Below are 144,179 nucleotides of genomic sequence, written 5' to 3' on the forward strand. Positions count from 1 at the left end.
TCTTTAAGAAGGTGACTTTTTTACTTTCTCCCAATTCAGGTCTGGATGGAACACTTTTGACTATATCACAGGATAGTGATGTTGCAGGGATGGCTGTATGGGGTCAATTTCTTCCCCCACCTGATGCTGCACAGCATTTTGCCTTTTACATTCAGTTGTCAATAAATCTGTCTGATGGAAAGACTCTGTCCTATTGGCAAGAGCAGGGTAGTGATCTGTCCTTGCACACTAGGTAACTTCTGATTTTGGCTCCATCAATAGATATGCTTCCTTTCTATTACCCAACCTATAATGACATTTTTTTTTTAGAACAAAATAATATGGAAGGGTGAAGCCTGAATAAAAGAGAGTAAGAAACCGAGAAAAAAAGATGCAAGCATGACAACAGTAGTAGAGGATTGCATTTTCTTTCGTTTTTCTCCTCTCCTTCCATCTAGGGTAATTTTTCCCTTTAGATTTTCCTCTGAATTCACAGCATAATAAAAGATATTGATTCTAAGTCCCATGAGCTCTTTCCTATTTTAATTCTTTACAAAGAGGTACTTGATAAAAAGTTGATATAAAAAGCAGTTTATTAAAAAAAAATGCAGGTTATGACTGGAAGGAAGACTGAATAGTTGGACCTGAAACTGTGTTTTGTTTGTTTGAATAACAACAAAATCCCAAAATCACGAGGCCAGATATTCCCGAAGACAGATGGATAGCTACAGCATTTGCTGGGTCCTGTCCTGCATAACAGTTCTTACTAAGCCAGCAGATACTGGGCTTACCAGAAACCTTGGTGGGTGGGTGCAGATTAAAACATGGAGCTTGTGCTCTAAGACCACCTCTATCTCACTTAGGGAAAACTGGAGGGATACATGCAAGATTATTTCTGTGTAGAAGAGTATTTTCATATTTGGATTAAAGCAGAATGATTCGATCATTTACTTAAATTTACTTTGATTTAAGGTTGACAAAAGTGATGAGGTCCTGAGTAGGCTGTGTTAATGCTTAAGAAAGTAATCAAGCAGAGTGCCTGGGTGGCTCAGTGGGTTAAGCTGCTCTGCCTTTGGCTCAGGTCATGATCTCAGGGTCCTGGGATCCAGCCCCACACTGGGCTCTCTGCTCGGTGAGGAGCCTGCTTCCCCCTCTCTCTGCCTGCCTCTCTGCCTACTTGTGACCTCTCTCTCAAATAAATAAATAAAGTCTTTAAAAAAAGAGAAAGTGATCAAGCAAAACCATAAATGTACAAACTAAAAAGGCAAGTGAAAGTAGTATTGTGGCATGGAAAACAGCTTTCATAAAGGTGAAAGCCTAGATATGCTATATCAGCACTGTATAACAGAAGTATTTCTTTTTTTTTTTTTTTTTTTTTTTTTTGCAGGTTGGGACTTTCAGTGTCCATTCTTTTTTTTTTTTTTTTTTCCAGCATAACAGTATTCATTATTTTTGCACCACACCCTGTGCTCCATGCAATCCGTGCCCTCTATAATACCCACCACCTGGTACCCCAACCTCCCACCCCCCGTCCCTTCAAAACCCTCAGATTGTTTTTCAGAGTCCATAGTCTCTCATGGTTCACCTCCCCTTCCAATTTCCCCCAACTCCCTTCTCCACTCTAAGTCCCCATGTCCTCCATGCTATTTGTTATGCTCCACAAATAAGTGAAACCATATGATAATTGACTCTCTCTGCTTGACTTATTTCACTCAGCATACAGAAGTATTTCTTAGGCACAAATGTATTTTAAAATTTCTTGCAGCTTCATTAAAAAATAAATGCACAATTAATTTTAAATAACCTAACATAATAAAAATACATTTCAGCATGTTATCAAAGCAAAAAATTGAGATATTTTCTGTTCTTTTTACACTAAGTCTTTGAAACTCAGTGTGTATTTTACACTATGGTACATCTCTGTTCAGACTAAGTCACATTTTAAGTGCTCGATACAACATGTGTCTGGTGGCAGTAAGCTTCGACATCATCGTGGCCACTTACTCTCTCCTTGGCTAAGCCATTTTCTCTTATATGGCTTATTTTTTTCATATCCATAAGAAAGAGGACTAGTCTATAGACTCTTTTTCAAAGTTTTTAACCCAGTCTCTTCCAGTTAGTTAGCATGTGACTAGTATAACCTTTGGATTGTGAGAAATGATGCTTGTCCTTTCAGAGCTAACATGGTGAGTACCTGGTATGTTTGTCTATACTCTGTTTCCTCATATGTAAGCATTAAACTATGCCTGGGCTACAAAAGGGAGACAACCTGCATCCCTGAGCTCTGCTTAAAAGAGAGCCATCTAACTTACATTAGACGCTGATATGAGTAAGAAATGAGCCATATTTGTGATAAGCCATTGAGAGTTGGGAGTTTGTTACAGTTGCTAGTGGTATAATCCTGATGGATACAGTGGCCCGTGGCTGGTGACCTTGTTCCTTTCTAAGGGAGACATTGTGCTTGGATGGCAACCTGAGAATGACCACAGATGCCAGGGCTATTACCTTATTTCCACCACAGTGAGGTTTTTTTTGTTGTTTGTTTTGTTTATTTTGTTTTTAATATAATGTTCAATGATTTATTAGTTGACCATATCTCCCAGTGCTCATCATATCACTTGCCTTCTTTAATCCCCATCGCCCAGTTACCCCATCCCTCCATCCACTTCCTTTTCCACAAAACTCAGTTTGTTTCCTGGAGTCAACAGTCTCATATGGTTTGTCTCCCTTTATGATTTTTTCCCATTCAGTTTTCCTTCTCTACCCCTTTTGTCCTCTGCACTATTCCTTATGTTCCACATATGAGTAAAACCATATGACAATTTTGTTTCTCTGATTGATTTATTTCACTTAGCATAATCCCCTCCAGTTCCATCCATATTGACGTGAATGGTAAATATTCATCCTTTCTGATGGCTGAGTAATAGTCCATTGTATATATGAACCACATCTTCTTTATCCATTCATCCATTAAAGGACATCTCAGGTCTTTCCACAGGTTGGCTATTGTGGACATTGCTGCTATGAACATTGGGGTGCATGTGTTCCTTCTTTTCACTATGTCTTTATCTTTGGGGTAAATACTTAGTAGTGCAATTGCTGGGTCACAGGGTAGCTCTATGTTTAATGTCCTGAGGAACTTCCACACTATTCCTAAGAGTGGCTGTGCCAACTTGCATTCCTACCAACAGGGTAAGAAGGTTCCCCTTTATTCACATTCTCACCAACATTTATTGTTCGCTGTCTTGTTAATTTTAGCTATTCTGACTGGTATAAAGTGGTCTCTCATTGTGGTTTTGATTTGTATTTCCCTGATGGCAAGTGATGTGGAGCATTTTTTCATATGTCTGTTGGCCATTTGTATGTCTTCTTTGGAGAAGTGTCTGTTCATGTCTTCTGCCCATTTCCTGACTGGATTATTTGTTTATTTGTGTTGAGTTTGAGAAGTTCTTAATAGATCTTGGATATCAGCCCTTTATCTGTAATGTCATTTGCAAATATCTTTTCCCATTGAATATTTTGAATGGATCCTGACCAATACCTAGAGCTGGGGTTTTCTATATTGATGATCACACATCCTAGTCTTTCTTTTTTTTTTTAATTTTTTATAAACATATATTTTTATCCCCAGGGGTACAGGTCTGTGAATCACCAGGTTTACACACTTCACAGCACTCACCAAAGCACATACCCTCCCCAATGTCCATAATCCCACCCCCTTCTTAATGAACAGGAGAGCTGTGTTCAGAGGCAGACAATCCCTGAGACAGAATCCATGTTCGGAAGAGACTCATATCAATGAAGAAAATTGTTTTTTTCATTGGACCATATCAAGGGAAGATTCCACATATTTTAAAGAAAGCATAAATTACAACTTACATTTTTATTGTTCAAAGTGTATTCCTATCTATCATCTGAAGTGACTTTCACCATTATCTGTGAGATAAATAGGACAGGTATTATCAATTTTAACAGATGGAGGCATTGAAGCTTGAAGAAGCTAAGTGCCTTTTTCAAGATCGTACTGAGGCTGGTATAGATGAAATCAGAATTCTCTCTGAAGTGCTACTGTGACCCTTATCTTTAAGCAGTGTGCTCATTATGCTAATTTGGGATTTTTCAGCAGTATATATAAAATTATGTTCCAACAATACCATTTAAGCTTCAAATACAAATTATTGGTATGTTAAACTATATTCTGTATCTACTAATGAAAGCTTACACCTTATTTACCCAGTAAATTAGTTTTCCACTGAACTTTCATATTTATTGTCTCATTTAATTCCTATAAAAACTCTGCAAGGAAGTTTCATCAAACTTTTAAAAATATCTCCTAAGTCTCTGGTATGTTCCAGGAATTTTTCAATCCCAAGTGCCTGCAGTTTTGCTGGGTCTGACCTGTCTTGTACCATTTGCCAGTTTCTGGCAGATTAATTCTGTTTTAGATGGTACCAGCTTTCTTTGGGGAGGTAACTCAAAGCCCATTTAGTTCAAGCCCCACACATCTTCCCTCAAAGGATTGAAAGCTGCCTTTCCTCATGAGGATGCAGAAGGAGCTGTGCATTCAGTTGGGAAAGAACGGGGATATGCTTAGGGAACACTCTCATTAAGAGCCTTTCATGTTGTGGGCAGTGGGTAGGAACTACCTATGTGATTATAAGCTCCCCCAGCTGCCCATGTGGGGATGACTGCACACATACTCCCCAAGTACGTTGCATCCAAGCTTCCTTCAGATTGTACCTGTCCCCAGAGACAGATGTAGTACCTCTCCAAGACTGTTCCTTCATCTTAAAATTAGCCTAACTTACATCATATTCCAAAATGACTGAATAAACAAGGTTCAGTCACTCATGAAATACTTACTAAATATATGCCATGCTATGCTAACATACATAGGTATGCAAATAAGCTAGTATTTATGGGATTTTTGGTGGGAACTTTCTAGAAACATTTGTAGTGACACTCCCATCACAGGAAATACTCCAATATCAGGAATATGATATTTGAATTATTCATTCATTCAATGATTTTTTTAAATGTGTGCTGACCACGTGGCAAATATTTAGCTGACCACTGCGCACAGAGTTAGGAGCAAATGTAGAGGTGCTTTCCAAAGTATGAGTCATATTTTGGGAGTAGCAAGTCTTTTTTCATCTTATGAATCATATAATATAGGAAGTTATCTTGTTGCAGGGTAGTTCTGCATATAAGGGTGGGAATTAGTGGCTCATGAAACTGTTTTGCCTTCACATTGTTTCTAAGAATGCAATATATGTTTGCTGATTGACTGACCAAAGCCTCATAATAAGTTATATGAAGCCACACTAGTGCCATATTTTTTGTTTCATTTCTAGACAGTATTAGATAAGTAAAGATGGGGAGAATAAGTTTAGAACATTCAAGACAATAAGGCAAGGCTGTAAATAAGATAATACCTGAAGTGAGTAGAGTCTCATCCAACTTTGTCTCCTTTCCTGTATCATCTGGGTAATTTTCTTATCCCTCTTAATGACCCAGATTTCTGAGATGATGAGGTTGAAGGTGGGTATGCTCTTCAAACTCTTGTTGGTTATGTTCTGCAGGGAAGGGGGCAGTCACTTGCCAGCAGCAATTTTTCATCATTTCCTCCCGGCGTGCAGTTCCGAGGCCTGTAGAAAGCTGTGCGTGACCCAGGCCTTTCTGTAAGTCAGCTAATGATCGCCCAATTCACTGGAGAAAATTGATTGTGTCAAAGCTCATGAAGAGCTGCGGGCTGATCAATGTCTCAGTGAAGTCAAGTTTCACACAGAACTGCCCGAAGCTGGAATTAAATGTCAGGTACAATTTAGCACTGCCGCCCTACTAGTGTCTTTGGAGAGGGAACCTCGCAGCTCATTCTGCACGTCAGATTAACTCCCCCATGGCAGGCTCCCCTGGCTTAGTGATCAGGGTCTGGCAACCTGCCACACCACAGGTTTCTCTGTAAGATCTGCAAAAGTGGGAACTTGGTGCTCAGGCTGCTCTGTAGCCGTGCATCCTGTCAAGGCGGGAAGGGAAATGTCTTGGGGAAGAAAGGAGAGAGGTGTTGGGTGTCAGGCCTTATTTACATAAGGCCATGGCATTAAGTGGGGAACCATAAATGGGAACTTTCTGGCAAGAATTCTGTCGCAAGGAAGGCTAAAAGGGGAAGCTGGAGGAGGCCTGCTTTGTGCCATGGTGTGACCAGGCTTCAGGACCTTTGTGAGTGAGTTCTGCTTAGCTTCTTGCACTAATGCCCTGATCATGTTCTTTACATGCCTTCAAATCGAGGGAAAAAGCTGGTTTCATGTACAAAAGCCATGTCTTCCCTGTGCCTTTGCTTTCTTTTTGCTTTTTCCTCCCGCCTCCATGTATCAAATCCTACCATTCTTCAATGTCTAGATCAAATGCCCAATTCTTCCATTGATTCCTCCAGCATTAAGGATTTTATCTTTTGAAATCCTATAGAACATAACTCTATCATCTTTTATGGCATTTTAAATGTCTATTTTGCACTGTAGTTATTTTTATTTTTTCTCTTCTCTATTAGGTCACAGATGATTTGAGGGTCTGATTTATTTCCTGTTCCCACATTTTCACACAGTATTTTCATTACTTCTAAAGTATATATCATACTCTTTTATAATAGTTTTATGATATTGAATTTCTAAATATTTCTTTTATAATTCTCTAGTAGGGGCTATTGGTCAGTTTAGGCTGTTATAACATAGTACCATAGATGGGATGGCTCATAATCAATAGGACTTCATTTCTCACTGCACTGGAGGCTGGAAATCCGAGGTCATGGTGCCAGTATGGTCAGCTTTTGGCTGGAGTCTTCTTCAGGACTGCAGATGGCTGACTTCTTGTATCTTCACATGGTGGAAAGAGTGAGCTAGCTCTCTGGCTTCTTGTAAGGGCGCTAATCTCATTCATGAGGACTCTACCCTTCAACCTAATCACCCCCTGAAGTTTCCACCTCCGAACACCATAACATTGGGATTAGGGTTTCAACATGCAAGTTTAAGGGGAACACATTTGGTATTTCTGTAGAGCCAAAGTCCCGAGTTGACCAATTGAGAACACCTGTCCTGTAGTTCTGATTAAGCTTCTTCTCCATATTTATGGCCAATATCTTGTTTGTAAATGAGAGACTTCATTCTTTTTGATTACTTGTGGATGAAGTTAGACTGCCCATCACCACATGACTTATTTTAGAATCAATATTGTATTTCTAATAAATTCAGAGTACATCTTTCAACTTCTTCTAGGGTCATGTTCAGCTTCTTTGTCAGCATATTTAATGCTGATACACTGTTAGATGCAACCAGAGGTCTCAAATATGAAAAGAGTAACATATTTTTAAAGAATTTATTTATTTATTTGACAGAAAGAGATCAAAAGTAAGCAGAGAGGCAGGCAGAGAGAGGGGGTGGGGAAGCAGGCTCCCTGCTGAGAAGAAAGCCCAGATGTGGGGCTTGATCCAAGACCCTGAGATCATGATCTGAGCCAAAGACAGAGGCTTAACCCACTGAGCCATCCAGGTGCCCCCTAAGAGTAGCATTTTAAAGGAAATCCTCAAGCCCGGCCACCAAGAAGTCCAGAATATCTCCTCATTCAACAAACTGAAATAGAGTCTTAATATGTGAAAAACTCTTACTAAACAACTTTGAAGGTCTTTTTAGCAACTGCTTGTGTTTTCCAACATGTTTGTTATGACTGCTATAGTTAAAAAATGGATAATGTGGGCATACATAGTCTGAATTATTTTAAGATGTGTGGCTGGTAAAAGAAGAGACTAACAATATTATTTACTGCTTTGGGGCTAATTGAAGAACACAGAGACCAGTGAATGAGCCACGTTCACTGATGATGAGATAGAGTAAAAGAATGACAGAATCTATGTTTCCTCTTCATCATGTGGGGCCTTCTATGGCTGCATTAGGATTTCAGAGGACTGTTTTCCTCAGAGTGAACTCAAAACATTTCTACCTGTTACTGAAACAAACTCTAAAGAAAAAAAAAAAAAAAAGTAAAGATAGCCCGCTGTTCCTGAGTAATTACTACATTCATATTAGAATTTTCAATACCTGAAAGCCTATCTAAAATATTGCTGCCTAATCTGTCTATCTCTGGTTGACTGCATTTACCTTGTTTGTTTGTTTGTTTGTTTGTTTTTATCTTCAAACATCTTTATAATAGTTCCGTTTCTGCTGGAAGTTGTTTCAGTTGTGCAGCAAGGTGTGTTGTTGTTGTTTTCTCTCAAGCATAAAGATATCATCAAAATAAAGGTTTTGGGAACTCCATAGCAGAGTTTACCACAGTAGCATCACTAAAAATATCTAATTTCCCTTATAAATATAAATATCTGATTTCCCTTTTCACTGTATATTTTCCATGTTAAAAGAAAACAGAAAATCTAGATTCCCATCCAAATGTTGTATGATGTGAGAAGTCAGGTCCTACTCCACCATCTTGCTTAAAAAAAAGAAGAGAAAAGAAAAAAAAGGTCTTCTTCATTTTTATCCTTAGTACTTCATATAACCCCTTCCTCAAAAGTGGTGTTCAGTCTGTGTTCAATTGATGCTTGAATGATGATGAGTGATTATAAATTCTCAAAGTTCTCTTCCTCATATGTGGAATCCATAGGACTGAACTGAGTCTAGATTGGCCCAAACATGTAGAAGTTGAAGGCAGAGGAAAGGCATCTCCTCACACCCTACACAAGCACCTCACTTGTCAGTATCTTTCAAAGTAGGAAAGAAGTCACCATTGGAGGGATGAGCAGTTAGAGTAGCACAGATTATGTTTATACTCAGTCTTTCTTAGAAGTTCACCTACCAACAGTGTAAACAATTCAGGACAAGCTGATTATGCTCCCATTAATCAGTATCAACTATAAACTATTTGCATTTGAATTAGAGTACTGTTATATTAAATCTTTGAACAGCGAAAGAAAAGGAAGAAAGGAGGGAGAATAAAGTGAAAAACAAGAAGATGAAAGAAAAGGAAAAGAGGATGATGGGACTAGTAGACAGAATACTTAAATTGAAATTTTGGCTTTATGGCTGACAAATTCTGTAACCTCTTTTAGACTAGTTTTCTTTTCTAAGAACTGGCAATGATAACCACCTGGTTGATGTGTCATAAAGACTAAACTAGTTAATGTTTATAAAATCTCTAGCACAGTGCCTGGCACTGGATATGTAGGTTCAGAAATGATAACTACAGAATAAGTGATTTTTTGGATATAGTTATGTATCTGTGCACATTGGCCATTCATTTTTCCAATTTTGAGGCGAACATAATTTTTTAGAAAACTCTTATGATCTTAGGAAAAGAGAAAGTCTAACTTGTATGGAGGAGCCCAGTGAAGGTTTTTCATTACATCCCAAAACAATGAACATTTATTTTGCACTTACTATTTCCAGGGATAGGTCTAAGTATCTACATGTGTTATCTTATTTAATCCTTTACTCTAACACCAAGAGGTAGGTCCTCTTAATGAATCCAATCTTCTAGCTAAAAAAAACAGTTACTTGTCTGGAGTCAGCAAGTAGGTTTGGAAAGGGAGGCAATGATCTCTAAGCCCAAAGCTGGATGTCTTATAAAAGAAACTCCATGTATATTTTCTAGGCTTAAAATTAATACTCTTTACATTTACACATCGTTTAATAGTTTACAAAGTGATTTCATACAATTCTCACTTGGTCCTTCTAGCAACCATTTTAGAGAGTTAGCCAATCTTTTGGATCGATCAATCATTCAGGAAGTTAAGACCTAGAGAAACTGAGACTTGTTCAATTAGCATAGCAGGGAAGCGACAGACCTGAACTCAAACTCTGAACATCGAACTCAGCTCTGGGGCTCTTTTTATTATCACACAGCTGTTTATGGGTTTTGGAACAAGCACCTAACTTTGAACTGATTTTGAAGTCTGAAGCACAGTCTTCAATTAATGTTAAGGGAATGGAAGATTCTTCTGTGGGAAGCAGGGCTTTTCTTCGTAATGTTAGTGAATTCGGTACTGTACTGATCAAATGAAAAATCTCAGTTTAGTAAAATTGGAAGTACGAATTTAATGTCATGAGGTTGGCTTTGCACATTTGTATGTGTGTATGACTTACAAAAAGAGGTTTACAAATACCTTGGAAAACAACAGGTTTTGGGGGGCTTCTGGCTGAGAAGTCAGTAGGACCCAAGGTAGTTATTCAGAGTGGATCATACTCTTCCAGGAAAGTCCTTATGTAGTGTTTTTTTTGTTTTTTGTTTTTTTAAGATTATTTATTTATTTATTTGACAGACATCACAAGTAGGCAGAGAGGCAGTCAGAGAGAGAGGGAGGAAGCAGGCTTCCCTCTGAGCAGAGAGCCCAGTGCGGGGCTGGATCCCAGGACCCTGAGATCACTACCTGAGCCAAAGGCAGAGGCTTTAACCTACTGAGCCACCCATGTGCCCCGTCCTTATGTGGTTTTTAAAGAGATTTCATTTATTTATTTGTCAGAGAGAAAGAGGGAGAGCGAGAGCACATGCAAGGGGAGCAGTGGGCAGAAAGAGAAGCAGGCTCCCGGCTGAGCAGAGAGCCCAATGACAGGATGAACCCCAGGAACCTGGGATCATGACCTAAGTTGAAGGCAGATGCTTAACTGACTGAGTCACCCAGATGTCCCAGGAGTGTCCTTATGTATTTATCCAGAAATCCATCCCATTGTTGGACAGACACAGTATATTTCTAATTGAAATCTATCTGAGATGTGAAAGAAAGATTTCATTTCTCCAGTCAGTGTTTCTCTAATATCTTCCATGCCTTTTCCGAGCCCAGCTAGCACCTTGAGAATTGTCATTCTGAACTCTAGATCTGACATATTACTAATGTCCATATTGATTAGGTCCCTAAACTTCAGTACTGCCTCTTGTTCTTTTTTTTTTTTTTTGAAGTGAGTTTTTCCACCTTGTCGTTTTATCCGGATTATGGACATTGGGGAGGGTATGTGCTTTGGTGAGTGCTGTGAAGTGTGTAAACCTGGTGATTCACAGACCTGTACCCCTGGGGATAAAAATATATGTTTATAAAAAATAAAAAATTAATTAAAAAAAAAAAAAGAATATATGAAGGAGAGAATACAATACTAAAAGGGTGACAAAGACTCCAGAAAAATGTAGGTTAACCAAATCTGAAGAGACCCCAAATTGTGGGTGGAAGAAAGGGAGTAAAAAGAAGTTCAAAAAAATAAAAAGAAATATAGATATTAGACTGGTGAATAGAACAGAGCCACCCACTTAGTTTTGGGAGTATTTTGGTCTCTTAGAAGAAACTATCTCCCAAAATTTTAGAGAAAGAAAACATACACACACACACACACACACACACACACACACAAATAAGGGTAAACACGATAAAGGGGTGGAATATGACTGTAAAGATGAAATTTTTAAAAAATTCTAAAAAAGGAGTTGATAAGTTGATTGGAAAAAGAAAGTGGAGAGAATTTGCTCAGGCTGGAGACTAGAACAAAGCCCTGTGCTAGATTTAGGTATAATTTGATCTATTAGAAGAATTTTATTCCAAAATTTTTTAGAAGAAAAAACCCTATGCGTACAAAAAATAAAGTTAGATACAATGAAGGATAAAATATGACTATAATAATGAAGGTTCAAAAAGATTTTTTAAAAGAAAGATTTCAAAGAGTAGAATAAAGCAGAAGAGAGGTTTTGCCCTTGAGTAGTTTACAAAATGGGGGGAAAAATGGAAAAGACAAGAGTACAAAATCCCCTTGGATTCTCTAGGATAGTTCTTTTGCTCATTTTCTACCATGATCATATATCCTGGGTTCTGATCATTGGCCATTGAAGTACTAAACTTCTGTTCCTTGCTTGCTGTTTCAGGTTTGGGATTATGGTAGACAGGTGTGAGAGATTTTAGCTCTGGGAAGGAGCTCTCTGCACTGGATCCTAATCACCATGAACAATTGCCATGAACACTTTCTCTTTTTTTTCTGCTGGCACCTGTGGGAGAGCCTGCTTCCTGAAGCCCACTTATGCTGGCCCACATGCTGGCAAAGAACCTACATGAATTCTTTGTAAAAAAAAAAAAATGCAGTTGTTACTTCTTTAGTTTAAGATTTTTATTGTTTAAAAGTTTTCATTGTGACTAAATTATGATATGAAATTATGCTATATGTACCTTTTAGAGAGTAACACTAAAGTAAACATCTCGCAATCACCTCTCAATTTAAAAACTAGACCATTATCAGTGACTGAAAAGCCTTTTCTATGCCCCTTCTTGGTCACACTCCAGAAATAGTCACAATCTTGAATTTTGTGTTAATATTGTCTTGCTTTTACATGATTTTATCACCTAAATATTAATTCCTATGGGACAGATTCTTAAGTTTTGGCTGTTTTGAAGTTTTATACAAACTGTATCATATTGTGTGTATTCCTTGTTACTGCTCCTTTCTCTGAAACTAGCTTTTGAGATTTATTCATGTTAATGCTGTGGATGATTTATTTCAGCTATTATATTGAGTTCTGTCTTATGAACATACCATAATTTATTTATCCATTATATTGTTTATGAATTTTTTCCCTTTTTGATACTATAAACAATGTTTTGGACATTTTACACATATCTTCATAAAGACATGGATGAAAATTTCTCTCTAGGGTGTATACATAGGTAGGACTTGAATTTCTAGTCAAAGTACAAGCGTATTTAGATTCACTAGGTAAGATCAAACTTTTTCAAAGTGATTATACCAACTTATACTCCCTCTACTAATAAGTAAGAAAAACTTAGCCTTGCTGCTTCTTGGTGCTTTTGACTTTTCAAATTTTTGTTAATCTATAAACAAAATTGGTGTAAAATTCGATATCATTGTGGTGTTTCAATTTGCATCTTTTTTCTGATGGTTAATTAGGTTGAATTGAATTAATAAATTTTTTAAAAGATATTTAAAAAATTTATTTATTTGACTGACACAGAGAGAGAGAGAAAGATCACAAGTAGACAGAGAGGCAGGCAGAGGGAGAGGGAGAAGCAGGCTCCCTGCAGAGCAGAGAGCCCGATGTGCAGCTCAATTCCAGGACACTGAGATCATAACCTGAGCTGAAGGCAGACACTTAATTGATGGAGCCATCCAGGCACCCCTCTTTTCATACACTTAAGGACAATTTTGTGTTTTCTAGGCTGTGAAATTCTGGTCCATGTTCTTTCGCCAATTTTTTAATGGGTTGATCATCTCTTACTTTTAGTTCTTCAAATATTCTGGTTACTAATATTTCATCCACTTTATGTGCTGCAAATATTATTTTCCAGCAAAAGGATACTAGTTTTCAGCTGAATCTATCTCCCAACACTAAACAATTCATTATCCTGTTCCTACCTCCATATGCGTGACCAAAACTTGTTTTTTCTGATCTGCCACCTGATGTACATTGCCGTGCTATTCAGTAGGGACCTTCTAATTCCCTTTCTTGTTGCACTGGTTCTGGCATTTCAGAGATGGTGTGAGCTACCAACAGAACCTGGATCCTAGATAGGTTTGTATGTGGAGTCTACCATTATTTACTTGTTCTTGGACATCAGGCAAGTTCTTATTTTGTACCTAATGTGCCAATAAATCTACTTTAAAGAGATGTGTGTCCTAGTGCTATATTTTATAGTTGGTGAAACTGATAGGTGCTCAAACAATATTTGCTGTTTAAATTTGCCTCAAATTCATTGGCATAGGCAGTTGTAATACCTACCAGTAAATGAAAGAGAGTTCTTAACTGCTTAGTTTATTTGGCTGATGAAAATAGTACTCTATGACATTTTTGTAATTGAGAATTTTCAGGCCTACTGGAATAAAATTCATGAATGGGGTACCATGAGGAATCCCAAATGAATAGGGCGTAGTCTTCTCCATTAAGATACGACTACTTTAAACAGGATATTTGGATAAATAGAAGGTTAATTTTTAGATATTTAAGCCTTTTATGATCCTCTGCATAAAAGGATTCAGAAAATTGCTTTGAAGCAGAAGTTCTGGGTTGAAGAAGTCACTAAAATTGCTCCTTTTTATTACAAAACTTTATTGCTGATATGTGCCCGTTCCTTTTTTTTTTTTTTTTTCCTATGTTATTTTCTGTGTAGCAAATGTTGTCCTCCCTGCATCGAAGACAGAGCTCTGGGAGAGGGTGGCTTTGGGAGTCCTCCTGCACGTCTCGTTTTCCTTATCGCCACATATCTGGACTCCGACCAATCCTCTCTGTTCTCCTTTCAGCCTTCCTCGGTTAGCTCACTCCACTCTATGCCTGCTGCCCCTGCTTTAGTCCTACCTTTCTCATCTCACGGTAGTTGGAACAGAATCCTAACAGGTCTCCCTTCCTCCATCATCACGCCCCCTCCCATTCACCCTTTCTCTTGTTGTCAGAGAACATTCTAAAATTGGAATTTCATTACATGACCTCCTTGTGTATGGCTCCCTTGGCCCCTAGAAAAAGGCCTTTTGTTCTTAGTATGGCACGTGAGACCGGCCCTCCCCTGTTGCTTCCTCACGCTCCATGCCAAATCCATCTACTGATGGTCTCTGGGGCTTCCGCACGGTTTCATGCCCTGTTCTTTGGTTTATGCTGTCCTCACCACCTTGTGTGCTATTTACCACCTTGCTTGCCTAGTAGATGCCTGCTTATTCAGCACTTAGCCCAAGTGCCAACTCTTCGTTGAAACTGCTCCTGGATCCTCTAGATCACACTGGCAATTCCTAATTGGTCCATTTCCCTGTGTAAGAATTTTTTCCCTTTCGTTCTTTCTTTCTTTCTCTCTTTCTTTTTTTTTCAGATTTTATGTATTTATTTGAGAGAGAGAGAGAATGAGTGGTAGGGAGGAGCAGAAGAGTTGAGAGAGAGAGAGAAGCAGACTCTCTGCTGAGCAGGAAGCCAGGTGCAGGGCTTGATCCCAGGACCCAGATGTCATGACCTGAGCCAAACGCCGATGCTCACCTGACAGAGCCATCCAGGTACCCCACCAATGTAAATGGTTGTAAGATTCATTCAAATCAATCTTATTTGAGTATACTTTACCTTCCCCTCACATAGACTGTGAGCTTCTCAAGGTCAGAAGCCTTACTTTCCCAGTAATTTGTGTGTCCTTGCCCTTCGTATAGTACCCAGAACATGGGAAATGCCCAACATAAAGATGTTGGTGGAGCGGTTGGATGGGATGAATTAGGTTTAAAGGGGAGAGTGGTTTTTGAGCTGATCTTTAAGGATACATAGTATTTCAGTGGCCAGAGGGATTTCAAATGGAGTGTGGAAATCCCCACCAGCAGTGCAATACAGAGTTATATAATAAATCTATAAAGAGAAATAAAAACTCTGGGCTCAGGTTAGGCACTAGAGGACTGTAAATGACAGTTTGTAAGCTTGCACTTTATCTGGGAAGGAAAAGCCTTTGCAAAAGATTTTTGAGGAGAAAACATATGATCCACATTTTACACTCTAAAAAGAGTTATCTGAAGTTTTATATAAATTGCCTTTGAGAGGTAAGCGATAGGAGGCAGGGAGATAAGTAATGGTGCTGTTGCAAGAGCCCAAGCAAGAGGTAATGAGGTCCAAACTTCGTGCCTTTGTATCTGATACAGGACTTAGCAGAGCTCCTTGCTCATAGCAAGTGCCAATAAAATGTTTTGACCAAATAAAAGAATGAAAAATGAATCACATCAGTGTGACAGAGTTGATGTTTAGATGTGAGGCAGTCCAATAATGGCCTGTTGTTCTTGTTCACATTGCTAAAGAGAGAGACTGGCTGAGGGACCAATCAGGGTTTCCTGCGGCACAGATAGATTAGAAAAGCCTGCCTTCCTTGTGGTTAAGTCTGTCCAACTCCATGAAAATAGGTCAACAACTCCTGTTTCCAACCGGTTAGGTCCACCACAAAGATGTACCAGGCCAAGCTGGAGGAGGGCACCAACTTTATTTCATGACTAGTCAAGTCAGAACCAAAAATAGCCAACATTTATTGAGCACTTAATGTGACAAGAATCGTTTTGTGAAATTTGATGTTTTGTCTCTTTTATTTTATTTTAAATATTTTATTTATTTATTTGACAGAGAGAGATCATAAGTAGGCAGAGAGGCAGGAGAGAGAGAGGAGGAAGTAAATTCCGTGCTGAGCAGAGAGCCCGATGCGGGGCTCAATCCCAGGACCCTGGGATCATGACCTGAGCTGAAGGTAGAGGCTTTAACCCACTGAGCCACCCAGATGTCCCTGTTTTGTCTCTTTTAATCTTCACTACAATACTCTGAGGATTATGCAATTATTTCCTTCATTTAACAAATGAAGAAACCAAGACACATAAAGGTCATTTTTCCCAAGGTTGCAGAGTTGAAATTTGTATTAGGTAGTAACTTCAGTCCCACTCTTAACCTTAATGCTAAAAGAGAGATGGTGAAAATATGCTTGGAACCTTCACAGCCTGATACTAAGCAGCTTTGGAAATACTAACCATTTCCCTTTTGTTCTTAGTCTCCAGCCCGGCAAGTCACCCTATCGTTCCTTTCTTTTCTTTTCTTTTCTTTTCTTTTCTTTTCTTTTCTTTTCTTTTCTTTTCTTTTCCTTTTCTTCCTTTCTTTCTTCCTTTCTTTCTTTCTTTCTTTCTTTCTTTCTTTCTTTCTTTCTTTTCTTTCTTTCTTTCTTCCTTCCTTTCTTTCTTTTTTTTTTTGACTGTTAGCACCCAAATCATTTGTTTGTTTGTTTGTTCTTTAATTTTTTAAATTTATTTTCAGCATAAGAGTAGTCATTGTTTTTGCACTACACCCAGTGCTCCATGCAATCTGTGCCCTCTCTAATACCCACCACCTGTTTCCCCAACCTCCCACCCCCCCCTTCAAACCCCTCAGATTGTTTTTCAGAGTCCATAGTCTCTCATGGTTCACCTCCCCTTCCAATTTCTCTAAACTCCTTTCTCCTCTCTAACTCCCCTTGTCCTCCATGCTATTTGTTATGCTCCACAAATAAGTGAACCATATGATAATTGACTCTCTCTGCTTGACTTATTTCACTCAGCATCATTTCTTCCAGTCCCGTCCATGTTGCTACAAAAGTTGGGTATTCATCCTTTTTGATGGAGGCATAATACTCCAGTGTATATGGACCACATCTTCCTTATCCATTCGTCCCTTGAGGGGCATCTTGGTTCTTTCCATAGTTTGGGGACCGTGGCCATTGCTGCTATAAACATTGGGGTACAGATGGCCCTTCTTTTCACTACATCTGCATTTTTGGGGTAAATACCCAGTAGTGCAATTGCAGGGTCATAGGGAAGCTCTATTTTTAATTTCTGGAGGAATCTCCACACTGTTCTCCAAAGAGGCTGCACCAACTTGCATTCCCACCAACAGTATAAGAGGGTTGCCCTTTCTCCACATCCCCTCCAACACATGTTGTTTCCTGTTTTGCTAATTTTGGCCATTATAACTGGTGTAAGGTCATATCTCAGTGTGGTTTTAATTTGAATCTCCCTGAGGACTAGTGATGATGAACATTTTTTCATGTGTCTGATAGCCATTTGTATGTCTACATTGGAGAAGTGTCTGTTCATATCTTCTGCCCATTTTTTGATATGATTGTCTGTTTTGTGTGTGTTGAGTTTGAGGAGTTCTTTATAGATCCTGGATATCAACCTTTTCTCTGTACTGTCATTTGCAAATATCTTCTCCCATTCTGTGGGTTGCCTCTTTGTTTTGTCAACTGTTTCCTTTGCTGCACAGAAGCTTTTGATTTTGATGAAGTCCCAAAAGTTCATTTTCACTTTTGTTTCCACTGCCTTTGGAGACATATCTTGAAAGAAATTGCTGTGGCTGATATCGAAGAGATTACTGCCTATGTTCTCCTCTAGGATTCTGATGGATTCCTGTCTCACCTTGAGGTCTTTTATTCATTTTGATTTTATCTTTGTGTATGGTGTAAGGAAATGGTCGAGTTTCATTCTTCTACATATAGCTGTCCAGTTTTCCCAGCACCATTTATTGAAGAGACTGGTTTTTTCCCACTGTCTATTTTTTCCCATTTTGTCAAAGATTATGTGACCATAGAGTTGAGGGTCCATATCTGGGCTCTCTACTCTCTTCCACTGGTCTATGTGTCTGTTTATATGCCAGTACCATGCTGTCTTGGTGACCACAGCTTTGTAGTAAAGCTTGAAATCAGGTAGCGTGATGCCCCCAGTTTTATTTTTGTTTTTCAACATTTCCTTAGTGATTCGGGGTCTCTTCTGGTTCCATACAAATTTTTGGATTATTTGCTCCAGCTCTTTGAAAAATACTGGTGGAATTTTGATCGGAATGGCATTAAAAGTATAGATTGCTCTAGGCAGTATCGACATTTTAACAATGTTTATTCTTCCAATCCAAGAGCATGGAATGGTCTTCCATCTTTTTGTGTCTTCTTCAATTTCTTTCATGAGTATTCTGTAGTTCCTCGAGTACAGATCCTTTACCTCTTTGGTTAGGTTTATTCCCAGGTATCTTACGGTTCTTTGTGCTATAGTAAATGGAATCGATTCTCTAATTTCCCTTTCTGTATTTTCATTGTTAGTGTATAAGAAAACCACTGATTTCTGTACATTGACTTTGTATCCTACCACGTTACTTAATTGCTGTATGAGTTCTAGTAGTTTGGGGGTGGTCTTTTGGGTTTTCCATATAAAGAATCATGTCATCTGTGAAGAGAGAGAGATTGACTTCTTCATTGCCAATTTGGATACCTTTTATTTCTCTTTGTTGTCTAATTGCTGTTGATAGGACTTCTAATACTATGTTGAACAAGAGTGGTGAGAGTGGGCATCCTTGTCATGTTCCTGATCTCAACAGGAAGGCTGCAAGCTCTTTCCCATTGAGGATGATATTTGCTGTGGGTCTTTCATAGATAGATTTGATGAAGTTCAGGAATGTTCCCTCTATCCCTATACTTTGAAGCGTTTTAATCAGGAACGGATGCTGGATTTTGTCAAATGCTTTTTCTGCATCAATTGAGAGGACCATGTGGTTCTTCTCTCTTCTCTTATTAATTTGTTCTATCACATTGATTGATTTGTGAATGTTGAACCATCCTTGTAGCCCAGAGATGAATCCCACCTGGTCATGGTAGATAATCTTTTTAATGTGCTGTTGGATCCTGTTTGCTGGGATCTTGTTGAGAATCTTAGCATCCATATTCATCAGTGATATTGGTCTGAAATTCTCCTTTTTGGTGTGTTCTTTGCCTGTTTTGGGGATCAGGGTAATGCTGGCTTCATAGAAAGAGTCTGGAAGTTTTCCTTCTGCTTCAATTTTTTGAAACAGCTTGAGGAGAATAGGTGTTTTTCTTCTTTGAAAGTTTGGTAGAATTCCCCAGGGATTCCATCAGGTCCTGGGCTCTTGTTTTTGGGGAGGTTTTTGATCACTGCTTCAATCTAGTTACTAGATATCAGTCTATTCAGGTTGTCAATTTCTTCCTGGTTCAATTTTGGGAGTTTATAGTTTTCCAGGAATGCATCCATTTTATCTAGCTTGCTTAGCTTATTGGCATATAACTGTTGATAATAACTTCTGATTATTGTTTCTACTTCCTTGGTGTTAGTTGTGATCTCTCCCTTTTCATTCATAATTGTATTAATTTGGGCTTTCTCTTTTTTCTTTTGCATTAGTGTGGCCAATGGTTTATCGATCTTATTGATTCTTTCAAAAAACCAGCTGCTAGTCTCATTGATACATTTACTGTATCTCTGGTTTCTACCTCATTGTTCTCAGCTTCAATCTTGATTATTTCCCTTCTTATGTGTGGAGTTGGTTTGATTTGTTGTTGATTCTCCAGTTCTTTAAGGTGTAGAGACAGCTGGTGTATTCTGGATTTTTCAATTTTTTTGAGGGAGGCTTGGATGGTTATGTATTTCCCCCTTAGGACCGCCTTTGCTGTATCCCATAGGTTTTGGACCAAAGTGTCTTCATTCTCATTGGTTTCCATGAATTGTTTCAGTTCTTCTTTGATCTCCTGGTTGATCCAAGCATTCTTAAGCAAGGTGGTCTTTAGCTTCCAGGTGTTTGAGTTCCTTCCAAACTTTTCCTTGTGATTGAGCTCCAGTTTCAAAGCATTGTGATCTGAGAGTATGCAGGGAATAATCTCAGTCTTTTGATATCGACTGAGTCCTGATTGTCACCCAGTATATGGTCTATTCTTGAGAAGGTTCCATTTGCACTTGAGAAGAATGAGTATTCTGTTGTTTTATGGTGTAATGTTCTGTATATATCTATGAGGTCCATCTGGTCCAATGTGTCATTCAATGCTCTTGTTTCTTTATTGATTTTCTGCTTCAATGATCTGTCTATTTCTGAGAGAGGTGTGTTAAGATCTCCTACTATTAATGTATTCATATCAATATGACTCTTTATCTTCATTAACAGTTTTTTTTATGTAATTGGCTGCTCCCATATTGGGGGCATATATAATTGTTAGATCATCTTGGTGGATAGTCCCTTTAAGAATGATGTAGTGTCCTTCTGTATCTCTGACTACAGTCTTTAGTTTAAAATCTAATTTGTCTGATATGAGAATCGCTACCCCAGCCTTCTTTTGAGGCCCATTGGCATGAAAGATGCTTCTCCATCCCTTCACTTTCAGTCTGGGTGTATCCTTAGGTTCAAAATGGTCTCTTGTAGACAACATGGATGGGTCCTGTCATTTTATCCAATCTGCAACCCTGTGCCATTTTATGGGCTCATTGAGGCCATTCACATTGAGAGTGATTATTGACAGATTTTTATTGACATTGTGTTACCTTTGAAGTCTTTATTTCTGTCAATTGTCTCTATATGTCTATTCAGTGCTTTTCTTAGGATTTTTCCTCTTTTATAGAACCCCCCTTAATATTTCCTGCAGTGTCGGCTTGGTGGTTGCATAGTCTTTTAAGCCTTGCCGGTCTTGGAATCTCTTTATCTCTCCATCCATTTTGAATGTCAGTCTTGCTGGATAAAGTATTCTTGGCTGCATGTTCTTCTCATTTAGTGCCCTGAATATATCTTGCCAGCCCTTTCTGGCTTGCCAGGTCTCTGTGGACAGGTCTGACGTTATTCTGATGGGCTTTCCTCTGTAAGTAAGGAGCCTCTTTGTCCTAGCAGCTTTCAAGAGATTATATCTACAATTATGATTCCTCAATTTGACCATCAGGTGCCTTGATTTTTTTTGGAATCTATAATCTTGGGTGGACACCGTTTGGTCTCTAGTACATGAATGCTGGTTCCATTTGTCAGATTTGGAAAATTTTCATGAAGAACTTGTTCCACTATATCTTCTAGACTTCTTTCTTTCTCCTCCCCTTTAGGGATTCCAATAATTCTGTCATTGGAACGTTTCATGGCATCGTTTATTTCCCTGATTCTGTTTTCATGGCTTCTAAGATGTTTGTTCCAGGCTTCCTCCTGATCCTTTCTCTCTATCTGTTTGTCCTCCAGATCACGAATTCTATCTTCTATCTCAGTTACCCTAGCTTTGAGATAATTTAGATTAGATTGGAACTCATTGAAAGCATTGTGAACCTCATCCCTGGTAGCTTTCAGCTCTGCCCTAACATTGTGAACATCATCTCTGGTCGCTTTCAGTTCAGCCCTAATCAATTCCATTTCTTCATCCATGGCTTTCTCCAACCTAGATATTGCCTAGATAATTGTTAGCCTGAATTCTCTTTCCGACATATTGTCTATGTTGATAGCCGTTAGCTCTGTTGCAGTAGGCCCATCCTCTGTATTTTTCTTCTGCTGGGCATTCCTCCTCCTAGTCATTTTGGTGAGAGATGACTGAACGGATGTAGCTGGATGTATTGACCATGGTGCAGTCAAGGTGCACGCTGGAACGCTTCTGAGCCATCAGGATTCCCCACTCAAACGAGAGAAAAAAGAAAAGAAAAAGAAAAAAGAGAGAGAGAGAGAGAGACAGGAAAGAAAGGGAAGATAAAAGAGAAGGTTCAGCCCAAATGGGCCCCAAGGTTAAGATTTATGAAGTATACAAACAAAAACAGACAAACAAAAAGACTGATAAAAGTATATGACAAGAGAAAAAAATATATATATAAGCAAATAAAGGAAGAATCTCGTTAAAAAGAACCCCAAGTGTAAGATTTATATACTATCAGGACAAACACAAAAACACAGAAACACTGTTGGAAGAAAAAGATGGGAGAGTGGTTATAAATTTTCAGTGTGGGTGAGGAAAGTTGTTTTGATTCTTCCTGGATATATCTTGAAATCTTTGTTAAAGGAATCAACTTTCCCAAGATAAAGGGGGATTAAAAATTGGTTTACCTATAGGGGTAGTATTGGTTGGGGAAAAGGGATTACTTTGAAGTTTAACTCTATATGAATATTAGAAAATAAAAATTAAAAAAGAATAAGCTAGACTAAACTAAACTAAAATAAAAAAAGAAATTTAAAAAATAGAAATGCGAAAGAAAAACATCAGTGTATGTATCAAAAAGTTCAGGTTAGAAGGTTATTATGGAATTTGATGTACTGGACATCTCACTGTGATGGTAAATAGATTTAAAAAATTATCTATATAAAAAAATGAACCAGAATAGTGGGAACGAATTAAAAATAAAAGTTGCCCTATGAAGTAGTGGTGGTTGTTCTCTTCTAGTCTTTTTTTTTTTTTTCTTTCTTTCCTGGTTGGTTTTCTGGGGGAGGGGCCTGCCACGTGGGTTTTCAGTCAATTATGTTCCCTGAGTTTAGTCCTCCCACCCCTCTCAAGGGGGTGTGTTCTGAGGAAACAAGTTTTTTCAGGCTTTTGTTCTCTGGAGGTTTTTATGTTTGTTCACTTTTTTTTTCTTTCTCTCGCCTTGACTGCTTTTGATGGTTTTTGTAGGTTTAGAGGAAAGCAAACTGCTCCCTGACCTCCCTCTCAGAGAGAAGCCTCAGTTCGCTCTCCTGTGGGTGCTACAGAGCCCATATAAATTCCCCCTTGGCTGCTGGCAGAGCAGGCTCTGAGTCGTGGTCCCTGGGGACACAGGATCTTCTACTTGTACCCCAAACCATGGCAGCAGTGGCTGTCTGGGCAGCTCCAGACCACTAGAGAGGTTCCAAGCAGCAATCACACACTGAGATTTTCCTGCTGGCCCGGGCTGGGAGTGCCTGGTCTTTCTGGGTCTAAGAGCGCCAGGCTTGCGCGCATCTCTCTCAGGGAAGACTATGGGTCGGGCGTGCATCTCAGGCTCTGAAAGAATGGCACGGGTCTAAGAGCGCCGGGTGGGCCTTCGCGCCCCTCTTTCAGGGGAGGGTGAGGGGCATGTGTGTCTCAGGCTCTGTAGCATTGCTCAGTGTTCTGCCATCTGGCAAGGCTTCCAGTCCCTCATGGGAGCCAGACCCCATGCAATCTTGGGAGCGCTGGCAGCTCAGGGACCAAGACCTGGTTTCTCTGCCACGCTCTCTCTGGCTCAGCACCAGGAGAGGCTGTCCTGGGTCTGGGGACTTAAGCCCCTGTCCCTAGTCACTCTATTTCCCACAATTTCCCCCGCGATCCTTTGCTCTTTTTGAGTGCTTTCAACCAGTTTCCAAGTTAATGCTGGTCTCCAGATGCAGGGCACTCTCGTATTATCGGTACTACTTTCCAGTTGGTCGCCTCTGGTGGCTCCTTCCCCCTTTTATTTATCTTCTGATATCAGTCCCACGTTCCCACTCTGCTTTGCCTGCCCACTGGCGCCTTCTGCCCCTGTAGAGATCCAGACATGTATAATTCTGATCTCAGGCTGATTTCATGGGTGATCGGAGCTCTTTGGTAGGTAATTAGCTCACTTTAGGGTACATGTTGAAAAGGTGCCTCCTCCTACTTCCCTGCCATCTTGTCTCCCACCCTGTCATTTCTTGTTCTTTTCCAGCTCTGGTCTCTCATGAATTTTGTTTTGAAGGATTGTGAGTTCTTTGCTGTTTCCTTCTGGTTATTTCATGCTTGAGTTCTCCAAGAAGCCTCTTCAGACTAGCCCTTAATGTGTTTGGATCACCATTTCTGGTGATCCATTTTGGTCACCATCCTGGTCCTTAACGTGTTCTTTCCATGAGGTTCATAGGAATCAGGGTGGTAAGAGCACTAAAGTAACTTGATTTTAGTGCCTGGCAGAGCTGTGTTTAGATCCCATTTTCCATTTATTAACTGTGTGACAATGAGCAATTTATAAACATCAGTTTCATAAATTGTAAAGTGGAAATAATACTTACCTTGTAGTTTTTTGTGAGTTTAAATGAGATGATACGTGTTAGTGCCCAGTACAGAATGGGAGCTCCCTGACCATGGCTCATATGCTCACTTCGTTGGTTAAAAAAATGTTTCTTATGGGCCTACTATGTGAGGATAATACTAGGCATGAGATAGGGAAAATATTGGTCACAGGAGGCCTATGTCTTTCACAGATTGGGGTACCTCCTTCCTAGATACTACTTAAAGCTGCAAAGAACTTTCTTTCTTGAACCTCTTTTCTGATTTCACGAAGGGAAAAAAAGACCAGGCACATTGTTGAAGAGAGGTTTCTGTTTGTTTTAATCAAATGAAACACCAAATACAAAAAATAGTCCCTTTTCCCATTCTTATGTCTTAATTCTTATCACTTTCCATTCTTTTGGTTGTTTATACTGTTACCTACCTACATATTTAAAAAATGTCCATACACTGCTATTTCATAGTTTATTAGTATTTTACATTACCTATTGACTCTCACCGGTAAATGAGACTGAAGTTTCTTTTGTGTACCTCCTCCATTTTCTTAACTTCTATCCTTTCATCATATCATCATAGTGATGTTGAAATTTTTGGTTAAATCAGTATTTGAAATTGTTTTATCATGACAATATAAGTATTATTTACTGTAGAGCCAGGTGGTGTACTGAATTATATTTTCTTTTTATACAAATGATTGATTTCCTGATGTTAACAGGTACTTTTTGAAAAATAAAATTAACTTTGGAATAATTTTAGATTTCCAGAAAAGTTAGAAAGATAGTAAAGAGGGTTTCAACAAGTTTCCACTAATATCTTACATTGTCATGGTGCACAGTCCATACTACAGAACCAACATTGGTACATTGCTAATAACCTCAAACTTTGTTAGGGTTACAACCATTTATCCACTAGTATCTTCCTTCAGTTCCAGAATTCCACCCTGGATGCCACATTGTATTTAGTTGTTTTGTCTCTTGAGTCCCATCTCTTGAGTTCCATCAGAGTCCCATCTGTTACAGTTTGTCAGTCTTTGCTTTTCATGACCTTGACAGTTTTGAGGAATATTGGTCAGATATTTTGTAAAACGTTCCCCAATATGGGTTTGTTTTAATCTTAAAAATTGGAATTACAGGGGCGCCTGGGTGGCTCAGTGGGTTAAAGCCTCTGCCTTCGGCTCAGGTCATGATCCCAGGGTCCTGGGATCGAGCCCCGCATCAGGCTGTCCGCTCCGCGGAGAGCCTGCTTCCTCCTCTCTCTCTCTCTCTCTCTCTCTCTCTCTGCCTGCCTTTCTGCCTACTTGTGATCTCTGTCTGTCAAATAAATAAATAAAATCTTTAAAAAAAAATTGGAATTACAGAGGGAGGAGTCAAGATGGCGGAGAAGTAGCAGGCTGAGACTACTTCAGCTAGCAGATCAGCTAGATAGCTTATCTAAAGATTGCAAACACCTGCAAATCCATCAGCAGATGAAAGAGAAGAAGAACAGCAATTATAGAACAGACAAACAACCACTTTCTGAAAAGTAGGACTGGCGGAGAAGTGAACCTAAAGCAATGGGAAGATAGACCCCGGGGGGAGGGGCCAGCTCCTGGCAAGCGGCAGAGCAACGGAGCACAAAATCAGGACTTTTAAAAGTCTGTTCCACTGAGGGACATCGCTCCCGAGACTAAACCGGGGCGAAGCCTAAGCGGGGTCAACATGGCTTCAGGTCCCGCAAGGTCACAGAAGGATCAGGGGTGTCTGAGTGTCACAGAGCTTGCGGGTATTGGAACAGGGAAGCCGGCTACAGACACAGAGCTGACAGTAAGCTCACAGCTCGGGGGTACCTTGAACCGGTCGCAGGCTCGGTGAGCTCAGAGCACGGCCGGAGGTCTGGAGGACGGGAGTAACTGGGCGCTGTTCTCCGAGGGCGCACTGAGGAGTGGGGCCCTGGACTCTTGGCTCCTCTGGGCTGGAGACCAGGAGACTGCCATTTGTATTCCCATCATCCGGAACTCTACAGAAAGGGCTCAGGGAAAAAAACTCCTGAAAGCAAACACGAGCGGATTACTCAGCCCGGCCACTGGTAAGGGCGATGCAATTCCGTCTGGGGCAAAGACACTTGAGAATCACTACAACAGGCCCCTCCCCCAGAAGATCAACAAGAAATCCAGCCAAGACCAAGTTCACCTACCAAGGAATGCAGTTTCAACACCAAGGAGAGCACCAGAATTCCAGAGGAGGAGAAAGCCAAGCACGGAACTCATGGCTTTCTCCCTCTGATTCTTTAGTTATGCAGTTATTTTAATTTTTTTTCATTTTTTTCTCTTCTTCTGCTAAATTTTTTTTAACTTTTACCCTTTTCTTTTTTAACTACTTTATCATATATATATATATATATATATATATATATATATATAATACTTTTCTTTATTTGTTTTCTTTTTTTAATTCTTTCCTTTTCTTTTCTTTTTTCTTTCTTTCTTTCTTTCTGAACCTCTTTTTATCCCCTTTCTCCCCCCTCACGATTTGGGATCTCTTCTGATTTGGTTAAAGCATATTTTCCTGAGTTGTTGCCACCCTTTTAGTATTTTACTTGCTCCTTCATATACTCTTATCTGGACAAAATGACAAGACGGAAAAATTCACCACAAAAAAAAGAACAAGAGGCAGTACTGAAGGCTAGGGACCTAATCAATACAGATATTGGTAATATGTTAGATCTAGAGTTCAGAATGACAATTCTCAAGGTTCTAGACGGGCTCGAAAAAGGCATGGAAGATATTAGAGAAGCCCTCTCAGGAGATATAAAAGCCCTTTCTGGAGAAACAAAAGAACTAAAATCTAACCAACTTGAAATCAAAAAAGCTATTAATGAGGTGCAATAAAAAATGGAGGCTCTCACTGCAAGGATAAATGAGGCAGAAGAAAGAATTAGCAATATATAAGACCAAATGAAATAGAATAAAGAAGCTGAGCAAAAGAGGGACCATCGGCTACTGGACCACGAGAGGAGAATTCGAGATATAAGTGACATCATAAGACGAAACAACATAAGAATAATTGGGATTCCAGAAGAAGAAAGAGAGAGGGGAGCAGAAGGTATACTGGAGAGAATTATAGGGGAGAATTTTCCTAATATGGCAAAGGGAACGAGCATCAAAATTCAGGAGGTTCAGAGAACACCCTTCAAAATCAATAAGAATAGGCCCACACCCCATCATCTAATATTAAAATTTACAAGTCTTAGTGACAAAGAGAAAATCCTGAAAGCAGCCCGGGAAAAGAAGTCTGTAACATACAATGGTAAAAATATTAGATTGGCAGCTGACTTATCCACAGAGACCTGGCAGGCCGGAAAGAGCTGGCCTGACATATTCAGAGCACTAAACGACAAAAACAGGCAACCAAGAATACTATATCCAGCTAGGCTATCATTGAAAATAGAAGGAGAGATTAAAAGCTTCCAGGACAAACAAAAACTGAAAGAATTTGCAAACACCAAGCCAGCTCAACAGGAAATATTGAAAGGGGTCCTCTAAGCAAAGAGAGAGCCTACAAGTGGTAGATCAGAAAGGAACAGAGACCATATACAGTAACAGTCACCTTACAGGCAATACAATGGTACTAAATTCATATCTCTCAATAGTTACCCTGAATGATAATGGGCTAAATGCCCCAATCAAAAGACACAGGGTATCAGAATGGATAAAAAAACAAAACCCATCTATATGTTGCCTCCAAGACACTCATTTTAAGCCCGAAGACACCTCCAGATTTAAAGTGAGGGGGTGGAAAAGAATTTGCCATGCTAATGGACATCAGAAGAAAGCAGGAGTGGCAATCCTTATATCAGATCAATTAGATTTTAAGCCAAAGACTATAATAAGAGATGAGGAAGGACACTATATCATACTCAAAGGGTCTGTCCAACAAGAAGATTTAACAATTTTAAATATCTATGCCCCCAACGTGGGAGCAGCCAACTCTATAAACCAATTAATAACAAAATCAAAGAAACACATCAACAATAATACAATAATAGTAGGGGACTTTAACACTCCCCTCACTGAAATGGACAGATCATCCAAGCAAAAGATCAACAAGGAAATAATGGCCTTAAATGACACACAGGACCAGATGGACATCACAGATATATTCAGAACATTTCATCCCAAAGCAACAGAATACACATTCTTCTCTAGTGCACATGGAACATTCTCCAGAATAGAACACATCCTCGGTCTTAAATCAGGTCTCAACCGGTATCAAAAGATTGGGATCATTCCCTGCGTATTTTCAGACCAAAATGCTATAAAGCTAGAACTCAACCACAAAAGGAAGTTTGAAAAGAACCCAAATACATGGACACTAAACAGCATCCTTCTAAGGAATGAATGGGTCAACCGGGAAATTAAAGAGAATTGAAAAAAATCATGGAAACAAATGATAATGAAAATACAACGATTCAAAATCTGTGGGACACAACAAAGGCAGTCCTGAGAGGAAAATATATAGTGGTTCAAGCCTTTTCAAGAAAAAGAAAGGTCTCAGGTACACAACCTAACCCTACACCTAAAGGAGCTGGAGACAGAACAAGAAAGAAACTCTAAGCCCAGCAGGAGAAGAGAAATCATAAAGATCAGAGCAGAAATCAATGAAATAGAAACCAAAAAAACAATAGAACAAATCAACGAAACTAGGAGCTGGTTCTTTGAAAGAATTAATAAAATTGATAAACCCCTGGCTCGACTTATCAAAAAGAAAAGAGAAAGGACCCAAATAAATAAAATCATGAATGAAAGAGGAGAGATCACAACTAACACCAAAGAAATACAAACTATTATAAGAACATACTATGAGCAACTCTACACCAACAAATTTGACAATCTGGAAGAAATGGATGCATTCCTAGAAACATATAAACTACCAGAACTGAACCAGGAAGAAATAGAAAGCCTGAACAGACCCATAACCAGTAAGGAGATTGAAACAGTCATTAAAAATCTCCAAACAAACAAAAGCCCAGGGCCAGACGGCTTCCCGGGGGAATCCTACCAAACATTTAAAGAAGAACTAATTCCTATTCTCCTGAAACTGTTCCAAAAAATAGAAATGGAAGGAAATTTTCCAAACTCATTTTATGAGGCCAGCATCACCTTCATCCCAAAACCAGACAAGGATCCCATCAAAAAAGAGAGCTATAGACCAATATCCTTGATGAACACAGATGAGAAATTTCTCACCAAAATACTAGCCAATAGAATTCAACAGTACATTAAAAGGATTATTCACCACGACCAAGTGGGATTTATTCCAGGGCTGCAAGTTTGGTTCAACATCTGCAAATCAATCAACGTGATACAACACATCAATAAAAGAAAGAACAAGAACCATATGATACTCTCAATAGATGCTGAAAAAGCATTTGACAAAGTACAGCATCCCTTCCTGATCAAAACTCTTCAAAGTGTAGGGATAGAGGGCACATACCTCAATATTATTAAAGCCATTTATGAAAAACCCACCGCAAATATCATTGTCAATGGAGAAAAACTGAAAGCTTTTCCGCTAAGCTCTGGAACACGGCAGGGATGTCCATTATTACCACTGCTATTCAACATAGTACTAGAAGTCCTAGTCTCAGCAATCAGACAACAAAAGGAAATTAAAGGCATCCAAATGGCAAAGAAGAAGTCAAACTATCACTCTTCGCAGATGATATGATACTATATGTGGAAAACCCAAAAGACTCCACTCCAAAACTGCTAGAACTTATACAGGAATTCAGTAAAGTGTCAGGATATAAAATCAATGCACAGAAATCAGTTGCATTTCTCTACACCAACAGCAAGACAGAAGAAAGAGAAATTAGGGAGTCAATCTCATTTACAATTGCACCCAAAACCATAAGATACCTAGGAATAAACCTAACCAAAGAGACACAGAATCTATACTCAGAAAACTATAAAGTACTCATGAAAGAAATTGAGGAAGACACAAAGAAATGGAAAAATGTTCCATGCTCCTGGATTGGAAGAATAAATATTGTGAAAATGTCTATGCTACCTAAAGCAATCTACACATTTAATGCAATTCCTATCAAAGTACCATCCATCTTTTTCAAAGAAATGGAACAAATAATGCTAAAATTTATATGGAACCAGAAAAGACCTCGAATAGCCAAAGGGATATTGAAAAAGAAAGCCAACGTTGGTGGCATCACAATTCCGGACTTCAAGCTCTATTACAAAGCTGTCGTCATCAAGACAGCATGGTACTGGCACAAAAACAGACACATAGATCAATGGAACAGAATAGAGAGCCCAGAAATAGACCCTCAACTCTACAGTCAACTAATCTTCGACAAAGCAGGAAAGAATGTCCAATGGCAAAAAGACAGCCTCTTCAATAAATGGTGCTGGGAAAATTGGACAGCCACATGCAGAAAAATGAAATTGGACCATTTCCTTACACCACACACAAAAATAGACTCAAAATGGATGAAGGACCTCAGTGTGCGAAAGGAATCCATCAAAATCCTTGAGTAGAACACAGGCAGCAACCTCTTCTACCTCAGCCGCAGCAACATCTTCCTAGGAACATCGCCAAAGGCAAGGGAAGCAAGGGCAAAAATGAACTATTGGGATTTTATCAAGATCAAAAGCTTTTGCACAGCAAAGGAAACAGTTAACAAAACCAAAAGACTACTGTCAGAATGGGAGAAGATATTTCCAAACGACATATCAGATAGGGACTAGTGTCCAAAATCTATAAAGAACTTAGCAAACTCAACACCCAAAGAACAAATAATCCAGTCAAGAAATGGGCAGAGGACATGAACAGACATTTCTGCAAAGAAGACATCCAGATGGCCAACAGACACATGAAAAAGTGCTCCATATCACTCGGCATCAGGGAAATACAAATCAAAACCACAATGAGGTATCACCTCACACCAGTCAGAATGGCTAAAATTAACAAGTCAGGAAATGACAGATGCTGGCGAGGATGTGGAGAAAGAGGAACCCTCCTACACTGTTGGTGGGAATGCAAGCTGATACAACCACTCTGGAAAACAGTGTGAAGGTTCCTCAAAATGTTGAAAATAGAACTGCCCTATGACCCAGCAATTGCACTACTGGGTATTTACCCTAAAGATACAAACATAGTGATCCAAAGGGGCACGTGCACCCGAATGTTTATAGCAGCGATGTCCACAATAGCCAAACTATGGAAAGAACCTAGATGTCCATCAACAGATGAATGGATCAAGAAGATGTGGTATATATACACAATGGAATACTATGTAGCCATCAAAAGAAATGAAATCTTGCCATTTGTGACAACATGGATGAACTAGAGTGTATCATGCTTAGAGAAATAAGTCAAGCGGAGAAAGACAACTATCATATGATCTCCCTGATATGAGGAAGTGGTTATGCAACATGGGGGCTTAAGTGGGTAGGAGAAGAATAAATGAAACAAGATGGGATTGGGAGGGAGACAAACCATAAGTGACTCTTAATCTCAGAAAACAAACTGAGGGTTGCTGCGGGGAGAGGGGTTGGGAGAAGGGGGGTGGGGTTATGGACATTGGGGAGGGTATGTGCTTTGGTGAGTGCTGTGAAGTGTGTAAACTTGGCGATTCACAGACCTGTACCCCTGGGGATAAAAATATATTATATGTTTATAAAAAAATTTAAAAATTAAAAAATTTGTAAAAATATTGTAATTACAGGTTTTTGGGAATAACAGACTCAGAGATAGAGGGTGCTCTTTTCATCATATTAATGGATACATAACACAATCTTGAATTATCACTGGTGGTGCTAAACTTGATCACTGGCCAAGGAAGTATTTACCAGTATTTTCCAGTGTGAAGTTACTATCTTTGAGCTCTGTGATCCACTCTTTGGAGGTAAATCAAAAGGTCTGGCTCACTCTCACAGAGAGGCATAACTAGGCCTCATCTGTTGGAAGGGAGGGAGAGATCTACACAAGTTTAGTTGTTTTTTTTCCCTCAAAGAATATTTGGCTCTTCTCTCTTATTTATTTATTTATTTATTTATTTATTCAGTCATTTGTTTATATAAATATAAATTTATAGGTATTTATTTTGTACTTAGGATTATATCATATACTGGGTTATTTGTTTTCTTGCTCAAATTGTTCCAGCTTCGGTCATTGGGAGTTCTTTCAAGTTGACTCCCTCATCCCTCTGACATGATTCCATGCTTGTGTTTTTTGAGTACTTTCCTACTTTCCGGCACTACAGAATCCTCCAGTCTCATCTTGTATAATTTTCCCTTCTTGGCCATTTCTCTAAGAGTTTCAGTTCCTATCATTGGGGAATGGTATTTAGAAATCATGAGCAGAATGTGGGTTGTTTTAATTTTTATTGCTTGGATTTCTATGTGTCTATTGCTAACTTTCCTTAATTGTTTCAACAGATCTGCCAACTGTTTTTTAGTCTTATTTACAAAAGCTCAAACAATCATATAAGCTGTCAGTTCCATTTTCCCCTCAGATACCAGTTTCTCAGAGTCATCTATCCCCTTGGCTCACTTTTTATTCCAGGTCTGCTTCACTGCTGTCTTCCTAGACTTTCCTCCTCCATCTAGTAGGACTTCCCTTTGTTATTAAATTACAATGGAACTTCCATCTCCTCAATTCCAAATCTCCCTTTCCTTTGGTTTTACTGGAAAATGTATGCATGTGCTAGATGGCATCCCTGGTAAAATTATCCAAGGAAGTATGAAGGAGATAAAATTGTTGACCTGTAGGTCTGAAAATGTGTTATTCTATCTTCATAGTAGATGGATAGATTGGTTGTGCATCTGAATGTTTAAGGCTATTATTTAAGTCTGTTAACGCCTTGTCCTCTATCTCCAGCAGTTGTCATTCTGATTTCTTATTTTATGCCACTTGGGTTTTTTCCTCTCTTGCAATGCTTCTGAATTTTTCTGATTACATGCTTTTTTTTATAGTAATTTTTTTTTTTTTTTTACTTATGATAAAGCACAGGATGGAGTGTTCTAACCTGAAGGCTCATGTCTTTCATTTTAAGGGAGACATATATTTTTGTTTGATAATTTTATATGGAGATACATATTTTTGTTTGATAATTTTATTCCTCTCCTTTCCTATCTCTCTCTCTTTGGAGTTACTATCAGTTGAATGTTATTCCTCAATTTGTTCATTTTCTTTTATCTTCTATTGTCTTTTCTTTTGACTTATGATACCCCTATTTTCTAAGATATTGTCTTGACCTTATCTTCCAGTACTTATTTTTGAGTTATGGTAGTAACTCTCTTAAAAATTCTTTCAAGAATTCTACCTACCCTTTTTACACTTAGTTTCTGTTTTCATGGCATCCTGTTTTTGCTTTACAGATACATTATCTTTTCTCTTTGAGGATACTGAGGGTAATGTACCATTCTCCCATAATTCTAGATAGGTAGATGATTTCTACACAGAATTCCACATTGAAAATCATTTTCCGTCAACATTGTTAAGGCATTAGTCATTCTTATACAGCTTCAGTGGTTATGTTGAGAAGTCTGATTTATTCTGATTTCCAATTCTTTGTAAGTTATCTGGATTTCCCCTTCTTACTAGACTTCCTTCTTTATCTCTTGTACTCTGAAATTTCATGATTCTATGCCTTTTTCATCACTGAACAAGGCACAGATTGGTGCTTCAATCTGAATATATATTCCATCAGTGGAAGTTAACAATAATAATTTCTAATATTTATTGAGTGCCTATTATAAGCCAGACACTGTGTCAAGGGTATTATTTCACTGATACACACCCCAAACAATCTTATGAGATACATCTTATTATTACTATTTTAAAGAGGAAGAACCTGAGGTACAAAAAGTTATGTGAAATGTCAAGGGTAAGGTAAGGGAGCAAAGATAAGAAATTTCTGAGTGTAATGCTATAGTGCTCATAGCCATTATCACGAGTAGAGTCTCATCATCATGCAAGTGATCATCTTATCAAGATGACTTTTCATATCTTCATTATGATATGTGAATTTTATAGCTTAATTATCAGATATTAATCTTAATGTTGTATCTTGGCAGGGATGTGTGTGAGGTGGGACTGGGGGGACCACTTAGCAGGAAACTTTAAATTTGATGCAAATATTAATGAAAAATCACTATCTTTGGGGAAAAATTAAAATGTAAATTTTCTTTTTTTAAATTTTTAAAAAATAACATATAATGTATTATTAGCCCCAGGGGTACAGGTCTGTGAATCACCAGGTTTACACACTTCACAGCACTCACCATAGCATATGTCCATAATCCAATGTCCATAATCCCACCACCCTCTCCCTACCGAGATTAAGAGTCTCTTATGGTTTGTCTCCCTCCTGATCCCATCTTGTTTCATTTATTCTTTTCCTACCCACAGTCCCCCTCCCCCACATTGCATCTCCACTTTCTCATATCAGTGAGATCATATGATAGTTGTCTTTCTCTGATTGACTTATTTCACTCAGCATAATACCCTCTAGTTCCATCCACATCATTGCAAATGGCAAGATTTCATTTCTTTTGATGGCTGCATAGTATTCCATTGTGTGTATATACCACCTGTTCTTTGTCCATTCATCTGTTGATGGACATCTAGGTTCTTTCCATAGTTTGGCTATTGTGGACATTGCTGCTATAAACATTCGGGTGCACGTGTCCCTTTGGATCACTACATTTGTATCTTTAGGGTAGATACCCAGTAGTGCAATTGCTGCGTCACAGGGTAGCTCTATTTTCAATTTTTTGAGGAACCTCCATGCTGTTTTCCAGAGTGGTTGTACCAGCTTGCATTCCCACCAACAGTGTAGGAGGGTTCCCCTTTCTCCACATCCTTGCCAGCATCTGTCTAAAATGTGAATTTTCTGCTTAAAAAAAGATTATGCTCAAATACCTAAAACTGTGTGGTCCCAGGAAGCCTGCTGGTATAAAGAGCAGTAGCTATGGTGGTGAGGAAAGTGTGGACAGAGTTGCAGCCTTGTCTTGCTTCTTAAGTGAGCCCTTAACATGGCTGCTCACAAAAGTTATGTCAGCAACACAATAGCCAGTGCGAGAGTGATTCAGATGTTTATTGAGACTTTTTTCAGGGGGCATGATTTTATATATATATATATATATATTAATCAATCTCTGGGGAGACAATCCTTTTAGATGCTAAGGATTCTACAGAGTGAAGAGCCAGGAAGAAGATTGGAAAGCAAACCTGTTCAGTCAAGGGGTGACTGGCCTTCCCGAGTAAAGCTTTTTGAACATAAGTCAAAATTACTAGGGAGTTAATGGTACTTCTTTAGAATACCCTTTGGAATTATCCAAAATAAGCATTTACACACAGGCACTTAATTCTGAGTAATTAATGTCTGTCTGTATAACCTAGCAACTTAATGAGCTGGGGTGTAGCAGGGGCACACTGAGTCACTGGAGAACCCCAGAGGGCTGGCTGTGAAAAGAACCCCTCTGCTTGCCAGAGTTTTTGGTAATAGCTGGAACATTTTTATAGGCGCATCATTATTGAGTTCCAGCCTAAAGGCGTATTGGCTCTAGGCAAGGTTTCGTGTACCCTATTATATTGCAGATACAAATGCATCTCTAGATTAATTGTGACAGTCAACTCCTTCATCCTCTATGGGCAAAACTTTTGAAAGCATAATTCTCTGTAGTAAATTAGCCTTGAGCTGAGAAATAGATTTGGCTTAAAAACCAAAATCATCAAGTAGATAATCTTTGATGCCTCACTTTATGGCCCTTTCCTCTCCCTTTTAAATCATCTTTTGGCAGACGCTCCAGCCCCCAATAATTTCATCCTGATCTTGGTCCCTCTCAAGAGAAATGTTCTAATGGTTTACCAATAATAATTGCTCAATTAGTATTACATCATGATATTCTACCCAACAGTATTCACATTTAAGAAGAAGCTTTGTAGGAAAGAAATCCAAAGGAATGATATGTGGTAGAATCTCAGGCACTATATTAATTCATGGAACATTAATTACTGTTCCAATGCTGGGAAAACAAAGATTAATAAGATGTGGCTCTAACCTTTGAGATTTTCACTGTCCAGTAGGGGAGACAGAAACATAAAAAACTAATTTTATAATGCAATGTGATTAGTTTTAATCATGGAAACAAGATAAAGGGTTGATTTATTATATCTGGAGTGGGAGGCTGAATTGAGTATAGGAGATCAGGAGAGGCTTCATATAGAAAAGTGATAGTTGAGGTAAATAATCTATTTACCTAATGGGGGAATTTTAAGCACCCAATACATTTAAAGGATGAAGCTGATTGTCTTCCAGGAGGGGAAAGGATTTTGAGCCTCAGGACTCCCTTGGACCCTGTTGAATCATGTTGGGTAGAAGAATCCTTATTCTGCCGGCCCAGAAGCAGCACCAAGAGCAGCAAAACCTGAAACTGACAGCAGAGCCAGAAATGACAAAGAGCAGGAGGTGTTTTACTTAGCTCTCTCTAAGGGAAACAGCAATGTCCATAACATTAAAAAAAAATGCTGGGAAGGCTACTCTACGCCCTCATAAGTCCAGATTTATTAAGTGCACTAAAATGGTGCTGCCAAAAGGAAATAACTGGAGAATTTTTTGGAGCCAAGGCGGGCAGAATATGCAGTGATGAGAAGTTGGAAAGCAGCATTATCATTTTCCAGACTGGATTTCACTTTGTTCCACTTCAACCAATGGCTACCTTGGTCCAACACAAAATTTAAAACAAGACCATAGCAAGCCTTTGTTCCAAATGAGAAGATGGAAAATAACACATACAATAGGAGTAAGGAAATCCTTTTGCAAGCTTCCTTGGCAGGAAAAGATGATAGGGCAGGGCAGGGAAAAGGTGGAGGAATAAAGGGAAAAGACTGGAACCAGTGGCTATTAACATTTTACACTGAGGCTTTGTGTGATGGTTTAGTACATTGTTGAAAAACACAATGGTCAATTATTTCTTACATTAGAATTGACTGTTCACTTGGCTAATTATTTTAGTTATCTGAGGATCCCCTCAATCCTGTGATTGAAGCAGCACGAAGTAAGAATGAAATGGTCATAATGGGTACCAAAAGAAAGGTAAGGCTGTGGACGTGAGCTTCTTTGTTTGTGACATATTCACTGTGTCTATAGGAAAACAAATGTGGAATCTAAAATGGTTTATCTACAGTTTTTGGCTATTAAATCTACTGAACAGAGAGGCTGCACAGATGACCTGGCTTTTTGGACTGAAGTTGGTTGAAGAAGTTAAAGAAGTTTCTGAGGAAAAAAATTATTGCTCACGAATTTGGCTTGTGTACCTATCTATGCTTGCCAAAGCCAAGCATAAATTATTTTCTATTAGCAATTGTTTTGTTCAATGCATTCCTTATGTTACGTTCTCCAAAATGGCTTCATTCACTAAACAAATGTTTTTTTGAGCACCCACTATATCCAAAGACATTTTTTAAACCACTTAAGATGGTACAAGTATGAATTAGAGGTGAATTTTGTTTTCAAGGAGACTAGAGTCTAACAGGGGAAGTAAGCATAGAGCAAGATAGAAAGTGGCAAGTGCCTTGAAAAGAGTATGTAGTTACTGTGCTACCAATATTCAGGTAAGTGTTGCTTTATTTGTGATATTCAGAAGAGATTTTGTGGGTTAAAAAAAAAAAAGGCTAAATTTGGCCTTGAGGGAACCTAAATGCATATAGATAGGGCTGAATAAGAAGGTCATTTCAGTGGAGCATAAATGATATGAGTAAAGGCAAAGATACAGGAATGATGAGTAGATAGTGACTTCATGGGAGACAGAAATGATGAGTAGATAGTGACTTCATGGGAGCAGTCATCCAAGGAAATAGTAGGAGCTGAGTAAGATGAGGAAGGATACCAATAGACTGTAGAGGGCTTTGAACACTAGGTGAGAGAATTTATTTATTTATTTTTGAAAGATTCATCCATTCATTTGAAAGAGAGAGAGAGAGAGAGAGAGCACATGATCAGGGGGAGGGGCAGAGAAAGAGGGAGGTAATCAGACTCCCTGCTGACTGGGGAGCCCAAATGGGGAGCCCAAATAGGTTGATCTTAGGACCCAAGATAATGATCCAAGCTGAAATCCAGAGCTGGATGCTCAACAGACTGAGCCACCCAGGTGCCCCTAGGTGAGAGAATTTAAACATTTTCTTTCTAGGTCAGTAGGAAGAAGTCAATGGGTTTTTCTTTTTTTTAATTTTCTTTTTTTAAAAATTTAAATTCAATTAGTCAACATATAGTACATCATTAGTTTTTGATGTGGTGTTCAAAGATTCTTTAGTTGCATATATACAATGGATAACTCAGCTATCAGAAAGAATGAATACCTACCATTTATATCAACATGGATGGAACTGGAGGGTATTATGCTAAGTGAAGTAAGTCAGTTCAGAGAAAGACAATTGTATGGTTTCACTCATATATGTAATCTAAGGAACAGCACAGAGGATCATAGTGGATGTGAGGGAAAACTAAATGGACTTTTCTAAATTTAAATTTATTTTATTGTGTTAAGAACACAACACAAGATTTACTCTCTTAATAAATGAAGTGTATAACATTGTATTGTTACTATAGACCTAATGCTGTACAGAATATCTCTAGGACTTATTTATCTTGCATTTCTGAAAATTTATAACCATTGATTATCACCTCTCCATTTCTCTCTCCCCTTAGCCCCTGGATTTTCTCCATCTGTGGAGAAATCATATATATGTAGATGTGTAGTTTTGTTGTGATCAGCTTACTTCATTCAGCATAATTTCCTCCAGGTTCATACATTTTGTCAGATACTGCAGAATTTCCTTCTTTTAAAGGCTGAAAAATATCCCATTGTATGGATATAGTACATTTTCTTTATCCATTCATCTATCATTGGACATTTGGATTGTTTCCCTCAAACCTCGACTGTTGTGAATAGTGTCACAATAAACATGGGAATTCATGTTCAAAACCTGATTTCATTTCTTTTGCATAAATACCCAGAAGTGGGATTGCTTATGGTAGTTTTCTCCCTCTCTCTTCCTCTCTCTCTCTATTTGACTTCTGCTACTATTGGGTTTCACATGTTTCTTGGGTCCTGTTGGTCTACAGCATTATTCAAATCTGCTGGGTTTTTTTTGTTGTTGTTGTTGTTGATTTTCTGCTTTGATGTTTTATCCTTTATTAAAAGTGGGGTATGGAAGTTGCCCTATTGTTATTGTATTGCTCTTTATTTCTCCCTTCAGTTCTGTCGGTCTTTGCTTCGTATCTTTAGGACCTCTGATATTGGGTGCATATATATTTATAATTTTTATATCTTACTGATGAACTGACCCTTTTATCATTACATAGTGTCCTTTTTCTGTCTCTTGTGACCAGTTTTAGTGTATTGTGTCTGTATAGTCAGCTCTGTTCTCTTTTGGATACTATTTGCATGGAATATCCTTTCTTATCCCTTCACTTTAAGCTTATGTGTGTCCTTATTTATGTGTTTCAGATATAACTAAAATAAATACCTTATAGACAGCATATTGTTTTATCTTTTTATAATTTGTTCAGCCCCTTTATGTCTTTTGCTTTGGGACTTCAATTCATTTTCACTTAAAGTAATTATTGATAAGGAAGAACATATTATTGTCATTTTGTTAATTGTTTTCTGTTTGCCTTATAGTTCTTTGGGTTTGCCATTTTTTTTTTATTTATATGCCTTGATTCCTGTCTTTTTTTTTTTTTCTTTTGTGTATCATCTTCAGGTATTTTCTCTATGCTTACCATGGGGCTTACATAAAATATCTTATAGTCATAACAATCTATTTAAAGCTAATAGCAACTTATTTCAATCATATACCAAAATTCTATACTAGTATTCTTCTTATACTTTGTTATTGACATTATGACTTACATCTGTTTTGTTTCATATATATGATATACATGAACCCTTATTACATATTGTATATATTATATATCCATTAATATATTTTTTGCTATAGTTTTTTAAGATTTATTTATTTATTTTAGAGAGAAAGAGAGAGTGTGCACAAGTGGGGAAAGGGGCAGTGGGAGAGGGAGAAGCAGAATCTCAAGCAGACTCTCTGCTGAGCACGGAGCCTGATGTGGGGCTTCATCTCATGACCCATGAGATCATGACCTGAGCTGAAATCACAAGTTGGACATGTAACCAACTAAGTGCCCTAGTCATAGTTATTTTTAACAATTTTTTTCTTTTAACTTATACACAATAATTTGCTTTTAACTTATATGCTAGAATCACCCACCACCATTACAGTAATACAGTATTCTGTACCTGTCTGTATATTTACCTTTACCAACATATTTTATACTTTCTAATATTATTATTATGTTGCCCTTTAGTACCTTTTTTTCCCCAGGTTTCTTTTTTAAATTCTACTTAGTTAATATGCAGTATAATATTTATTTCAGGTGTAGAATTTAGTGATTCATCGCCTACATACAATACCCACTGCCCGTCACAAATGCCCTCCTTAATATCCATCACCCATTTAACCTATCTCCTACCTACCTTCCCTCCAGCAACCCTCAGTTTGTTTTCTATAGTTAAGAGTTTGTTTTACAGTTTACCTCTTTTCCAGTTTTCCTCTTTTACAGTTTACCTCTTTTCCCACCCTATGTTTGTTTTGTTTCTTGAATTATACATATGAGTGAAGTCATATGGTATTTGTTCTTCTCTGACTTATTTCACTTGGTATAAAGCCCGCCAGCACTATACATGTTGTTGCAAATGGCCATATTTCATTCTCTTTTATGGCTGAGTAATATTCCATTATAGATCACATATCATATATATGTGTGTAGGGATTATGGAGAGAGGGTTTCTTAATTTTCCTATAGATTTTGAAGTGGATGGTTTCACATTTGCCTGGGATGCAGGAGCTTTTCAAATAGTTTCTGTATTTCTCACAAAGAGAATTGATTTTTTACTACTATAGAATTGGTGTGTCCATGAGAGAAAAAGGAGTTCAGGGCTTTCTATTCTGCCATCTTGCTGAAGTCATTGTTAATGGGGTTTTTAATCAAGGTATTGATATTATCAAAGAGATGGATTCTGAATATTTATCTGGCATGAGTTTTATGGGCTTACTAGCAAACATACTGGTGCAGGTGAGCCACAGCTAGGTGTGTGCACAAGAAAGTTCAGTTCTTTTCAAAATAAGGTCATAGAAATGATCTCAATTCACTTTTCTATGTGTCCAAAGCTATATGTTCTCATTACCCCAATTCCAAAATCATGTAAAATAGATATAGGGTATCCAGGAATTTGTAAACATAAGTAAATAATATTTGATTAATATGATCAAGCTTGAAAACAAAATCAGGTGTCTAAGTTTAAAGTTTTCTCAACTTCAACACCTCAAATTAACCAGATAATGAATAGATAAACTCTTTGATTTTTGGCTATGGAGAGTCTAGGTTTATTCCACACAAAATGAAATGGACAAGTAAGACAATTCAGTCCCTGAATTCTCTTCTTAAGAGAAAAATAGGATTCTTAAAAAAGGTGTTTGAAGAGGTGAGGACTGTGGATTGACTAAATGATAGCTAAATTAGTAATATCTAATAAGTATTTACAGAATGATTATTTGATTCCTAAATCAGTTTTCCTTATGTGGGTATTACAAATAATAAGGTTTATTTAGAAAATTTAAGAGCTTTTAACATACCTGATTTTCTAACTATGGCGATAGTTACATGCCATACTGATCATATGATCCTTTATTGGTGAGTGGTCCCAGAATGTCTCCTCATACCCATCCTCTAGCACACTCCATCAATATGGCCAAGATTTCCACCAGGCTTAGGTCTTAGACATCTTCTCTGTTATAACAACACCTACCTCCAAGTGATTTCATCAAATTTCATAGTTTTAAACACCATCTATATGCTAATGACTCCCAAATTTATATCTCCATCTAAACCTCTGTGAAATCCAGAGCTGTAAATCCATTTGCCTACTTGATATCTCCACTTGGATGTCTAAAAGGCATTTCAACTATAACAAGTTCAGCTGTTTTTTTTTTTTTTTTTCTTGAATCTTCTACTTCTATCCACTAAATATATTGTACCTCCATTCATCCAACTGGTCAGTTCTAAAATGTAGTCATCCTTATTTCCTTTCTATTGCACTTTCAATCCATTACCAGATTCTCTAAGTTCTACCTTTAGGTACTGTCCAGAATTCTCATCACTACTTCTACTGCTACTATCCTAGTTTGAGCATTATTACATCTTCCTTGCCTAGATCATTGCAATGCTATCACTAACTAAGGTCTCTATGCTTTTGTCCTTGGACACCCAACAGTCTTTTTCAACTTAGAAGCTGGGTTGATTTGCTCATATAGAATAGCTATAAGCTTCTCATCTCTTTAATATAATTTTCTTGCTCTGCAGAGACTACCTACCAGACTAAGTTCTGGTTGACACATCAGGCCTGGATTGGTATGGCTCTATGCCCAGAGCAATCTGGTTTTATTCACTAACAGCAGTTTACAGTTTCATTTGTACCATTACAGAAAAATGTATGGAACTTCCCAAACAGCATAATGCTATAGCATATGAAAAGACTGCAGAATTCCTTCCAGAGCCTTCCATATGTGACCAGCTAGAATTTAATGATGCTTGGTCCATTTCATTGAGGCTAAGCTACGAACTGGGTGGATAATTTTAAGAGGTCAAGTTTTGTTGTTCATCGACTATTCACTAAGAATGCATTTGAATACTGTAATTTTCTATTAGCTGGTGTCTTACACCAGCCACATAGGATTATTAAATCTGTTTTTCTGACCACAATAACCCATGTCAGGAAGTTCTCTTGATATTTATTCCCAGAAAAGGTGAGATTTCATTTGTTCCTCATCTTTCTTAGTAAACTCTATAAATGGTAATTGTGGTGTGCTGTTGCACCATATGCACCCAGTTTGTGTGGGTGCCTGCTATTAACTAAGGGAATATATCTGTCTCCTTCATATTCAACCTGAGCATTTTCTGTTTAGTTTTCAGACTCCTTTGAGATGTGGTGTCAGTTGTAGAACATGTAGGTCTGACAGGACAGTGAGTATCAATTAATCAAGTATTTATTGAGTGCTTACTAAGTAAAAGGCACTGTGCTAAGCTGGGTTTAAGCAGAGTATTAAGAGGAATTGGAGGAGGGGCACCCAGGTAGCTTAGTTGGTGAAGTGACTGCCTTCGGCTCAGGTCGTGATCCTGGAGTCCTGGGATCAAGTCCCACATCAGGCTCCCTGCTCAGCAGGGAGTTTGCTTCTCCCTCTGAGTTTCCCCCTCTTGTGTGTGCTATCTCTCTCTCTCTCTCTCTCTCTCATTCTCTCCCTCTCAATAAATAGGTAAAATCTTAGGGGAAAAAAGAGGAGTTGGAGGAAGTGTTGTTTTTAAAGAAACTCTCAGAGGCTCAGTGTCAGACAGAGGGGGATAGCTGTGTAAAAAATTACTCCAGACTGCAAAATTGTGAATTAGGTGTTTTTACCTCCTTGTTTTTACTTTATTCTCTTTCTTGATTTCTCTTCTCTCACATCTTTTCTTATTTACCTAGGACCTTCATACCCTCTTCTCTTGCAAACACACTACCCATTAACAGCATTATTTCCTCAGGTTGTACTTAGGCCTTCAGGGTAGGAGAGGGGACCCCGATCACACTTATCGAAATGTTTCATTTCTTCAATGTCATCCCATTGGATTATGGCCTGCTCTCCAAGTCTCATAAATGTATTAATGATCAAAACCGTTTAATTCATTTATGTAGGAAGGTCATTTACATTTTAATAGGTATCTTATACATGACAATATTTACTTTAAAAAGAAACAAACTCTAATGATGACATTAAGAATACTGGCAGATTAGAGGGGGGAGATTTGTTTTTCAGGTAAGTGTGTATTTCTGGAATCCTTCAAATCGCACTTCTGTTGGCAGCCACCTATTTTGTTCAGAGGTATAATTAACTGTATTCACTACTCATTTACCTTTTCTTTTCCCCATGGATTCAATTTGAAAGAAACTTGCAACTGCTTAAATTACCTAATTTCCCTTTCACATTTTCATTTAGCAGGTTGTTGAAAAGAAAAAAAAAAAAAAAAAAAAAAACTTTGCATTTTAAACCCTAAGAAACTTAGAGTTCTTTTTATTATTCTTCATGTATTTGCAACATATTTGTTGATATACAGGTGATTATTTCTTTAGATTTTCAATAAATTTATTTCAGATTCCATCTACATTTCCTAAATCAAAAGAGTTCTTACCTGAAGCTCATAGTGAACTTTTTCACAAGAAAAAGCATGGTAGTTTAAAAACCTATCTTAGAGTCTCCTCAGTTTTTCAGCATGAACTTTATGTGAGAACTATTTTTTTTTTAAGATTACTTATTCATTTATTTGACAGAGTGAGACAGTGAGAGAGAAACACAAGCAGGGGGAGTGGGAGAGGAAGAAGCAAGCTTCCCACAGAGCAGGGAGTCTGATGTGGGGCTCAATCCCAGGACTCTGGGATGATGACCTGAGCCGAAGGCAGATGCTTAACAAGTGAGCCACCCAGGCGCCCTGAGAACTTGTTGGATTTAGGAAATACAGATGCAATTTGAAATAAATTTATTGAAAATCTAGAGAAATAATCACCTGTACATCAACAAATACATTGCAAATACATGAGGAATAAGAAACAGTGCAGAGGATCGTAAGAGAAGGAAGGGAAAACCAAGTGGGAAGTAATCAGAGAGGGAGACAAAGCATGGGAGCCTCTTAACTATAGGAAACAAACTGAGTGTTGCTGGAGGGGAGGTGGGTGGGGGGATGGGGTAACTGGGTGACAGGCAGTAAGCAGGGCACATGATGTGATGAGCCCTGGGTATTATATGCAACTGATGAATTATTGAACTCTACATATGAAGCTAATGATGCACTGTATGTTGGCTAATTGAATTTAAATAACAAAAAGAAAAGTTCACTTTTACTTCCTAAGGGAGCTGTCAGACTGTTTTCCAGTGGTTGTGCTATTTATTCTACATCTCTACCAGCAGTGTATGGGTGGTCTAGATTTTCTGTATTCTCACCAGTATTTAGGTATGTGATATCTCCCACTGTAGTTTTGATTTGCATTTATCTAATGTTTAATGATGCTGAGAATCATTTCATATGTTTATGTGACATTTATATAACTTCTTCAGTAAATTAAAAAAAACTGTCATTCTTTGCTCAAAAACTGATTAAATTTTAGTAAAAACAAGATGAAGTAAAGGAGGTTGGCTACATGATGCATGAGGCTGAAGAGCCCCATGGAAAGATTGCAGCCTGAGAATTCCTGGACTCTAGCAGTTCTTCAGCGAGGAAGCCCTGTTGATGTGTGTATTCAGGTCCATCTTCATCCAGATCTCTGGTGTGATTGACTGGAGATGTATGAGAAGTATGAATGGAAGAGGGACTGTGCTTTCCTGACTGTGAAGACAAATTCTGACTTGCAGAAGGAGGCGAGGACAGCCTGGCACGCAGGAACAAATAATGTCCTCTCCAAGGAAGTAATGGAAGCAAAACATTACAAGTTTTGATGAAGTGTTCAAATGTTGAACTTTCATAGAAAGCTCTGAAGCCCAGAAACCAAAGAAATCTGGAAACCAAAGACAAGCAATGTCAGGAATATAAGAAAAGCCTTCTCGGAGACAAGGCAAGGATAAGAGTTAAAAGTTAAAGATAAGAAACTGAGTAGAAAATATGAACATGTAGATTGTAGTGTTTTCTTTCAATCTTTCTTCCTCGTGGTCTTTTATGTATAATATTTTTAAATCATTTGAGTAATAACCAGCAATTTTATAGAAGAAACACCACTAATTGGATTTTGTGCATTTTCTTCTTCTCTGGACCATTCATTGTGGCAATGTTGGACTAGACTCTCACCAACAGCAAAACCTTACCCCTTATGGTGACCTCAAAACTAGAGAAATAGTAACATAAGAGCCAGCACAACACATATCTTTGCAGATCTAAAGGATAGTAATCTAAATGCCCTAGAACACTACTACAGCCAGTATTGCTGGTTGGCACATTTCAGATCTAAAATTGAAAACTTTAGAGCATCCTACTTAGTCAGAAAAACATCCTGGCATCCTGGTGTTTGTGAGTTTGCAGATGCCTGGCACTCATAGTTTTTGTCCAATTGCAGGGTGGTCAGGGCTAATGTCATGCAGATTAACAAATGTGTTTTTCATTCCCCTCTAACAGTCTTTTTGAGACCATAGGCTTAGACCACAGGTTAGAAATCCAAGACAGGACTCAGAATGTGTGTGCAACCGGCTTAGGGGTCCTGCATTGAGGAGCTGGCTGTTCTCGTGATTGAGCAATTAAAAGAATTTTCTCCCACATGGCAAAAGAGCCAGCTCCATGAGACTGAAGGCTAAATGTGATCATTCATGTCTTAGACGCTCTTTGATTTTAACTGAGTGGATTCTTTTACTATTCTGTCAGAGATCTAAATATGTCCTCTAGCTCTGCCTCTTAAATTCATTTTATCTATAGAGCTGCTTACAAATTCCTCGAGTTAATTACTTAGTTGAAGAGTCTACTCATAAAGAAAGTGTAGGAAAAATGTGTCTCAAAGTTCTCTGGATTAGTAAAAATGATAAAGTGAGCAATGGACCACACACAACTCTCTCAATATAGCAGGTATTCAATTTTGGAAAAAAAAAAAAAAAAAACAGTTCTTTTCCCACCCTCCAACTATTACCTTCCTCCCATTTCCCAAGATGATTCCTTTCTTTGAATTAACTCTTCATATGTGAAATAAACACACCATTTGATAGTCTATTAAAGTAAATAATCAACCAAAATGAATAAAATCCTGGTAGACCAGGATTTCTCTGTTTCATTACTGTTGACATTTTTGAGCTAGATAATTCTGTGCTGTAGGGGATTGTCTTGTAGAGCAGCATCCCTGGCCTTTACCTACTGGATGCCAGTAGCAACCCCCTGGTTATGATATCCAAAAATATCTCCAGACACTGCCAAATGTCTCCAAAATGACCCTTGCTTAAGATACTACTAAAGACCAACTGGATTCATCATATCCATTCTTTTTTGCCTCTCCTCAGCCTTCTGCTTTACTTACTGAGCCACCCAGACACCCCCAGCCTCTTGCCTTTAGAAAAAAAGGCACATAACAATAGAAACGAATAAATGAACATCAGGCATTCATTTAAAACAGTATGAGTAACATTGCCAGAGAGTAATGTCTTCCCAAGGGATCCCATTCATGATGGGACTGGTTCTCTGGAGCCCGGTTTTCAGTGTGAATGGTGTCCCTGGGCATGGGCAATGCTAGGACCCTCAGAAGATGACTTGAGGGTCATCTTGAGACCAGGATACAGGAAGCTCAGTTTTTTACACCTTCCTTTTGGAGTCCTGAGTGGTGAGAAACAGTGAGACATCACGTTTCCCAACAGCAAGAACACTCCATTATGTTCACCATCCTCTATGGAAAATCACAGGAAATCATTTCCAAAAATATAGATGAGAATTGCAAGGGTTCTCTGGATAATTTTCAGTTTACCAGTTAGTATCCTTTAAACAGAATGACTCATTCCCTGAATATTCCATTTATTTGAGAGAGTGGTTACTGTCTCAATAATAATTGTTCTCCTATGATATTTTGGCAAACCATGGAAATAAATCCTGGTTTTGGAATGGGATAGGTCATTGATTGACATTTGTTCCAGGATAAATTACCATCTGATAAAATCCACAATTCTAAATCCCACTAGAAGTTTCAGATACATCTGTTTGCAATTATCCTATCATTTGCTGGTTATTTCTTCTGATGGTTCACAGCTCTCTATATTCTCTGAATGTGTTAAAAGCCAATGGCTGTTTCTTAGCTTGAATTTTCCTTCTCTTTAACTAGTCCCATTCCTGGCACCCACATAAGCTTCTTTAATATATTAAGCTGCTGAGTCAGTGGTATAATTAACATTCGAATAGCTCTCAGTTTTTTTATAATATACAACTCTGAGGTCGTGGGTCATCTTCTTTTTGATAGTGAATGTACTATGTATCTTATTGCCATTTCCCAAGTATTTACAGATGCTGAAGTTATAAAAATTTCCAAAACTACACAGGTATAATGCAAGATTATTATAATTGTTTTTTGTTTCTCATTACTTAAAAATACAAGTTTTTTTGTATGCAAGAGCACCCAGGAAAAACCCCATGCCTTGATCTTACCTTCCCTGACAAATCCTTTTCCTCCATTTTTCGCAGTGCTGTATGCAAAAAGCCTTTTAACCATATTCATATTGCAAAAATTCTCTGAGAATTTCTAGAGAGATGTATCTACTAGGAAATGATCAGTCATTTTACTTTGGTGAAATCCAGATGAGCTGGAAGATAACAACAGCGTGATGGGGAGGTTAGGTGCAGTTGATGCGTGTGTGGCTATAGAGTAGAATTAGGTCTCACAGTAGATATTGAGAGCCAGAGAATATGGTGGGAGTTACTTGGAACGTGAGAGCAGGAGGCTGACTTCAGAACTGTGATATTCAAGCTAAGTTGTGATATGGGTACAACTGCACAGCTCTCCTACTGGCCAGCTTCATTTCTGACCATAACTGAGCCACTCACTACTCCCCTTAGCATTTTTGAAGACCCGCGTGTGTGTTTTAAATGCTTTCTGTTAAATTTTTATCTCTTTCATGTACTCCAAACACAATGAAAAGGAACAAACTGTCAAAGCTATTTCTCTGTTTGACATCAGAGTGCATCATCCTTGCTTTCTTTAAAATTACATTGCCATCATTGTCTTCATTAAGGAAGATAGTTATTACATGGACTGCCACCTGAGGGGAACTGTCCTAGGCCTGGTGACTGGGGCCCCTCACTGACTTGCCATTATCTCCATTTTAATACTTCATGCTCTCTATCAAGGGACCATGTTAATATGCACCCAAGTTTTTGTAATTTTCTATTTTCCCATCCTTTCTCTTAGGTAATTTTAGGCAGATATATTCAACACCTTCATTATCCTAATCCTGCTTTTAACTCTTTCATCCTTTAGCTTTACCCATTGCCTGGAATGTTCCTTTTTCCTGTTTCTTTTCAAAGAATTCCTGATTAACATTCCACGGGGAGACTCTGTGAGCCATAGATGAGAAGTTTACATAGGTGTCACCTGCCAAGGAGTAGTCAAGAGAATTAGGAGACTAGATATTTCCATTCTTCTGGGTCTCATGTGAATTGTAAGACTCAAAAGGGCAGCATGCTACTGTTACTGAACATTGTTCTGGAGTGAGGACATTTTAGAGATATGCAGCAAAGTGTTAGAGCTGACAGAGTATGTCAGTGACCAACTTGGTTTTAGTCTTAGCATCTAGTAGGGAAATTACTCCTTCATTCTACTGGAAGCAAAGTGCAGCCATAACACAAATAAAATAGCTATTTCCTCTTTATAGCCATTATTTGCTTAATTTTCATAAGTAATACTGATATTCATGCATTTTTTATTTCATAAACTTCCCCCAAAAGAATAATTATAACTATTTACTTACTTTATACTTTTCCCAAAACAGGATGTTAGATAGATAGATAGATAGATAGATAAAGTGTTTTGTTGATGATCCTGTTCGATTGAATGATCCTTTCCTATTACTGGACTGTTTATTGTCAGTGATCACTGTCCACCATCTTTTGCTCCTGATTTCTATAAACACTTGAAAAATTTATTTTATTCAACAAACATTTGACCATGGGACTTAGAAATTCTGATTCCTGTGAGGTCTCTCAGGGAAAACAGAAAACATGTGAAGGTTCTTCTAAACCAAGGGTATAAATAGAGAACAGAAGTACTAAATTTGGGTTTGTGATCTAGAAACATGAATACCATGTTGGCAATTCCAGTGTTCTTTTGTATGACAACCAAAAACAATTCAAGTTCTCTGTGACTCTACTTCTTGCCACTTTCACCCACCCTTTCCATGTAAAGAGGAAACATATGGGGCAAGTTCCTTAATCTTTGGGGGCCTCAGTTTCCTCGTATATAAAATGGAGATTAAAAAAAAGAACTATCTCAAAGGGTCATTATGAAAATCGGATGAGTTAATATATGTAAAGAACTTTGAATAGTACATTGTATATAGGAAGTGTCAAGTAAGTGTTTGCTATCATTATTTGGACTACCTCTTAGTATGAGGTAAGTATTAGTCAAGGAAATATCTCTAACTGTCTTTAAATATTTTTAAAATATTTTTTTTTACCTTTGAAAAGAGGACCCTGGCAATTGAATTGCAATCAGTTATGTTTCACTAAAGAAGGTACAAATCCGGTAATGGTTTAGGATGAAAGTCCTTTTTACTTGTTGTGACCAATATTACAGAAATGCTGGGAATATTTACTAGGAAGTTTTGCCTAATGAGTACAAATTGCAGTAAATGTAATAGAAGTGGAAAACATTTGCTATATTAATGATGCAGGAAACAAATTTTAAAAATAAGCCCTGGGAAAATTATATTGCAATGATTTAAACACAGAAAGTCTCTGTATTTGTGTTGTATCACACACAGTAATTCTGTAGAGGTACTTTTTGGGAAAACACAGTCATTACTAAAAATCTTTAAAAATAATCAGTGGAAAGCTTATTTACCATAATATGAGGAGGGAACAGTATGTAGCACTTTTAAGCCAGTATTTGCAGAACGGTTTTCCTGAAATAAAATTATTTTGGGCTATAGCTACAGAATAGACTGTCATCATCTTGACTCTTTAACACTCTGTTTCACTTCAGTCTGGGGAGAGCTGGAAGATGATATATTATACAATGGAGAAATGAATAGTTTAAGGCAGAGACAAATAGTGTGGAATGTTAAATGAAGGTAGAGAAAAAGTCAGTAACAGACACGCCATAAGGCGCAGCATGGTTACTGAATATGATCTGCAAATTTGCCTCTGAACTTCCTAATGGCCAAACTAAAAAGAGAAAGTATGAAGTACAACATTCTTTCTGACCATATAATAGATAGACCACTGAGTTGTTAGAAGCAGCAAAGAGTTTCCTGGTATTGAGGTCTAATAAAAATTTCTTCCATAGGTTTTCACAGAGGGGAATGGATAATGTGGTGGATGTTGTTTTTGGTCACCTAGCTACCATAAACCCAATAGTGTTATAACATTCTTTATTGTATCCCTCAGAGAGGCCAATGGCAGAATACCAACTCACTTCAGTGGCAGCAGTTCTGCAAGAAATCGAAGTAAATGAGGTCTGGGTAGATATGACTGGGTAACCTTAGCATTACTTCTTGCAGTTGAAATTTAGGCAATTCCTACAAACAGATGAAAAACATACCAAATTAGGAAGCAGTAACTTCTGTCCTGGTTCTGCCTCTGAGCAGAGGTGTAAGCATGGGCACATCACCTCCTGCCCCAGGTGCGTATCCCAGAAGCAAACTCCTAGACTTGTATTTGGGTACGAATGACCTATTATGAAGGTGATTTTGTAAAAAAACAAAAACAAAAACAAAACCCAAGCCCTGAACTTTGTACCTTTATACCAGTTAGTTCTTGGCTGTCCTGAGCTGGGGTAGGGGGCTGGAGTGAGGACCCAAACAATCAATTTCCTCAGGTTGTCTGTAAAAGTCAAGGGCTCTAGGGCCCAAGAGAAATTCTCTAAAGTCCCAAAGAAACTTTAATGCCAAGCAAAATTAAAGGCCTCAAGTGGGGCATTAACATGGTTCATCCTGACTTCTCTTCTTTGGGCCTCAGGATTTCATCTGTAATACAAAGTAGTAGGATTTGATGATCATTAATGTAGTATCTGTATGTGATTATAAATTCTGTGGCTCTAAGCTTACTTTTTAACTCTTTTGGGAATATTGCTTAAATTACAGCATGGCTATGCAGCTTCAACAATTTAAAAAAGACTTACAGTCTAGCACAAAAATAAAGGTGCTGCCATGACGTGGCCAGACTGCTGTTTGTTAATGTGGAAATACCCCCAAGAGGCTGTCTCTCCTGGTGGAGCCACAGAAGGAATGAGTGTGACACATGGGAAAGCGCAGGCTGGGGAAGAGCCAAGACTTGAACAGTTGTTAGAAGATGGAACTTTGTAAACTGCCTTGAAAGCCAATTATGGAACACTGAATGAAAGATACTCAGCCTTTATGGCCACGGTGGCACCTGTTCAGACCAACTGATGGTAGTTACTCTCTCTCTTGCTTGGAAAAGATTTGATCCACCTTCTCCAACAGCACATCTGAAACCTGCCTGGAGGTGTGAAGCCGTATAACCCTTGACACTCATCTCCGCTGTACGCCCTCCCCTTCCTTCTTCCATGCAATCCAGGAGGGTGGGAAGTGGTGAGAAAGCTTGTTTGCACTTAATCCACATTCTTTCAGTTTGGGTCTTTGGCAAAAGTTGTTTTTGTTTATCCTCTAATCTCCAACTTTAGAAGTAGAGTTTTAATTCCTAATCAAACATATAAATTATATAACTATGAACAAGTCACTTTGTTGAGTTTCAGTTTTCTTATGTGTTAAAGGAGCTAACATAGTATCTATCTCATATGTTATTGTGAAGATTAACAGAAATATTGGCTATACACCACTTAGAACAATGCTTGGCCAAAATTATCATGGTCAGTATTATCATCTCAGGTGGCATGGTGTTTTGAGATTGAGGCACAATGGGAATCTTTGTCTCTCACAGATGATATCTACAAGAATAAAAACAGATACTCAAGGAACACATTTTTATTAAATCTTGATGAATTATTTTATTTGACCTAACTGCTCAAAGTTGTCTCTTTATGGATTCCAAGTTTCTTCTTACTGAATGTCTTAATATGTCTGCCCTGTTTAAAACAGCTGATCAGTATAAAACTGCAAAGTAAAATAAATAGCTTACATAAAGTACCATGGAAAGCATAATGTCAACTATATCAACTGTTAGACACTAAGAAGAAACACTGAATCCCTCTATTAAAAGACAGAGATAATCTGCTTTGGTTAAGAAACAAAACCCAGTTACAAGTTATTTACAAGTAACAACTCAAGGTGATGACCCAAGTTTAAAAATAAAAGTATACTAGGTACATGCAAATTATAAGAAAGCATGAGTCATACTATTATTATCAGAAAAGGTAAGTTAAAAGATATAAAACAGGGTAAGCAGAGACATACATATGTTAAGTGGTGCAGTTTATGAACATGTATAACAGTAAAAAAATCAGTGTGTTTCAAATCACGGAGCTAAACATGCAATACAAAATAATTAAAATATAAGAAAATTATGAAAAATTAAACTTGTAGTGGGAGATCTTGTTATCCATTTTAAGACTGTTGAATCTAGTGGTCAAATGTTACTAAGGACACAGAAGACTTGAATTATACTATTACACACACCAGCTGAATTTAATGGATATTTGTATAGTGTTGTACCCAGTGATTTGAGAATATCTCCCTGTATATCAGCTAGTCTCAATCTTTTTGGTTTCAGGACCCCTTAACACTGTTAAATATTATTGTAGTCCCCAAATAGCATTTGTGTATATATATTGGTTATATGTGGGTCTATATAGTATATATTAGAACATCTGAATTATATCTAAATTTACCATATTTGTAATTAAAAGTGATAGCTGAAAACATTCATCAATTTGTTTTAAATAACAGTAATAAATTTATTACATGTTAAGAATAATATACCTTATAAAAATATATTTTCAAAAACAAAGAAGTATAGTAACAATATTTTGAGTTTTCTAAATATTTTTAATGTCTGTCTTAGAAGAAATATGTATTCTCATATTCTGCTTTGACACTCAATCTGTAATATATTGTTCTTAGTTGAAGTATGTGAGGAAACTCTAGCCCCATACCTATAGTCTCATACGTAGTTGGGAAAGGAAGAGTGTTTCAATAGTCTTTTCAGATAATTATGGATATTCTTCTGTAGTACCACAAAACTTGACAAGTGGTATGCTTTTAAATGTTATCTGCAATGTGAATTCTGAAACTATGTCAATGAACCTCACATACTCTGTTTCACTAACATCCATTGATTACTTGTGCACTTTGAAGGGATCATTTACCCAGAGATCATTTTGTAATGTCAGGCATTGGTAATATGGAAAATACTGGTTCAGTGAGTTTGCAGATCTTCCAAAATTTGATAAATCATTTTACATTATCCAAAAAATTGCATCATTAATATCATTACCAGTTTCATCAGAAAAGGTTTTAAGTATGAGGAAGGGGTCAAGCTCAGATTATTGAGTGCTGTGAAGTGTGTAAACCTGGCGATTCACAGACCTGTACCCCTGGGGATAAAAATATATGTTTATAAAAAATAAAAAATTTAAAAAAAATTCTATTTTTGTTAAAATTATATTTTATCTTTGGCAAGAAATGTTGTCAGTTATTTTCCTGTGTATATATGTATCAGGTAGTTCAACTCTCAATTCAGTCACACAACTGATTTTCCTCAAGACAACCATCTTACCTTCATACACAGCAGAAGTACTTTTTGCACATTTTGTATTTCGTCCAAGAAAATATTAAAAACACTTGCTCAGGGTTAAGTTTTAATAAAATTTATTATTATTTTTGCTGCTTCGGTAGGATATTCTTAAGTGAAAGAGCATTTTTTGTTTTTTACAAGTGTTTCAGTGAAGAAAATGACTTCTATTACAGTTCAGTGTTCTCCCTTGTTTTGTGTTAAACAATTTTACCCACCCTTTCTTTTGCATATTAGTGCAACTGCTAACACAATAAAACTGCAAATAATGTCTTAGTATTATTATGAAAATAGTTTTCATCTGTGACCTCCTTGAAAAGTTCTCTGAAAACCCCAGTGATTAGAAGACCATACTTTGTAAAGCTAATTCCATATATTATATATGTGTCTGTATGAAATGTACACATATTACACACATATACATATATGTTATATATACCAGTTATATATGTTATATATACCAGTTTATATATGTCATATATTCCAGTTTTATCAGGGATCTTACTTCCCTTTATCATGTTGTTTTGCCATCTACTAGGGCACTATCACTACTTGGTCACAGCTGGGATTCTATAGTTTCTAGCTGGTGCCAAGGGGCAATGAAGCACAGAGGAGGTATGCCCATTGTCTTAAGACCCAAGCTGGGATGTTTGTAATGTAACCCAGAACTGAAATTCTAGATAATATCGACCTTATAAGAAAGTGGTAGAAAAAGCCACAGAAACGAGAGGGCATGCTAGAGTTATTGTCTCATTGAAAGGAAGATATAGAGAGCAATAAGTTTGAGAAATATTATGTTTGAATCTGGGGTTGAAGACAATCTCTGAAAATAAAAATAGAACATAATAAAGTTCAAACAATTACAAAAAAATTATTCTCTTAATTAGAAAGCAATAAAGGAGAAAAATAAAATAAAAGTTTGGGAAATAAAATGTGTGAAATGAAATAGTAGTAATATAATAGTGATTGCAATAAATGTAATTCATTAAATGGGCTCAGCTCAATAATTAAAAACTAGAGAGGGGCGCCTGGGTGGCTCAGTGAGTTAAAGCCTCTGCCTTCAGCTCAGGTCACGATCCCAGGGTCCTGGGATCGAGCCCCAAGTCAGGCTCTCTGCTCCGCGGGGAGCCTGCTTCTTCCCCTCTCTCTCTCTGCCTCCCTCTCTGCCTACTTGTGATTTCTCTCTCTCTGACAAATAAATAAAATCTTAAAAAAAAAAAAAAAACTAGAGAGTCTTAGTTTGGACTGAAAATCTCAAAAAATATCATTCAATGTCCAAAAGATAGAATTTAAAACAAAATGATTGAGAAACTGAAATAAAAAGTTAGAATAACAAAAAATAACAAGAGTGTTAACCAAAAGAAGATGGGGTGCTGGCCATCTTAAAATGTGATGAAATATCAAAGATAATTACAGACAATGAAAGAAGTGACATTGCAATAAAAGAAATAGTAAAGTAAGAAGATATAATAGCTATGAATATTGACATCTGCCACTCTACAAAATACATAATGCAACTATTATGGGAAGAAACAGATGAATCAACTGTTGCAGTTTCAGAGTCTTAACACAAACCTCTTGGAATGAGGTAGGAAAAAATAGCTGAGCTATAGAAGACCTGCACAATGCAATTAATATGCTCAAATGATTACACAGAGAACTTTCAGCAACACTGAATACACATTTTTGTGCATTCATAGAATATTTACAAAACTTGACCATGTACAAAGGAAGCCTCAATACATCCCAAAGAATACATAATGATGTATAAAATGAGCACAAGAACTAACAGTTAAATGTTTAGAATGTGTGAAGCACAGTTCTAAGTAATTTGAATCCTCAGAGAAACCTATCTTATGAGTCTCAGTTGGTTAAGCATCTGTCTTTCACTCAGTTCATGATCTCAGGGTCCTGGGATCAAGCCTGTCCTTGGGCTCCCTGCCCACTTCTCCCTGTTCTCCCGCTCATGCTCTCTCTTGCTCTCTCCATCTCTCAAATAAGTAAATGAAATCTTAAAAAAATTTTATTATTTTCCTTTATAACACAAAAGCTAAGTAACTTGTCCAATTCATTAAATTATGCAACTGTTCTTAATCATTATGTTGTACTAAGAATCTTATGCTAATGAATTTGATAATCTGGATAAAATGAAGACATTTCTGGAAAAAGTTAAAATGCAAAAATTGGTATAAGAAGAAATAGAGAACATGAACAAACCAGTAGGTATTAAAAAGAAGTAAATGGTAATCAGTGTCATATAGTCTGTATTCTTCCACTATTAATATATAAGATTTGGGTTAAAAATAAAATCATAAGGGAAATTGAAAAATATTTAAAACTAAAGAAAATTTAAAGGATGTTGGGTTACCTGGGTGGCTCAATGGGTTAAAGCCTCTGCCTTCGGCTAGGGTCATGATCCCAGGATCCTGGGATCAAGCCCCACATCGGGCTCTCTGCTCAGCAGGGACTCTGCTTCCTCATCTCTCTCTGCCTGCCTTTCTGCCTACCTACTTGTGATCTCTGTCTGTCAAATAAATAAATAAAATCTTTAAAAAATATATAAAGGATGTCAATGAATGGATAAAGAAGATGTGGTACATATATACAATGGAATATTACTCAGCCATCAAAAAGAATGAAATGTTGCCATTTACATTGATGTGGATGGAACTAGAGGGTATTATGCTGAGTGAAATAAGTCTGTTGGACAAAGACAAATACTATATGATTTCACTCATGTGGAGATTAAGTAACAAAACAGATGAACATGGAGGAAGGGAAGGAAAAATAAAATAAGATGAAATCGAAGAGGTAGATAAACCATAAGAGATTCTTAACTATAGGAAACAGTTGCTGGAGGGGAGTTGGGTGAGCCAATGGAGTACCTGGGTGATGGGCATTAAGGAAGGTACCTGATGAAATGAGCACTGGGTGTTATATGCAACTAAACTCAACTTCTGAAACGAATAATACTATATGTTAATTAACTGATTTTAAATTAAAAAGAGATAACCACCATTAACAGTTAAAAAAAAGATTGTCAAAATCTGTGGCACATAGCTAAAGTATTTTTTATAGGGAAATGTGTAGTTTTAAAATAGGTATTAGAGCATTAAAAAATGGGAAAAAATGTACTAAGCTTTCAACTTAAAAATTTGGAAAGGAGGTTCCTGGGTGGTTCAGTCAGTTAAGAATCTGCCTTCAACTTGGGTCATGATCCCAGGGTCCTGGGATTGAGTCCTGCTTTGGGTTCCTTGTTCAGCAGTAATCCAGCTTCTCCCTCTGCCCTTTTCCCTGCTCATGCTCCCATCTCAGTCTCAGTCTTCAAATAAATAAATAATCTTAAAAAAATAAAAATAAAATTTTGGAAAGAAAGAGCAAAGCTAAAATTCTGAGCAAAGAAAGAAGAAAAAAATGTGTATTTGATTGGGAAAGCATTACAACTGAATGAGATGAAATAATTGTGGGAGAAGAAAGGGGAATAAAAGTCTAAAAGGGAAAGAATGGAGGATCAGAGGCCACACAGTGGCCACACAGCAAAGCTGGTGAAGTCTTCTGGAAGGCTGTTGCTTGCAACTAGTGGTGGGCTTTGTTGTGAGGACTAAAGGAATTATGATAGTAGAAAGTGCTTTGGACAGGACCTGGCACATAAAAACATGTGATACTCTTATTTTGCATATAATAACAATAATCAATCGGAAGCAGATTTGGGAAAATATGTTATTGTAACAATGCCATTATAATCAAGATTAGAAAATAGGAATAAATTTAACAAGAAAGCTACTTATGAGTAAAACCACAGAATTTTATTCAAGGATATAAATTATAATTTAAGCCAGGTATCTGCTAACTTTTCTGTAAAAGACCAAATAGTAACTATTTCAGGCTTTGTGGCATGTATGGTCTCCATAGCAACTATTCAACTCTGCCACTGCTCAACTCCAGTTGTAGCATTATGACAGCTATTGACAAGATAGAAATGATGGGCATGGCTAGATTTGGCCAATGGGTCGTAGTTTGCTGACCCCTGACTTTAAAAAATGGAATTACATGCCATATGCTTGGGTGAAAAAATTTAACAAGGACAAATGTCAATTTCTCCAAATTAAAAAAGAGGTATTCTGTAAAGATAATTGCATTAGAGCAACTGAAGAGAAAGCCCAGAAATAGTTTTTCTTTCTCTCCCTCCCCTTTTCTCTATTACTCTCTCTTCTTACCTATTCAGTAGAAAAATGTCAAATATATCTAGATTTGGGATGAGAACTTTTCAATCAAGATAGAAAACCTGTAAGTCATAAAAGGGAAGACTGGTTTTTGATTACATAACAAATATGAATGTTTATATAGTAAGAGATACCATATACATGATACAAAGTAGACAGAATTGTATTTTCTGCAATTCGTGTGAGAAATAATATTTAAGTATACAAAATTTTTACACTGCTACTAGAAAGGCAAAAACACAATAATGGGAAAAAGCAATTCAAAGAAATGCAAATTGAAAGGGTTCATTAAAATATTAACATATGCTTTGCCTCAGCAGTAGGAACATCTTCCCTAACATTGGTAACCCAAGCATGTATTGGGTTATATTGCAGCAGTCTCTGTGATAGAGGGAAAAGCAGAAACAGAGCAAATGCTTATCAATCTAAGAATGGCTGAGTGTACTGTAATACATTCAGACTATAAATATTACATGGAAATTAAAAAGAATGTTAGAGTTTCTGTTTTAACTGAGTGATTTCTAAATATACAGAGAAAATCAATTAGATATAGATATAGATATAGTCTCCTTTTTTAAATAAGTAATGAGCCTCCCCAAATCTTATGTGCATAAGTGTATATATCTATATGTAAATTATATGAGCACAAAAGAGTAAAAAATATTGATTGGGGATACGGGGGGCTGGAAAGAAGCAAGGCACATGCACACACACAGTTTGTAAGGAAAAAAGTGCTCATAATTTAAAAAATCTCACTTATGTAAAATTTTATTTATATATCCAGAGGTGGCATTAAAAATATTTAACAACCGGTATGGCACAGGTACAGACCAATCAGAACAGATGCTGACTGGTACATTGTACGGTGTGTGTTCACTGAATATTGGCTCTGTTACTTCCCTACATACTCATGCCTTTATTTCTGTGGGATAGATTCCTAGGAGTTGGATTGCTGGGTCAAAGGGTATGTGTATTTCTAATTTTAAAAGAAATTGCCAGATTGCTGTCCAAAAAAGACTGTAGCAATTCACATTTCTTCTAGCAATTTATATAAGAGTGCTTTTTCCCCACATCCCAACAGCAGTGGAGAACATATCAATCACTGAGCAGGGAAATATTCTAAGATAGGCAAGTATTCTGTCTCTCAGCTGGAAGCCTCAGCTGTTGAAAAGAGTGAAAGGAGCTTGTGGTTTTAAAGAAGGTCTCTGACATGCTAATCTTAAACTCTGAATACTATGTGCTCGAGGTAGAATGCCTACCAGCTGCTCCTGTCTTCCCTCATGTTAATCCCCACCAACTCCAATTTAGGCCTGTCCCTTCTTCCTAACCTGAGGTGATAATTTTATTGCAGCGGATGTTCCTATCTTTGAGATATGTAGTACCATTTAAAGCTTTTATCACTAACCCCAGAGGATTTGGTTGCCTCAGCAAATGGACACCATAATAACGAACTACTATTTTTAATAAACCAAAGTTCAAACCAGAAAACTCAAATGACAAGGGCTTTGCTGTAGGGAATGCAGACTCATGGTGTTTCATAAACTTGTGTAGAAAAGATAAAGAGGTGAATAGTTACTCCTTATGGGATACAAATATTATTCTTTGGTTAGGGTGTTTAGCCCACTGGGTGTACAGAACACTTAAAGATAGAAAAAGAAAGGAGGTAAATATGACTGAATTCACAGCATAGTTGATAAGACGGATGAATAATGATATTATTTATAAAGAGTAAATGTGCAGAAGTGCTTTAAAAAAAAAGGAACATTAAATTCAGCTTTGAAGATTGAGTTTCCTTTACTAACATTTATTGAGAGGCTACTATATTCTGGGTGTTGAGGATCCAGAGATAAATGACACCCTAAGCCCCAAAGATAGATCTATGGGTATAGATGGGTCTAGATAGATATAGAGTCTAATGGACAATTAAAGTCTGTGGTGTATATTTTAGTTAAGGTAAAATTCTAAAGTAACATAGGAGAAGAGAAAAAAGACACCTAGCCCTAAGTAAGGGTCCCTGGGAGTCTTACTGGTAGTGGTGATACCCGAGGAGTTTATACCGGGAATAGTGTGAGTCCAGTGAAATATAAGGGAAGGGCATTCCAGATGAAAGAAAAGCGTTTACAAAGGCACAAAGGGAGGCTGGTTGGAACAGGTGTAGGAAAATACAGTTGGTTAGGTATCGCTGGAATGTGAGCGAACATAGGGCAGTAGTAAGAAACAAATTGGAGAGTAGGATCATGAAAGGCCATGCTGAAGAACTGGGGTTTACCCGCTAGTTGGCAACGGGTGAATCATTGATAAAGGAGGTGAGTGAAGACCAAATTTGTATTCAAAATTGATCATGGATCTCTGTAGAGAAGGTGGATTTGAGGAGAGGTGGTGGGACTGGAGTCAGGAGACCCCAACAGGAGGGGCTGCAAGCACCTTAGCAAGATCCTAAGGCCACAGGGACCCGGGTGTTGGTATGACACCTCTGGTTGTCCCAGACAACCCACCCACCATTCTGCCTATCTCCTCTCATTTCCCTTTCATATTTCTATCTAGCAAATCCTATCTTTGTCAGATATTAGAGCAAGCAATCAATTTGATACCAAATGATGAATAAGTCACAGGCTTATTTTAGAACCACTTTTAATTCTAAATTGGAAGCATTTCAAGTAAGATTACTTAGTTAAAACCATAACTTTTGGCTATGTGAGAGTGTCATTTACACTTCATAGCTGGCCACCTGCTCTGCCTGCTTATAAAACCAGCCTTGTGCAACATACAGCTATGGTCAGAGGTGAACGAATGGGAATGTTTCCTTCCACCTTTGACAGGGTCTCTATTACAGGGTCTCTGGTTACAGAAACCTAAAGCAACCCTAGCAACTTAAGCAAAAGTGAAGTTGGGCATTCAAGAGGGTGTGTGATATGATGAGCACTGGGCGATATGCTCAACTAATGAATCATTGAACATTGTATCAAAAACTCATGATAGGTTGCCTGGGTGGCTCAGTGGGTTAAGCCTCTGCCTTCAGCTCAGGTCATGATCTCAGGGTCCTGGGATCCAGTCCTGCATTGGGCTCTGTGCTCAATGGGAGCCTGCTTCCCTTCCTCTCTCTGTGTCTACCTCTCTGCCTACTTGTGAGCTCTCTCAGTCAAATAAATAAATAGAATCTTAAAACAAAACAAAACTATGATGTACTATAACTTGGCTAATTGAATTTTTTTTTAAAAAAAAGTTAAGTTTGGGATGAAACAAGGGTGAGTTTCTTGGAAACATGTGAGATTTCACAGGAGTAAAGGAAAAAGGAAGCAACCATGTTGGGGAAACAAAGTGGTTCCAGGGATACTTGAGTCAGGAACCGACGTGTCCCTCTGGGCATGGCCTTAGAAGGGCCTTGGCTCTGATTTAGAGTCCATAAAGCTCTTGACTGACATAGTTTGTTTCATGTACTCATGCCCTGGTGAGGGCAGGATGAGGGTGAGGGGTGCCATAGTTCATTCCTAGGAAAAGAGGAGTCACCAGAAGAACAGGAAAGGAATGCTTAGCAGGCAAATACAACGGATATCCACTATAGCATTGCCTTGCTAATTTAATTTATAAATTGAGTGGACTAGGAGATTCTAAACCTTCTTCCTCTAAAGTTTGGACTTTAGGAATCAAATATGACTAGGTACCCTTGTATGCTTTTATAAGTCCATAGATACCTCTTATCAATTCTTCCCTTAGAGAGACAGTTTCAGTTTTAGGTGTGTGGCCAGATAGGGTCTGAATAGAACTACCAGTGTTTGCCTGCTGGATATTTACAATTGGCTTATAGCAATGGAAAGATTAGTGTTTAAAAAATAGAGCTATAAAGGAAATATTCACAAGGTTTTTAGAAAGATACAAGTTCCATAGCTTCCCCGTAGCAGAAGGCTATTCCAGGAAATTAGCTCTGTTTAAAATATGTGGAGTCTTTAGTTTTAGGGACTTCTACTAGCCTTTCCATTTTAAGACCAAGAATGTGCACTTTCAAGATAGTTAAAAATACAGTGTTTCCATCTCTGACCAGACAAAATGTTGACCAAAAAGTTAATTACAGCAGAAGTTGCTTAATTAGTACATGTGTTAGTAGTGTGGCAACTGCCCTAAAGACATTTTCAGAGACCCTCTAACAGTGTTCTTCGTGGGCTCCAGGAAGCCTGGGTCTCTGGCTTGCAAGGTCCTGGCAGAAGCCTTCACTTGCCTTTTTACAGTAATAACAGATGGTTGGCACCAATTGATGTTTGCCTCTACAAGTTTCTTTCTACTCAAGACCATAACATGCTTCCTGGCTGCATTTTGGCTTCTTTGTGGAACTTATTCTTCTTCATTAAAGATGGGCAGAATCTCAGTAATTTGAGTTCTGGCTTTGATTTGGGAAGTAAATTTCGAGGAAGAATGGAGTGTGTGCCTTTGATTTCTAACCTTTCCTTTTACTTCTATGTGACTCAAACCGAAATTACAGCCTTCTATTATTTTCCCCTTGAATGATTTTTGACGTGCTTCTAACAAATAGGGAAAATAAACTAACCAGCATAAGAAAACCAGTGTCAGCATTAGAAAACCATGTGTAAGAGCAAATGGAAAACCAACATCCACAACTCATAAAAATTAATGGCAGGGTGTGGCACACAGCTGCCCACTGATGAGAAGAAAGCTATATAGTGAATTGGTGGGGAATTAACTATTGTAAGAGGAGAAGTAGAGTAATAGTGATTTGACCTGGTAACATTGGTAGGGAGGATGACAGGAAAAGAAAGAAATATTTAAGCATTTGCCCGAGAGTCAGTGGTTTTGCCTGTTACACAGATATTTTTCACCATGGAAATATTCATTCGGGGATGATTGCAGTGGTTATGACAATAGATGTTGGTGAGATAGGAAAACTGGAGTGTTCTAAGGAAAAGAAGATTTAAATTTGAGACATCTTGAAGTGCTCTAAGAGGATCCCATTATAGACACTTGGACAGGTAATCAGAATTTTATTCAATTATGAATACTGGGCACATTTAAATGATGCAAGTCAAAGGTGAAAAAAGTGACACAAGGAAAGGTGAAAAAAAGCTTCTTCTCAGATACAGCATAGGTCACTTCTGCTCATATTCATTGGCCAAACAAGTCATGTGGTCAAACAGATCATCAATGGGAGGGAAATACACTCTTCCTATGAGGAGGACGTCGTAAAGAGATGCAGCAAGTATTTTGAACAAATAATTCAATCAATCATATTACTAACACAATTTGTTTAGTTATCATAGATTTTCATTTTATTTCTTCATTTTAAATTTTTTCCAGCTTACTGAGATATACTTCACATATGATATTGTGTAAGTTTAGGGCCTACAAAGTGATGATTTCTCTATAGGCTGCAAAAATGTTTATTGCAGTAAGGTTAGATAACACATCCTTTACTTCTAACAATTACTGTTTTGTTTTTTGTTATGGTGAGAAAATTATAATTCTACTCTCACAGCAACTTTTGGGTATATAATCCAGTATTATTAATTATAGACATCATGTTGTACCTTAGATCTCTAAAACATACTCATTTTACAACTGAGAGTTTGTACTTTGATAAATATTTCCCTAATTCCCTTGCCCCCGGCAACCATCATTCTATTCCATTTCTGAGTTCAGTGAACTCTACATATGAGATTATAGAGTATTTGTCTTTCTGACTTATTCCAGTTAAATAAATGAGGGATGGCTATCAAAATCCATCCATGTTGCTTCATGGCAGGATTTCCTACTTTTTTTTTTTTTAAAAAGATTTTATTTATGTATTTGACAGATAGAGATCACACGTAGGCAGAGAGGCAGGCAGAGAGAGCGAGAAGGGGAAGCAGGCTCCCCGCTCAGCAGAGAGCCCAATGCGGGGCTCGATCCCAGGACCCTGGGATCACGACCTGAGCCGAAGGCAGAGGCTTTAATCCACTGAGCCACCCAGGTGCCCCAGAATTTCCTACTTTTTAATGGCTGAATAATATTCTACTCTGTTTGTGAATACGTGTGTGTTTCACATCTTCTTTATCGATTTATCCGCTGATGGACTCTTAGGTTATTTTCATGTGTTAGCTAGTGTGTATAATGCTTCAGTGAACATGACAGTATAGATATCTCTTTGAGATCTTATTTTCATTTCCTTTGGATATACTCAGAAGTGTGATTACTGGAACATATGGTAGTTCTCTTTGTAATTTTTGGAGGAAACTTCATACTGTTTTCCATAGTGGCTGTATCAGTTTACATTCTGACCAACAGTGTACCGGAGTTCTCTTTTTCTCTACATCCTAACAGGTTGTTTGTTTTGTTTGTTTTTTGGTGGAGTCCTTAGAATTTGGTATAAACAAGGTCATGTCATAAACAAACATACAATTTGACTTCTTTCTTTTTGACTTGGATGCCTTTTATTTCTTTTTTCTTGCCTAACTGTTCTATCTAGGACTTATAGTACTGTGTTGAATAGGAATGGTGAGAGTGAGTACTCTTGTCTCTATTACTGATTAAAAAGGGCAAACTTTCAAACTCTCACCATTGAGTACAAAGTTAGTTGTGGACTTGTCACATATGGCCCTTTAGTATGTTGAGGTGTGTTCCATCAATACCCCATTTCTTGAGAGTTTTTATCATGAAAGGATTTTTAATTTTGTCATATGACTTTTCTACAACTATTAAGAATATCATGACATTTTCTTTCATTGTGTTAATGTGCTAGAGCACATTTATTGATTTGCATATATTAAACCATTCTTGAATCCGAAGGATAAATCTCACTTGATCATGATAAATTATCCTTTTAATGTGCTGTTGAATTCAATTTGTTGGTATTTTGTTGACAATTTTTGCATCTATTTTTGGTAGAGATATTGTCCTGCAGTTTTCTTTTCTGGTAGTATCCATATCTGGCTTTGATATCTGCCTAATTCTGGACTGTAAAATGAGTTGGGGAGTCTTCCCTCCTCTTCAGTTTTTGGGACAAGTTTGAAAAGAATAAGCGTTGATTTTTTTTTTTTTTTTTAGTATTATGTAGAATTCGTCTGTGAAGCCAACTGGTCCTGGGCCTGTCTTTGTTGGGAGCTTTTGATTACTGATTCAACCTCTTTACTCACTATTAGTCTGTTCAGATTTTCTGTTTCTTCATGATTCAGCCTGGCTACTGTGTATGTGTCTAGGAATTTATCTTCATGTCAAATTGCTTTTTTTGGAGGGGGATAAAGGCTAGGGTCTCCTACTTCACCATCTTGGTTATATCTAGCAAACCCTTCCCTTCATCCAAGTTTTCAAATTTATTAAAATAAAGATTTTAACACTATTTCAGTTTTTTCCCTAAAATTTTGACTACGTATCTACTATATATGTTCCCCCTATTTGATTTGTGTCTTCTGTTTTTTCCATGGTTAATTTTTCCAGAATTTTACCTCTTGACTTTTCAAATTAAAGGGCTCTATGGTTCCTATCTATTGATACTTCTGATTTCTATTGTACACGTATTTGTCCTTATCTTTACTGTTTCTATCTAATCTACTTAGACTTGTTCTACTTTTTCTAATTCCTTAAGTCAATATGTAGCTATTCAATTTTCACTTTCCCCTATATAAGTATTTAGCATTATTTTTCCCTTATTTGCTGCCTCTCACAAATTTCTGGATGTAGTAGTTTCAGGATTATTCAGTTCTAAGTGTTTTATAATTTCCATTTTGACTTCTTTTATCTTTGGTCTTAAAAATGTATTTTTAAAATTTCTGAACAGGATAGCCTGGGTGGCTCAGTGGGTTAAGCCTCTGCCTTCTGCTCAGGTCATGATCTCAGGATCCTGGGATTGAGCCCCACATCAGGCTCTCTGCTCAGTGGGGAGCCTGTTTCTCTCTCTCTCTCTCTGCCTGCCTCTCTGCCTACTTGTGATCCCTCTCTCTCTGTCAAATAAATAAAATATTTAAAAATTTCTTTAAATTTAAAGATTAAAATCTTTTAAATCTTTAAAAAATCTTAAAAAACCTGAACAGATTATTATTTTTATTGTTTCCTAACTTTAATTTCTTACTTAAATTTATTTCATTTGATTATTATAAAAATATTTTGATATGTATGGACTATTGCCTTATGACCTGATGCAGTGTCAATTTTTGGTCAGAAGAGTGGACATTCTGTTATTATTAAGCTTGGTATTTTAAATATGTGCCTTTGTTAATTGGGTTCTTTACATATCCTATATTCTTAATTATTTCTTATCTGGTTAATCTATCATTTCTGATAGAAATATATTCATATAACTCACTGTGAATCTAGATTTGTGATTTTCTCCTTGTAATTGTCATTTTTAAAAATGTATTTTACATCTATGTTATAAGTTATATATAAACTTAGAATTGTTATAGGTCCTTGGTAAACTGTACTTATTGCCATTAGGGAGTGACTCTTTTTCCACTGATAATGTTCTTGACTTAAAATATATTTTACCTAATATGAATATAGCTACTCCAATGTTATTTTACTTACAACCCTGTAGTATATATTTTTTCATTGTTTTCTTTCCAATTTTTTTGTGTTTTTTTTTTCTATGTTTTAGATTTTTTCTTGTAGTGGATTTTGTTTTTGTATTCAACTGAAAATTTCTTTTAGTTTAATTGATTTAGTTTATTTAAATTTATTGTAAATGCTGACACATTTGAATTTTTTTCCAGCCACTTCATTTTGTATTATTTTGTTCATTGGCTTATTGGAGGTAGAGTAAATTAGGATCCAAATCTGCATGAAGGTAAGTTGATGATTATGAAAATAGCACTTGGGCTAAAACATACAGCCTTACTTTTCGTCCCCCTTTGTCATTGAGCAGATTTTTCTTCCAATCTAATCCTTTCATTAAAGGTGTACCCTTTTAGGAACATAAGCATTATGTATGTTATTTAGTTCTTGTTTCCTTATTTTGGCCCAAGGTCTTCATTTCTGTCCCCATTTGCTGCTAAATCCAAATCCCCATGTGTTTGGTAAATGCCTCTAGGGTTACAAAGGCCAATTCTAAATTTCAGCTTTCTCTTTGTTTTTTGGGCCCTGGACATTTTCTTATTGTAATTTCAGCTACCAATTTAAAGGATATGTGATAGATTTTACCCATCATCTTTCTGGGTGGTTTGAGGTAGAAAGTTTTTCTTTAGAATACCTTATCTGCCTATGTTGCTGGGAAAGAGAACTGGTACCAGTTTCCTTTCTTTCTTTCTTTCTTTCTGTCTTTCTTTCTTTCTTTCTTTCTTTCTTTCTTTCTTTTTTTTAAATTGGAAGGGTATCAGTGCTTCTCAACGCTATGCTACCCTTTTGTTGGATGTATACATCCTTTAGATTCTTCTACTCCAGCTGCAGCTGCTGGATCCTTGAGAAAACAGATTTGGCACATCATACCAACCTTTCCCATGCATTTAACCAAATAAAAGTATGTACACATACTTGTTCAATTATGAAAAGATATTTACGTATTTCTAATGTTAGTGTGAATTTATATTTTAGCACCACCACTTAAGCTGTAATATAAACTTTATTTTTCCAAATGAGTAATCCTGGAATGTTACCAAAGGCTGAACTGCAAAACTCTAAAAACAAAGATATTTTTATAAATAAAGTGATGTATGCTCTTCTTTTTCAGTTTGCCAAAGTTAAATTTGATTAGAAATCTGGAAGATTTGTGGTTCCTGTTTCTGAAAGATGACTGATAACAACTATTCTAGTTTGTATGCCTAGTGTGATAAGTTATTTTTTTGCAATTTGCAAATCCTAGCAATAAGTCTCAAGGCTTAACTTTACATGAAGCTTTTTTAAAAAAATTTATTTGTGAGTTTTATTTTTTGAATTTATTTTTTATTTTTTATTATAATGTTTAGTTAGCCAACATCATTAGTTTTTGATGTAGTGTTCAATGATTCATTAGTTGTTTGTAACACACAGCCCTCATCACAGGCTGAACTAAAAAATGCTATGAATGAGAGGGGGTCTAAACTGGATACTCCAACAGCCAAGGTAAATGAGGCAGAAGAAAGAATTAGTGATCTAGAAGATAAGCTAATGGAAAGGAAGGAATTTGGGCAAAAAAGGAGATAGGCTACTAGTAGCACATGAAAAAAGGATTGGAGAGATTAATGATGCCATGAAACTTTACAATATTAGAGTAATTGGGATCCTCAAGGGGGTGGAGAGAGAGAGAGAGAGAGAGAGAGAGAGAGAAAGAAAGAGAGGGCTGGAAGGTATATTTGAGCAAATCATAGCTGAGAACTTCCCTAATCTGGGGAAGAAAACAAGCATTCAAGTCTGAGAGGCAGAGAGGACCCCTCCCAAAATCAATAAAAGTAGATCAACACTCTGACATATAATATTGAAGACTGCAAATTTTACAGCCAAAGAAATTATCCTGAGAATAGCCAGGGAGAGGGGGTTCCTTACATATGGAGGGAGGAACTTCAGAATAACATCAGACCTGTCTGCAGAAAGCTGGCAAGCCAGAAAGGGCTGGCAAGACATATTCAGAGTACTAAATGAAAATAACATTTAGCCAAGAATACTTTATCTAGCAAGGCTGTCATTCAGAATGGATGGCAGATAAAGAGCTTTCAGGACAGGCAGAAACTAAAATATGTGACCACCAAGCCAGCCCTGCAAGAAATATTAAGGGGGATTCTGTATGTGAAGAGAGACCCCAAGAGTCAAATACTTGAAGCTTTAAGATGCAATTTGAATGATAGGAAAACTAAGTATAGTAATTCATATTGACAAGGAAATCTAGAATCAAATGAATATGCTGACTTTATCAGTAAGTGACTACATGACAGACTGAAGGTTTCTAACCACAAAATTGTCCAGCTGCCTTTGTGACTTTATGATATCAAGTTTGACCGTTATTAGTTACATCATAGTATAAATTTATAAATAATCAAGCATTAGCAGGTATAGCAACATGTGGAAGGCCAAACACAGATTTTGACCACTGAATCATAACAATAATTATGATACTTATTATGAATTATAAGTGGATACTTTGTGCCAATAACTCAACATATGGTATTGCTTATCCTTTTTGTAAGCCTGCAGATAAGGAAAGAGGCTCAGGAAGGGTTAGCAATGTGCTGCCTCTCCTGCAGAACTTCTTTTCCTAAAATGAAATGGTCAAAATTTTGGGAGATAAAATCATTAGCAGAATCTAATCAAGGTATTGTTAATGTACTTTCTAACTCTACAAAGTTGAATGGGTAACTGTAAAATTTGCAGGAACCTGACTGGCCAAGAGATGATGAAATAACATTGGAAGTTTATATAACTACATAGCTTATAAATAGTGGAAACTGATCATATAACAGTGTTATCATGGCCATGGTTAAATATTCACTTAAGTTCATCTACTATTTTCCTTTAAAACTTATAATATGATTGGAATCTCACTGTTTATGTGCTAAACTTGTACTAAAGAAGTAGAACTTAGAAATTTTATGATAGCTACATACCAGAGATAGTGTTAGGATTATCTCAATAGATTAAAATATGGACGAATAAATTTTTTCCTCAGACACTGTCAATGTTTTTTTGTTGTTGTTGTTTAGATATGTATTTACATAAGCTCCACAGATAAATTTAATGCAGGTGGTTTGATGCAGCTGACATATATCATCTAGCATGCATTATTTCATGCTTTTATGACAAGGTAGGTTACCAGACAGGGTTTCTTCATTGTCTGCACGACATGTAGGAAGAAAACAAAATTAAACATGCCTTTAATCTGAAGTGGCATTTTATTATCTGATCTAAAGAAGCCAAGCCTGTGAAAAGTGGTATTAATTCGTAGCCAATTAATGGTTCTGACTTACCCTGGCATTTTCAAAATACATTATAGAAGCTCATAAGCAAGTTCGATTTAAGATTTAGGAAAAAATATATAATATTCTTCATCAGTTAAATAAGGTGTGACCACAAGATAATGAGAAAGATGCCATAGTAATATTGAAAAAATGAAAATAAAATAATTTTGCTTTATAGCTGTATCCCACGTATATGATACATGCCTTTTTATTCAGGTCTGTTAGAAGTTATTTTGTGAAAGGTGACCTCAATGGCTGGTCTGGGAAAATACATTGTGGGATTTCCAGGCAGTTGATGTTAAGCATCCTCCATTTGTAGGATATTCATAGAAAGACAGACCCATTACAGTGACAGTATTCATATTGCTGCATATCTCTGTTGGGTATGCTTTTCTTGATGACAGTCATATTAAGTACTGATATATACTGAAAGATCCTTCGAATACATATTTCATTCTTGCCACATGAGGTACTTTCACTCTTCTAACATCATGCAAGCCTGATGGCATCACTGCCATCAGTGTTTTTGTTGCTTTTCATTCAAGTCCGAATTAGGGAATTGTCTTCTGTCATAAGAGGGATGCTCTTGGGGCACCTGGGTGGCTCAGTGGGTTAGGCCTCTACCTTCACCTCAGGTCATGATCCCAGGGTCCTGGGATCAAGCCCCGTATCGGGCTCTCTGCTCAGCAGGGAGCCTGCTTCCTCCTCTCTCTCTGCCTGTCTCTCTGCCTACTTGTGATTTGTCTGTCAAATAAATAAATAAAATCTTTAAAAAAAAAATAGGGATGCTCTTAGCACTGACATATTGTATTCTTTGGCATGATTGGTTATCTGATGAACAATTTTTCTGTAATTAATATCCGAAATACCACAGGTGAAAAACTTGTTGCCTTTATCATAGTAATCCTTAATTGGACCATTCTTTGCTTTTTTTTTTTTTTAAGGGAGAGAGACTGTGAGGTGGGGGGAAGTACAGAGGAAGAGGGAGAGAGAGAATCTCAATTAGGCTCCACACTCTGAACGAAACTCAAGTGAGGCTTGATCTCATGACCTGAGCTGAAATCAAAAGTTGGACACTTCACCATCTAGGCGCCCCTCATTCTTCGCTTTTTGAGCAAAAATGTTTCTGCAATACTGAAGGTGAGAATTGCAAATACCATGTGAGCTGCAGGAATCATTAAACACAGGTTCTATCTTATATATATACATCTATTGGGCGCTCTTCTGAGATTTCTGTACAAAACTCCTCTAGGTGATATTCATTTTTCTTCTTTCTGTGAAGGTATTCAATACAGAGAGAACTGCACTTCTTACAGTGGAGCCTCAAAGTACAATTTAGATCATGTTTTCTTCTAAAATCTAATAGTATGTATCTTTTTCACTTTCTTTTGTGGAGCCAGTCATACCCCTCCCTTTTCCCCACCAATTTGTTAGCACATTGCTCTTGTAGAACACTGACCAAGGGCATGTCCCTGAAATATTCCAAACCACTGGATACCCAGTCAAAACAGTCATCACAACAATAGGATGAGTCTGATCCACCTATAATACACTTCTCCAAGTTACATGTATGGCATCACTTATTATGCCTCCTACCAAGGGAATGACCTATTTCATGAACAACCAAAACAACCTCTATGACCAAATTCAGTACCCCCTGAGAAGTTGCAGTTGCTAAAAAAGGATTTCACCCTCAGAGTCTATATTGGTTAATCCCAGAGAATCCTCATAAACATGATATGCAAAAAATATGCAAGGTCATAATGACACTTAGGAAGCCAGTGTTTCATTTACCAGTCTTGAAATGCTGTGAAAATACTTATTTTGTGTTAACATTTATTGAATTTGATTTTGTCTGTATTTTTATAGCAGCCAATAGAAGTAACAGCATTCATTGGCTCATATAATACATCCAAAAGTTAGTATTAATCAATGTTTCTTGCACACTCTGATGTATTATAACCTGTGTTTGTAGTTAACTGTCCATCCCTACCCCCTGTCCTAAACACTTTTTATAATACTCATGTTCTTAAAATCAGGAGTTGCATTCTTAATCTCTTCAAAGAACTTTCAGGTCTAGCTGTCTACATCCTTATTGGTTAAGCCACTAGCATCATTATAAGTTGGACCCCTTCTTAGGGCAAAGGCAAAATAGTAGGGGAAGCTGCCCCTGAGATCCTTGAGCAGGTGTGGAAAGCATCCACAGACTTCAGGATACTTGTCAGAAGAAAGCTGCAGATTTTTGAGGTAACCCTTGCTTGGATCAGGAAAAGTACTCTATGGTGGGTGAGGTGGAGGTAAGCAGCTGGGTGGGGTGGGCATGCAGGGTCTGCCCTCTTACAGAGGTGGTAGTGAGAGAGGTGTTCTTTTGGTCAGGGCCTGGGGAAGTGCTTCAGCAGAAAAGTTGGAAAGGTGCCAGATTTCTTTTGCTGCTCCATCCCTGCAGTTGAGAAGGCCAGAGCCCATCTTTCTTGGCACTTTTATTCTGCAGTTGGAGATAGAGAGTAACTATTTACAAAGTTACTTATTTATTACAGTCAAGAAGAGTCATTAGTGCTAGAAGCATGTACATGGAGGGTGTTTAACACAGTGAGGAAATAATAGATGATAATTAGGGAGGCAGTCCTGAGGAGGTAACACTGGAGCTGAGCTCTGTAGGGTGTGTAGGAATTAAGAGAGCAGAAAAAACCTTCATGCAAATTAGTGAGAATTGGGTCTACTTGATACACATATGTAATTGTTTTGTCATTTTCAAAAGATTGAAATCTTCTTTGCTACCTTCACTTCACTCTTGTTACTTCCTTTTTTTTTTTACCAAAATCAAGAAAATTTCATAGCTTCTTTGGATCAGGTAGGATGGACCCTAAATAATAATTCAAATTTAGATTTAAAATGTGAATCTAAAACAATGTTTTTATGAACCCAGACAAAATATAAAGGAAAAATTTCCTATTAAGGATTCAGAACTGTCAAACCTCTTGACTATCTTTTGTGTGGATATGATTACATTTAGGCAGATACAACTTTTTAAAAGCATTTATACCCAGTCAAGAAAGTATTGAAAGAAAATTTCTAGAATTAAATTTTATGTATATTTTCCAGGATAATCAATGTTACAACTCAAGCTAATAGAAGAAATGACAACATAGATTATGGGAAGGCTAAGGGCCTTCCTTCTGAATGCTCACTTAGGAGATGCCACCTTCTTTTTACCACTTTTCTTACTAAATTATCAAAATTATCATTCTATACATGTTGGCTGGCTATTTGCAGCCTCCCGTATAACCTTTCCAAGGAAACTCAGCTGGCATTAGGCAATCATTTGTCATTTGAATCTAATACTTTTTCTCCATCTTGTCAGATCATTTTGATGTGTCCTACTTGGTGAGAGGAGAATTGTAAATACCTCTGCCATCCATCACTGCTACAAATCACTGAAGTGGGATCCCTCTGCTTGTGTTTATCTAGCAACCAAAGTTGTGTTGCTAGGGTGAAGGTTGCCCTAGATGAACCTGTCAGTTATCAGGCAGGACCTTACAGCCTCACCGTTAGGACTGAGATCCAGTAAACATCTTAAACTCTCCTCTGGTTCTGCGAGAGTTCATGTATAAGAAAAGAGAGAAGACAGCTCTCCCACCCATAACTATACGGAAACCAAGCTCATCTCCTGCTCCGCTCATGTAGCAAGGGCAACAGATCTGTAAAAATATTTTGAAAAATTAAAAAAAATGATATTGTTTACCAATATTATTTCATGATCATCTATGTAATAATAAATATCAGATATCCTCTAGATTGATTGTACTATGCAAATTGTTATATTTATCTAGGATTAAATAATTCTAATTTTATCCTGTATCCTATTTCTTGTAAGAGACAATGTGTGGTTATCATTAACTATATTACATGTCTGCTCAAATGACATCTAAATCATGTTACTCTCTTACTTAAAACAGTTCAAGGGTTCTCACAATTTACAGGATGCAGGATAAAATTTGAATTTCTTAGCATGGCATCAAGAGTCTTTATCTTACTTCTTTATAAATATTGCCTTTATGTTCTCCTTTTTAGAACATTTCTGTTTCCACTTTTTGCCTTTTCTGCCCTCATGAGCCTTCAGACTTAAGCTTTTATCACTTGTTTGTGGTAGTATATATTGGGTATTTGTCACTTGTTATGAACTGCCTTGCATTTTGGGGTGTGTGGGTTTGTGTGTGTGTGTGTGTGTGTGTGTGTGTGTGTGTTTAAATATGTGCCTATTACACCGTCCAGAAGGCACCAACCATGTCAATGACTTTTGGTTTTCTTCACAGTACTTCACATACTCTAGGTATGTGGTGAGTAACCAGTGGTGATAACAAGGATCAGCACAGAGGTTAGTCATTTTGTATCCACTATAGGTGATGAGGGAGCACGAGGCTGGCTGAAGACAAAGCAAAAGCTGGCGCCTTGCACCCCCCTCTCCATCTGCTCCCCCTCAGTCATATGTGTAGCATCCCTCAGGCCGCCCTGACTGCCATGAACAATAAGCAAATAGTTAACTTGCAGAGCTCACAATACTGCTAGACAGGAGTCTCCCTTGGCTTACAAATGTCCCAAATCTCACTAACAAAGACGATTGATAGCAGGATTGTGACACCCCACCAAAAAGTCACCCAACTATCTTAATGTTAATGGCTGGTCTAAAGACAACATTGATCCAGCCGCAAGGGCAAGGCCTCCGGTAGGCCTGGGACATCCTGGCACCTTGTAGGCCCTCTTTAGCATATGAAAACTCCATTGAAACCTCCCTTCCCCTCACCTTCCCCCAACTGCAGGGTACATAACCTGCCATCCCTCACAACCCCGGGGCAGCAGCTCTTCCTGCCCACGGGTCCTGTCCCCATGCTTTAATAAACTACCATTTTGCACCAAAGATGTCTCAAGAATTCTTTCTTGGTCATGGGCTCCGTATCTCAGCCCACCGAACCTCACCTAGGTTCTAGAACTTCATCATAGGAATGCTTAATAGTAGTAGTGAAAGACCCGCGGATCCCCTTACCCAAGAATCCAACACTGCCACTGGATGCAAACAGCAAGAGGTTTATTGGGTCGCAGGTACCGGCGGGTGGTCGGCAGCTCCAGCTAACCGAGCACCCCAACCGAGGGGAAAGCGGGGTTTTTATAGATTGGCACAAACAGGTTTTGGGTGGGGTAGAGCTGATTGGCTGACAATTTGAACTTTTGAAAGAGGCACCCTCGGTGTTAGTGGATTGGTTTCGGGGGTCCGCGCGCGCGAAGGGGGAGTACATTTGAAAAAGCTTGTGCGCGCGAAGAGGGAGCAAGGAGGGGGGTTGGGCCTCATTACTCAGCAGGAAAATATCTTGCCTACTTGACTATGTGGCCCCCTGCCTACGTGACTATGCCTCTTAGCAGAAGGTATCTTGTTTGAACAGGCGACAAGTGTCACACCCTAAAAGCCAAGCGGTTACAGAAAGGCAAAAGAGCAGTTAATTATATAATTCATCACACAATTTATAATCTAACCTTATACCTAAAAAGCCAGCGGTTCACAGAAAAGCAAACAAGCGGTTAGTTCTCCTATCTATCTCTTAAGGGAGGGGACTTTCCAGGGCAGGGGTCTTTCAGTAGGTCAACATCAGTGAACATTTCTTTTCCTTCTTTCTCTATTATTTGAGTGTTATACACCAGTTATATTAATATGCACATGGTTATTTGGAAAATAATACCTTTCCCTTCAAATATTAGTAAAACTTTAATGTATACATTTAAAATAACAAATGTCCTTAGTATGGCACTATATTGGTGACATTGGTCACTAGATGGCACACCACAAGCTCCTTTGTGGCAGTTCCACAAACTAACCTATTATTTGAAAAAGGACTGCAAAGATTCAGAGCAATCTGCTTTGGGAAAAATGACAACAGAAGTGGTATTTAGTTTGTTACAAAGTAAACATTAGATTTAGAATGCATAAACTTATATGACAGATGTGAAGGTGAGCTATAAGGAATCAATCATTCAATAGATAATAATAATAATTATTATTATTATTTTTAAAGAAACTAGGTACAAGGAAGAAGCTTTCTTATGAATAGCCTAACTTCTAGAGATCTATTAACTCAGTTTCCTGAAACCCTAACATAACCCTCCCCTCCATAAAATTGAGAAAGGCTGAGGCAGAAGGAAATGTAAGTAAAATTGAGTTTCTTTTAAATCTGCAGCCCATTGATAAGGATGTGTGATAGGGGGAATGTAACATTCTTCCAGGAAGCTCCCAACTATCTTACTGTTAATGTCTTGCAAGAGGGGAGGGGAAAACAACCTTAACTTGACAATGGCAAAGGCATAGGTATCCTGTAGGTCCTCTTCAGCATATGAAAGTTCTTTCAAAACCTCCCTATTTCCTTACCTCCCCCAACCCCATAGTATATAATCAGCCATTACTCACAACCCCAGGGCGGCCTCTCTTTCCACCCAGGGGTTCTGTCTCCATGCTTTAATAAACCACCATTTTGCAGCAGTAAATAAATAAATAAATAAAAGAAAAGAAACTAGGTACTAGACCCTATGTCAGGTCCCGAGGAAGACAACAAAATGATAAAACCTAGACTTGAAGTTTAGCAGAGGAGCTAAGAGCATAAGCCTTCACTCTACCTTGCAATTGGTGCTAAAAGAGTAAATCTAACAACAACAAAATAGTAGATTGTTTAACTCCTAAGGAAGAAAGTAGAAGAGATGAATGAAAACTCAAGTGACCTGTAATGTATTTAATGTCAGTGAGAGAGTTTTCTACACTCATGTGCCCAAAGCCAGCATGCAATTATCACTGAAGATTCATGTTGATATTAGACTGCAAGTACACAGGACTTCATAGTTCTCTGGGCAGAATTTTAATCACACATGCTTTTAGTAATCTGTACACAGGACATAAACAACTTACAGGACAGTAAATCTGAAATCAAATGTACATGTTGATACTTGCTTCTGAGGTATGGTATGATCCGGACACCCATCTAGAAGGAAAATGTCATTTCTCTACTCAATACTACATTTAAGGAAGTAAATGATCTCTACATCTTCCATCACCCAATGAATGTACTCTTAGCTTCATCCATGACAACTTCACACCAGGTCATCTTTGAACCAGCCCTCTGCTCTTCTACAAATGCCAGGTTTTCATGACTCTCAGCACTCAAGTCTCCATATATGAATAATTCTTGATGTCCCCTTGTGGGTTCCTGGCTTAAAATGCCCACTATCTATTGCTTTTCTCTCCAAAAGTTACTCACTGTTTTCCTTCCTTTTTTTTTTTTTAAATTAAAGATTTATTTATTTATTTAAGAGAGAGAAAGAGAGAGGACACTCCAGAGAGCACACAAGGCAGGGCAGAGGGAGAGAAATCCTTAAACAGACTCACTGCTGACCGCAGAGTCTGACTCAGGGTTCAATCCCAGGACCCTGAGATCATTACCTGAGCCAAAATCAAAAGATAGAACCTCAACTGACTGAGCAAGCCAGTCTTCCCTGTTTTCCTTCTTTGCCATCTTTCCAGAGTATCTGATTTCCAGTTATTCCTGATAGTGATTTCCAGTTATTCCTAAGAGTATGGTAATTGCTATAACACAATCTTAAAGAAATTTAAAAAGTCGTTAACTTTTTCCATCACAGAAATGTGGAAATTTTTATAGAAATGTAGAGCTTCAAATAGAAAAAATTAAATTGTCATCCTTTCATCCCATATTAGTATACTTCCTGACAGTTGTTTTTATATGCACATTTTTTCAAACATGAAAAATCTTTGCATGCTAAATTTTTGTTAAATGTGACAAAAACATTTTTTTTGTTATTTTTATAAACTCTTGATAAAAACATGCATACATTGTCCAGGTTATGAACTCTTTGTTACAAAGATAGAGCTCTGTGTTCATGACACTATTTTTATCTTTCTGGCATATAACAAGATTACATTTATAGTTTCCCTTTACAGGTAGGTGTGGGCTATGTGACGGAGAGTGGATGGTGACGTAGTAAAGACGATGTTAGGGCTCGAAGTTGACCGCCAAGAAAGAATTCTTGAGACGTCTTTGGTGCAAAAAGGTGATAATATGAAATTCCAGGGACAGGACCCGTGGGCAGAAAGCTGCAATGGGGTCATGAGTAGTGGCCCATAATACACTTTCAAGTTGGGAGGGGGTTAGGCATAGCATAAGTCTCTAAGGAATTTCGGAAGCAAGGTTCCCAGGACCTTGAGGGGGCTAGCTATTGTTTGGAAAAAGTCATTTATTACTGTCTAATTAAAACCTTAGTCATGAGACCCTTCAGATGTGTATTGGGGGGCTATATGCTTGGGAATGATTGCCAACATGTATCTTGGGGAGGTTAGAGATAAAGGAAGTTTTTATATGTTATTTTTATATGTTAAAGTGGTTTTTTAAATATGTTAAAGTGGTCTACAGGATCCTGGAAGGGGATGGGGGTGGTCTGGCTAGGATTGCCTTTTGTCCTTAGAAAAGTTTTAACACTGAAGCAGCTGAGTCCCTAGAGGAATATCACTCTGCCTGTTTCAAGGACTTGTCAATGGGATGTAAAGAAATTTGGTAATTTTTTCTTCTGCCTTTGTTTCCGAAATCAGATGGAATGCAGGCAATGTGATACAACCTCTGCTACACCCTATACTTGTATCCAGCATGAACCTTTAGCTTTTTTTTCTCTTCTCTTAAAACCCACATATTCCAAATATTATATCTGCTAATTCATGACAGAAAGCGTCTGGAGTTCTGAATCACTGCTTACAGAAAAGTTGACCAGGGGAGCCCTTAACCACATTGGACTGTTCCATTAGTTGTGTTAAGCTTAGTTATATGAAATCTTAGTTATTAGTTGTGTGAAATCTTAAGGTTATATCTATGACTATGGGATAGCTTGGCCTATCCTGACTAATATGGGTAACTGTTTAAAATATTTCTTTGCCATTATAAATCATTATATGTTGATTATTTTGTGCCCTGGATTTTTTCCCCTTCCATTTCAGATTGTTCCCTTTATGTAGATTTCCAGAGGTAAAATTTTAGATCAAAGGATATAAACTTAAACACTTACAGTCTCTTTATATCATGCTTATCTCACATAGTAGCATATCAGATTTACGTGATAACTAATTATGAAAATGTCTCTTACTCCTATGAGATGGCAAGTTTCTCAAAAGCAGAGTCAGTATTTTATCCACTTTGTACCTCCTACTCCCAAGCACAGGTCTTTCTCATGGTAGACTAAAGGAAACATTTGCAGAATACATGAAGGAGTGGCTATGGATTGTTAAGTGATAGCTATACTGCAGTCATTCTCACAATTTTGGCATTGGTAATGGAAAATTCTATCTCTAAAAGTTTACTATAGCACTTTGTTTTTTCCAAAAGCAGCATAAGGCTAATGCTTTGACTACTGGGCATTCAGGGCTTGGGTGAAAACACATTTAAAATTATAGATGAGACAGTTCAGTTCATTCTTATTGTTATCGTTCCTCTGAGTTTTGGCTGTCATTGTTTATGTTCAATAAAGCTAATGACTGTATCTATTAGATGTAATATAAAAAGGAATGTGTTTTAGATTGAATATTCAGATTATTCAAAAATTGGATGGATTATATATTTAATCCAATCAATTGCTTAGTATTTGTTCATGATATTCTTAAAAAAAGAATCCTAACAATGGCTATATTAATTAATGGTCAAATTTCATTTTAATGAAAGAGTGATCCATTTTACAGCCACAATACTGTTATTGTTCTATTTGTGCAGAAATAAAATATATGCTTTCTGCAAAGATCTAAGTACACATCTTATGTTCTTTAGGCTATATAATAATATGTGGCAAACATCAATCACATTTTATTTACCCATATAGAGATTGACCTTGTTCATGAGAAGAAACACATCTTCTACACAGATGGAAAGGAAGGAAGAAGGGAGAGGTATAGAAAAAGATACATTTCTTAGTCTGTTTGTGAGGGGCCAGGAGGCAGACAGTGCTGATCTCGTATCTTCTATGCTTTCTGGGCAGCAGGAGATAAGATCATTGCTGAGTTTTGGAGAAGCCGTGGCCATTCCACTTTTATGGATCCTCCTTGCTTTGTGATCCTCTTCCCACCTTACCTCTATGACTTAGCCTCTTTCTGTTCTTGTATCTTCAATGTCTCTCTTCCTACCAGTTTCTTCCATACAGCCTGTGAACAACCTCAAGATTCTTTCACTCTTCCCTCTTAAAGTTCCCTTGAGTCTCATCCTCTCATTCCTTCTTTCTCAAAACCCTGTTCTTCATGGCTTCTGGAACACCATATTTTCTTGATTTACCTTATCCTATTAGACCTCTTCTTTCCTTTTGAATTTTTCTCAGATATCATCCCCCTTCTCTCTTCATTTACTGTTGTAGTCAGCTTTTTTAAAATACAGGTCTCTCAGTTTGAGCTGTTGTCCTAAATGAGCTTTGAGCAGAATACCTTGTACTGAGTACGTAATTAAAATACTCTCATCCTCTCAGAAAACTATGGTCAGAAGCCCCCTCCCATTCTTCCATGGCATGCATTATATTCAGTCTTATGAAATAAAGTGATAGATTTTATCCCACAAAAATGTGTGCCATTCAAAATAAATCTTATTACATTGTATAATATACCAAAACACAACTAGGACCAGGAAGATCACAATATTTATCACTTTATCTTTTACTGCACTTGGCACATGGGATTAGAGTACTTCACACTCAGGAGGAAGCCATAAAAACAAACACCAGGTCATCAGATCCAACTTTTGTAAGGAAACTTTTTCCCCCTGAGATACTTAATACAAGGTTAAGACAGTATGAAACCAGAAAAAAAGTTTCAGGTAAGGAGAGAGAGTTTTCATCATAGGGTGAAATGCAGTGACATCTATAAGACTTGACTTTATGAAGTTTAGTCACAGGACAGATAAAGTTGCCTTGTCTCAGATGAGTGAATCTACTTCCAACTGATCAGAATCCCAAGATAAAAAAATAAAAAGGAACGTGAAGATTCTTCAAATGCATGTCTGAGAAAACACTGAGAACCTACCAGATTTTTAAATTTAGAAAGTAGAAGGTGTTGAAGTCTTGGACAATCTGTTTACTTGATAATGTTTGAGCTGTGAAAGTCATGATTAATTTCCCGACCTCACACAGTGCTGATGACATCATCCTCCTGTTTTCATTTCACTCTTCAGTGATGATAATATAATAGAACTTTAATCACTTTGGCTTAAAAAAATAACTCTTCTTTAATCCTACTAATTGCCATGATTACTCAAAAGCTCTGCAGAAAATCTATTTTTTAAATATCCTAAAGATAAAAACCTTGTTATAAAGTCATAGGGGCTCTATTCATATTAGGAATTCTACATGATTCAAAGCATTAGTATTTGAGAAAGTTTCCTAAAGAAATCAGGAAGAAAACTGTGGTGTTGCTAGGAAAACTTAAACTTAATAATTTCTCTTTAGATTTTATTATTTGTCTTAAGAGTCCATCACAGTGGGATTCCTCTAAATGAAGCACATGAAATATTCATATAGAAATAGTGAACAAGTCAGTGGTTCTTAACCATAGGTAGGCTATAGAGTCATCAGAGAGTATGTGTCCCTGTGTTGGTGACACCTCCAGACATTCTAATTTAACAGAGATGGGGTAGGACCTGGAAGTCTATATTTTAAAAAAAGTTCCATAGGAGATTCTGACAGACATCCCTGCTCAGGAACAACTAGGCTTTGTTGGATATTTCCTGCATGCTGGCCCAGCACTAGAAATTAACAGGTGACAAGAATGTGAGAAGAAGCAGAAAGTGCAACTTTCAGATCAGAACATAGAAAACTAGCAAGTTTTCCCTGTGAAATGTAAAGGTATGTACAAATATCGTGACCACAACAGCAACAAATGAATAAATTAGTTTATTGCATTTGTTCCTAAACTCTTTCATTCCACAACGTGTCTCTTTCTGATTTGTCTATATCACAATTTAGTTAAGGAAAAAAAAAGTGTACAATACTTACTGGCAGACAAAACTGGGCCTGTACCACCTAACTATCAATAAGGCACATCACTGCATCTGTCATTTTGGGTTCATAATTGCAAGCAAATAAACATACTCCAGGTGATTTAAATAGAAAGGTAATTTATTGAAAACCTATTGGAATCTCTTGAAAGCTAGAGAATAAGACTGGGCAAATAAGCAGGAAATGGGGGAGGGCAGGCAGTCATAAAGCCATGTTTAGGGGTCTCCTTTATCCTTGCTTCTCTTTGGCACTAGCACCCAGATCCAAAATCTGGGGCAGTGACATCTGTCCACTAAATACAGATCAGGTGCCTCCATCCATGCTGAATCAGAGGCTGGGAAATCAAGTATTTGGCTTTTCAGCCTCCGTAAGTGGAAGGCTCATTATTTTTAACTTTATACACTGTAGCTGTTGATAAGAAGGCCTAGGAGATTGTCTTGGAAATCAGTCTCTTTCTCCTAAAAATAGAGTAAGTATTAAGAATTACTATGATTGAAAGATACAAGTATTTGAATCCTGACTAAGTAAGGGGTAGTACTGTGGTGGTATTTTATTATTTAGATTAATCTGTAAAATTACTGATTGTTGGAATTAAAGTTTTCTGGTGGGAAGGCACGTAAGATGCAATTCGTTCACTCCCTTCATAAACAGTTAAGGCATGCTTACCATGCGACGGCTTAAACAAGGTCCCTGCCTTCAAGGGATTCCCAGTCAAGTGGAAGACAGACAAACAGAGAATTGTAACATTGATGCCATTTCACTAGAAATGTCTAATTCCAAAAGGTGTCTAATTAGTATACTGAATTCACTCTTAGTGATTCAGATAAAAACACAAGATTTTAAACACAAATATGTTTTGTATGTAAACTGGCATGGATCATGATGCTGAAGTTCTTTAATTTCATTAAACTGTTAAATAACTTATTAGTTTTCCAAGATAAGATTCTATTTGAGAAATCAAATTGGTATTAATTTTGACCTTTAATTTGTAATCATAATATGACTTACACTGATGGTTATTCAGCTTTGTAACATGAAAATAGTATGCTTTGCAGTGTCCATTAAACCTCTGTCCTTTTTTCTTCTGGTCTGATTTCCTATTAAGTCCCTCAGTATACCCTTAAATTCAGTCACATTAGACTGTTATTTTCTAAGCACGTTACACTCGGGGCTTTTGCCTATGTCTTTGCTTACTCTGGAATTCTCTTCTCTGTCTGTCAAACTTTTGCTTATTCTCCAAGAGCCAGCTCAAATACCACTCCTTTGTTTAATTTTTTCCAGTCCGTGAAGCCAGAATTTAGGCTTTCCCCCTTTGAATTCCCAAGAACTTTGTTTATCCATTTACTATAGTATTCGTTTTATTGTGCCTTAGATTATAGTTATCAATTTATAATCTAACTTATTCATCAATCCTCATGCCTTCTTAAAGGCAGGACCATATCATTTTTGTCTCAGGATTCCCTCAAGTATAGTATTTTGCTTGCATTTAATAGAGGAAAGGATTCCAACTCTAAAGGGGCTTGTTGAACTAGAGACAAAAACAGATGGAATCCAGAGCAACCAAGGCAGGGCCCTATTTTACTCCCTGAGCAAAGGAATGTGGGGATGGGGAGGGCACAGGGTGAGGAAAAGCACTCATGTGACACACATGTCCTGGAGTCTTCACTGGCAGGAATGTGGGGTAGGGGAGGGCACTGGGAACACAGATTCAGTGAAGCTGTTGCAGTTGTGACAATTTGGGCCATAGGGGATGACTGAATATTAAGGCTTACCAGAGAAGTGGGTGTGGGGAGACACTGATAAATTTCCTGCCTCAGTTAAAAGTTAAGCTAATGGGAAAAGTAGAGTTCCATTTAAGTTACGGGTGGGGTGATTCAACAGGTCTGCTCATGGAGACAGGTATGTGGGACCTGACGGGGGCAGCATGTCGTAATTAAAGCAATGTTTTAAGAAGAGTCAGCTGAGGGGGGCGCCTGGGTGGCTCAGTGGGTTAAGCCGCTGCCTTCGGCTGGGGTCATGATCTCAGGGTCCTGGGATCGAGTCCCGCATCGGGCTCTCTGCTCAGCAGGGAACCTGCTTCCCTCTCTCTCTCTCTGCCTGCCTCTCTGTCTACTTGTAATCTCTCTCTGTCAAATAAATAAATAAAATCTTAAAAAAAAAAAAAAAGAAGAGTCAGCTAAGGCAATACAGAACAGTGAGAGCTTCAATGTAGGCTATTGGAATAGTCTCAGAGTCTCAGAAGGTGTAATGCATCCCTAGATTAAAAAAGAAGACAGCAGAGGGATGCCTGGGTGGCTCATTCGGATAAGTGTCTGCCTTTGTCTCAGGTCATGATCCTAGGGTCCTGGGATTGAGCCCCACATGGGGCTCCCCACTCAGCAGGGAGCCTGCTTCTACCTCTCCCTCTGTTGCTCCCCCTGCTTGTGGGCTTTCTCTCTGTCAATAAAGAAAAAAATCTTTTTTTTTAAAAAAAAAGGCAGTGGAAGTGGAAGAAAAGGACTGCATTTGAGACAAAATACAACAAAGATATGCGAGTACTTTCCTGAAACCAGTATTTTCTTAAAAAAAATTCTTGAAAAAGGGTTGCTAAATACCAACCAAACTTATTTAACCACTCAAGAAAGCATTTTGTAGGTGGCTCATGTAAAAAAATTTACAAATAATATACATTTTTATTTATTACATTGACTAGAAGGAATTGGGTCTTAAATCACTTTTGTCATATACTTTATTTAAGAACACACAGTTATCTGACATGAAGCACCTGGGGACAGAGCTTCATTACTGAGTCAGTTGTCCAGATTTGTACCTCAGATCTGCTGTGGTCTGTCTGATCTTGGGCAATTTATGTATGCTTCCTCAGTCTCAGTCACCACATTCTGTTGTGGAGCAGGTTGCACAGCTCAGGCTGTGGTCATCAGCTGTGGCTGCGGGAATGGAGTCAAAAACGTTTAAACATGGCTGTGGAAAGCCCTCACCTGGGTTATGGTGATGCTAGTCCACAGGAAAACAAGGAGGGAGGGGAGCCAGCTTCAGGGCTGTGTGACTTGTGCAGTCATGCAGGGTCTTAAGCTCCGAAGGGCCCCAGCCTTGGTTAAATGCTGTTACCGCCTTAAAATTCTTAATTTTTGAGCAAAGGACCAGCTCGGCATTTCCATTTTGTGCTGGGTCCTTCAAATTACGTATTAGGGTCTCGAAGGAGGGGGTTTATTGTGAGCTGAGCAGATACAGCCTAAAGTAGTTTTTTTTTGTTTGTTTGTTTTGTTTTGTTTTAGCACTAACTGAACATTAGAATACCTGGGGAGTTTCTAAAAAAATAGATGACCAGACCAATTATTCAAGATCTCTGGAGATGAGGTACAACCCTGGGCATTTTTGAGAGATGTTGTCTTAGAAAAATTCCTTTAATTCCATATACCACTGCTCCCTATATATCATTTCTCATTTTAAAACCTCATTAGTTTTTCCATGACTAATAAAGTATGAGCTTGGGATCCTTAGCCTGGTTGATACTCATGGCTATTTGCAATCTGGCTCTATAATCCATTTCAGTTTCAGACCCTACACTTCTTTTAGGTACTCTATGCTCCACCCTAATGCTCACCATTATGTGAATATTGCTTTTGTTCATGCTGTGCCCCCAACTGGAATATCCTCTGCTTCCATCTACCTGCTCTGTAAAATATGCAAATGAAATCTCCTCCTTAAATGTTTCTCTTAAAAAAAGTGAAGAAAAAAAGAAGTTTCTCTTAGATCTCTTTCTTTTCTGAATATTCACAGCTTCCTAGGTAACTTTAAATAACATATATATTCTTCTTTGATTCATATACATGTCTTTCCTCTTCCATGCATTCCTTCGAGGGTAGGTAATGTGTCTTATGGATTTCTATATCCCTCGCAAGTCCAGGCATGGTTTTAGGTGCTCAATTGCTGTTCAAATATATATTTTAGTGCATGAGTAACCGACCCTATTGCACTCGTTGACTAAACCATACATTTTGTATAATACCCAGCAGTCTTTAGTCATCTATTTGCCAATAAAGATCATTTGAGAATAGTGAAATCATGTAACTTCACCGAGGCTGAAATTAAACCTTCAAATGACCCCATTGGGTCTGAATTTGTTCCAGCAATCAGGGTATGAAATGTAGCCTTACAACCCAAATGCCATTGGGTAAGTAATTGAGTGAGAAATATTAAGCTCGACTGCATTATTTTTTTCTTTAATTTCAAAAAGTATATTAGTGCTTAAAGATAATTAGAATAATTTCAGGGGCCCTGGGACTACCTAAAATGTCTTCCTACATGATGTAAGAATATCTGAAATTTTACTCCCTTCCTTTGAGTAAAGGGATTATTTAACTGTTAAAATGCAGAAATCCTTAGAAAGGAGGAGCCATCTCTCCTCTAGAAGACTATAACTGTCTCCTAATATGAAAGTCCATGTCTGGTTTTGCCTCCTGATCTTTTTTACCAGAATGATTTATTGAAATGTAAATATGATCTCTACTATCCATCCCAATTAAAATATTTTATCATCTCCTTATTGCTCCAAAGACAAAGGCCGTAATATTAATACCACGAGGGAGTGGAAGGATTAAGAAAGGTGAGGAAACAAAACAGTAAAACCACTAAATGGTTTTGCAGAGTCTGAGCCCTTTGGTTCGATCATTTGTTCTGCATTTGCTCTTTTGTATCCCATCAGCGCAGCAAGGGGCCCTGAATGCGGGGGTTCATATGTGGATGTTGTAAAAGACAACAACCAACGTCTTCCAGGTATTCTACAGTGGCTTGAACATTCTGACAGAGAAAAATTAGATGGCAGAAGGACAGCTGTGAGATCCTGGGGTGCAAGGTCTAATTTCCAGCATATTATATGGTCAACCAAAAATTCTTTTTGCAATAACAAAGTCAAATAATTTCCCTTGCTTGTATGTTGTTTTTCTATTGCATCATCTGTGTGGGAACCCAGTGACCCACAAAAAAGTTCCCAAGACATGCTGACTTCACCCAGGTGATGAAGCTAAGATGTAGTAAGAAAAATAACTAGGGTCTTAAAAAATATTCTTCTTAACAATTTCTTGGCTTCTGGCAGAAGTTGAAGTGGGACATTAAAAACACTGTTCAGATAATTAATACTCTGCTCTTATCCCTGCCAACCCCTAAGAATCCCTTTAATAATCTCTCTCCACACACACAACACACACACACACACACAAGCAAAATACACATATTTAATTTTTAAAATTTTAATTTTTTAATTAATACATTTAATTTTTAAGAGGAGCTTTAGATTCATAAAACAAGTTATGCAGAAAGTACAGAGAATTCCTGTATATCCTTTTTTTATCCCTGCACACAGTTTATCCCTATTTTATTAATATCTTGCTTTAGTGTGATATATCTCCTACAACTGATGAAACAATATTGATACATTATTATTGACTAAAGTCTATAGTTTACATTAGGGTATCTAGGTTTATAGTTCTATGCATTTTGACAAACATCCTGTTGTTGAGCAGGTTGCACAGCTCAGGCTGTGCAAGAGTTTCACTGCCCTAATAGTCTTGTGTGCTCATCTACTCTCTCCCTCTGAACCCCTGGCAAAGAAAACAAAACAAAACCAAGAAACCACAACACTGATTTATTCTCCTGATAGTTTTGCCTCTTCCAGAATGTCATATAGTGCATTCTCTCCAAAAAACTTCTTTGAATATTTTTGCCAATGCAGCTCTACTGACAAGAGGGTCCTCAATTTCTGTTTGTCTGAGAAAGTATTTCTCCTTCAGTGTTGAAAGACAATTTTGCTGGGTACCTAATTCTAGATGGGCAGGGCTTGTTTTTGTTTTGTTTTGTTTTTTGCTGTTTTTTTTTAACTTTAAACACTACATATTAACCCACTCTTTTCTTACTTTCTTATTTCCTCAAGTGATGTCCAATATAATTCTTATTCTTATTCCTCCAATATAATTCTTACTCTTTTTTCTCTATAAGTAAGGTGTTTTCTTTCTCTGGCTTTTTAAAAGATGTTTTCCTTTGTTTTTGATTTTCTGCCATTTGAATATGACTTGCCTATTTATAGATTTTATGGAATTTATCCTTCTTGATGTCCTCTAAGTTTTCTGCACTTATGGTTTGGCCTGTATCATAAACTAAAAAAAATTCTTAGCCATCCTTTAAAATTCTTTTTTTAAAGAATTGTGTGTGTGTGTGTGTAGTTGCTACATAATATTATATTAGTTTTGGATGTACAACATAGCTATTCAATGGTTTTATACATTATGCTATGCTCCCCAGAGTATAGCTTCCATCTTTCATCAATGCTATTATAATATCATTGACTGTATTTTTATGCTTTGCCTTTTATTTCTATGACTTATTCATTCTATAATTGGAAGCCTGTGTCTCCTGCTCCCCTTCACTCATTTTGCTTATCCTGCCCATCCCCTTCCCTCTGGTAAACACTCTGTTCTCTGTATTTGTACGTCTGAATTTCCTTTTTTTAAAAAAAATTTTATTTTTTAAAACTTATTTGACAGACAGAGAGAGAGAGAGAGGAAGGGAAACAGGCTCCCACTGAGCAGAGAGCCTGTTGCGGGGCTTGATCCCAGGACCCTGGGATCATGACCTGAGCCAAAGGCAGAGGCTTTAACCCACTGAGCCACCCAGGTGCCCCCTCCTTTTTTTTTTTTTTTTTTTTTTATTCATTACTTTTTAGATTCCACATATGAATGAAATCATATGGTATTTGTCTTCCTTAACCTTATTTCATTTAGCCTAATACTGTCTGGGTCCATCCATGTTGTCTCACATGGTACGATCTCATCCTTTTTTAATGGCTGAGTATTATTCCATTGTGTGTGTGTATATACACCACTTCTATATATATATATATTCTATCTATCTAGATATATATATATATACACTTCTATATATATTATATAGGAATATATATATATATACTTCTCTCTACATATATTTAATATATATACCACTTCTATATACATATATATGTTACATATATATACCTCTTTATATATATCTATATATACACACACACACATACACTCAGCCATATATACATTATGGCTGAGTACACCCCACTTCTATATATATATATACACATACACACACCCCACTTCTATACACACACACGCACTGAGCCATATATATTTTATGGGTAAGTATTACTCCACTGTGTGTATATATGCACACCACTTCATCCTTAACCATTCATCTATTGATAGTTGCTTCCATATCATGGCTATTATAAATAATGTTACATTAAACATAGGGTGTACATATATTTTTGAATTAGTGTTTTGTTCTCTTTGGGTAAATACTCAGTAGTGGAATTATTAAATCATATGGTATTTATATTTTTAATTTTGTGAGAATACTCCATACTACTTTCCAATTTACATTCTCATCAGCAGTGTACAAGTGCTCTTTTCTGTTCCGTATCTTTATCAGTTCTTGTTATTCCTTGTCTTTTATTTTAGCCATTCTGACAGAATTAAGCTGATATATCTCATTGTTTTGATTTGCGTTTCCCTGATGATTACTGATATTGAACATCTTCAAATGTTCTCTTGGCCATCTGTATGTCTTCTTTGGGAAAATGTTTTTTCGGGTCCTCTACCCATTAAAAATTCAGATGATATGTTTGTTTGTTTTGTTTTTTGGTGTTGAGTTGTGTAAGTTCTTTCTACATTTTAGATATTAACCCCTTATTGGATATGTCATTTACAAATATCTTCTCCCATTTAGTAGGTTGCCTTTAGGTTTCATTGATGGTTTCCTTCATTGTTCAAAAGCCTTTTCAATGAAATCCCAATGATTTAGGTTTACTTTTGTTTCCCTTACTTTAGGAAATATATCTAGAAAAATGTTATAGCTGATGTCAGAGAGATTACTGCCTGTGATCTCCTCTAGGATTTTTAAGATTTCAGGTCCATATTTGGGACTTTAAATCCATTTTGAGTTTATTTTTGTGTATGGTGTGGGAAAATGGCATAGTTTCACTCTTTTACATGTAGCTGTCCAGTATTCCTACACCATTTATTAAAGAGACTGTCTTTTTCCCATTGTATGGTCTTGCCTCCTTTGTCATAGATTAGTTGACCATATAATCATAGTTTTATTTCTGGGCTCTCTATTCTGTTCCACTAATCTATATGTCTATTTTTGTGCTGGTACCATTCTGTTTTGATTACTACATGTTTGTAGTACATCTTGAAATCTGGAATTGTGATGACTACAACTTTGTTTTTTTTCCTCAAGACTGCTGTGGCTATTTGTGGTTCCATACAAGTTTTAATATTATTTATTCTAGTTTTGTGAAAAATGCTGTTGGTATTTTGATAGGGATTGGATTGAATCTGTAGATTGCTTTGAGTAAGATGGACATTTTATTTTTTATTTTATTTATTTTTATTATTATTATTTATTTATTTATTTTTTGGATTGATCATTTTTTTTAAATTAATTTTTTACTTTTTATAAACATATACTTTTATCCCCAGGGGTACAGGTCTGTGAATCACCAGGTTTACACACTTCACAGCACTCACCAAAGCACATACCCTCCCCAATGTCCATAATCCCACCCCCTTCTCCCAAACCCCCTCCCCCCAGCAACCCTCAGTTTGTTTTGTGAGATTAAGAGTCACTTATGGTTTGTCTCCCTCCCAATCCCATCTTGTTTCATTTATTCTTCTCCTACCCACTTAAGCCCCCATGTTGCATCACCACTTCCTCATATCAGGGAGATCATATGATAGTTGTCTTTCTCTGCTTGACTTATTTCGCTAAGCATGATACGCTCTAGTTCCATCCATGTTGCCGCAAATGGCAAGAGTTCATTTCTTTTGATGGCTGCATAGTATTCCATTGTGTATATATACCACATCTTCTTGATCCATTCATCTGTTGATGGACATCTAGGTTCTTTCCATAGTTTGGCTATTGTGGACATTGCTGCTATAAACATTCGGGTGCACGTGCCCCTTTGGATCACTACGTTTGTATCCTTAGGGTAAATATCCAATAGTGCAATTGCTGGGTCATAGGGCAGTTCTATTTTCAACATTTTGAGGAACCTCCATGCTGATTTCCAGAGTGGCTGCACCAGCATGCATTCCCACCAACAGTGTAGGAGGGTTCCCCTTTCTACGCATCCTCACCAGCATCTGTCATTTCCTGACTTGTTGATTTTAGCCATTCTGACTGGTGTGAGGTGATATCTCATTGTGGTTTTGATTTGTATTTCCCTGATGCCGAGTGATATGGAGCACTTTTTCATGTGTCTGTTGGCCATCTGGATGTCTTCTTTGCAGAAATGTCTGTTCATGTCCTCTGCCCATTTCTTGATTGGATTATTTGTTCTTTGGGTGTTGAGTTTGCTAAGTTCTTTATAGATTCTGGATACTAGTCCTTTATCTGATATGTCGTTTGCAAATATCTTCTCCCATTCTGTCAGTTGTCTTTTGATTTATTTAACTGTTTCCTTTGCTGTGTAAAAGCTTTTGATCTTGATGAAATCCCAATACTTCATTTTTGCCCTTGTTTCCCTTGCCTTTTGCGTTGTTCCTAGGAAGACGTTGCTGCGGCAGAGGTCAAAGAGGTTGCTGCCTGTGTTCTCCTCAAGGATTTTGATGGATTCCTTTCGCACATTGAAGTCCATCATCCATTTTGAGTCTATTTTTGTGTGTGGTGTAAGGAAATGGTCCAATTTCATTTTTCTGCATGTGGCTGTCCAATTTTCCCAGCACCATTTATTGAAGAGGCTGTCTTTTTGCCATTGGACATTCTTTCCTGCTTTGTCGAAGATTAGTTGACCATAGAGTTGAGGGTCTAATTCTGGGCTCTCTATTCTGTTCCATTGATCTATGTGTCTGTTTTTGTGCCAGTACCATGCTGTCTTGATGACGACAACTTTGTAATAGAGCTTGAAGTCCGGAATTGTGATGTCACCAACGTTGGCTTTCTTTTTCAATATCCCTTTGGCTATTCGAGGTCTTTTCTGGTTCCATATAAATTTTAGCATTATTTGTTCCATTTCTTTGAAAAAGATGGATGGTACTTTGATAGGAATTGCATTAAATGTGTAGATTGCTTTAGGTAGCATAGACATTCTCACAATATTTATTCTTCCAATCCAGGAGCATGGAACATTTTTCCATTTCTTTGTGTCTTCCTCAATTTCTTTCATGAGTACTTTATAGTTTTCTGAGTATAGATTCTGTGTTAGGGTTTCTTTCTTGTTCTTTCTCCAGCTCCTTTAGGTGTAGGGTTAGGTTGTGTACCTGAGACCTTTCTTGTTTCTTGAGAAAGGCTTGTACCACTATATATTTTCCTCTCAGGACTGCCTTTGTTGTGTCCCACAGATTTTGAACCGTTGTATTTTCATTATCATTTGTTTCCATGATTTTTTTCAATTCTTCTTTAATTTCCCGGTTGACCCATTCATTCTTTAGAAGGATGCTGTTTAGTCTCCATGTATTTGGGTTCTTTCCAAACTTCCTTTTGTGGTTGAGTTCTAGCTTTAGAGCATTGTGGTCTGAAAATATGCAGGGAATGATCCCAATCTTTTGATACCGGTTGAGTCCTGATTTAGGACCGAGGATGTGATCTATTCTGGAGAATGTTCCATGTGCACTAGAGAAGAATGTGTATTCTGTTGCTTTGGGATGAAATATTCTGAATATATCTGTGATGTCCATCTGGTCCAGTGTGTCGTTTAAGGCCTTTATTTCCTTGCTGATCTTTTGCTTGGATGATCTGTCCATTTCAGTGAGGGGAGTGTTAAAGTCCCCTACTATTATTGTATTATTGTTGATGTGTTTCTTTGATTTTGTTATTAATTGGTTTATATAGTTGGCTGCTCCCACGTTGGGGGCATAGATATTTAAAATTGTTAAATCTTCTTGTTGGCAGACCCTTTGAGTATGATATAGTGTCCTTCCTCATCTCTTATTATAGTCTTTGGCTTAAAATCTAATTGATTTGATATAAGGATTGCCACTCCTGCTTTCTTCTGATGTCCATTAGCATGGTAAATTCTTTTCCACCCCCTCACTTTAAATCTGGAGGTGTCTTCGGGCTTAAAATGAGTTTCTTAGAGGCAACATATAGATGGGTTTTGTTTTTTTATCCATTCTGATACCCTGTGTCTTTTGACAGCGGCATTTAGCCCATTAACATTCAGGGTAACTATTGAGAGATATGAATTTAGTGCCATTGTATTGCCTGTAAGGTGACTGTTACTGTATATGGTCTCTGTTCCTTTCTGATCTACCACTTGTAGGCTCTCTCTTTGCTTAGAGGACCCCTTTCAATATTTCCTGTAGAGCTGGTTTGGTGTTTGCAAATTCTTTCACTTGTTGTTTGTCCTGGAAGCTTTTAATCTCTCCTTCTATTTTCAATGATAGCCTAGCTGGATATAGTATTCTTGGCTGCATGTTTTTCTCGTTTAGTGCTCTGAAAATATCATGCCAGCTCTTTCTGGCCTGCCAGGTCTCTGTGGATAAGTCAGCTGCCAATCTAATATTTTTACCATTGTATGTTTTAGACTTCTTTTCCCGGGCTGCTTTCAAGATTTTCTCTTTGTCACTGAGACTTGTAAATTTTACTATTAGGTGACGGGGTGTGGGCCTATTCCTATTGATTTTGAGGGGCGTTCTCTGAACCTCCTGAATTTTGATGCTCGTTCCCTTTGCCATATTGGGGAAATTCTCCCCAATAATTCTCTCCAGTATACCTTCTGCTCCCCTCTTTCTTTCTTCTTCTTCTGGAATCCCAATTATTCTAATGTTGTTTCGTCTTATGGTGTCACTTATCTCTCGAATTCTCCCCTCGTGGTCCAGTAGCTGTTTGTCCCTCTTTTGCTCAGCTTCTTTATTCTCTGTCATTTGGTCTTCTATATCACTAATTCTTTCTTCTGCCTCATTTATCCTAGCAGTGAGAGCCTCCATTTTTGATTGCACCTCATTAATAGCTTTTTTTGATTTCAACTTGGTTAGATTTTAGTTCTTTTATTTCTCCAGAAAGGGCTTTTATATCTCTCGAGAGGGTTTCTCTAATATCTTCCATGCCTTTTTCGAGCCCGTCTAGAACCTGGAGAATTGTCATTCTGAACTCTAGATCTGACATTACCAATGTCTGTATTGATTAGGTCCCTAGCCTTCGGTACTGCCTCTTGTTCTTTTTTTTGTGTTGAATTTTTCCGCCTTGTCATTTTGTCCAGATAAGAGTATATGAAGGAGCAAGTAAAATACTAAAAGCATGGCAACAACCCCAGGAAAATATGCTTTAACCAAATTAGAAGAGATCCCAAATCGTGAGGGGGCAAAAAGGGGATAAAAAAAGGTTCAAAAAGGAAGAAGGAAAAAAAAGAAAAAAGAAAAAAAAAGAATTAAACAAAAGAAAACGAATAAAGAAAAATATAAAAAAGAAAAAATATATAAATTAGATAAACTAGTAAAAAATCGTTAAAAAAGAAAAAGGTAACAGTTAAAAAAAAAAGTTTTACCCGAAGGCGAGAGAAAAAAAAAAAAAACAAAAAAGTAAAAAGAAAAAAAATTAAATTAACTGCAAGACTAAAAAAAAATCACAGGGAAAAAGCCATGAGTTCTGTGCTTGGCTTTCTCCTCCTCTGGAATTCTGCTGCTCTCCTTGGTATTGAAACCGCACTCCTTGGTAGGTGTACTTGGTCTCGGCTGGATTTCTTGTTGATCTTCTGGGGGAGGGGCCTGTTGTAGTGATTCTCAAGTGTCTTTGCCCCAGGTGGAATTACACCGCCCTTACCCGTGGCCGGGGTGAGTAATCCGCTCGGGTTTGCTTTCAGGAGCTTTTGTTCCCTGAGCGCTTTCTGTAGAGTTCTGGAGGACGTGAATACAAATGGCGGCCTCATGGTCTCCGGCCCGGAGGAGCCGAGAGCCCAGGGCCGCACTCCTCAGTGCGCCCTCAGAGAATAGCGCCCAGTTACTCCCGTCTGCCTGACCTCCGGCCGCGCTCCGAGCTCACCGAGCCTGCGACCGGTTCAAGGTAACACCGAGCTGTGAGCTTACTGTCGGCTCTGTCTCTGTAGCCGGCTTTCCTGTTTCAATACCCGCAAGGTCTGCGACACTCAGACACCCCCGATCCTTCTGTGAACCTGCGGGACCTGAGGCCACGCTGAACCCGCGTGGGCTTCGTCCCGGTTTAGCCTCTGGAGCGATGTCCCTCAGCGGAACAGACTTTTAAAAGTCCTGATTTTGTGCGCGGTTGCTCCGCCGCTTGCCGGGAGCCGGCCCCTCCCCCTGGGGTGTATCTTCCCGTCGCTTTGGATTCACTTCTCCGCCGGTCCTTCCTTTCAGAAAGTGGTTGTTTTTCTGTTTCCAGAATTGCTGTTCTTCTTCTCTTCGATCTGCCGATGGATTTTCAGGTGTTTGCAATCTTTAGATAAGCTATCTAGCTGATCTCCTGCTAGCTGAAGCAGTCTCAGCCTGCTACTTCTCCGCCATCTTGACTCCTCCTCAAGATGGACATTTTAACAATATTATTTCTTTCAATTCATGAGCATGGAATATATTTCCATTTGTTTGTGCCATCTTAAATTTCTTTAATCATGTTTTAAAATTCTCAGAGTACCTGTCTTTCATCTCTTTGGTTAATTTTGTTCCTAGGTATTTTATTCTTTTTGGTGCAATTGTAAATGGAATCGTTTTCTTAATTTTTCTTTCTGCTAATTTGATATTAGTGTATAGAAATTCTACCAATTTCTAGGTATTAATTTTGTATGCTCAAACTTTATTGAAATCATTTATTACTTCCAGTAGTGTTTTGGTAGAGTCTTTGGGGCTTTGTGTGTAAGTATTATGTCATCTGTGAACAGTGACAATTTAACTTCATATATATTACACACACACACACACACATTTTTTTGTCTGATTGCTGTGGCTAGAGGTTCCATTACTATGCTGAATAAAAACATTAAGAATGGACATCCTTGTCCTGATTCTGATCTTAGAGTAAAAGCTCTCAATTTTTTATCATTGAGATATTAGCTGTTGGTTTTTCATGTATGGCCCTTATTATATTGAGGTTTGTTTCCTCTAAACCCACTTTGTTGATAGTTTTTATTGTGAACAGATGTTGAATTTTGTCAAATGTTTTTTGATTTTTCTTTCATTTTGTTGATGTACCATATCACATTGATTGATTTGTAAATACTGAGCCATCCTTGCATCCCAGAAGAAATGTCACTTGATCATGTTGAATGATCCTTTTAATTTATTGCTCAATCTTGTTTGCTAATGTTTTGTTGAGGGTTTTTTGATTTTAGCCATTATTTCTTCAAACATTTCTTTTTTCCCCTACTCTCAATTCTTCTTCCTCCAGGATTCTTAGCTCTAGATATTTTAAGGTAAAGTTGTTTGAGAGTCAGAATTAGTAATTTTAATAAGGTTTTCTTATTTTCTCTCCCATTTTGTTATTTATTTCTATGCAAAGATATGGTGATTTTTGTTTATTTTAATTTTTACTTTAAAATAAATTTCAATACTGATTTGGATGAAAAATTGTTTATGTGCAGGAAATTTTAGGCTGTGGTTGAGGGATCTGGAATGGGAAGGCAATATGCAATTAGGGGATAGGAATGAGATGAGACTTAAGTTATAGAAGAAACTGGAGTTTTGAACTAGACTGGACTAAATTTTTAATGGCTGTAAACGACTGAAAAGCTGTGGGTTCTGCCCAATATATTACTAAAAGACAGTTGGAGGAAGGGACTGGAAAAGATAAAATCATTCCTCATTCATTCTCCACCAAGATAAGGTTGATCAATACTGGTTATATTAAAATCAGAAGAAAAAGAGCTTGAGAAAAAAAGTACTAATAGGGATAAAGGGGGACATTACATAATGATAAATAGAATATCCACCAACTAAAATTAATTATGAGCGTATGTGCATCTAAAAAAGCCTGATACATACAGATGAAAATTGATTAAAATACAGAAATCAGGGGCACCTGTGTGGCTCAGTGGGTTAAGCCTCTGCCTTCCACTCAGGTCATGAACTCTGGGTCCTGGGATGGAGCCCCATGTCAGGCTGTCTGCTCAGTGGGGAGCCTGCTTGCCTGTCTCTCTCTCTCTGCCTGCCTCTCTGCCTACTTGATATCTCTGTCTGTCAAATAAATAAATAAATAAATAATACAGAAATCATAAAATTAATAAAAGGAAATTATCATATGCCTTTCTCTGATTTATCAACTTCCCATAACACGATTTATAAACTGGATATAAATTCTTTACCCAAGGACTAAAGATGATACATTTCTTTCAAAATTACATTATTTGTAAAATTTTACCACAAATAATTCACAAATGTCTTGAAATTTCACTTTTTTTTATCAGTGTCCAATAAAATTAGAAATCAACAAAAAGAAACCCCCAAAATGGTGTGTTAAAAAATCAAAAGGGAGGGGGAGAGTGGCGGCCTGGGGAGGTCGGAAAAGCTGCTCGCTCTCTCTCCATATCTCGCGCTACCTAACTCTTCTGTTTGGCTGTTCCTGAGTTACATCCTTTTGTAATCAACCACCGGTCAGGGGAGGAGTCAAGATGGCGGAGAAGTAGCAGGCTGAGACTACTTCAGCTAGCAGGAGACCAGCTAGATAGCTTATCTAAAGATTGCAAACACCTGAAAATCCATCGGCAGATCGAAGAGAAGAACAGCAATTCTGGAAACAGAAAAACAGCCACTTTCTGAAAGGTAGGACCGGCGGAGACGCGAATCCAAAGCGACGGGAAGATAGACCCCGGGGGGAGGAGCCGGCGCCCGGCAAGCGGCGGAGCAACCGCGCACAAAATCAGGACTTTTAAAAGTCTGTTCCGCTGAGGGACATCGCTCCAGAGGCTAAACCGGGGCAAAGCCCACGCGGGGTCAGCGTGGTCTCAGGTCCCGCAGGGTCACAGAAGTATCAGGGGTGTCTGAGTGTCGCAAGCTTGTGGGTATTGGAACGGGAAAGCTGGCTACAGAGACAGAGCCGACAGTAAGCTCACAGCTCGGTGTTACCTTGAACCGGTCGCAGGCTCGGTGAGCTCGGAGCGCGGCCGGAGGTCAGGCAGATGCGAGTAACTGGGCGCTGTTCTCTGAGGGCGCACTGAGGAGTGCGGCCCTGGGCTCTCGGCTCCTCCGGGCCGGAGACCATGAGGCCGCCATTTGTATTCCCATCCTCCAGAACTCTACAGAAAGCGCTCAGGGAACAAAAGCTCCTGAAAGCAAACCCAAGCGGATTACTCACCCCGGCCCCTGGTAAGGGCAGTGTAATTCCGCCTGGGGCAAAGACACTTGAGAATCACTACAACAGGCCCCTCCCCCAGAAGATCAACAAGAAATCCAGCCGAGACCAAGTTCACCTACCAAGGAGTGCAGTTTCAATACCAAGGAGAGCAGCAGAATTCCAGAGGAGGAGAAAGCAAAGAATGGAACCCATGGCTTTTTCCCTGTGATTTTTTTTAGTCTTGCAGTTAATTTAATTTTTTTTCTTTTTCATTTTTTGTTTTTTTTCTCGCCTTCTGGTAAATTTTTTTTTAAACTTTTACCTTTTTCTTTTTTAACGTTTTTTAACTAGTTTATCTAATTTATATATTTTTTCTTTTTTATATTTTTCTTTATTCGTTTTCTTTTGTTTAATTCTTTTTTTTTCTTTTTTCTTTTTTTTCCTTCTTCCTTTTTGAACCTTTTTTTATCCCCTTTTTGCCCCCTCACGATTTGGGATCTCTTCTAATTTGGTTAAAGCATATTTTCCTGGGGTTGTTGCCATGCTTTTAGTATTTTACTTGCTCCTTCATATACTCATATCTGGACAAAATGACAAGGCGGAAAAATTCAACACAAAAAAAAGAATAAGAGGCAGTACCGAAGGCTAGGGACCTAATCAATACAGACATTGGTAATATGTCAGATCTAGAGTTCAGAATGACAATTCTCCAGGTTCTAGATGGGCTCGAAAAAGGCATGGAAGATATTAGAGAAACCCTCTCGAGAGATATAAAAGCCCTTTCTGGAGAAATAAAAGAACTAAAATCTAACCAAGTTGAAATCAAAAAAGCTATTAATGAGGTGCAATCAAAAATGGAGGCTCTCACTGCTAGGATAAATGAGGCAGAAGAAAGAATTAGTGATATAGAAGACCAAATGACAGAGAATAAAGAAGCTGAGCAAAAGAGGGACAAACAGCTACTGGACCACGAGGGGAGAATTCGAGAGATAAGTGACACCATAAGACGAAACAACATAAGAATAATTGGGATTCCAGAAGAAGAAGAAAGAAAGAGGGGAGCAGAAGGTATACTGGAGAGAATTATTGGGGAGAATTTCCCCAATATGGCAAAGGGAACGAGCATCAAAATTCAGGAGGTTCAGAGAACGCCCCTCAAAATCAATAGGAATAGGCCCACACCCCGTCACCTAATAGTAAAATTTACAAGTCTCAGTGACAAAGAGAAAATCTTGAAAGCAGCCCGGGAAAAGAAGTCTAAAACATACAATGGTAAAAATATTAGATTGGCAGCTGACTTATCCACAGAGACCTGGCAGGCCAGAAAGAGCTGGCATGATATTTTCAGAGCACTAAACGAGAAAAACATGCAGCCAAGAATACTATATCCAGCTAGGCTATCATTGAAAATAGAAGGAGAGATTAAAAGCTTCCAGGACAAACAACAAGTGAAAGAATTTGCAAACACCAAACCAGCTCTACAGGAAATATTGAAAGGGGTCCTCTAAGCAAAGAGAGAGCCTACAAGTGGTAGATCAGAAAGGAACAGAGACCATATACAGTAACAGTCACCTTACAGGCAATACAATGGTACTAAATTCATATCTCTCAATACTTACCCTGAATGTTAATGGACTAAATGCCCCTGTCAAAAGACACAGGGTATCAGAATGGATAAAAAAACAAAACCCATCTATATGTTGCCTCTAAGAAACTCATTTTAAGCCCGAAGACACCTCCAGATTTAAAGTGAGGGGGTGGAAAAGAATTTACCATGCTAATGGACATCAGAAGAAAGCAGGAGTGGCAATCCTTATATCAGATCAATTAGATTTTAAGCCAAAGACTGTAATAAGAGATGAGGAAGGACACTATATCATACTCAAAGGGTCAGTCCAACAAGAAGATTTAACAATTTTAAATATCTATGTCCCCAACGTGGGAGAAGACAACTATATAAACCAATTAATAACAAAATCAAAGAAACACATCAACAATAATACAATAATAGTAGGGGACTTTAACACTCCCCTCACTGAAATGGACAGATCATCCAAACAAAAGATCAGCAAGGAAATAATGGCCTTAAACGACACACTGGACCAGATGGACATCACAGATATATTCAGAACATTTCATCCCAAAGCAACAGAATACACATTATTCTCTAGTGCACATGGAACATTCTCCAGAAGAGATCACATCCTGGGTCCTAAATCAGGACTCAACCAGTATCAAAAGATTGGGATCATTCCCTGCATATTTTCAGACCACAATGCTCTGAAGCTAGAATTCAACCACAAGAGGAAGTTTGGAGAGAACCCAAATACATGGAGACTAAACAGCATCCTTCTAAAGAATGAATGGGTCATCCAGGAAATTAAAGAAGAATTGAAAAAAATCATGGAAACAAATGATAATGAAAATACAACGGTTCAAAATCTGTGGGACACAACAAAGGCATTCCTGAGAGGAAAATATATAGCGGTACAAGCCTTTCTCAAGAAACAAGAAAGGTCTCAGGTACACAACCTAACCCTACACCTAAAGGAGCTGGAGAAAGAACAAGAAAGAAACCCTAAGCTCAGCAGGAGAAGAGAAATCATAAAGATCAGAGCAGAAATCAATGAAATAGAAACCAAAAATACAACAGAACAAATCAACGAAACTAGGAGCTGGTTCTTTGAAAGAATTAATAAAATTCATAAACCCATGGCTCGACTTATCAAAAAGAAAAGAGAAAGGACCCAAATAAATAAAATCATGAATGAAAGAGGAGAGATCACAACTAACACCAAAGAAATACAAACTATTATAAGAAAATACTATGAGCAACTCTACGCCAACAATTTTGACAATCTGGAAGAAATGGATGCATTCCTAGAAACATATAAACAACCACAACTGAACCAGGAAGAAGTAGAAAGCCTGAACAGACCCATAACCAGTAAGGAGATTGAAACAGTCATTAAAAATCTCCAAACAAACAAAAGCCCAGGGCCAGACGGCTTCCCGGGGGAATTCTACCAAACATTTAAAGAAGAACTAATTCCTATACTCCTGAAACTGTTCCAAAAAATAGAAATGGAAGGAAAACTTCCAAACTCATTTTATGAGGCCAGCATCACCTCGATCCCAAAACCAGACAAGGAACCCATCAAAAAAAAGAGCTATAGACCAATATCCTTGATGAACACAGATGCGAAAATACTCAACAAAATACTAACCAATAGGATTCAACAGTACATTAAAAGGATTATTCACCACAACCAAGTGGGATTTATTCCAGGGCTGCAAGGTTGGTTCAACATCCGCAAATCAGTCAATGTGGTACAATACATCAATAAAAGAAAGAACAAGAACCATATGATACTCTCAATAGATGCTGAAAAAGAATTTGACAAAGTACAGCATCTCTTCCTGATCAAAACTCTTCAAAGTGTAGGGATAGAGGGCACATACCTCAATATCATCAAAGCCATCTATGAAAAACCCACCGCAAGTATCATTCTCAATGGAGAAAAACTGAAAGCTTTTCCGCTAAGGTCAGGAACACGGCAGGGATGTCCATTATCACCACTGCTATTCAACATAGTACTAGAGGTCCTAGCCTCAGCAATCAGACAACAAAAGGAAATTAAAGGCATCCAAATCGGCAAAGAAGAAGTCAAATTATCACTCTTCGCAGATGATATGATACTATATGTGGAAAACCCAAAAGACTCCACTCCAAAACTGCTAGAACTTGTACAGGAATTCAGTAAAGTGTCAGGATATAAAATCAATGCACAGAAATCAGTTGCATTTCTCTACACTGACAGCAAGACAGAAGAAAGAGAAATGAAGGAGTCAATCCCATTTAAATTGCACCCCAAACCATAAGATACCTAGGAATAAACCTAACCAAAGAGGCACAGAATCTATACTCAGAAAACTATAAAGTACTCATGAAAGAAATTGAGGAAGACACAAAGAAATGGAAAAATGTTCCATGCTCCTGGATTGGAAGAATAAATATTGTGAAAATGTCTATGCTACCTAAAGCAATCTACACATTTAATGCAATTCCTATCAAAGTACCATCCATCTTTTTCAAAGAAATGGAACAAATCATTCTAAAATTTATATGGAACCAGAAAAGACCTCGAATAGCCAAAGGGATTTTGAAAAAGAAAGCCAACGTTGGTGGCATCACAATTCCGTACTTCAAGCTCTATTACAAAGCTGTCATCATCAAGACAGCATGGTACTGGCACAAAAACAGACACATAGATCAATGGAACAGAATAGAGAGCCCAGAAATAGACCCTCAACTCTACAGTCAACTAATCTTCGACAAAGCAGGAAAGAATGTCCAATGGAAAAAAGACAGCCTCTTCAATAAATGGTGCTGGGAAAATTGGACAGCCACATGCAGAAAAATGAAATTGGACCATTTCCTTACACCACACACAAAAATAGACTCAAAATGGATGAAGAACCTCAGTGTGCGAAAGGAATCCATCAAAATCCTTGAGTAGAACACAGGCAGCAACCTCTTCGACCTCAGCTGCAGGAACATCTTCCTAGGAACAACGCCAAAGGCAAGGGAAGCAAGGGCAAAAATGAACTATTGGGATTTCATCAAGATCAAAAGCTTTTGCACAGCAAAGGAAACAGTTAACAAAATCAAAAGACAACTGACAGAATGGGAGAAGATATTTGCAAACGACATATCAGATAAAGGACTAGTGTCCAAAATCTATAAAGAACTTAGCAAACTCAACACCCAAAGAACAAATAATCCAATCAAGAAATGGGCAGAGGACATGAACAGACATTTCTGCAAAGAAGACATCCAGATGGCCAACAGACACATGAAAAAGTGCTCCATATCACTTGGCATCAGGGAAATACAAATCAAAACCACAATGAGATATCACCTCACACCAGTCAGAATGGCTAAAATTAACAAGTCAGGAAATGACAGATGCTGGCGAGGATGCGTAGAAAGGGGAACCCTCCTACACTGTTGGTGGGAATGCAAGCTGGTGCAGCCACTCTGGAAAACAGCATGGAGGTTCCTCAAAATGTTGAAAATAGAACTGCCCTATGACCCAGCAATTGCACTACTGGGTATTTACCCTAAAGATACAAACGTAGTGATCCAAAGGGGCACGTGCACCCGAATGTTTATAGCAGCAATGTCCACAATAGCCAAACTATGGAAAGAACCTAGATGTCCATCAACAGATGAATGGATCAAGAAGATGTGGTATATATACACAATGGAATACTATGCAGCCATCAAAAGAAACGAAATCTTGCCATTTGCGACAACATGGATGGAACTAGAGCGCATCATGCTTAGCGAAATAAGTCAAGCAGGGAAAGACAAATATCATATGATCTCCCTGATAAGAGGAAGTTGTGATGCAACATGGGGGCTTAAGTGGGTAGGAGAAGAATAAATGAAACAAGATGGGATTGGGAGGGAGACAAACCATAAGTGACTCTTAATCTCACAAAACAAACTGAGGGTTGCTGGGGGGAGTGGGGTTGGGAGAAGGGGGTGGGGTTATGGACATTGGGGAGGGTATGTGCTTTGGTGAGTGCTGTGAAGTGTGTAAACTTGGTGATTCACAGACCTGTACCCCTGGGGATAAAAATATATGTTTATAAAAAATAAAATATTAAAAAAAATCAAAAGGGAAACTTAAAAGAATGACACTTCTAAATAATTCATACATTAAGAATAAAAAGTCATAGTGAATTAAAAATATTTGGAAGTTAAATGACAGTAAGAGCATTACTTATCAGAAATTGTGGAACATACTTAAAATGGAATTTGGAGGGGGGAATGTATACCCCTAAAAGCATATATTAGAAAACAAAACAAAACAAAACACTGAAAACTAACAAACAACTTAACTCATGAAGGTAAGTAAAAGAATGACAGAATGAAAACAAAACAGTGGAGAGGAGAAAATGATAAGGATAAAAGCAAAACTGTAATGCAACAGACAAGAAATAAACAGTAGAGGTGATCCAGAAAAATAAAGGCTGGTACTTTGAACAAACAAAAGAGACAAGCCTCAAAAGATAAAATTAATATTAAAAATGAGTAAGGCTAAAGAGTATTATGGTAAGCAAAATAAGTCAGTCAGAGAGGCAAATACCATATGTTTTCACTCATATGTGGATTTAAGAAACAAAGCAGATGAACATAGGGGAAGGGGAAAAAGAAGAGAGGGGGATGGAGGAAAACCATAAAAGACTCTTAACTACAGAGAACAAACTGAGGGGGTGGTGGGAAAGGGGTGGGGGGGGGAGAATGGGCTAAATGTGTGATGGGTATTATGGAGGCACCTGTGATGAACACTTGGTGTTATATGTAAGTGATGAATCACTAAATTCTACTCCTGAAACCAATGTTACACTATATGTTAACTAACTAAAATTCAAATAAAAAAATTGAAGAAAAAAATAAAAATTAAAAAAGTCAATTAAAAAATCCAAGATTATGAAAGTCATTACAGAATTTCAAAGAAAAAATGAAGAATGTTCAAGATTGAATGATAGTATAAAAACATGACAAATGGAGTATCATTTGATCCTGGATTGACTCCTTTGCTATAAAGGAGCTCTGAAACAATTGGTAAAACTTGAGTATGGTCTCTGGGAGAAGGATATAGGGGATTTCTTTTACTATTCTGATAACCTTTCCAGTGGAATTATTTTACCCAAAAAACACTCATAGATGATTGTCATGGTAAAAAAAAAAAAATGAGTAGGGTAATATGATCACACATGAAGTACATAATGCTAATAATTTAAAAAATTCACAATGCTATAAACACTATATTCATAATTTGTAAAATGTGGATGAAGCCAATTTATAGAAAATATAATTTAACAAAATTTATTCATGAAGAACAAAACCTTAATGATGGAGCAATTATTAAAGACAAATTAATCAATTTAATTAAAAAAAATCCTCCTGAAATAAAGCATTATATTCAGAGGCTTTATAAACACATTTCACCAACCTTTTAGGAAAACCACCGTTTTTATCTATATAATTTTTTTCAGTAGATAAACAAGTCTTGACAGAAAATACAGTCAAGGAAATCTCAAGAAAATAAAATTATAGCTCATTCTGACTTACAAACATGGAAATTCAAAAGTTCTAAAGGAAATATCAGCAAAATATCGTTCTTTGTATATACATAATACATTGATATTGAGTAGTATTTAATCTCTGAAAGGTAAATTGGTTGACATCAGAAAACACACCCGTTTAGATTAAAACAGTAACAGATTAAAGGAGGAAACTATATAACTATCTCAATTCATACAGGAAAAAAGATAAAAAATTCAAATTTATGAAGATAACTAGGATTGGAAGGGAACATTCCTAACCTGATAAAAGTATCTACACCAAACCACAGCAAATATGTTATTTAAAAAAGAAAATCTGAAACATTCCCATTAAAGTCAGTGTGCTGGATCCCCTCTCCACCCTTCTCTACTTAACTCTATGACCCAGGAGCCTGGAATTTACACTCAAGGGCTCTCTCGCTCCCTGGTTTCATTGCCATCAGCTGGTAGGGATGATCCTAGATCGGAAAGAGAATGGAGTCAGACTATTTATTCTCCTGCCTTCTTCCAGGTAAGTCATCCTAGGCTGGCTCTGTCCCCTAATGCAGGTCATTACCCTTCTCAAGGTGAAGTGCTTTACATGGTTAAGTATGTTTTTACACATATCTTTTCACCTCTTCATATACATACATATATACTGGACCTCAATACTTTCTGACTTATACTAATTGGTTCTCATTTGTAGCTAATTATGTATGAATTATGAAACCAATTGTGTTCTCAGACATCCATGATTGCATCTGATATACACTGTATTTGTATATGTTAACCTACACATAGCCAAATAGCCAATATGATATATTATATAAATGATATTCATAGCAGTGTAGGAACTAGCTATCTCCTGTTTTATCCATTCTGTAGTAAAATAACTTTGAAGTTCAAAGCTACTGATGTATTTAACAAGCTTCATGTTCTTTCCAACATTCTCTGTTTCTGAATTTTTAATACTTTTTTTTTTTTTTTTTACTTTTCATACATATATGCACCATCTCATCTCAAGTTTGTGCTGTTGGTCTGTTTTCTATTTTTTTTGTTTGTAATTTCAGTTTTGATGTAGTCTCCCTGGCAAAATCCTGGGCTCTGAGTTTAGCTTCATGCTCTTCCTGGGAAATGATTCAATGTTTTGCACTAATAAGCCTTTGATACATATCACTCAGCTGCTAATTTGTTGGGGATTGCATGCTTGTAATTTCAAGTTCATCATTCTTGTGATTAAAACATAATCCTGCACTTCCTCCCCTACCTCTACTCTCACTGCATGTTAATTTTGTAGGCTATAAGATCTCCAGCCAGAAGTTTCTGGAAGACTTTTTTCCTCTAAAGCTTTGCTACTTAGATTTTAGAAAATAAGCTTAATAGCTTACGGAACAGGAATAGTTCTTGTGGGTTATATCTTTTTTGTTTGTTTAAAAAAAGATTTATTTTTAGAGATAGAGCTAGAGATAGCGAGAAAAAGAGAGTGTGTGTGTGTTGGGGGAGGGCAGAGGCAGAGGATCTTCAAGCAGACTCCCTGCTAAGTATGGAGGCTGATGTGGGGCTCAGTCTCACGATCCATGAGCTCATGACCTGAGCTGAAACCAAAAGTCAGCCACTTAACTGACTGAGCAACCTCAGACACCCCTCTTGTGGGTGATATCTGGAGGATACCTGTAACTGAAAGTTTGTACCCTTTAACTATCCTTTCCTTATTTCTCCTGACCCCCAGCTCTTGGCAACCATTTTCTATTTTCTGTTTCCATGAGTTCAACTTTTCTTAGGTTCCACGTATAAGTAATACCATGCAGTATTTGTCATTGCTCTGGCTTATTTCACTTAGCACAATGCTCTCCAGGTTCATCTACAATGTTAGGAATGACAGGATTTCTTTTTAATTATATTCCACTATATACATATATATTCATTCATCCATTGATGGACACTTAGGTTCTTTCCATAGCTTGGTTATTGTGAATAATGCTGCAGTGAACATGGAGATACAAAAATCTCTTCAAGATAATGACTTCTTGTCCTGTGGACAAATACTCAGAACTGGGATTGCTGTAATAACATACGGTAGTTTAATTTCTTGAGGAATCTTCATACCATTTTCCACAGTGGCTGTACCAATTTACATTTCCACCAGCAGTGCATAAGGGTTCATTCCCTTTTCTCTACATTCTTGCCAGTCATTTGTTATATCTTGACCTCTTGTCTTATTGATAACGAACATCCTAATGGGTATGAGGTGATTTCTCACTGTGGTTTTGATTTGCATTTTCTTGATGGTTAGTGATGTTGAGCACTTCTCCATGTACCTCTTTACTATTTATTGTCTTCTCTGGAAAAATGTCCTTTTACGTACTTTGCCCATTTTTAATTGGGTTATTTATTTATTTATTTTTTACTACTGAGTTGTATGAATGTCTTATATATTTTGCATATTAACCTCTCATCAGATACATGGTTTGCAAATATTTTCTCCCATTCTGTAGGTTGCCTTTTCATTTTGCTGGGGGTTTCCTTTGCTTTTCAGAAATGTTTTAGTTTGACATAGTCCCATTTTATTTTTGCTTTTGGTCAAATCCAAATCAAAGTACTTCTTGAGCAAGGAGCTGGTATTACATATATATGAAAGCATATAAATATATATAATCACTATCATATATATGATAGTATATTATCTTTATAGAGATAATATATAGAAATAATATATAATATAATATATAATATATATTATATATAATATATATGTACATATGTATATATATATGGCCAAGTTTATGTTGTTAGTAGAACAAAAACTCAAACTAACTCTAACTTCAAATGTTATGATCTTTTCTCCCTGTTACTCTGCCTCCAATTAACCATTTATTAATTTTTCCATTATTTAATAAGCTTTTACTGTGTACGGGAGATAGAAAAGATGAAGAAAATAAGCTCCGCCCTAGAGAAGCTGTCACATTAGTGAGAAAGATACACAAAAATTATGCCTCTTGGTCTGTAAAGTACAGTGATATTTACATACACAGAATGTTTCATGAAGTCTCCTAGAATGAGGGAAAAAGGCTTTCTTCTTGTCCACCACCTTTTTTTATTTTGACCATGACTTTGTGAAAATGTACATAGTGCTGAGGAGAACTGAAAACTGTCAGGAAGCAAATATTAAGGTGATAGTATTTTACTTGTTTTAGTCAGTGGAAGAAAAGAGAACAATTCCCCTTCCCCAATTAAAATCAGTGATAGCACGGATTGCATGGAGCACTGGGTGTGATGCAAAAACAATGAATACTGTTATGCTGAAAATAAATAAATACATAAATAAATAAAATCAATGATAAATTTGGCTTTTATTCTGAGTTAAATAGGGAGCTCATGAAGAATTTGAGCAAAATGTGACCTGAAGAAAAACCAAGTAAAGGCTACTGCAATAAATTAGGCAAAAGATTATGGTAGCTTCAACCAGGTGACAGCAATTACAGCAATGAGAAGTGGTAAGATCCTGGATGTATTTTGGAGGTATAACCAATAGGTTGTGATTAGCTAAAAGTAGGATGTAAAAGAAAAAGAACAGACAAAAATGACTCCTTGTTTTTTGGCCTCCCCACTAGGAGAATAATTTTCTATCTACTTGGGTATGGCTAAAGATAGAACAAGTTTGGATAGAAGATGTTTTGAGTTAGGAGTGGAGTGTCTATTAGTCATTCAAGAATAGATGTTGAATAGGTGTTTGGATATATGAGTTGGAGTTCGGGGGAAAGGTTTAGGCTGGAGATGTATGTTTGGGAGTTGATAGCATACAGATAACATTTAAAAGAATGAGACTGCATTGGATCATCAAGAGATATAATCATATAATCAAGTTTAAGTTGTGGCAAAATCAGTTTGAGTAAACTGAACAGGATGAGACCAAAAATTTGAGTTATTTCATGTACAATAACCATGTAGATATTGAATAGAACTTAGGAAAATAATATCCCATCACTGACAAAGTTCTGTAATGAATCCTCTCAAACAGGCATAATTCTTGAGTATGTACTAAACCATTTACTCTATTAGGTTAAAATGTGGTGTTAGTGAGTCTAGGTCTTATCCTCATGCAGCCCAGTTCGATTTATTTAGTGGGACAGTTTTTCCTCATGCAGAGGAAAATGTTGTTCTAATGCCATAGACTATTCTTCTTTCTAATCAGTTTTATAAGTATATGTGATATTAGTTACAAGGAGGTGGAATAGAGTTGTTTCAGTGGCAACTTATGAATAATCCTGCCTAGGAGAAAGTCATTTATCAGTAGGACCATTTTTATAACATCAACTGAAAAACTGAAATAATTATAATCATTATTGCTAAATTATCTAAAATTTTAAGGTAAAAAGTAGTTTAAAGCATGACTTATTTAGATGATTACATGTACATTCATATCCCCTTTATCCCTTTATACCCATGGATAATTTACTTTTTACATAGTAAAATCTAAAGTAGTATGTCTACATCATAAAAAGATAAAATGGTCATAAATTATTTTTCCCAAGTTTCTCATTTTCCAAAATAAATATTTCATCAGAAAGTATATTTTCTAACGACTTGTAAAAACATGTGAGTGGAACAGAGACTCTTAAAAATTTTTCATGGCACTTAGAAATCTAGTTGAGTATATCCCATCTTTCCTGTTAGTTTTTTTTTTTTTTTTAAGTTCACTGTAACAGTGCAAGACTCGAGATACTTTACAGCTCCCTGCTTAGACATAACTCAATATTCTTGGACAAGTTCCATACTCTATTGGAACATGAGGGCAATTAGTGAAAGGATTTGGCCTCACTAATCAATGATGGCTTTGACTGAAAGAGAAGAGCAAGGAGACAGGTGACGAACAATAAAGTTCTGCTATAACTTCTGCCAATGAACTTTTTGCTCTAAGATGGAACTATTGTCATATCCAAAGAGTTGGAGGTGCTCTGGTGAATTCTAATTAGATTCCATCTTGAGTAACCCCTTGATTACATCTTGAGTTCTTTCTTATTAGATTACATCTTGAGTAAATTAAAATTCTAGCTCAATAATTAGAGAATACATATTTTTCTATTTTTTTCTTTGTACTTAGTTACTAAGTGAATAATAATAACTTAAAGTGTATTCATTTATTCAGATATATAACTTTTATTTTTGTTTATATCATTTCTGCTTATTGACATTCTACTCATCAGCAAATGTTACTTCAGAAATTAAAATCCCTCAGTTGTTCCTCATATCTGTTTTTTATTATAAAACTTTTTTTATTATTATGTTCCATTAACCATCTTTTAAAATAAAATTAAGTCTTCTTATTTAGGTATGCTCAGCTCTTCATGATCAGATCCTGCATATTTTCCTCACATCTTGCTACAGAAAATATTTAAAACCAGTCAGACAGCATTATATGCCTCAGGAGTAATATTTTTATATGTCCTTTTCCTACTCACTTGCTCAGTTTTTTTTGTTTTTGTTTTTGTTTTTCTGATCCATTTTTCACAGGTCATTCTTAGCCAGGACTCCATGTCTTTGGCTCTGTAATTGGGCATGGTCTCTATTTATGGCTGTCCTATTATTTTTGAGAGACTAATCTAAACTCTGCTCTTTGGCTTATGAGCCTTACTCCTCTGTTTGATCTTGAGTATTGGACTTGTTGTTTTCTCTTGTTTTCATCATTTTCAATAATTCTCTCCACAGTGAACCACTGCTCCCTATCTCCCCACTGCCTCCCTGCAAAAGGCATGGAATCTGGCCAAGTATTGAACTTAAAAATGTGAGTTCTTTGTAAGATTTTAATGACTGTTGCCATCACCCTAAGTACTTATACAAAGACCTACCAAAAATAATGGATATGGGTCCTTTGTCCAAGCTTTCTCTTTTCTGGACAGCTGGAAATACACAGGGCAAAATCTTACTTTATACCAACCCTTTACACTAATCTTCCTGCTGACCAAATCCTGGATGTTAGTAACTTTATTTTTCATGACACAAGATATACCACAGCTGATGAGGCTACAGTTTAGACATGATAATATGGATCTTCTAAGGTCATACACTGGTAACTTTAATTGTAATATATAATATGGGTTCCTGGAAGGCCCTCTATTATCCATATATGGATTACTTTTCAGATAGCCTTTAAAAATTTCTTTTTTGGTAATTTTATATCAAAGGAATAACCTAATGGGTTTAAGGGTTCTTGTTGTCTTCTTAGGTTCTCACCACTCGCATGTACTAAAATACTTCTGAGAATCATTATCATTGTTGTTGTATAATATTACAGCTAGATGGTAATGAGAATGAGCATACCATTATTTAATATAAAAACAGGGAAAAAAGAACAACATGCTTTGAGGGATATACTCAATGATCAAACTAGCTATTGCTGCTCTAGATTGTTTTGTGACTTTAAAATAAAACTGCCAACATTTGTTCTCAGCTTGCTTTCTCCAATAGCTCCTGCCTTGGCTCCATCTCATAACTGTTCAAAAGGGGATTCATAAATAAGTGTTGGGTAATGGCCTTGGTATGTGTTTTGGGACTATAGGATATTATTTCTTAACTTCTCACCATATTTCATTGTGGACACTGATTTTTAGAAAAGCAGTGACCCAAGTGAAGTAGCTCCCCAAAGCAGCTCTGATTATTCCAGACTTGGCAAAGCTTACAGCAAGACCTCAGTGTGAGAACCAAGAGGTGAGCTCACAGAATTGGCTAGCAGGTGGCTCTGGAGCTATGTGGGATAACAATGGAGATACAGACTAAAGCCTGTGGTTTGGGTAGGGTGGTGAGGAAGAATAACTCACTTCTAGAAAAATAGAAGCAGTAAATAAGCACATATCTTTTCCAGCAGCACTGACTTTCTGGAGCTTATGAAATCATGCTGAATGAAAAACAAAATAAAGTCTATAAAAGAACCAAAAACATGAAGGAGCCAAACTAACTTTCCAGTCACAAACAGGTCAATTTGAGCCAGTTGGCTTAAACCTCCAGCAGTTCCCTGTAGCTCTAATTAACTGCTTCTCTTTCCCAACTTTAAAGAGATCTAATAGTTTTTCTTAAAAAGGCAGGACAAGGGAGAAAAGAAAACTTTAAAATACTGTTCACTAAATACTTGTTTATGAATTTTGTCCCCAAAGTCCAATCTATGGATAAGATCAGAAAAGTAACTGAATTTCCTCATCTCTACTTCTCCTGGGTTAGTGGACCATATTTTTGGAGAGTGAGGATGGGGTCTGGAAAAAAGAAATCTATATTTTCAGTTGCTTTTTTTCTATCTCTATCCTCCCTACAAAGTGATTATGCAAATTGACAAGAGATTATTTAACCTTAGAACTGTTTAGTCTTGGTATAGTGTTATCTGCATGTGTCAGCAAAACTAAATGAAGGCCAAATGCTTACCAGCCTCATTACTAAACACAGCAACACATTACTAGGCTCTCTTTTTTTGGCTGAGACTTCGCCCAGCATCTAACACATTGCTTTTGGCACATAGGTAGAGAGACTGTGAAATCTGAGCATAACTAACTTTCAGTCTGTGAGTCTCATTTTCTTGGCTCCGTCCCATAGGCACCCCACTCTCATCTATTGCCCCTCCATCACTCTACTAAACTTACCATCATCTCTCTACATGTTAGAGTTTCTGTAAATTCACACTTTCCATCTTAACAGCCAGGGTATACAAATACTTTCCAATTGACACTAATCTTAGAAAGACTTTTTTTCTTTCTTTTTTTTTTTTAAAAAGAACTGGATGGAAGGAGAAAAAGTTGCAAAGACTGAAGCATAAGACGTTTAAAACTTAAATGGGATAAAGATCAATTTCCTTCTAACTGTAAAACTCTCACAACCATGGTAGTGAGGGGCTTTTTGATATTCCCTATTTACGCACATCTGGGATTCATAGTATTTGTGATTACCAGGAGCTTGTTTTGGGGTTGGAATGATGTCCGAACCTGGCGAACTACTTGGATATGTGAAGTGGTATCAGCAATTTCTTGGAGATTTCCACAGTGAAAACCCAGATTAAATACTTTTTCCATTGGCTTTCCATGTTCAGGTCTAAGCAGATCAAAATGCTTGCTAATGGGACATTTTCATCAAAGATGGCTACAGAATCTGGGATCTGGGTTACATTGGGGCTGGCTCAAATATATGTTTGAAGTCTTAATATTTTGGCTCAAGCCCCTTCCCAGAAACTAAAAAAAATGTACCTTACTGGGGTACCCTACCAGGGAACGCTGCAAGAGATCAGTTTTAAATAAAACAAAAATCAACAGTAAACAGAAGTACGATGTCTTCTAGCATCTCCCAATTGCTGGATGAGCCACAGGAAGTATTATCTCTCCTCTCAACTACAGTCACTAGAGAATAAATTCTCATATTTTGGGATCAATTAGATCACTGGTTTAGCTTTGCTCTCATACTTCATCACTTTTGATGGAATTCTTCTGCTATGAGGATTTCTATGGGAATTTCTGATGATGCCAACTCTACTGCATATTTATCTTTCGCAGAACTCCATTGAGGGGTGAATGCAGTGCTTTCCCCCAAGCAACATATGCTCCCTATTATGAGGGCAAAAAACTCCTCCTGGACACTCTCAACCTCACGATAGAAAATTCCCTTTTTCCTCTAGTTATCTGCAATTCCCTTCCTCTTTCTTTTTTAAAAATTTTGCCTACCTCCAAAGTAGACCTCATATCCTCTTTACATCCTGTCCCCTAAACACAGTTTTCCATCCTCTAAGGAACATTGCCTTGACCTTTGGATTACTGATGTAAGTAGCTTATATCTCCTTTCTCTTTCCTCAGTTGACATTTGGGGATGTTTTTTGGCCAGTTTAGTAACTTTGTGGTTTTGGAGATACAAATTTGGCTGAGCCTGGTACCAAAGATGTCCAAATCTATTTGTCTAGTTAAACCTTTCCCTGAACTTCAGATTCATATGTTTAATAGAGCAAATGCCATCACTGTCTCACTCACATCACCTTGGAATTTATCCTCTATACAGTGAAGGCTACTTAGTAGCAGGAAACACTACTCTCCACATGTGGGTCTTTCTTTGGGTGGGGGATGGGCTGCACGAGAAGGAGCATCCTATGCATGACTCAAGCTAGCAATGCTGCAGATCTGCTGGGAAAGTTAATGACTACAGAAATGGCTCTCAAACAGTGCTGGTTGAGATTTGGTGGATAACAACCCCAAAACTGGTAACTCTAGAGTTTTACCAGTGGTGCTAACCTTGAATTTCCCCATCTTTGGTGGTTTTAACTGGTTCAACAAAGCACATTTTATAGGTTTCCTTACTTTCCCTTCCTCACTTTCCCTCTAATCTACTGGTGTTTTCCAGGACTGCTTCCAAGATACACTACTTGCATCTGAATCTTTTCTCAAGAGTTTATTTCTGTGCTAACCCAAAGTAAGGCCTTTAGGAAACTATAGGACTTTTTAACCTGGTTATTTCACTGAAAGGTATCTCAAGAATAATTCATCTGAAGCAATTTTATCTTCTATTTTAAATCTGCTCTTCCTCTTCTATGCTCAATTCTCTATCCACCCAGTTACCCAAACCCAAACTCTCTCAAAGCCATACTGTCACAAATCTGTCAATTCTACCTTGATAAAATTCTTCAAATCTGTCTCTTCCTCTTCATTCCTACTACTCCTGGCCCATGGTAGGCTCTTATCAACTTTACAGAATCAGTTACCTATTATCCCTGCCTCCAGTCTCATTTTCTGGAAATGAAGGAGGTGAATTTAATTCTTATAATTTGGCAATTATAAGAAGAGCAATACAGAATAAGGAGATTTAGAAGTAAAATTGTTGCAATGATTTTCATACATTTTTAGTTTGAAGAGTCTGTAAGCCACAAAAATAGAAATCTATAGTAGTTCAGTAGATAATGGGCCAGGAGATCATGGAAGTGCTCTTGTTTAGGAAATATATGTATATACTTGAAACCATAGGAACATAAGAGATCCTCCAGAATGAGAAAAGAGCTAAAGGCAAAATTTGAGGAATACTAATTTTTAAGGGTAAACAGAATAGGATTTTGCAAAGGAAACTAAGAATGAACAATATGGAAAACATGAGGGAAACCATGATAAGTGAAGAAAACCAAGATGTTATAAAAACCAGAAGAGTGAGCTAGAAAACTTTACTTGGTGTGAATTTCTCAATGAAATCGTCCCTAACTACCCTGTTTAAAATAGTATCTCTCTCCCCGCTACCCAGAATTTCTTATGCTTCTTCTCTGCTCTATATTTTCTGAAGTACTTTTTACCATAAAACTTCTAAATATTTTTATTTCTTCATTTTACACATATTTACTGAGCTATAACTGATATACGGGAAAACAAACAAAAAGTCAAAACCAACCCACAACCTTGCACTTATTTAATATATGCAATCTAGTGAATTTGAAAATATTCACACGCCTGAGAAAATATCACCACAAAGTAATAGTCACCTCCATCATCTCCAAAGATTCCTTGGTTTTTGTTTTGTTTCTGTTGAGAATATCTAATACCTAACATTGGATGGACACTCATCACATTTTGAAGTGTACAATCAGTTTTAAGTATAGGCAATATGTTGTATACCAGAGCTCTAGAACTGTAATTTTATACCGAATGAACAACAAAGCAACCTCTCATTTAACCAAACCCACAGCTCGTAGCAATCACCATTCTATTTTCAGGTTCTATGTGCTTGACCACTTTAGATACCCGATATAAGTGGACTCATGCAGTATTTGTCCTTCTGTAATCGGCTTATTCACTTGGCACAATGTCTCCCAGGTTCATCCATGTGTTGTCACATATCGCACGCTTTCCCTCTTTTTTCCAAGCTGAATAATATTCCTTTGTACATACCTATCACACACATAAAGAATGCATGGAGCACCAGTTTCTCCAACTTCCAAAGCACTGTTCCGAAGTGCCACTTCGGTCTCATTCACTTAGACCAGGAAAGCGGAGTCCTGAACCGGCTGGAAAAAAGAAAAAAAGCAGAGGCTAACATTACCAGATCCAAAGTGCCAGTCTGGCGGTTGGGTCTGTGCAGGTGGCCTGCCCCTGGGTGGGCTGCAGGCCTGGGGTCCTGGGAGCTTGCCTGGAGCTGGGATGATTGAAAAGTCAGGTTCCCTGGCAGCGTGCCTAGCTCTGAGTTTGCCCCGAAGCTGGTGTTGGTGGATGTTTCCCTGGAGCCAGGGTTCGCGGGGACTGCCGGGAGCCTGGGGCTACGGAAGCCGGCCAGGGTCAGGAGCCATTGGGCACTAGGCCGACAGGAAGTTGGTATAGCCGGATTCCACCAGGAACTTCGTGCTTTCTTGGAGACATACCTGCTGCAGGAGCTGCTTGACACCGAGGTGAGCTGGGGAGTTTGGGTCCCAGGGTGTGCCAGTGCCCGTTCCCACTGGAGTCAGCTGGCAGTGGGTGGGCTGGGAGCGCCGGTTTGTGGGATCCTGGGACCTCAGTAACTGTCTGGGACTGTGGCTGCTGGCAGGTGGCGGCGTGGATGGAGCCTGGGTTCGCAGTAGCTCACAGGGGAGCCACTTAGGGCAGGGGCAGTTGTGTCATTCTGGGGCCTGCCAGCTCTAGGGTCTACAATGAATTGGGAGCTCGCCTCTTTTTGTTTCTCCTACTGGAAGGGTGTCTCTGGCCCTGGGTTCCTGGGCTAGGGAGGGTGAAGGGAGAGGGCTGATGGATGTCATGTGAAATTATCTTATCAATGTCAAAACACCTTATTTCTCTGTTTCGTCCAAGTGGTGTAATTGGTGTAATCTTTTACCTGGAATCCTTAGCGCTTGTGAAACTCTTCTCAGGTGCAGATAGTTGCTCAAATTGGCGTTTCTGGGGAGAGCACAAGTGCTAGAAATTCTTGCAATCATTTTGCTGACGTTGCTCCTATACTATATCTTGAAGTTAGGTAGCAACGTTCTTTAACCTTGTTTTTCTTTTGTTACAGTGCTTTGGATAGCTTCTTTACTTTCTCGCATGAATTTTAGTATCAGCTCATCAAATTTTGCCAGAAGGGTGGTGGGATTTTGATTGCAACTGCATGAAATCCGTATATCAGAGGATTGTGGACAATTTATTCATATAGTTAATCACTCAAAGAACTCCATTAGCTCTTCAGTTTCTTTCAGCAGTGTGTTTTAGTTTTTTATGTGAAAGTCCTGTTTATCTTTTATTAATTCATTTCCTAGTATTTTGTCTTTTACTGCTATAGAAATGAAATTTTTTCTTGGAACACTGAAATAAAAATAAAAACAATAAATGAAATTTTTATTAAATTACTTTCTTTTTTTTTTAAGGTTTTATTTAATTATTTGACAGAGAGAGAGAGCACAAGTAGGCAGAGAGGCAGACAGAGAGAGAGGGGGAAGCAGGCACCCCGGCAAGCAGAGAGACCAATGCGGGGTTTGATCCCAGGACCTGAGCTGAAGGCAGAGGCTTTAACTCACTGAGCCACCCAGGCACCCCTTTTAAATTATTTTCAATTGTTTGTTGTTAGTATATAAAAGTACAGTTTTTTTCTTTGGTCTTTTATCCTGTGACCTTGCATGGTTTACGTATTCATTCTGGTAGTTGTTTTGTAAATTTTTAAGGATTTTTCTATGTAAACAAACATCATCTGTGAAGTGAGATAGTTTTACTTTTTCATTTCTGATACTATGTCTTTATTTTCTTTTTTGCCTTATTGAAATAGCTAGAATCTCTAGTATAATGTTGAATAGAAGTGGTAAGATTGAGTATCCTGGACTTTTTCTCAAGCTTACAGGTAAGTGTTCATAGTTCACCATTAAGTGACTTTAGTTATACATTTTAGAAGATATTCTTCATCACATTGAGGAATCTGACTTTTATTCTTAGTTTCCAGAGATGTTTTTGTTTGTTTTGCTTTTAAAATCATGGATGATCACAGCTTTGTAATATAGTTTGAAGTCAGGCATTGTGATGTCCCCAACTTTGGTTTTCTTTTTCAACACTCCCTTGGTGATTTGGGGTCTTTCCTGGTTACATACACATTTTAGGATTGTTTCTTCCAGATCTGTGAAAAATGTCGATTTTATTTTAATAGGGATTGCATTGAATGTGTAGATTGCTCTGGGGAGCATAGACATTTCAAAATGTTTATTCTTCTAATCCATGAGCATGGAATGTTTTTCCATCTCTTTGTGCCTTCTTCAATTTCTTTCATAAGTCTTCTGTAGTTTCTAGAGTATTGATCCTTTACCTCTTTAGTTAGGTTTATTCCTAGGTATTTTATGGTTTTTGGTACTATTCTAAATAGAATAAATTCCTTAATTTCTCTGCCTTTGGTCACATTATTAGTGTATAGAAATGCAACTGATTTCTGTGCTTTGATTTTGTATCCTGTCACGTTGTTAAATTGCTGTATCAGTTCTAGCAATTTTGGGAGGAGTCTTTTGGGTTTTCCACATGAAGTATCATGTCATCTGCAAAGAGCGACAGTTTTACTTCTTCTTTGCCTGTATAAATGCCTTTTATTTCTTTTTGTTGTGTGATTGCTGAAGCTAGGACTTTTAGTTCTATGTTGAGCAGTAGTGGTGAGAATAGGCATCTCTGTAATGTTCCTGATCTTAAAGGAACTCAGTTTTTCCCCATTGAGAATGATATTTGCTGTGGGCTTTTCATAGATGGCTTTTATGATTTTGAGTTATGTTCCCTGTATCCCTACTTTGAAGAGTGATCAATGGATATTGATTTGTTTCAAGTGCTTTTTCTGAATCCCTTAAATTGGTATTTTTCTTTTTTATTATGTTAATATATGAAATACACTGATTTTTAAATCTTGTATTTATGGTATAACCCTACTTGACCTTTCTTTGTAAATATAATTTCTTGTATTACCAGATTCAATTTGTTATTACTTCAGTGTGTGTACATCTGTATTCACTAGAACTGCTTATAATTTTTGCAAAAACATTGTCACTTTTGTTACTAGGATAATGCTGGCTTTATAAAACAAATTGAAGTGTTTTTCCTATACTCTTGAGTTTCTGTACAATTGGTGTTATTTCTTCCTTAAATGTAGAATTACCAATGAAATAATTGGGCGGGGATTTTTCATTGAGAACGTTTTGATAATAAATTAATTTTCTTTAATAGACATAGGGCTAATTTTCTTTTTGTGTCAGTCTTGGTATATTGACTGAAGGAATTCATTCATTTTACCTAAATTACCATATTTGTTAGCACAAATTATTCATAATCTCATATATTCTTAATGTGTATAGGATTTGTAGTGACAATCCCTCTTTTATTCTTCATGTTGGTAATTTGTGTCTTCTCTCAAATTTATTTTCTTGGTCGCTCTAGCAAAGGGTTTTCAATCTTACTGTTTTATTTTTTTTTCTGGCTTTTTATTTTTATTTTATTTTACTTATTTATTGTTTTTATTTTTTTAATAAACATATAATGTATTATTAGCCCCAGGGGTACAGGTCTGTGAATCGCCAGGTTTACACACTTCACAGCACTCACCATAGCACATACCCTCCCCAGTGTCCATAGCCACACTACCCTCTCCCTACCACCCTCCCTCTGGCCACCCTCAGTTTGTTTTGTGACATTAAGAGTCTCTTATGGTTTGTCTCCTTCTCAATCCCATCTTGTTTCATTTATTCTTTTCCTAGCCCCCAAAACCTGAACTTTGCCTCTCAAATTCCTCATATCAGGGATATTGCATGATAGTTATCTTTCTCTGACTGACTTATTTTGCTAAGCATAATACCCTCTAGTTCCATCCACGTTGTCACAAATGGAAAGATTTCATTTCTTTTGATGGCTGCATAGTATTCCATTGTATACATATACATACCACATCTTTATCCATTCATCTGTTGATGGACATCTAGGTTCTTTCCATATTTTGGGTATTGTGGACATTGCTGCTATAAACATTTGGGTGCACATACCTCTTCGGATCACTACATTTGTATCTTTAGGGTAAATACCCAGTAGTGCATTGCTGGGTCATAAGCTCTATTTCAACTTTTTGAGGAACCTCCATGCTGTTTTCCAGAGTGGATGCACCAGCTTGCATTCCCACAGTGTAGTGTAGGAGGGTTCCCCTTTCTCCATATCCTCGCCAGCATCTTTCATTTCCTGATTTGTTCATTTTAGCCATTCTGACTGGTGTGAGGTGGTATCTCATTGTGGTTTTGATTTGTATTTCCCTGATGCTGAGGGATGTGGAGCACTTTTTCATGTGTCTGTTGGCCATCTGGATGTCTTCTTTGCAGAAATGTCTGTTCATGTCCTCTGAACATGTCTGTTCAACTCATTTCTTGAGTTGAATATTTGTTCTTTGGGTGTTGAGTTTGCTAAGCTCTTTATTGATTTTGGACACTAGCTCTTTATCTGATATGTCATTTGCAAATATCTTCTCCCATTCTGTCAGTTGTCTGTTGGTTTTGTTAACTATTTCCTTTCCTGCGCAAAAGCTTTTGATCTTGATGAAGTCCCAATAGTTCATTTTTGCCCTTGCTTCCCTTGCCTTTGGCGATGTTCCTAGGAAGAAGTTGCTGTGGCTGAGGTCGAAGAGGTTGCTGCCTGTGTTCTCCTCAAGGATTTTGATGGAATTCCTTTCTCACATTGAGGTCCTTTATCCATTTTGAGTTCATTTTTGTGTGTGGTGTGAGGAAATGGTCCAATTTCACTTTTCTGCATGTGGCTGTCCAATTTTCCCAACACCATTTGTTGAAGAGAATGTCTTTTTTCCATTGGATATTTTTTTCTGCTTTGTCAAAGATTAGTTGACCATAGAGTTGAGGGTCTATTTCTGGGCTCTCTATTCTGTTCCAATGATCTATGTGTCTGTTTTTGTGCCAGTACCATACTGTCTTGATGATGACAGCTTTGTAATAGAGCTTGAAGTCTGGGATTGTGATGCCACCAACTTTGGCTTTCTTTTTCAATATTCCTTGGGCTATTCAAGGTCTTTTCTGGTTCCATATAAAATTTAGGATTATTTGTTCCATTTCTTTGAAAAAAATAGATGGGATTTTGATAGGGATTGCATTAAATGTATAGATTGCTTTAGGTAGCATAAACATTTTCACACTATTTGTTCTTCCAATCCAGGAGCATGGAACATTTTTCCATTTCTTTGTGTCTTCCTCAATTTCTTTCATGAGTACTTTATAGTTTTCTGAGTATAGATTCTTTGCCTCTTTGGTTAGGTTTATTCCTGGGTATCTTATGGTTTGGGGTGCAATTGTAAATGGGACTGACTCCTTAATTTCTCTTTTGTCTGTCTTGTTGTTGGTGTAAAGAAATGCACCTGATATCTGTGCATTGATTTTATATCCTGACAATTTACTGAATTCCTTTACAAGTTCTTGCAGTTTTGGAGTGGAGTCTTTTGGGTTTTCCACATATAGTATCATATCATCTGCAAAGAGTGATAGTTTGACTTTTTCTTTGCTGATTTGGATGCCTTTAATTTCTTTTTGTTGTCTGATAGCTGAGGCTAGGCCTTCTAGTTCTATGTTGAATAGTAGTGGTAATAATGAACATCCCTGCCATGTTCCTGACCTTAGTGGAAAGGCTCTCAGTTTTTCTCCATTGAGAATGAGGGTTTTTCATAGATGGCTTTAATGATATTGAGGTATGTGCCCTCTATCTCTACACTTTCAAGAGTTTTGATCAGGAAAGGATGCTGTATTTTGACAAATGCTTTTTCAACACCTATTGAGAGTATCATATGGTTCTTGTTCTTTCTTTTATTAATGTATTGTATCACATTGATGGATTTGCGCATGTTGAACCAACCTTGCAGCCCTGGAATAAATCCCACTTGGCCGTGGTGAATAATCCTTTTAATGTACTGTTGGATCCTGTTGGCCAGTATTTTGGTGATAATTTTAGCATCTGTGTTCATCAAGGATATTGGTCTGTAATTCTCTTTTTTGATGGGATCCTTGTCTGGTTTTGGGATCAAGGTGATGCTGGCCTCATAAAATGAGTTTGGAAGTTTTCCTTCCATTTCTATTTTTTTGGAACAGTTTCAGGAGAATAAGAATTAACTCTTCTTTAAATGTTTGGTAGAATTCCCCTGGGAAGCCATCTGTCCCTGGGCTCTTGTTTGTTTGGAGATTTTTTTTTTTAAGATTTTATTTATTTATTTGACAGAGAGAGATAGTGAGAGAGGGAACACATGCAGGAGAACAGCAGAGGGAGAGAGAGAAGCAGGTTTCCCGCCAAGCAGGGAGCTCCTGTGGGGCTCGATCCCAGGGTCCTGGGATCATGACCTGAGCCGAAGGCAGCCGCTTAATGACTGAGCCACCCAGGCGCCCCTGGAGATTTTTGATGACTGTTTCAATCTCCTTACTGGTATTGGGTTTGTTCAGGTTTTCTATTTCTTCCTGGATCAGTTGTAGTAGTTTATATGTCTCTAGAAATGTATCCATTTCTTCCAGATTGTCGAATTTGTTGGCGTAGAGTTGCTCATAGTATGTTCTTATAATTGTTTGTATTTCTTTGGTGTTGGTTGTGATCTCTCCTCTTTCATTCATGATTTTATTTATTTGGGTCCTTTCTCCTTTCTTTTTGATAAGTCTGGCCAGAGGCTTGTCAATCTTATTAATTCTTTCAAAGAACCAGCTACTACTTTCGTTGATTCCTTCTATTGTTTTTTTTTTTTTTTGGTTTCTATTTCATTGATTTCTGCTCTGATCTTTATGATTTCTCTTCTCCTTCTGGGTTTAGGCTTTGTTATTCATTCTCCAGCTCCTTTGGGTGTAGGGTTAAGTTGTGTATTTGAGAACTTTCTTGTTCCTTGAGAAAGGCTTGTATCGCTATATATTTTTCTCTCAGGACTGCCTTTGCTGTGTCCCACAGATTTTGAACCATTGTGTTTTCATTGTCAATTGTTTCCATGAATTTTTTCAATTCTTCTTTAATTTCCTGGTTGACCCATTCATTCTTTAGAAGGATGCTGTGTAATCTCCATGTATTTGGGTTCTTTCCAAATTTCCTCTTGTGATTCAGTTCTAGCTTCAGAGCATTGTGGTCTGAAAATATGCAGGGAATGATCCCAGTCTTTTGATACCGGTTGAGACCTGATTTAGGACCCATGATGTGATCCATTCTGGAGAATGTTCCATGTGCACCAGAGAAGAATATGTATTCTGTTGCTCTGGGATGGAACGTTCTGAATATATCTGTGATGTCCATCTGGTTCAGGATGTCTTTTACGGCCTTTATTTCCTTGTTGATCTTTTGCTTGGATGATCTGTCCATTTCTTGAGGGGAGTGTTAAAGTCCCCTACTATTATTGTATTATTGTCAATGTATTTCTTTGATTTTGTTATTAATTGGTTTATATAGTTGACTGTTCCCATGTTAGGGACATAGATATGTAAAATTGTTAGATCTTCTTATTGGACAGACCTTTTGAGTATGATATATTGTCCTTCCTCATAACTTATTATTGTCTTTAGCTTAAAATTTAAGGATTGCCACCCCAGCTTTCTTTTGATGTCCATTAGCACAGTCCGTTGTTTTCCACCTTCCTCACTTTAAATCTGGAGGTGTCTTTGGGTCTAAAATGAGGTATCATATTGATGGGTTTTGTTTTTTTATCCATTCTGATACCCTGTGTTTTTTGATTGGGGCATTTAGCCCATTAACATTCAGGGTAACTATTAAGAGATATGAATTTAGTACCATTGTATTGCCTGTAAGGTGACTGTTACTTTATATTGTCTCTGTTCCTTTCTGATCTTCTACTTTTAGGGTCTCTCTTTGCTTAGAGGACCCCTTTCAATATTTCCTGTCGAGCTCATTTGGTATTTGCAAATTCTTTCAGTTTTTGTTTGTCCTGGAAGCTTTTAATCTCTCCTTCTATTTTCAGTGATAGCGTAGCTGGATACAGTCTTCTTGGCAGCATGTTTTTCTCGTTTAGTGCTCTGAATATACCATGCCAGTTCTTTCTGGCCTGCCAGGTCTCTGTGGATAAGTCTGCTGCCAATTTGATATTTTTACCGTTCTATGTTACAGACTTCTTTTCCCAGGCTGCTTTCAGGATTTTCTCTTTGTTGCTAAGACTTGTAAATTTTACTATTAGGTGATGGGGTGTGGACCTATTCTTACTGATTTTGAGCAGGGTTCTCTGCACCTCCTGGATTTTGATGCTTGTTCCCTTTGCCATATTAGGGAAATTCTCTTTAATAATTCTCTCCAATGTACCTTCTACTTCCCTCTCTCTTTCTTTTTCTTCTGGAATCCCAATTATTCTAATGTTGTTTCGTCTATGGTGTCACTTATCTCTCGAATTCTCCCCTCATGGTCCAGTAGTTGTTTGACTTCTTTTGCTCAGCTTCTTTATTCTCTGTCATCGGGTCTTCTATATCACTAATTCTCTCTTTTGCCTCATTTATCCTAGCAGTAAGAGCCTCCAGTTTTGATTGCACTTCATTAATAGCTTTTTTTGGCTTCAACTTGGTTAGATTTTAGTTCTTTTATTTCTCCAGAAAGGGCTTTTATTTCTCTGCACAGCATTTCTCTAATATCTTCCATGCCCTTTTCGAGCCCGGCTAGTACCTTGAGAATTGTCATTCTGAACTCTAGATCTGACATATTACCAATGTCCATACTGATTAGGTCCCTAGCCTTCAGTACTTCCTCTTGTTCTTCTTCTTATTTTTTTTTTTTTTTGTGGTGAGTTTTTCCACCTTGTCATTTTTTCCAGATAAGAATATATGAAGGAGCAAATAAAATACTGAAAGTGTGGCAAAGACTCTAAGAAAATGTGCTTTAACCAAATCAGAAGAGATCCAAATCATGGTGGGGAGAAAGGGGATAAAAAGAAGTTTGGAAAAAAAAATTAAAAAAAGAAAACAAATAAAGAAAAAAGTATATATTAGACTGTTGACTAGAACAGGGTCACCCACTTAATTTTGGGATTATTTTGGTCTCTTAGAAGAAACTACCTCCCAAATTTTAAAAAATGAAAAACATATATAAGGGTAAACACAATGAAGTGATGGAATATGCCTATAAAGATGAAACAAAAAAAAAATTTTTTTTTTAATTTCTAAAAAAGGAGTTGGTAAAGTAAGTTGGTTGGGAGGATAAAGAAAAAGAAAGTGGAGAGAATTTGCTTGGGCTGGAGACTAGAACAAGCCCAGAGCTAGATTTAGGCTATATTTTGATCTACGAGAAGAAGTTATATCCCAAATTTTTTAGAAGAAAAAACCCTATGTGTATACAAAAAATAAAGTTAGATACAATGAAGGATAAAATATGACTATAATAATGAAGGTTCAAAAAATTATTATTATTATTTTTAATGAAAGGTATTGTTAAGAAGAGTAGTTAAAAAACGTTGAAAGAGGAAAGGGTAAATGTTAAAAAAAATTTAGCAGCAGAAAAAAGAATAAAATAAAAAAAAATAATTACCTGCATGGCTAAAGAATCATGGGGAGAAAGCCGTGAATTCCATGCTTTGCTTTCTCCTCCTCTGGAATTCTGCTGCTCTCCTTGGTAAGTGAACTTGGTCTTGGCTGGATTTCTTGTTGATCTTCTGGGGGAGTGCCCATTGTAGTGATTCTCAAGTGTCTTTGCCCGAGGAGGAATTGCATCGCCCTTACCAGAGTCCAGGCTAAGTAATCCACTCGGGTTCACTTTCGGGAGCTTTTGTTCCCTGAATGCTTTCCGTAGAGTTCTGGAGGATGGGAATGAAAATGGTGGCCTCCCAATCTCTGGCCCGGAGGAACCAAGAGCTCAGGGCCCCACTCTTCAGTGTACTCTCAGAGAATCGTGCTCAATCACTCCCTCTCCCTGGCCTGTAGTCGCACTTAGAGAAATGTGCTCAATCAGTCCTGTCTCCCTGGCCTCTGGCTGCACTCCGGGCTCACCCAGCCTGTGACCAAGCATCTCTGTCTCTTGCACATAGCTCCGCCTGGAGTCTCCGAACCCCGCAGATCCCTGAGCTCTTCCAGGGGGTGTCTCCCCGGATCTTGTGGGGCCCCCACTCAGAGAGAAGTGGCCTGTGCCACGGATTATGGTTCAAGGTAACCCTATGTTGGTTCACTTCTTAGCCCTGTCTCTGTAGCCAGCTTCCCTGCTCTAATACCTGTGAGCTCTGTGACACTCAGACACCCCCGAACCTTCTGTGACCCCGCGGGACCTGGGGCCACTCTAACCCAGTGTGGGCTTCACCCCGGTTTAGCCTCTGGAGTGATGTCCCTCAGTGGACAGGACTTTTAAAAGTCCTGATTTTGTGCTCCGTTGTTCTGCCGCTTGCTGGGAACTGGCACCTCCCCCCACAGTCTATGTTCCCGTTGCTTTGGATTCACTTCTGCATGGGTCCTACATTTCAGAAAGTGGTTGATTTTCTGCTTCTAGAATTGTTGCTCTTCTTCTCTTCGGTCTCCTGTTGGATATGTAGGTATTCCGAATGGTTTGATAAGCTATCTAGCTGATTTCCTGCTACCCGATGTTATCTCAGCCTGCAACTACTCTGCCATCTTGACTCCTCCTCTCAATCTTACTGTTTTTTTTTTTTAAGATTTTATTTATTTATTTGACAGAGAGATCACAAATAGGCAGAGAGACAGACAGAGAGAGAGATGAGGAGAAGCAGGCTCCCTGCTGAGCAGAGAGCCCAATGCGGGACTTGATCCCAGGCCCCTGGGATCATGACCTGAGCCGATGGCAGAGGCCTAACCCACTGAGCCACCCAGGCGCCCCTCAATCTTACTGTTTTAAAGGACCAAAATTTGCTTTGTCAATTTCCATGTTATTTTCTATTTTATTGATTTCTGCCCTTTACTCTTTCCTTCCATTTTCTTAATTTTGTTTAACTTCATTTTTTTTTCCTTTCTAGATTCTTTTTAATAATTTTTTTCTTTCTGGGTTCTTGAGTAGAAGTTTGGAGGTTTAGAGCATTGATTTCATACCTTTCCTTTTAAATATAACATTTAAAGATAAATTCCCATTAAGCACTGATAATATTTTGACATATTTTTCACTATTCAGTTTAAACTATTTTCTGTTTTCCTTCTGATTTTTTTCTTTTTTTGTAATCAAAAATAATATGTGTTGTGTGGTTGTTGGGAGTCATCTTTTACAGTATCAATTGACAAATATCAATTAGGTTAAGGTGAATAATAGTATTGTTGAATTTATATCTTTATCATTTGTCTGTTAATCTCTAAATTGTTGTAAGAGGAGTGCTAATATGAATATGACTATGAAATTGTCTATTTTTCCCTTCAACTCTGGATTTTTTCATGTATTTTGAAACTTTGTTATTACTTATGTGCATTTTTAACCAGTGTTATGATCTTGAATTCACCCTTTTATCATTATGAAATGTTTCTTTTTATCTCTGATAATATTCTTTATCTTGGTGTCTGTTTGTTAATATAGTGACTCCAGTCGTCTTATGCTTACCATTTGCATAGTCTCGTTCCATCCATTTACTTGGTTAGAGTTTCCATCTCCCTGCTAACATTGCCCATCTGTTATTATGTGTTGCCTACTTTTTGATTAGAGTGCTTAATATATTAATCATAGTCACTTTAAATTCCCTTTTTGATAAATCCAACATCTGTCATATCTGTCTGGTTCCAATGATTGCTGTATCTTTTTTTTTTTTTAATATCAATTCATCTTTTTATTTATTTATTTATTTATTTAAATTTATTTTTTATTTATTTTCAGCATAACAGTATTCATTCTTTTTGCACCACAACCAGTGCTCCATGCAATCTGTGCCCTCTCTAATTTTTAGACTGTGTTTTTTTCTTGCATTCTGGCATGCCTTATAATTTTTTTTATTGAAAGCTGGATCTGTTGTTCTAGATAACAAGAACTATGGTAAATAGGCCTTCAGTTTGACAATTTACAGTGATCTCTTAGAAGTTCGGATGTTTAATGTTTTCTGTAGCTGTAGGTGTCAGAGGCTTCACATTCCTCTAGTATCCTTGTATTTGTCTCCCTTCTTGACTTTGAGCTTCCCTAAGTGCTCCTTCTCAAAAAGAGTCTGTATCTTGCAGCTTTTTCACTTGTAGCCTACTGTTTTTGTACTAGAGCCCTATTACTGTGGTAAAGGGGGAGTGTTCTATAATCATCTGATTATATCTTAGTGTTTTAGTGAGCCTGTATCTTGGGGCTGTAATCTTCGTAAGTGTTATCTGCTGATATAATGCCCCATCCCCCATTTTCATTCTGTTCCCTGGCTATAGTGCTCCCAGTCTATTTTCTTGTGACCTTGACCTCTGTTGATTATACTTTTTGTTGCTGTTGTTGTTGTTATTAGATAAGATAGGAAATCTAGATGTAGGTGGAGTGAGAGAAATGCTCTTTTCCAAAATGAGATATGGCTCTGGCAAAGTTATTTTTCCTGAAGAGTAGTCCTTTCTTATGAAGTATGCCATGGTTATACTTCACACTGATTATTTTCTCTCTACCCCTGCTAGAATTAGGAGGTGATCTTTCTTGGCTCTTCTTTTTGAGAACACGGTGGAGCTCCTGGAGGTCAAGCTCATGAAAATGTGCCATTTCCAGGAGTTTCTCACTCATAGGCTAGTCCACATTTGGTCTCCAGCAAACTGTCAAAATTACTAGTTCCCTGCCAGATTATGGCTTCAGCAGGTTCAGCACCAGGTAATTTCGCTGTATCTCTCTGAATTTGTCTGTGTCTCCATATTTGGGGTGGTGATTTGCTCTGCAAATTCATTTCTTTGATTGGCTCAAGAAAAGTCGTTAACATTAAACTTTTCAAGGTTTTTTTGTTATAAGGGTCAGTGATGATTTCTAAGCTCTTTACATATGAGATAAGTAGAAGTCTTAGATCCATCTATTTACTTTTGTCCTTTCAGAATTTTTATATTTGCAATGCATCTCTTATACATATATATAGTTGAGTCTTAAAGTTATTTTTTTTTAAAGATTTTTATTTATTCATTTGAAAGAGAAAGAAAGCAGGAAGGGGGGAGGGGCTGAGGGAGGGGAAAAAGCAAACTCCCTGCTGAGCAGGGAGCCTGATGAAGAGCTTGATCCCAGGACCCTGAAATCATAATCTGAACCAAAGTCAGAGACACTTAACCAGCTGAGCCTCCCAGACACCCCAGGTCTTAGTTCTTTATGTATTTTGACAGTGTCTGTGTTTTAATTATTGATATGGTTGTATTTAGGTCTATTATTTTACTATTTGCATTCTGTTTCCTCATTTTTGTTATTCTTTTCCTTCTTTTCTACCTGCTTTTAAATTTGACTAGTTTTTAGGATTCCATTTTACTTTGTTCCTTTTTTAATTACACCATTTATATTAACTTTTATTGTTTTCTCCTAAGGATTTTAATGTACATCCTTATATTTACCTATTGAGAGGATATAGGAAGCTGGTGGCAGAGTAGGATGACCCTAGAGTTCAGAGATGTGGTTTAGGGAAGAAAGGGATCCTGGTTGCTGGGAGAGGAGGGAGCCACAGTCATAGAGAAAGGTGTGAGAGAGGAGTAACACTGGAATGCACATGGAGAAGATTTCCCCATAGTTACTGGCTTGGAAAATGAAAAGGACTGAATTTCATGAGTTCTTACAACCAGCAGAGCTTAAAGTCTGGAGTTGTTTTGGTGTTTTTTTATTTGTTTGTTTGCTTTTATTTTTATTTTTATTTTTTTTGTTTTTAGTTTCAGAGGTAGAATTTAGTGATCCATCAGTTGCAGACGACACCTAGTGCTCATTACTTCAAGTGCCCTCTTTATTTATTTATTTTAAAAAAGATTTTATTTATTTATTTGACAGACAGAGATCACAAGTAGGCAAAGAAGCAGCAAGAGAGAGAGGAGGAAGCAGGCTCCCTGCTGAGCAGGGGCTCCATCCCAGGATCCTGGGATCATGATCTGAGTCGAAGGCAGAGGCTTTAACCCACGAGCCACCCAGGCGCCCCAAGTGCCCTCTTTAATACCCATCTCCCACTTACCCCATCCCCTCATCCACCTCCCCACCAGCAACCCTCATTTTGTTTCCTTTGATTAGGAGTCTCTTATGATTTGTATTCCTCTCTGTTTTTGTCTTATTTTATTTTTCCTTCCCCTGCCCTAAGTTCATCTGTTTTGTTTCTTAATTTCCATTATGGGTGAAATCTTACAGTATTTGTCTTTCTCTGACTAATTTTGCTTAGCATAATACTAATATATATATTATATATGTAATACTAATACTAATATAATAGTAGTATAGTTGCATCCACATAATTGCAAATAAAGCAAGGAGTTTTAAAGGTCAGTGGGCTTGGCTGGGATAGAATCCAGAGGGCACTGCACTGCTCTTGGATAGAGGCAAGGAAACAGCCTGGGGCAATACAACATGGAAACAGTAAACTGAAATATACCTGGGCACACAGTAGGGAGATTATTTACTCTTCTCAGAGTGTGTCACTGAGAGGCAGCAGTTATAGAGACATCTCTTCAGGAACAAAAGGTGGCAACACTTCCTTCCTCAGCCTCTCAGCATAAACATGGAGCCATGTGCAGGAAGCAGTGCAGCATGGACACTGGCTGCTTAACTTGCTTATACCGAGCTCCACCCCCTTTGCTCTGGTGGAACTAGCCATGCCTACCTCAGTCTCAGTGCAGTGAGGCCCCTACCCCATGTTTCCAAAGCAGGGAGTTTTGCAGGGACTCAGTTCTGGTAGAGGTGGTAACAGGCCTGATTTCACAAGCAGACCAAAGCACATCTAGTTAAAACTCATCACATTCAGGCCAGGGACAAAACACTGCACATAGCAGGCAAGTAGAGCCCTTGCAAACAACTGGCCTGTCGGATAGAGCAGCCAGAATACAACAGAATAGTATATGCGAAACACACTGGAGGCATTCCCTGAAGTACAAAGTCCTGGGCACTATAGGACCTGTTTTTCATAAGGTCAGTACTTTCAGGAGCAGGAGATATAAGGGACTTTTCTGACACTTAGGAGAGGGCAGAGACTTAGACAAAATAAGACAGGAATTTATCCCAAATGAATGAATCAGATAAGGCCACAGCCAAAGATCTAAGAAAAGTGGATATAAGTAACATGCCTGATGGAGAATTTAAAGGAATGATCATAAGTCTAGTCACTGGGCCTGAGAAAAGAATGGAAGATATCAGTGAGACCTAGTGTAGAAACTTCTTACTTTGTTGAAGTCCCAATAGTTTATTTTTGCTTTTGTTTCCCTTGCCTCCAGAAATGTGTCTATTAAGAAGTTGATATGGCCAGTACCAAAGACGCTGCTGCCTGCTTCTTTGACCTCAGCTATGGCAACTTCTTGCTAAACACATATCCAAAGTCAAGGGAAACAAAAGAAAAAATGAACTATTGGGATTTCATCAAGATAAGAAGCTTCTGAATAGCAAAGAAAACAGTCAATAAAACTGCAGTGACTTGCAATCTACGGAATGGGAGAAGATAATTTACAAATGACATATCAGATAAAGGGGTAGTATCAAGATCTATAAAGAACTTATCAAGCTCAAAAAATATCCAAAAAATAAATGATCCAGTCAAGAAATGGACAGAAGACATGAACAGACAATTTTCCAAAGAAGACACACAAATGACCAACGGACACATGAAAAAATGCTCCACATTACTTGCCATCAGAGAAATACAAATCAAAACCACAATGAGAGGCCAACTTATACCAGTCAGAATGGCTAAAATTAAAAAGATAACAGAAAAGCAAATACTGGCAAGAATGTGGAGAAAGGGGAACCCTCTTACACTGTAGGTGGGAGTGCAAGCAGGTGCAGCCATTCTGGAAAACAGTATGGAGGTTCCTCAAGAAGTTAAAAATAGAGTTATCCTATGACCCAGCAATTGGACTACTAGGTATGTACTGCACAGATACAAATGTAATGATCTGAAGAGGCACATGCACCCCAATGTTTATAGCAGCAGTGTTCACAATAGCCAAACTATGGAAAGAGCTGAGATGTCCATCAACATGAATAGATAAAGAAGATGTGGTATATATATACAATAGAATATTACTCAACCATCAGAAGGGATGAATACTCAACATTTGCATTGACATGGAGGGAATTCAAGGCTATTATGCTGAATGAAGTAAGTCAATCAGAGAAAGAGAATTATATGGTTTTACTTATATAGGAATATAACAAACAGCACAGAAGATCATTGGGGAAGGGATGGAAAATGGACTGGGAAGAAATCAGAGAGGGAGACAAACCATGAGAGACTCTTAACTATAGAAATCAAATTGAGGGGTGCTGCAGGACAGGTGAGTGGGGGGTGGGGTAATTGGGCAATGGGCTTTAAAGAGGGTATGTGATTTGATGAGCACTGGTTGTTATATGTAACTGATGAATTATTGAACTCTACATCTGAAACTAATGATGTTTGGATTAATATGTTGGATAATTGAATTAAAACTAATGATGTTTGGATTAATATGTTGGATAATTGAATTTAAATAAAAAAAAAGAATTATAGTTCACCTCCCCTTCCAATTTCCCCCAACTCCCTTCTCCACTCTAAGTCCCCATGTCCTCCATGCTATTTGTTATGCTCCACAAATAAGTGAAAATAATGAATACTGTTATGCTGGAAATAAAAAAAAAATTAATAAAAAAAAAGAATTATATTAAAAATGCACCCCACCCCCAAAAAATAACCCTGAAGAGGTTGCTGCCTGTGTTCTTCTCTAGGATTTTGAGGATTCTTGTCTCACATTTAGATCTTTTATCCCCAGGGGTACAGGTCTGTGAATCGCCAGGTTTACACACTTCACAGTACTCACCATAGCACATACCCTCCCCAATGTCCATAACCCCACCCCCCTCTCCCAAAAACCCTCCCCCCAGCAACCCTCAGTTTGTTTGGTGAGATTAAGAGTCACTTATGGTTTGCTCCCTCCCAATCCCATCTTGCTCCATTCATTCTTCTCCTACCCCCTTAACCCCCCATGTTGCATCTCCACTTCCTCATATAAGGGAGATCATATGATAGTTGTCTTTCTCCGCTTGACTTATTTCTCTAAGCATGATAACCTCTAGTTCCATCCATGTCATCGCAAATGGCAAGATTTCATTTCTTTGATGGCTGCATAGTATTCCATTGTGTATATATATCACATCTTCTTTATCCATTCATCTGTTGATAGACATCTAGGTTCTTTCCATAGTTTGGCTATTGTGGACATTGCTGCTATAAACATTCGGGTGCACGTGCCCCTTCGGATCACTATGTTTGTATCTTTAGGGTAAATACCCAGTAGTGCAATTACTGGGTTGTAGGGTAGTTCTATTTTCAACATTTTGAGGAACCTCCAAGCTGTTTTCCAGAGTGGTTGTACCAGCTTGCATTCCCACCAACAGTGTAGGAGGGTTCCCCTTTCTCAGCATCCTTGCCAGCATCTGTCATTTCCTGACTTGTTAATTTTAGCCATTCTGACTGGTGTGAGGTTTTGATTTGTATTTCCCTGATGCCAAGTGGTGTGGAACACTTTTTCATGTGTCTGTTGGCCATCTGGATGTCTTCTTTGCAGAAATGTCTGTTCATGTCTTCTGCCAATTTCTTGATTGGATTATTTTCTTTGGGTGTTGAGTTTGCTAAGTTCTTTATAGATTTTGGACACTAGCCCTTTATCTGATATGTTGTTTGCAAATATCTTCTCCCATTCTGTCAGTTGTCTTTTGGTTTTAACTGTTTCCTTTGCTGTGCAAAAGCTTTTGATCTTGATGAAATCCCAGTAGTTCATTTTTGCCCTTGCTTCCCTTGCCTTTGGCAATGTTCCTAGGAAGATGTTGCTGTGGCTGAGGTTGAAGAGGTTGTTGGCTGTGTTCTCCTCAAGGATTTTGATGGATTCCTGTCTCACATTGAGGTCTGTCATCCATTTTGAGTCTGTTTTCTGTGTGGTGTAAGGAAATGGTCCAGTTTCATTTTTCTGCATGTGGCTGTCCAATTTTCTCAACACCATTTATTGAAGAGGCTGTGTTTTTTCCATTGAACATTCTTTCCTGCTTTGTTGAAGATTAGTTGACTGTAGAGTTGAGGGTCTATTTCTGGGCTCTCTATTCTGTTCCATTGATCTATGTGTCTGTTTTTGTGCCAGTACCATGCTGTCTTGATGATGACAGCTTTGTAATAGAGCTTGAAGTCTGGAATTGTGATGCCACCAACTTTGGCTTTATTTTTCAATATTCCTTTGGCTATTCGAGGTCTTTTCTGGTTCCATATAAATTTTAGGGTTATTTGTTATATTTCTTTGAAAAAAATGGATGGTATTTTGATAGGAATTGAATTGCATTAAATATGTAGATTGCTTTAGGTAGTATAGACATTTTCACAATATTTGTCCTTCCAATCCATGAGCATGGAATGTTTTTCCATTTCTTTTTTTTTAAACAATTTTTTAAAAAAGTTTTTATTTATTTCGTTGGCAGAGACAGATCACAAGTAGGCAGAGAGGCAGGCAGAGAGAGAGAGGAGGAAGCAGGCTCCCTGCCGAGCAGAGAGCCTGATGCGGGCCTTGATCCCAGGACCCTGAGATCATGACCTGAGCCGAAGGCAGAGGCTTTAAACCACTGAGCCACCCAGGCACCCCCATTTTTCCATTTCTTTGTGTCTTCCTCAGTTTCTTTCATGAGTACTTTATAGTTTTCTGAGTAAAGATTCTTAGCCTCTTTGGTTAGATTTATTCCTAGGTATCTTATAGTTTTGGGTGCATTTGTAAATGGGATTGACTCCTTCATTTCTCTTTCTTCTGTCTTGTTGTTGGTGTAGAGAAATGCAACTGATTTCTGTGCATTGATTTTATATCCTGACACTTTACTGAATACCTGTATAAGTTCTAGCAGTTTTGGAGTGGAGCCTTTTGGGTTTTCCACATATAGTATCATATCATCTGCGAAGAGTGATAGTTTGACTTCTTTGCCAATTTGGATGCCTTCAATTTCCTTTTGTTGTCTGATTGCTGAGGCTAGAACTCCTAGTACTATGTTGAATAGCGGTGGTGATAATGGACATCCCTGCCGTGTTGCTGACCTTAGCGGAGAAGCTTTCAGTTTTTCTCCATTGACAATGATATTTGTGGTGGGTTTTTCATTGATGGCTTTGATAATATTAAGGTATGTGCCCTCTATCCCTACACTTTGAAGAGTTTTGATCAGGAAGAGATGCTGTACTTTGTCAAATGCTTTTCCAACATCTATTGAGAGTATCATATGGTTCTTGTTCTTTCTTTTATTAATGTATTGTATCACATTGAGTGATGTGCAGATGTGGAACCAACTTTGCAGCCCTGGAATAAATCCCACTTGGTTGTGGTGAATAATCCTTTTAATGTACTGTTGAATCCTATTGGCTAGTATTTCGGTGAGAATTTTCGCATCTGTGTTCATCAAGTATATTGGTCTGTAGTTCTCTTTTCTGATGGGATCCTTTTCTGGTTTTGGGATCAAGGTGATGCTGGCCTCATAAAAGGAGTTTGGAAGTTTTCCTTCCATTTCTACTTTTTGGAACAGTTTCAGGAGAATAGGAATTAGTTCTTCTTTAAATGTTTGGTAGAATTCCCCTGGGAAACCATCTGGCCCTGGGCTCTTGTTTGTTGGGAGATTTTTGATGACTGTTTCAAATCTCCTTACTGGTTATGGGTCTGTTCAGGTTTTCTATTTCTTCTTGGTTCAGTTGTGGTGGTTTATATGTCTCTAGAAATGCATCCATTTCTTCCAGATTGTCAAATTTGTTGGCGTAGAGTTGCTCATAGTATGTTCTTATAATTGTTTGTATTTCTCTAGTGTTAGTTGTGATCTCTCCTCTTTCATTCATGATTTTATTTATTTGGGTCCTTTCTCTTTTCTTTTTGATAATTCTAGCCAGGGGTTTATCAATCTTATTAAATCTTTCAAAGAACCAGCTCCTAGTTTCATTGATTTGTTCTATTGTTTTTTTGTTTTCTATTTCATTGATTTCTGCTCTGATCTTTATGATTTCTTTTCTCCTGCTGGGTTTAGGGTTTCTTTCTTGTTCTTTCTCTAGCTCCTTTAGGTGTAGGGTTAGGTCGTGTACCTGAGTCCTTTCTTGTTTCTTGAGAAAGGCTTGTACCGCTATATATTTTCCTCTCAGGACTGCCTTTGTTGTGTCCCACAGATTTTGAACTGTTGTGTTTTCATTATCATTTGTTTCCATGATTTTTTTCAATTCTTCTTTAATTTCCTGGTTGACCCATTCATTCTTTAGAAGGATGCTGTTTAGTCTCCATGTATTTGGGTTCTTTCCAAACTTCCTCTTGTGGTTGAATTCTAGCTTCAGAGCATTGTGGTCTGAAAATATGCAGGGAATGATCCCAATCTTTTGATACTGGTTGAGACCTGATTTAGGACCGAGGATGTGATCTATTCTGGAGAATGTTCCATGTGCACTAGAGAATAATGTGTATTCTGCTGCTTTGGGATGAAATGTTCTGAATATATCTGTGATGTCCATCTGGTCCAGTGTGTCATTTAAGGCCTTTATTTCCTTGTTGATCTTTTGCTTGGATGATCTGTCCATTTCAGTGAGGGTAGTGTTAAAGTCCCCTACTATTATTGTATTATTATTGATGTGTTTCTTTGATTTTGTTATTAATTGGTTTATATAGTTGTCTTCTCCCACGTTGGGGGCATAGATATTTAAAATTGTTAGATCTTCTTGTTGGAAAGACCCTTTGAGTATGATATAGTGTTCTTCCACATCTCTTATTACAGTCTTTGGCTTAAAATCTAATTGATCTGATATAAGGATTGCCACTCCTGCTTTCTTCTGATGTCCATTAGCATGGTAAATTCTTTTCCACCCCCTCACTTTAAATCTGGAGGTGTCTTCGGGCTTAAAATGAGTGTCTTGGAGGCAACATATAGATGGGTTTTGTTTTTTTATCCATTCTGATACCCTGTGTCTTTTGACAGGGGCATTTAGCCCATTAACATTCAGGATAACTATTGAGAGATATGAATTTAGTGCCATTGTATTGCCTGTAAGGTGACTGTTACTGTATATGGTCTCTATTCCTTTCTGATCTACCACTTGTAGGCTCTCTCTTTGCTTAGAGGACCCCTTTCAATATTTCCTGTCGAGCTCATTTGATATTTGCAAATTCTTTCAGTTTTTGTTTGTCCTGGAAGCTTTTAATCTCTCCTTCTATTTTCAATGATAGCCTAGCTGGATACAGTCTTCTTGGCTGCATGTTTTTCTCGTTTAGTGCTCTGAATATATCATGCTAGCTCTTTCTGGCTTGCCAGGTTTCTGTGGAAAAGTCTGCTGCCAATCTAATGTTTTTACCCTTCTATGTTACAGACTTCTTTTCCTGGGCTGCTTTCAGGATTTTCTCTTTGTCACTAAGACTCGTAAATTTTAATATTAGGTGATGGGGTATGAACCTATTCTTATTGATTATGAGGGGCGTTCTCTGCACCTCCTGAATTTTGATGCTTGTTCTCTTTGCCATATTAGGGAAATTCTCTCCAATAATTCTCTCCAGTATACCTTCTGCTCCCCTCTCTCTTTCTTCTTCTTCTGGAATCCCAATTATTCTAATGTTGTTTCGTCTTATGGTGTCTCTTATCTCTCGAATTCTCCCCTCGTGGTCCAGTAGCTGTTTGTCCCTCTTTTGCTCAGCTTCTTTATTCTCTGTCATTTGGTCTTCTATATCACTAATTCTTTCTTCTGCCTCATTTATCCTAGCAGTGAGCGCCTCCATTTTTTATTTCACCTCATTAATAGCTTTTTCTATTTCAAGTTGTTTAGATTTTAGTTCTTTTATTTCTCCAGAAATGGCTTTTATATCTCCGGAGAGGGTTTCTCTAATATCTTCCATGCCTTTTTTGAGCCCGGCTGGAACCTTGAGAATTGTCATTCTGAACTCTAGATCTGACATATTACCAATGTCTGTATTGATTAGGTCCGTAGCCTTCGGTACTGCCTCTTGTTCTTTTTTTTGTGGTGATTTTTTCCACCTTGTAATTTTATCCAGATAAGAGTATAATGAGGGAGCATGTAAAATACTAAAAGGGTGGCAAAGACCCTAGCAAAATATGCTTTAACCAAATCAGAAGTGACCCCAAATAATGGGGCGGGATAAAGGGGATAAAAAGAGTTTCAAAAAAAAAAAAGAAACATATAAAAAAAGAAAATGAATAAAAAAAATATAAAAAAGAAAAAATATGTATATATTAGATAAACTAGTTAAAAAACGTTAAAAAAGAAAAGGGCATAAGTTAAAAAAATTTAGGAGAGGCATAAAAAAATTGGAAAAAAATACAAATTAAAATAACTTCAAGACTAATGAATCATGGAGAGAAAGCCATGAGTTCAGCGCTTTGCTTTCTCCTATGGAATTCTCCTGCTCTCCTTGGTATTGCACCTGCACTCCTTGGTAGGTGAACTTGGTCCTGCCTGGATTTCTTGTTGATCTTCTGGGGGTGGGGCCTGTTGTAGTGATTCTCAAGTGTCTTTGCCCCAGGTGGAATTGCACCGCCTTTCCCCAGGGTCGGGCTGAGTAATCCACTCGGGTTCGCCCTGGGGAGCTTTTGTTCCCTGAACGCTTTCCGTAGAGTTCCAGAGGATGGGAATGAAAATGGCGGCCTCCCGGTCTCTGGCCCAGAGGAGCCGAGAGCTAGGGGCCCCACTCCTCAATGCGCCCTCAGAGAATAGCACCCAATAATTCCCGTGTCCCTGGCCTCTGGCCATGCTCTGAGCTCCCCCAGGCTGTGACCAGTTCAAGGTAACCCTGAGCTGAGAGGATCACTCCTCAGCTCTGTCTCTGTAGCCAGCTTCCCCATTCTAATACCAAGCTCTGTGGCACTGAGACACCCCAATCCTTCTGTGACCCTGCAGGACTTGGGACCAAACTGATCCCGTGTGGGCTTCATCCCATTTTAGCCTCTGGAGTGATGTCCCTCAGTGGAACAGACTTCTAAAAGTCTCGATTTTGTGCTCTGTTGCTTTGCTGCTTGCTGGGAACTGGCCCCTCCCTCTGCGGTCTATCTTCCCATCACTTTGGATTCACTTCTCCGCCAGTCCTTCCTTTCAGAAAGTGGTTGATTTTCTGTTTCTAGAATTGCTGTTCTTCTTCTCTTCGATCTCCCGTTGGATTTGTAGGTGTTTGCAATGTTTAGATAAGCTATCTAGCTGATCTCCTGCTACCTGATGTAGCCTCAGCCTGCTACTTCTCTGCCATCTTGACTCCTCCCCCTCTTTCAATCATTTTTAATTTATTTCTGTATATGGTATAAGAAAGTCATCCAGTTTAATTCTTCTATATTATCACTATGCAATTTTCCTGACATCATTTGTTGAAGAGCCTGGTAGTCTTTCCTGATTTGCCAAAGATTAGTTGACCATATAATTGGTTGTGGGTCTATTTCTTGGTCCTCTATTCTGTTCCATTGATATATGTGTCTGTTTTATGCTAGTACCATCCTGTCTTGAGCACTACAGATTTTGGCATGTAATTGCTCATAATATACTCTTATTATCTTTTGTATTTCTGCAGTGTTGGTTGTGATCTCTCCTCTTGAATTTGTGATTTTGTTTATTTGGGTCCTTGCTTTTTTCTATTTGGTAAGTTTGGGTAGGGGTTTATCAATTTTTAAAATTCTTTCAGAGAATCAACTCCTACTTTCATTGGTCTCTTCTACTTTTTTTTATTTATTTCTGCTTGAATCTTTGTTATTTCCTTTTTTCTGCTGGGTTTAGGCTTTATTTGCTGTTCATTTTCTAACTCCTTTAGGTGTAAGGTTATGTTGTATATTTGAGGCTTTTTCCCCTATATACTTCCCTCTTAGGACTGCCTTTGCTGCATCCCAAAGGTTTTGAAGTGTTGTGTTTTCATTATCATTTGCTTCCATGTATTCTAGAAAGTTTCTTCTTTGATTTCCTGGTTAACCCATTTATTTGTAAGTAAGATATTCTTTAACCTCCATGTATTTGTGGTTTTTCCAAATTTTTTTTTCTTATGTTTAGCTGCAAGTTTCAAGTGTTGTTGTTTAAAAATATGCATGGTATATCCTCAGTCTTTTTGTACCAGTTTATTCTTGATTTGTGACCCAGTATCTGAACTATTCTGGAAAATGTTCCATGTGAACTTGAAAAGAATATGTATTCTGCTGCTTTAGGATGAAATGGTCTGAATATATCTGTTAAGTCCCTCTGGTTCAGTGTATCATTCAAAGCCATTGTTTTCTTATCTGGCTTTGAATTTGATTTTGTGCGTGTAGATTTGTCCTCACTTTAGCTTTAGAGTAATCTTGATTTAAGTTGTATACTTTCTGGGGATATCAATTCAATACCTAAAATGTTTAACAATATTTCTCCATTCTGGGTTGTCACAGCCTCAACTCCCAGTCCTGTGTAATCTCTGGAATATCCATTTAATTCAGAGACCTCTGACAGTTTCTGCCAGGACTTGTAAAATATCTCCATGTGTAGTTTAGTATTGAGCTAAACCTCAATGGAACCTCTATTAAGATTTCCTTTTCTGCATGGCTCCCTCTTCTTGTAATATGCCCTGCAAATTTTATCTCTTCTAGTAACACTAACTTATCTTTGTCTCCTAACTCCAGTAAGATCCCTGTGCTTTCTTTGGGATATATTTTTATGGAGTTTCATCTGGAAAGTGGTTGTGGGCAGAGAGCTGATACATAATTTGAAACTCAACTCATTTATTTCCTTTGTTTCAGAAGTCACAATTTTACACTGCATGTTTTCCAATATACAGAAATTGTTTCATGTATTTTGTACACTTTTATAGCTATTTATCGTGGTGGCTCAGTCTGATAACCAGTTCTTCTGCCATAGCTGGAAGAGGAAGTCTCTGTTTCCACAAAAGCTGAACAAATGCAAATTATCAGGTCTTACCTACAAAGAATCTAAATATGTTTGTGCAGGAACTCAAGAGCTTTTATTTAGTAGTCTGCCCATTCATGGTAATTTTGATGTAGGTAATTAGAGTGTCATACTGAGATAGCATTAAGATAAGGGAAATGATACCATCTGAAATTTATATTTATTGTAATTAAAGTCAGATTGGAGGCCAAATGTCAGCACGGCAGTGTCTTGAGTATTTCAGATAAAGTCAAGAGAACAAGATAGCAATAGGAGATACACAAGCCTTTTAGAGATTGGGAGGAGTCTGATTAGGATCTGGGACCCCAGAAGTAAAAATTTTATTTGAAATATTAACTGGGAGTAACTGAAAACAGAAGAGGAGAATCTTCCTGCCAGATGCAGAAGATGTTGGTAGATGCACAGATTAAGAAAGCTTTGTTCTAGTTTTGGCCTCTGGTCACTGACAGCATAGCCCTTGAGTGCAAACTAAAAGCCAGAGGGGCATGTATCCCCTCTGATCTCTGCTGCCACATTTCTTACTGCAAAACTTTGCAGCCAAGTATTCCCTAGGCACTCCAGGTTCTCTAAGCAGAACTGCCATGCTTCCTGGAAGATATTACTATTTATGTCAACCTAGTCTCAAGAGCTGTCTAAAAGAGCAAAGGGATTTACTGCTCGAAGGAGATGAAAGATTGGAAGAGGCCAAAGATCTTAACTCAGAGAGAACCCATTAAAGATATTTTGCCTTGTCAGAGACTGTCTGTATGCCAACTCCATAAAAAGGAACATCTAAAGTCAGACATTTATAAAGACAGAATGGCAGGTAAGAAGGCAAAAATTTGTTTTTCCCTAAAGATACAGATAGAATTCACAGTTATGTTGACTGCCATGCAATGATTGACTTTCTTTCCAGCTTACCATTCCTTACTGAGTTAACTTTCCTCAGTAACTGATTTGTTGAATGCTTAATGTTGCTGAGACTTCCCTTAAAGTCACTGTACCTAACATGATCTTATGCTTGGGAGACAAAATTGAAAAGGCAGACCCTAAATAATCTTTCTGTGCTCTAAAACAGCAAAAAAGGTCTATTCTTGCTTCTCTGTAGCTCCAGGAGTTAACCTCAGGCCTTAGCTCTAAAGCCCCTCTGGTTCATTTCAGGTATTTTAGTTCCCTTAGAGCCATTTTCCTATGCTTCATTGTCCCTTAGAGTGTCTTTTATTAGATACCAGAATTGTTGGCATGATAGTTTCCTTGTAACACCCCACCACCAGCTCTGCCGTAATATAAGTGCTAGCTGCCAAACCACACAATGGGGAACAAAGCAGAAAAGGGGGGAGGTTGCTGCCATGTAGAATCACAAATGAAAATATCAGCCAGCTTTAAAGGCATCAGATTATCTCCCCAGTTTAAATTGCCAGCCTCTGTCAAGGAGTGATGTGGTGTTTCCTGATGTGTTGAAAGCAGTACTGCGATGAAAGGAAGATAGTGCCCTTATCCAGCTGAAATTTTGAACTGGATACCCTGTGGGAGTCTTGTATACAGTCTTTGACTCATCACAATAAAGACTGGCTGCTGACAGCTCATCAACTTTGACTTCTGGCCAAAACTCCAACACTTGACTTCTTTTTTTTTACCCTCCTCTGAACTCTTCCATTTCTTCTTTTCTAACATCTTCCATCCATTATTTAGATATTGAAGGTTTTCTTAGATCTGAAGGCAGTCTTGACCGTAGAAGTATTAGTCCACTGGCTCACTTGTCAAAGCATGTTTGACATTTTTTCTCCTATTTGTAATGCAGCTAATTATTGATTACTCTGCTAGATGCTAGAGATACAGAAATAAAGAAACATGGTTTTTGCCCTCATGGAGAACTTCCACAAGTAGGTTCCTAGATCCACCTCAGGATTACTTGTAGAACCTTGTTAAAAATCTAGTTTTCTGGGTCCCAACTAAGAATTACTGAGTGAAAATTTCTGAAGTTAGATATAAGAATTTACATTTTTAATTCGTTCCCTAAGTGGTTCTTAAGCACATTGCATCTTGAGAACTACTATTAAACACACAAATATTAAATTAAAA

At 37.7% G+C, this 144,179-nt stretch overlaps 1 long non-coding RNA gene across 1 annotated transcript; it reads right to left on the minus strand.

The window, feature by feature from the left end:
- Positions 1 to 48,462: 48,462 nt before the first annotated feature.
- On the minus strand, positions 48,463 to 117,221 carry LOC116567934. The gene is made up of 3 exons (XR_004276438.1): positions 117,125 to 117,221; positions 51,441 to 51,543; positions 48,463 to 48,612 (listed from the first exon to the last, which is right to left on the minus strand). It is a non-coding gene; the product is annotated as an uncharacterized LOC116567934 (long non-coding RNA).
- Between the last annotated feature and the right edge of the window lie 26,958 nt (positions 117,222 to 144,179).

The sequence above is a fragment of the Mustela erminea genome, chromosome 10 (assembly GCF_009829155.1).
Source record: "Mustela erminea isolate mMusErm1 chromosome 10, mMusErm1.Pri, whole genome shotgun sequence".
Classification (NCBI taxonomy): Eukaryota; Metazoa; Chordata; class Mammalia; order Carnivora; family Mustelidae; genus Mustela; species Mustela erminea.